We start from the raw sequence: 143,584 nt of genomic DNA, 5'->3' as shown, positions 1-143,584 counted from the left end.
AAACTCATATTCTAGTAGTAAGATTAGTCCTTCCACGTAAAGGCGCTATGTAAATGGAAGGAAGAAAAAACCTCAACGCGCACCAAAGACTAATGAGGCATAGGATGGATCCGCTTCAACTGGAATCGTTGCCCGACCCAAACCTAATCTAGGTAGCGACTCCATCCTTTCTCTATCCCAGTCCACTCAACTAAGGCATACTCCCATGTCCATTTAGGAGGAAACCACTGCGCCCACACCAACAATAAGATGATCTTGTCCATTGTAAGGCTTAGGAAAAGATAGTGCATTTAGGCTACATATTACATGATCAATGGGTGCACTATCAGCAAGCCAAGGTTGTTCTTGAGTAATTGATGCATTTAAAGCAGTAGCCATGGCAACTAACTTTGTAGGAGGATGATTCCCTTGAAAAGCATAGTCCATCCTATGATAGCAGTCAATGGCAAGATGACCAATCTTTTCACAGATTTGACAGGTTGGTCTCTTAGACTTGGGACCTTAAGCCTATGTTGGAGAAAACTGATTCGATTGATTCTTATTTGGTGAGTATGAAGAGTATTGATGTGGAGAAAATTTGGAACCTCTACCTCTATTTCCATTTCTTCCTCTTCTTCTACCATTATACTGATTATATTTGTTAAGTTCTAAAGATTTAGGTGTAAATGTTTAGGATCATATTTTTATTATGTTGTCAAACCGAGAACAAAACATGTATAGTCTAGGTGTTAGGCAATCCTTAAAAGTATGTGTTTCAAAGTTTCAAGTCCAGCTAATTGCAGAACAAGCAAATGACTTTCTATCTTGCTCGACCGATCGAGAATTAGACTCGACTGATCGAAAATCGCAAGTACAATTTTTTCTAAAGAATTTTTAAACAGGCCCAAGCCAACGAAAAAGTTTAGGGTTTCATTTAACCTCTCTACATATAAAAGGGAAACCCTAGTCACATTTTGAAGACATTTTGGAAGACTTGTATGTTAACTCTTTGTGAGATCTAAAAGGTCTTGTACCTTCTAACGACATAAGAATCTATCGAAGTAAGAATTACAATCAAGCATTGGTAGAACATAGTTGCTGCATCAAGATCATTACTGATGGTGATCTGAAATCTTTGAGTGGGATCTCAAAGTCACAAGCAAGGAGGCTTGTGTTGTTGTAAATCCAAGAAGAGAAGGAGTCCGTGGATTCGAAGCTTGCACATGGTCATGTCAGTAGGTTACTACATTAGGTAGTAATGGATTTAGGATTATATCTGATTGTAAAAACTTCAACTCTCTTATAGTGGATTTACTTTACCTTGAGGATAGTTAGGTCAAATCCTCCCCAAGTTTTTACCTTAAAACAGTTTGTTTCATCGATTTTCTAGGGTCATCATATCATGGTATTATTTATTTTTCTGCATTTATGCATGGTATGATATATGCTTGCTTAACCAAGATTTAAATAATTAATCTAATAATCACTTGGTGAATATATTAGGCTAAATAATCTGCTTTAAAAGGTCTAAACAAATAAACAATATTGATTATAACCTCCAGGTCTAGGAGTAGTATTCACAGCCATTGCAAAAGTATCCTTGATATCACCAATATCATTAAGTGATTCCTCTTCTGTACTAAGCAAGGTAGTGAGTTCATAAAAACTCAATTGTATACTCCTTGTATGTATGGCAGATCTAAATGCATTGTAGTTTTTTGAAAGACCTTTGATTGCTATGTGAAGCAATTCATCATCATCAAGAATTACTCCAACTGCCATCAACTTGTCCCTCATAACCTTGATTTTCTATAGATATATATCTACAGAATCTGTACCTTTTCTAATATTGTAGAGTTCTCCTTTGAGGTTCTTGATGAGTGACCTTGAAATTGAGGAGAAACGATTCTCAAGAACCTTCCACACCTCCATTGTTGAGTGCAACCCACAGAAAGAGCAAGAATTGAAGGTGTAAGTGTTGAGCTGATGAATATAACCAGTGCTTTCTCCTTCAATTTCCAAATCAAGTAATCAGGATTCACAATTGTTATGATTGTTCCTAAAAGATCTTTGAGAAACTTCTCAGGAATTAGTTGAGTTTCATCAAGCAACTCAAACATTGAGTAGGTATCAAGCACCATCATGATCTAATGCTTCCAAACTATATAGTTTGTACTATCAAGTTTCACTGTTATCATATTAGCCATGTTTGACAATAGCAGAAGAGGTTGATTGACCAAATTGATTGGTGCAATAGTGGATAAGGACGTCATTGCAAAAGTGGACGCCATTGTTGAGGTTGAAGATGACATTGCAGTAGAAGCCATTTGTGGCTTTGATACCATGAAGAAAGCTAAGCTTCTCTAAGTGAATCACAAGAAAGCGATTGAAGATTCTAGAGCAAATACTAAGAGAACGAAGGAAAGAGTGTGTGAGAGAGAGAGAGATTTGTGAGAAAGAAGAAATTGATATTTCCACTATATGAGAAATTTACATAGTACACAAATATATATAGTCAATCAAAGAATCCAAAAATCTTGGATCACTTATAAATATCTTCTATAAAAATCCTCTAACAACCAAAACAGAATTTCCCGCTCAAACCTGTGCCATAACTAACTTCTTGAAAAACTAGCTAACTGCTGCTTTGCTGGGATGAGATGAAAACGCACTGTGTGCCTAAGTTAGGACTACTTCTGATGAAACACACCATTTGAATTAGTTGATACACGTGCATTTAACAACACATGTTATCTCTTAACTGTGTCATTTACTTGATCATCTTTAACATGAGAAAGAGAGGGGAGGTTTTCCTGTATCTATATTTCCACTCCCAATGTTCAGAATTAAGAGAATGTTAGTAGCTAAACTTTACTTTAAAGTTTCAACTCTAAGGGCAAAACAGGGTTGGTTTTGTTTTGAGCTTAGGGGAGAGTTTTATAACAGCCTTTAGGTGTCCTTAATGACCAGTTTTTAGGCTACAAGATGAGACTATGGACCTCTAAGGTGCTAAATTGATGTTTGGTTCATATTTGCTTTAATTGCCAATTAAAGCCAACTATGATTTAAAGGAAAAAATGGGTAAGGGTAGAAAATTTGGGCCACAGTTAGCCAAAGTATAAAAGCTCTTTTGGAGTGAAAATTCCGGATATAAGACCTCCTCCATGAGGTTGAGGTGCTATTAATGTCCCTTGCTCACTTGGTAGCACGCACAGATTAGGCTCATGCAAAAGGTTCAAAAAAAACCGACCCATACCCTCTAAACAACACTTCCTCAATTTCCACAATATATCTCATGGGCTTGGGTCTTGCTTAGAAGAATAAAATATAATATAATACATAAACTGGACCTACAAAGAAGTTGGGTTTGGTTGAATCAGGTTTGTAGAAAATGTGTTACGAAAGTGGTATCAACCGAGTTCAAGTGACATTGAAAGATCTTTATAAAACTTTGTCTTCACTGTGGAAGACAATGATAATTAGAGAGACCCCATTCAAGTAATCAATTGGTCTTCTTTTCAAAATAAAATAAAAAAATAATATTTAAATGGTCTAACTATCTTTTTCAGAAAGAGAAAAAATAACTAGTTGGTAGATAATAAAAATATGAATTAAAATAAAATAAAGACTTAAGGAAGCAAGAATATAAGAATCTTATTGGAACCTTCTAAGATTCTTAGAGCATCCACATCAGTGGATGTAAACATTTGCAAAATTCAAAAAGTAACCAATTTTACACATTTTACCCTAAAAATCTTCCACATCAGTCCTTCTAAAACTGTGTATATTTACATATTTGCTACAGTAACCGTGCATATATACACGGTTACTATAGCTGTGTATCCTATTATTTTATTAATTTCTCATTTCGCTCCCTTTTTTCTCTCTCTTCTCCATCTGCAAAACTAACTCAGACTTCTTCTCTCCCTCATCATCTTCTTCCTCCTCTGATACATACAAACACACCCACACAAACAAACCAACACAAAGACGCACAAAAACACACGAACTGTTTGATGCTTGTGGATCGGTGCTGCAACGGAGATTGTAGCTTGCTGGCGGCAGAGATCCGTTAAAACAAAACCCAAAACCCACCATCTCTCACTGTCTCACAGAACCTACAAGAGCACCACCACCAAAACATAGATCCCACCATCCACCCCACACCGTCCAACAATCACCACCCAACCACCACCACCATCACCCGTTAAAACAACCACCACCACCAAAACCCGTTAAAACAATGGAAACCCAAAATCCACAAAAAATCAACTCAAAATTAAAACATTAACTGAAAATCCATAACCCAAACCCAAAATCAAAATCAAATACAAACCCAATGGTGGCAGAGACTTAAGGGATCTGAGAATTAAGGAGAGAGATGAGGGATTTGAGATGCAAAGACTTTAATGAGGTTCTGCTCTCAGAGGAAGAGTAGAGGGGTGGAGATCTCTCTGAAATCCGTAACCCCTCTTTTCTCTCTAAATGCATGTGGAGCCGATGATTTCCTTATGTTTCAATCATCTTCATCTTCATCTTCATCTTCTTCATCATCATCATCATCATCTTCTCTCTTCCTTGTAGCTTTCAAACTGTCAAAAAAAAAAAAAAAGATGCAGAGACTTTGAGGGATGAGAGAGAGGCAAAGACTTTGAGGAATGAATTTGTGGGTTAGGGAAAAGAGAGAGGCGGAGAGTTTGAGGGTTAGGGAAAAGTAGAATAAAAAGATATTATTTATATAAAATAGAGTGTATAATAGATAAACTGATGTGGATGTTTTGTAAAAATGAGTGTGTAAAATAGAAAAAGTGTGTTTTTTCTTGCAAAATAAACTGAAATTATGCACCATCTGATGCGGTTGCTCTTAGAGGCTACATAAACAACGTAGGGGAGGAAAAGGAAAGGATGAATTAATAGTTGAAATAAATTTTTTTGAATTTCAAGAAAACAAAACAAAAAAATAGATTTTTTTTTTTTATTAGAGGGAGTTTCAATCTATGGTGTCGGTTCTTGATGATAGTTTTTTATCATCAGACCAAAACACCAATTGATTTTGGTAAAAGTAGGAATTAAACTCCAAATCTCTTATTGGAGAAAAAAATTACAAGGCCAGTCCAATACAATTTGAGACCTAAAGCAAAAACTTCAAATTGATCTTTTTATATTAGATATTACTTAAATAATATTTAATTTACTAACCATTAATTTAGTTAATGTTCTATATTGTTTTTGCAGGGGTGATAGGCCCAAAAGTACGTATCTGTAAAGTATATTGGGCCAAGGGCCCAATCCGAGGACATTAAGTGGTCCGAGGACGGGTAAACACCTTTATGAGAGTCCATATTGGTAAGTGAATAGTTAAAATATAATTACGACCAACTAATTAGATATTCTGAGGATGAATACTTCCTTGGCTAATCAAGACCGAGGTCAGAAGGTATGGTCTAACGCCAAGAGCAACGACCTGAATGATTCCACTGATGTGGATAAGTATCCAGAAGAAATAGGACAAAAGGAAGCCATAAAATATCTCAAAGGAAAGTTGCTACCACCGCATTGAATGCTCTACAGCTAACTTTCTGGCTGCATTAATGAGGAGAAAACCACTGAACAGTGCTGCATTGACTAACCCAATGCACAAAAGGCCTAAGAGGGTGTCCGATGGGACAAGCACTCAAGTAGTGGCTTGGATGATCAACAAGTGGAGGGCCAAATCGTCTAAAGAGAACTATATAATGGAAGAAACCCTCCATGGAGAGGAGTGGGAGAGATCAAGAGAGAAACATTGTAGCAATCAGGAACCAAATTTGTAATCAAACTTGAACTGATCTCCTCGGACTGCACCGAGGAAAATTTTTTGTAGTTTAAACTTATCCATCTTCATTTTCTTGTCATTTGAACTCACTTTATTTGTTGTCCAACTTATTTTAGCCCAGTTTTCCAACCCACTCTCTACAAATTCATTGTTTTGGGCTTGTTGGGCCTGAGTCCATCCATATCTTGGGCTAGGGATCCAAATCTGGTCCTTACAGTTTTTTTATCCATTATTCTCACAATTGAATATAACTAATTCTTCTTCTTTTTTAAACATGACTAATTCACTTGACAATGTTAAGGATACTATAAATTTAACAACATAGGTCTTACAAACTGACGTGTCATCAATTAAAAAAAATTGATTCAAACATTCATATATTATTTAAGTGACACCTATCATATTCTTGCCATATCAGTTGGTAAGATTTTTTGTAGTAAAATGTTTTGTAACTTCCAGCATTTTTCATTCATTTAATGATAATTTGGTTCAATTCCTATTAATTTATAAATATTTTTGGAAAAATGCTAAAAAGCTTACAAACTTATGTGGAAAAGAATGTGATTGGTGACACTTCAACAACTACAAAATAATAATAAATGAGTATTTGAATTACTTATTGTATTTAGTGACACAATAATTTATAAAACTTGTGTAATAAAATGAGCATCAAATATTTATATCCAACCCTTTTTCGCATTTCACCTTTTGAGTTTTGAAACACTCCTTGGGAAATTGTGGTGGTGGCTCTGCTAGTAAGTGAGGGTAGTCCTCCACTACTAAGTGAGGGTGGTCCTGGCCAAAAAAAATTTATACTTCCAAAAAACAATTATACTCCTATATATAATTAGTTTAAAGTAATTTATTTTGTAACCACCATGACTTGAAAAAAAAAATGTATATATATACTTACAAAAAAATGTATATATATATGGCGTAAATGCACTTTTAGTCCCTATATTTTGTAATTTTTCCATTTTGGTTCCTATATTTTGTTTTTACCATTTTTAATCCCTAAACCAATTAACGCCTGACATTTAGGTCATTTCCGTCAACCAACTAACAGTAAAAGCTAACAGTGGAATAAAAAAATAATATAATCACACACATCAATTAATTAAATTAAAAACAAATATTAATAAAAAAAATGAAAAAAAAAAAAAAAAACTCATTAGTTTTTGGGAAGAACTAGTTGTTAATAATCTTCATGTTCTTCTTCTTCTTTAGAACATGAACTTCATGTTCTTCACCAAATCAAGACAAACCCAACCAGCCAACATTCATAATCAATCTCAACACAGAAAATTCTAACACATTCAACACTGAAACCTCTAGTAAATCAAACCCATAAACCCATAACCAAATACTCTTTCACGTTTATCCATACAAGGTTCATAAATCCAAGACCCACAACCTGTAAATACGATACCAAACTCATCATCCTTGACCCAAATCCGCCATCAACAACACCACCCCGCCGATCAAACCCATTTCCTAAAGCAGCAAACACCACCACCATCGTCGGAAAAACCTAGCCCCATGGAAACCCATAAAAAAATTATTAAACCCACACCACTATTATTGATCAAACCCAACCCCGGAAACCTAGAAAAACCTTATCAAACCCACACCACCATTGCCGATCAAACCCAGCCTCGGAAACCTAGAAAAACCCGATCAAACCCACACCACCATCGCCAATCAAGCCGAAAATACCCAACCCCACAGAAACCCAGAACAACCCGATCAAACCCACACAACCATCACTGATCAAGCTGGAAAATCCTAGCCCCACGAAAACCCACGAAAACCCAGAAAAACCCGATCAAACCCACTCCACCATTGCCGATCAAACCCACACCACCATCATCGATCAAACAACAAAGAGGGAGAGAGAGTCGAGTTTAGAGAGAGAGAGAGAAAAAAAAAGTCAGAGATTAAGATTTAAGAGAGAGTGAGGGATCAAGAGCTTGAACAAAGGAAGAAGAAAAAGAAAGATACAAACACAAACATTCACCATGAGAAAGTGAAAGAGAAAGAGAGGATGAATTGATATGGAAGAAGAAAAGGAAAGATCATAAATTTATACAAAGTAGGTTTTTTAAAATGGTGGAGAGAGTTATTTTAAATCTTCGATATTTTAAATTTCTAGGCAATCAAACATGTTTAGGGAAGAAGATGAAGAATATGAACAGTCATGTTCTTCCCAAAAACTAATGAATTTTTTTTTTTAAATGTTGGTTTTTAATTTAATTAATTAATGTGTGTGATTATATTATTTTTTTTATTCCATCGTCAGCCACGTCAGCTTTTGCTGTTAGTTGGGTGACAGAAATGACCTAAATGTCAGGCGTTAATTGGTTTAGGGACTAAAAGTGGTAAAACCAAAATGTAGGGACCAAAATGGAAAAAGTGCAAAATGTAGGAACTAAAAGTGCATTTACACCTATATATATATATATATATATATATTATATACTAAATTAACCTATTTTAATCATCCTAATAAAAATGTTGAACACCCAAATTGAGAATCACGAGAATTTGAATTTAACAAAAATAAAAGTAATGTTACATTCACAATATTTTTACAATAATTTCACAATAAATTTTATTTGATAAGTTGTTAATAATACTAATTTAGGCTTAATACTAACATCTTTTACCCAGCAATAACAGCTTATCGCATAAGATTTGTTGTGAAAATGTTGTGGGTATAGCATTACTCCAAAATTAATCCCCCCCCCCCTGGAGCAAACATAATTCTTAAACCCTTAAAAAATGAAACTTAAATAACAACAATAAAAAATAGTTCAAATAACAACAAAAATAACTCAAATAACAACAAGTGAACAAATTATTCAATAAAAAGCCTATTCAAATACAAAAAATAAAAATCCTTAATCATTCAACAATAAAAAAGCCTATTCCCTAATCGTGAGTTCTCCTTGGTGGTGCCATTTTTCTTTCCTTAGCAGTTTGGCTCTCAATTATAGAAAATATCATCTCTCTCTCTCTCTCTCTCTCTCTCTCTCTCTCTCAATTTATTATTCTCATGTAAGCAATTTCAATTTTCACTTTATCTGTTATTAGTCTTTTTTTCTCTTTTTGTTAAAATAGAGAAATTGTAATATTTCATGTATTTAAGTGCTTTTTATTTTTGTGAGTTCCAATTAGCGCAATTGGTAAAGTCTTTAATAGTTGAATAAAAATCTAGGGTTCAATCCCCGCCTACACCAAAAATTGATTAGTATTTTGGTCTGATGATAAAGAACTATCATCTACACCAAAAACCGATTGATGCCTTGGTCTAATGATAAAGAGTTATCATCAAAAACAAACGCTATAGGTTGAAACTCTCTAAAAAAAAATTTATAACATTGACATATTTATTAAATTGTTTCTTTATTAAATTTTATATAATTTAAATTTTTTATTAACCGCCCTAAAATAAATTTCCTAAGCCACTGCTTGGAAATTAAAAAAACAAATTGGGTTGGTGTCATCAAATATGTCATTGTATGTCTCTCTTTCCTACTCATTCGTCGTTAATAAATTTCCTAAGCCACCGCTTGGAAATTGAAAAAACAAATTGGGTTGTCCTAGAGCATGGTGTCATCAAATATGTCATTGCATGTCTCTTTCCTACTCATTCGTCGATGCTTATGTTTATTGCGTAGAAACCGTGTTCGTCAACCACATTTTCATAAGGTAAAACTTTTTCATACTTTTTTTTTAAAATACAATTCTTTTCAAACAACCTCATATAAAAATAATAATAAATAACCTGAAAAATAAAGTGCACTTTTCATTTTTTTTTTTTAATTATTTTAACCGATACTTTTAGAGCAATTATTAATAAATAATTTTTAAAAAGTTTTGAAGTTACTTTTTTGAGAAATATAAAAGTCTTCAAAAAAAAATATTTATGTTTTTTCTATAAAAAGTTGCTAAAATACATCATAAACTAACAACTTTAGGACATTTGTTAATTTTTTTTTTTTTTTTAAATAAAAGCCAAGCTCTGCGCAACATGACTTTAAAGACATATAGTAATATAGTTGGAAATTGTCCAAGTTGGTAATTTCAAGAGGAGTGGCCATTAAAGATTATTTGACTTTTGTGCAAAAAGGTTGAGTTCCATTAAAAGAGTAATACTAAGGTGGACTTCTCCTCACACCAAAATGCACATCTTGTTTATTTATAAACTTTGATTTCAACACTTTTACATAGATCGACTACACATATGTACCTAAAGATGTCGAAATCCATCAAAGGTTGACACAAGCAAAATGTAAATTTAGGTATGAGAATGGATGTCTCCAAAATTACTAATATTAGTCGCTAATCCGTGTGATGTACAGGAAAATAAATTACTGAAAATGAAATCTAATGAATGCAAAGCAATTATGCAAAATATCATTTAAATTAAAAGACAAATATTAATGAATGTCGTTATCATTAGCTGTTTGTGTTACACCTAGAGTTTCATATCTAAGTTACTACAATACTACTTGTAGCAATTGAAGCTCACAATATAAGTATATTATATGAGGCCAAAACTTATATTATCTTCAAGCTCCCCTTAGCCTTACAAAGTCCCTAACAAAAAAAAAATTATATTGAATTTGATTTCAGAGCACTTATTCAAAATTATTTGAATTAAACCTCACAAATTAGAAAGAAAAAATAAATAACATTACAACATTGTAGCTAATTAATATACAAATAAACTACCAATTTAACATGATAAATCACTATTAGTAATTTAGAAAGAAAAAATTTACAAAATTAAAGTTGTTACCCATTTAACTTAAAACTTTTCATATTCTAAAGTTGTCAAACACCTATTAACAAATAACTATTAATATAAAATATTAAGTAATTACTTCAATACTGCAAGTTGCTCATGTTGTAAAAAAATTGAGAGAATAACACAACAAGCATCTTAAACTCTTTCTTGCTTGGATCCTACAAAACAATATATATATATAGAGAGAGAGAGAGAGAGAGAGAGAGAGATAACATGCCATCAAAGAGACAACCAATTACGATAGTGTTGGAGGCAAAGTAAAAGATTAAAAAATATTGAAGAAGCAAGCGGTTTGGCTAGCATGCCAGCTAGTTAATTTATATCAAAAGACATAAAAATCTTACAATCAGATAGAATCCATAAGTGATTCTCAAAAAAATATATATATATATATAGAATCGATAAGTAAATAAATACATGTGGTACAATTAGATAAATAAAAGGATTGTCAAGATGACTAAGTTTGGCAATGAAGAAGATGCAGCAGCTATTGATGAAGATGCAACAACTACTATTTATGCAAATCTAGCATTATCTTTATTTTGATTCAACTACAACAAAAATGACAATAATTACCATAAAAAGATTATATCAAAAAACAATCTTTTATGATATAGCCAAGGGTACAATCAAAGCTAATAGAAGGAATTTTAAATTGATTTTAATGATGAAGGAGGGATTTACTTAAATGAGGAGACCAAGAAAAAAGGAGAAGTATCATGTTTTAAGTATAGTATTGAATTTTAAACTCTATAATTCAATTTGCTAACTACTAAAATACCTTAGCAAATTGAATTTCTACAAGCACAAATTACATCATTCAATTGAATTTCTGCATGCGCGGTTGCTACTAAAACTCTATCACTCAATTTTTTAACTACTAAAACTCTATCACACGGATTACACAATATAAACCAATAATGTTACCGTCTCAAACATTTTTAAAAAAAAATAAAAATAAATAAATAAATAAAACCAAATCAATTTTAAACATAGAAACAAACAATCATATATCAGTACAAATACCCAACCTAAATACATAAAAACTCAAATATGATCCACAACACGAAAGAGGTAGTAACAAAATTAAAAAAGAAAAAAAAATAGCAATAAAAAAGAACAACATTATTAATCTAATCCTTAAATTGAATTATTATGCAAGCAGCCACAAGAATAGAGATCAAGAGCAACTGGGATTTAGAGATACCTAAACTGAATCATCGAGCTTTTCAGTATTAATATAGTGTGAGGAAAGGAAGAGATGAAAGAGTTAGAAAGCCAAAGTCTGGCATTAGGAAGCTGAAAGGTTTCCGTTTGAGATTGTAACCGTGGAATACAAAGGGTTGCTGTTTAAAATTGTAATCGTGGAACACAAAGAGTTGCCATCTAAAATTATAACCATGAAACACAAAGGGTTGGGAATTATTTTCTTTTTATTAGTATTTTTAAATTTAAGAAAACTAATTTTAAATTGTAGGACAACTTTAGAAAAAAGAATGGTAATAACATGGTAGCTGATGTGGCTCAAGTAACTCATGTGGCTCAATCTAAGCGTAGCAATATTAAATCCTACGCTTCAACTTTTAGTAATATAAAGATATAGATTATTAGGCTAAATTATAAACTATACTCCTAAAGTTTGGAGGTGTTCGAATTTTACAACCTAAAATTTCAAAATTTGGATTTTACTTTTTGAAGTTCTATTCTGTTTGTACCAATAGCCCCTTCATTCATATTTTCTGTTAAATATTATATAAACTTGCCACGCGTGTTTAGTTTGTTTAAAATTATGACAAATAGCTTTAAAAAATGCCACTTTAAAAGCTGAGCCTAAAACTCTTCTTAGTTCACTTCTGCCCTGGAAGCTGGAACCAACAGCAGTTCAAAATCGCCATGGCCACAACAAACAACTCGCAAAAGAACATATATGTTTTGTCCTTCCCATATTTACGCCGACATCAATGTCGTATTCGTACGCTCCAATGTGCAATGCTCACTGTCACTGGGGATATTAATAGTAATACTTTCTCAACTCTATTCTTATGCCTTTTATTTTCATTTATTATTTGTTTTACAGATTTTATTGCTTTTATTATATTGGGATTAATGGATTATGTATAGCCTCCTGTGCTTTCTTTGTTAGCTTAGTTAGTGGCGTTTATGGTGACTGGTGAGTATCCTGGAACAAATCACAAATGACCTTTCTTTAACAACAAAATATCACAAAAAGTGAAGTTGAAAAGTTTGGTCGAGTCACCAGAGTTCTTCGGACACAATCACATTTGTTAACGTATGATTAGATTTTTTTTTTTTGGTAAAAAGGAAACTTCATTAAAACAAACTAAAGGCTACCAGCAACAGCAGGAATAGCCCTGATACAAAACACACCCTCCTTATCCGCACTAATAAGATCTAACCAGTCCACAGGAGGATCCTGATACACATAATAACAACAATCCTGGAGCACACCTTTCCTAGCTAAAAAGTCAGCACAAAAATTAGCCTCACAATAGCAATGCCCAATCCGAACTTGGCCAAATTGGGATATCAACTGTCTACAATCATCAACAATAGGCATAACAACCCGGTTCGAGTAATAGGGATCTCTAATAATATCAACAACTGCTTTGGCATCAATTTGAATATCAACATCTTGAAGATGCATGTTGTGACAAAGGTTAAGGCCATCACGAAGAGCTCAAAGCTCAGCTATAAAGCTTGTGGTGACTCCGATGCATCTAGAGAAGCCACCAAGCCAATCTCCACGATCATTCCGAATGATGCCACCGCAACCAGCTCTACCAGGATTCCCTAAGGCTGATCTGTCAATGTTTAAGCGAACCCAGCCAGGTGAGGGCTTCTCCCATCTGATCCGGAACATCCTTCTGCTGCCTGCAATTTTAGGATTCAAAGCACAATGCAAAAACTCAAGAGCTTGGAACACCGCCTCACTGTGAACACCAGGCCGAAAGATTTGGCCTCTAAACACCACATTATTCCTTTCTTTCCACAACAACCAAATGACAAAAGGAAAAAGAATTCTCCATGGTGGCTGATTGGGCACTTTGCACCCATGATCTTTGCAATTCTTTTCAAGCCAAATGTGGAGGCTATCCTCAAAGAAGCTGCTGTTTGGCTGAACCCCCAGGCTAGTCCAAGTTGTTTTTGCCATCTCACAGTCCCTAAGTCTATGAATAATGGTCTCAACTTCCCTTAGACAGATAGGGCACCTATCCATCTCACTAAGGTGCCTTTTAACAAGGCAATCTCCCACTCCAATGCTATTATGCAAGCATTGCCACATGAAAGATTTAATACGCGGTAAAGTATCCACCTTCCAAACCCAACACCCCATAACCTCCTCTTCCTCCTCACTGCATCTAGTGGCTAAAGAATACGCTGATTTGAGCTCAAAATCCCCATGCTTATCACCATTCCAAATCAACCTATCTTCCTCAATAGAAGTCCCCAAAGAAAAAGGCATGGCATTAATTTCCATAATAACATCATTTGGAACTTGGACAGAAACTTTTGACCAATCCCATCCATGAGGACCAAAAACCTCTTTAACTTGGAGCCTCTCTTCTTCTTCAAGGAGAGGACCTTGAATTAAAGCTCTTAACAGAGCCTTTGCAAACCATTTGTCATGCCAAATGCTCAAACTACTATTTTGCCCCGGAATCCACCAAGTGCCTTTATGGAAAACCTCACTGCCCTTTTGAATTGCTTTCCAAACTCTAGAGCAAGGAAGTTTGTCTTTAGCTCTAGCGTGCAACTGACAGCTAGTACAATACTTGCTTCTAAGAACCTTTGCCCACACAGCATCCTTCTCCGTCCGGAATCTCCAATTAAGCTTGGCAAGCAGAGCTTGATTCCTTCCCCTAGCTGATTGAATTCCAAGACCCCCTTGCTCTTTAGCTTTCGTCACTTTGTGCCAACCCACCCAATGTGTTCTTTTCAAAGAATTCGAAGATCCCCACAGAAAATTGCGATTAGCTCTATCAATATCATCCAACAACTTCTTGGGTAACGCCGTGCATTGCATGACATAGGCAGGAATAGTAGATGCGGAGGCTTGAATGAGCACCGTTCTGCCTGCAAGAGATAATAAATTAGGTTTCCACCCCACCAACTTCTGCTTGACCCTATCCAAAATGAAATTTTGATCTTGATTGTTTCCTCCCCGGTGCTTCAAGGGAAACCCAAGGTACTTTCCAAGATTAGGAGTAGATTTAAATCCCAAAATATCACACAAGGATTCTCTAGTATCCACGTCTACATTTGGGGAGAAATAAACTCTAGACTTACTCTCACTGATGGATTGGCCAGACCTAGTACAAAAGTCATCAAGCACATCCCTAATTGTAGAACAATTCACATGATCCGCCTTCGCAAAGAGAACCAAATCATCCGCAAAAAACAAGTGAGAAAAAGCCATCCCACTCTGAGAGCTTTTGACAGGAACCCAACTCTTTTCACTACACTTATCTTCAATGATATGCCCAAGAACTTCCATACAAAGAATGAAGAGGTAAGGAGATAATGGATCACCTTGCCTAATTCCACACGAGGGGAAAATAGGCTCAGCAATTCCACCATTAAATAGAATAGAAGTGGAAACAGATGAAACACAACTCATGATGAGATTAACCAAATTGTAGGGTAAATTTGCATTAATCAACACTTCTCGAATGAAACTCCATTCAATTTTTTCATAAGCCTTTTCAAGGTCCACTTTAATCGCCATGTAGCTTCCCAGCCCCTTCTTATTACTAATAGTATGAATCAACTCTTGTACCACAATAGCATTGTCTACACTTCGCCTCCCCGGCACAAAAGCTGATTGGAGAGGGCAGACCAGCTTATCAAGATGAGGTCTAAGCCTAGCTACAATGATCTTAGAGACAATCTTGTACACCGTATTGCAAAGGCTAATGGGGCGATAGTTCCCCAAACTTTCTGGGCCCGCTATTTTAGGAATTAGAACAATATTGGTTCTATTGAGGTAATCGGGGATTCTACCTTCTTCAAAGATATACATAACTTCATTCCTCACAGATTCCTTTACAGTGGGTCAAAACCGTTGGAAAAACCCCGCATGGAGTCCATCCGGACCAGGGGCTTTGAACGGTTTGAGAGCCCACAAACCCTCTCTAATTTCATCATCAGACACCGGCAAATTCAAGCTACCCTTATCCTCTTCCGACAAAGCCGCTTGCCACCTAGAGGGTTGGGGAATATGTAAAGGAGAGGAATCAAGGGTAGTCGATAACAATTTACTAAACCCTTCTCTAATGAAAGATATAGTCCCACCCTCACTAGTAATCCATTCTCCCATATCATTTTTAATACGCGAAATACGGTTACGTCTTCTCCTAACAATTGTAGACTATGATGAAAAGCTGTGTTTCTATCACCCTCAATTAGCCGATTAATGCAAGACTTTTTCACCCACAACTCCTCTTCCTGACAAAGAATATCATTTAACTCTTTATGCAAAGATTTCTCCAATTCTACCAAAGAATGAGAAGGAGTTTCAGCCAAAGCTTTCTGGGCACCATTCAGCCGGGCTAAAACTCGCGTCTTCCTTCCAAAGATATTTCCAAAGTGGTGCTTATTCCAATCCGAAGCCTTCCTGGAAAAACAATCAATAGCCACTTGGAGAGGTCAAGAAAAACCCCAAGCTTCCGAAACAATCCCAGGAAAAGATAGGTCAGACAACCAAAAGCTCTGAAATCTAAACGGCCTAGGAAGACGAATCCCAATACTCGGGTTGGGTTCGAGAAGCACTAGGCAATGATCAGATGCACATCTTGTAAGATGAGTCACCTTCGCATCGGGGTGAGCAGCACACCAGTTTGGATTAGCAAAGAAACGATCAATTCTTTCTTGGACTAACGTATTAATATTACGCCTGTTAGTCCAAGTAAACCGAGGCCCAGTGAACCCCATATCTATCATGTTGCAATAATCAAGACAGTCTTTAAAAAGCAAAGACCTATTTGAGTTAACAACTCTACCCCCAAACTTGTCCCCAACAGTAAGAACTTCATTAAAATCTCCAACTATCATCCAAGGTTTCTCATGCAGGTCAGCAACATTTTTAAGATTGTTCCACAATATGCATCTTTCATGGAATCTAGGACTGGCGTATATAGCTGAAAAAATAAATTCAAAGGAAGTTGAGATTACCTTCACTAAAACGTGGACCTCCTGCTCAGACATACCTAATGAGTAATCTGCACTTTATCAGAGTTCCAGAGAAGCCAAATTCCACCAGAGAAACCAATCGGGTCTGAAGGGATGGCTCCATCAAACGACAACCTATCCGAGATATCCCTAGCTCTATCACCACCAATTCGAGTCTCCATAACAACCATAATAGTTGGATCATGACAATTAACCAGTTCCCTAACATGATTTTGAAAAGAGGGCTTTAAAGCTCCTCTGCAATTCCACACAATAATACTCATCATTAAGCAATATAAATGACACAGACAAACCATTAGATGGACGGACCTAGCCCGCTTCCTTCATCAGATGCTGAAGTTGGTTCCTATACAAAAGGGATGCCAACCCACTCACTGGTTGTAGATAACCAAAACCCACAAAAGGCAGAGCAACCCGTTAAACAGAGAGCTATTCCAGCAACCAAGACCTACAAAAGGTGGAGCAAACCCGCTATACAAAGCCAGCACACCAGACCCACGCAGAAGTAAAGAAATTCGCCTCCAAGTTGCCAGATGGAAATTTGTCCAATTTCAAAGAGAGACCCACTTCCATGAAGCATCCAAAGACAGAAGAAACATACACCAGGTACCTACACCGAAGCCAGGTAGCCCAAAGGAGAAAGCTATTGTGAAGTTTAAGGGACAAAAAAGATAGGTTAGTGAATACTGAAATTTGGGTTTAGATTTAGGGAACTGCAGAAAGTTAAGAGAAACCCACGATAAAAGTGGGTAGAGAAGTCCCTCACGATGGAGGTGAAGACGCGCCACACGGAGGTGGAGAAAACCCACACAGGGAGGTGGAGAAGCGCCACACGGAGGTGGAGATAACCCACACAGGGCAGTGGAGAAGGCCACACGGAGGTGGAGGACAACCCACACAGAGGTGGGAGAGAGTTTCGTCAATTCACTTGATAGTACTAAATTAACGTATGATTAGATTACAACACCTAACTTATACATGGGACTACCACTGCTATTTGCGAAAATTAATTTAATCATCACTTGACAAGTTGTGACAAAACGTGTGCAAGAGTGTGTGTCTCTAGATTTTTCGTAACATTTTTTGCAATTTTTTTTCCTTTTAATATAATTTGATAATTACAATGGAAACGAGTACTTGAACTAGGATTTTTTTGAAACACAAAAAAGTGCCGGTTGCGCTCACTTGATTTTACAGACATTAATAATGCATGGAAGTTGGAACCACAAATTTTTCTATTTCTTTCTCACCGCATTAATTATGTATGGAAGTTGGAACCACAAATGTTTCTATTTCTTTCTCACCAGTATGAGTAACCATTCCCTTTGACGCGTTGAATGAATGTGTAAAGCAAACCCAGGTCTTATTCATCCACTCTTTTATACTTTTACTTTTCAAGTGGTTGTCCCTGGTTTTAATTCTACTATGATATGAATAGCTAGTGTGTAACTTGGTTTGTAAGTAAACGTGTTAGATACTTTTCTTCAGGGACATGGAAATTTCACAAGAAAGTTCATTATTATTATTATTTTTTTTTTTTTTTTTTTTTGAGAATCGAAAGTTCATTAATTTTTTGTTTCATTTCTTTGTCTTTCTTCAATTTTGTCAATCTTCTAGAGACACTATACATTCATAATAGTATAGATATTCATCCTTTGATTATTTGGTTCCCTTACACAACAAAAGCCTATCCTTTAATCAATCCAGAGACTGACCCAGTTGAAATATTTTCAATCTTCTTATGTCTTTCAGGCTATCAACAAACCATATATGGCAGACCCAACTTCATATGTAATAAAACCAGTTGTGGATATCATCCTTAAGAGTACTACCAAGTTGATCCGGGAGGAGTTTTCTAGGGTCCATGGAATCAAGAAAGTTATAAAGGACCTGGAAAGTAAGCTCACTAGTATTCAAAGTGTGGTTGAAGATGCTGAGAACAAGCAAGTGAATGAGCCACATCTGAAAGATTGGCTCAGAAAGCTCCAGAATGCAGCTTCTGATGCTGAAGACATATTGGATGCTTTTACTACAGAAGCCTATCTTTGGAAACAAAGGCAGAAGGAACATAAATTCCCGACCACACTGAGTATAAGCAGAACATCCTATAAACGGGATGCAGCGCATAAAATTGAAAAAATTTTAGAAAGATTCAATAGGATTGCCAAAGAAAAAGAAGCTTTCCATCTCAACATCAAAGTTAATGGCGGTGATATTGTGAGCCCAAATTACACAGGCTATTTTGTGGACAAGTCAGGCGTAGTTGGCAGGGAGGATGATAAAGAAAGGATAATGCATGTGCTGCTATCGAATGAATTTGATAAAGAACGAGACGTTTCTGTGATTCCCATCATAGGGATGGGGGGCCTTGGAAAAACAACTCTTGCTCAACTTCTCTTCAATGACGAAAGGGTAAATGAGCATTTTGAAGCCAAAATGTGGGTCTGCGTCATAGTCCAATTTGACCTGACCAGGATTCTCAAAGAAATGATACAATTTCATTCTAAGATGAAATTGGATGACAGCTCCACAAGCGACCTACAATCCCGGCTTCTAGAATACATGGTTGGACAATGTTTCTTACTTGTTCTAGATGATGTCTGGACTGAGGATTACCTAAAATGGGAACCCCTAAAGGATCTCTTGAAACAAGGGGCAAAGGGAAGCAGAGTCTTGGTCACCAGTCGGATTACCAAGGTTAAGGATATCATAGGTACACAGCCTCCCCATCTTTTGGGGTATTTGCCCGGAGAGGAATGCTGGTCTTTGTTTGCAAAAACTGCATTTCAGGGTGTCAGTTTGTCCAGCCAAAGGCAGGAAGTCTTGGAAGACATTGGTAGAGAAATCGTCAGAAAGTGCAAAGGTCTCCCATTGGCAGTCAAGGCAATCGGAGGTCTCTTACGTGGTTGCGTTGATGATGTAAACAAGTGGAGGAAAATTCAAAGCAGTGAAATATGGGAGATAGAGGAAGAGAACTCCGGATATGACAAGCCCAAAATTTTGGCTATTCTGAAATTGAGCTATGACCATCTACCTTCTCATCTAAAGCGCTGTTTTTCTTACTGCTCCTTATTTCCTAAGGCATACATTTTCCACAAGGAAGAGTTGGTCAAGCTCTGGCTTGCGCAAAGGTTTATACAAGCTCGAGAACAAGAGAAGGAAGAGGAGACTGGAATCAAATATTTTGATGAGCTCTTTGTAAGGTCCTTCTTTCAAGTTTCAGTCATTGACAACAAGGAGATATTCAACATGCATGATCTTATCCATGACTTGGCACTATCGATTTCAAGCCCCAGTTGTTGTCTAATTAATGATAATGAGCCATACAATTTCTGAAAGTTCAAAAACGTGAATAAACACCCTTGAACATTTAGACCCCCAAATAACAACTTAACCAATTCAAGCAATACGTCAAACAACAAGTGTGCGGAAACTTAACATAAGTTATAATATGGAATTGGTTAAAAACTATCTAAGCCAAAGCAAAATACAATCCACAGCAGATAATAAAAAGGCAAAGATAGAGAGGAAGGAAGATGCAAACACAAAGACAACACGCGATGTGTTATCGAAAAGGAAACCGAAGCCCTCGGCGTAAAACCTCTCCGCCGCCCTCCAAGCGGTAAACAATCCACTAGAAAATACAGTTGGGATACATGGACAGCAATAGACCCTCCAAGCCTAATCTACCCAGTGCACCTAAGCCCTCCAAGCTTCTTGCTCCGACGAGGTTGCGCCGAACCTTTTTCTTTTCTAGATTCCCGGATTCCGCTACTAGACCGTAGCATCAACCAATGAAGATTGGTTCCTTCCTAACCAGTGGCGGAGCCAGGAAATTTGTTCAGGGGGGGGCAACTAAATAATAAATATAATGAAATTGTTAAGTAAAAAAAATTATTTCATAAATAAATTTTAACTCAACAAAATTGTGCCCTACATTCTTCATTATACTAAACATTTTCTTTCCTTAAAATATACATAAATTGTGAACATTTTTCCCATAAATCACTCATATTTTGAAACATTAATATTAAATTTTATGAATTAGTTATTCAGTCAATTTAAAAAGAAAAAAAAATGTATGAACAATCAAGTCTACACTACTAATAAACTACACAACACTATTAATATTATATAGGATTCTTACATAACATTCACTTTTCATGTATCAAGTTTCAGTAATACATGCTCTAAAAAAAAAATCCAATAACACATACATTCACTCATGAGCAAAATCAACAACACGCCAGCACGGTATTATTATTATTAATATATTATATAAAAGCTATGAACAAATAGGTAAAAAAATCACAGCCACAAGTTATGTATGAAATCGGCGGACCCACCACAAAACAAACTCAGACAAGTTTAATCCTTTAAAATTTAATTGCTGAAGTACAACAATACAACCATACAGCACACAGTATAACAAAAGCAGTATATCATAATTACTTAATTAGTGTCTTTGCTTTACATTACTTGGTGTTCATAGCCTTCACAGGTTAAACAAAGAGATACAAATAGAGGGAGAGATACCTGTGGTGCTTTGAAGGAGCTAGAGTCAATGGACGACCACGGACTCATGGCAATGCAACTGGCGGTGTGATGGGTTAGATTTGTTTTGGGTTTTTTTTTCTTTTTTTTTTCAAAGAGTTTTGGGTCTTTAAAAAAGAAAAGAAAAATCTATGTTGATATGTTTGAAGGATTGATCCGGTGATTTGGAATGTATAATAAGGAAATTTTGGGTTTTTTTTTTTTTTTTTTGGTACTTGAAGGCCATGGGCTATGAAATGGGCTATATCTTTGTAGTAATTTAAAATTCTGGGTTTTTTTGCACTAATTAAATTTGTTGAGTTTTTCTAAACTACTTGAAAATTTTGAGGGGCAATTATGCATGTGTAAGGTCTAAATTTTAGATTTTGAAGGACCAAATTCTGAACTTTGAGAGGGGGCAGTAAGTCATTTTTTGTATAGATTCTAAATTTTTCACTACTCTAATGGAAAATTGGAAAAGCTAGGGGGGGCAATGGCCCCCCCTCGCCCCCCCTAGCTCCGCCTCTATTCCTAACTGCTTCCCAGAAATCCAAACAACTCTCTCACAGTAATGATAATGGTGAGAATCAGGTTTGGTATAATGCATCTCAAGGATTTGACAATGGAGAGGAAGAGAGTTGAGGAATTTGAAGAGACTCTAATGTATAGATTGTGGGTGAATCAATCTTGTTTTTCTTTAGGATTTCTCTCTCAAAATTCTCTCTGGAAGCTCTCTCACAATCGTGGGTAAAAGGGATATTTATACTGGAGTGGGAGAGGAATGTGAAACGTCAGGTTTAACAAAACAGGGGTGGCTCGCGGCTTGACCTCGCGGCTTGACCTCGCGGCTTGACTAAGTCGCGAGATCCAGTCGCGAGATAACCGTATGGCCAGTTGTCCTGTTTTGTCCTATAGTGCTCCAGCTTGCATGACTATTCACCTTCCAGCATGCTTGGCACGTGTGCTGCGTCTGGCGGCTTGAAGCTGCGAGTCACCCGCGAGGCCCAGCCGCGAGTCTCTGTTTTCTTGCACACTCTTGAGCAATCTTCACTCTATCTCACTCACTACCCTTACATCAAACCCACCTAAATACAGGGTTACTAAATGCTGAATTACAAGCAAATTTGGCACGGAATAAAGCCAATTAGATGGTTGAATAAATTCAATCTTACAATTTCTGTGAACAACATCGTCATATGAGCTTGGTTGGTAATGATGTTGAGCAGCCTATGTTGAAGATTGTTGAGAAGGCTACAAAGTTGCGGTCACTTCTATTTCCTAGTCACCACTTGAAAAACTTTGGTCAGGCCCTGGACAAAGTATTTCGTACAATGGAATGCATACGGACCTTGGATCTTAGTTCAAGTGCAATCTTGGAATTGCCTAGCTCAATTGAAAAGTTGAAGTTGCTACGCTACCTTGACCTCTCTAGAACAGAAATCAAAGTTCTCCCCAACTCAATTTGCAAACTCTACCATTTGGAAACATTGAAACTCTTGAGGTGCCCTTATCTTTTCGAATTGCCCAAGGACCTAAGGAAGTTGGTTAATTTGCGACATTTGGAGCTCGATGATTTATTCTGGGTCAAGTTCTCCATCCTACCACCAAACGTGGGGGACATAACCTCTCTGCATGATTGGCATGTATTTCAGGTCAGCCACAAGACTGGATACAGAATTGAAGAACTAAAGAACATGACATATCTTTCAGGAACATTGCATATCTCAAAGCTAGAAAATGCAGTTAATGCAGGAGAGGCTAAGTTGAACCAGAAGAAGTACCTTCAGAAGTTGGTGTTTGAATGGAGTGACAGGATTGTCAATACACATGATGAAGCAACTGAAAAGAGTTTCCTTGAAGACCTACAACCTCACTTAAACCTCAAAGAGCTCCAAATATGTCATTACAGGGGCAATGAATTTCCAGCTTGGATGAGAGAAGGGCAGCTCCAAAATTTGGTCAGAGTTACCTTGAATGATTGCACAAAATGCAAAACTCTCACTCTAGGTGAGCTACCCAATCTTGAAGTGCTCTACATCAAAGGTATGCTGGAGTTGGAGAAATGGCCAGAGGTTGAATGCCCTTCCCTCGAGTGGCTAAAGTTTAGCAACTGCCCCAAGCTAAGGGAGCTGCCCAACGTCTTTCCTATGTTGAGTTTCCTGAAGATCAAAAGGTGCAAATCCTTAAGGGCGCTTCCAGTGGTTCTAAGTTTGAAGACTCTAAAGCTTATTGACAATCCTATTCTGGAGGATTGGCATGGAACATGGATTACTTGGGAGGCTATAGATGATCAAGGCCAATGGTCAAGTGGGGAACAATGGTCCTTCGAAAATTTGTTGGAACTGAATGTTATAAGCTGCCCTAAGCTGAAGGCACTGCCAAAATACTTTGATCCAGAAAGGTTGGAGATCAGCGGGTGTGAGTTGTTAGTTGCTCTCCCAGAACAACATTTTGCCCAACGTCTTCGGCATTTAGCACTATATGCCTGTCGTGATGGAACCTTAGTGAGGGCAATACCAAATACCAGCTCTCTATGCTCACTGGTTATATCCGGCATCTCAAACCTCACCTCACTTCCAAAATGGCCCCAACTTCCTGGCCTCAAGGTGTTGTACATTCATGATTGCAAAGATTTGATGTCTTTGTCCGAGAGCAAAGAAGGGTCGCTGCTAACTTTGATATCTCTCACACTACTTTCCATCCGAAACTGTCCAATGCTTGTGACATTAACTGAGGAGCTACCTGCTACGCTGGAGTGTTTGAGTATTGGCTCATGCCCCTTTCTGCGGCATCTAGGCCCCAAGAGGATACTGAAAAACCTCCATTCACTCAAGGACCTTTACATTGAGGACTGCCCTATGCTCCAGTCCTTGCCTGAGGATGGGCTTCCCAGCTCGCTTCAGCATTTGCAAATACAAAAGTGTCCACTATTGACAAAGCGATGTCAAAAGGAGGGAGGAGGTGGAGGAGGTCCAGACAGGCCAAAGGTTATGCACATTCCTGACCTGGAGATTGATTTCCCTAAAGATTCTTCAACATCAGCTTTGCCCTAGAAGAAACCATCAGAACCAGCTTGCTATCGTCTTCTTCCACACCCTGGAGGTTAGTACTCTATATACCATACATTGTTTTACTGACTAATAGTATCATAAAATGTCAACTATTTAACACAAAATAAGCAAGAACATCAACTCTCATAAATTCAAATATGCCAAGTCCTTGAAATATTTAACATTTTATATATGAAGCTTACTCTTTTTAATGTGTTTGGATGCAATTTATGTTTCTTTAGACCTGGCAAACTTAAAATGAAATATTAGTAATTTATTTCTACAGAAAATTTTCCATTATATATGACATGGAATCATGAGCTGCTTCCTGCATGAAACCAAGATTTAAAGGCTCAAGCTGCAACCTCTTCACTTCCACACATTCAAGTTAATTTTTGCTTTATTCACTTGTAGCATTGTTTCGCTGCTTCTTTTTTCCTTTTTCTGTTCTCCCTCACATGCAAACATGCTATAGTAACAGTTTTGAGTATTAATGATGGATTTTTCTATCAGTTTCTCCAAATGATAAATTGCAGTGCAGTTTAAATCACAATTGAAGAAACAAATAAATATATATATATATATATATATCTGTGAATCTCTAAATTTATGTTTTCATTGTAAGTGCTCCTTACAGTTATTAGTATATTTAATTTTGTTTCAGGGATAGAAATAATTGATGCACAACCAACTAAAAAACAACCAAATTCATCTCGCTTAAAGCAAAGTCACAAAGGTAAACGGCAAAACTCTCTCTTTTATTCAACTCCACCTTATGAGCTAACCACAACATAATATGGTGCTCTCTCATGTATCTTGTTCCATCCTTAAAAACATGGCTTGCTTCACAATACTGTTGTGTTGTTTAATGATGTGTTACAACCGCTGAGAAAGAACCAACTCTTCGTTGTCCAACTTTTTGCACCATAAATAAAACTTATTTGACTGAAAAACCTTTAACCTGATTGATAGAATTAAATTTGTCTAACAAGTTGATTTGATATTCCTTAATCCAAAGGGGTAACATAATTGACTGCAGATCACATACCATGAAATGAAGGTTACTGGTTCAAATCTCTCTCCCAACCCTTCAGGTAGGGTAAACTTCACTCAATTAAGAGAGAGAGAGAGAGAGAGAGAGAATACCACACGCCACATCTAATTACCTATATGTTACATCTTCTTGAATCCGTTTACCTTGTTCCACCCTGTTTCATAAATTGGTTACCTTCTCTTGGAGGTGTTCACTTGAAAAAAATTGGTATAGGGAACAGGTCTCATTTTGTAAATAATGATCTTGGTCAAGTCAGTATTGATTCACATTTTTTATAGGGGCCATTGCCGCAAAGGTCTATTGGAGTGATCATATTGATGCAGACGAAGACGAAGCTGTTGATGAGGTACTAAATGAACCAAAAGCAGAATGGGAAGAGACTGGATTCAAACTATCTTTTTCAGCAACTCAAGGCAAATCAAGCTCCACAAAGTTTACATCTTAAAATCCCTTTTGCTACTAACAGTCAATTCTCATTGTATTGTATCTATTATGAAGGATTCCTCCAATGAATCACCAGACAAGCATCAGGTCAGGGTTCTTCTGAGTCTATTGACAGGATTGGGCATGAAGAGGGTTCTACTGAGTCTATTGACAGTGAGGACGATGATATGAAGTCCTTTTACACTTCCTTGGGAGCATATTCTCAGTCTGCATCCAACAGTGTCATTACAAATGCCCAGTCCCAGAAAACCAGGCCAGGTCAATTCAACATAGACAAGGCTTTGGACATGGTAAAAAATGTATTAGCAACTGATGATGCCGAAAAAGTCACCAATGAGCCACGGGTACTTGCGCACTCGAAATAGCACCTGCACAACACAAAAGAAAAGACCTTGCAAAGAGCATCGGTGAGGTGCCAGCCAAGTACCCTCCGAAAGTCAAGTTAGAACTTCTTACAACTCTAGAGTGCTAGAGAGGGGTGAATTATGCGTACCTTGGCTAGCGAGGATACTGGGGCTTTTATAATGGTAGAGGGTTGACATCTCTTCCTTAGTACGGAAGTCTTTTCCTTATAGAAGTCTTCTTGGGCGTATTTGGAGGGATCATTTCCTTATAGGGATCCTTTGAATAGCATTAAACGTGGAGGGCAAGGCATTTCCTTATATATGCAATCATGGGTAGCAAGTAAACTTGCATCAGGGTCGTCAGCTTATTTATTTCCTTCAGCCTTACTGGCGTCAGTTTATTGATGTCGTCAGCCTTTAGGTGTGTCTCGCGGACTCCCCTTATTGCCCCAATTTAGAATATCATTCGTTGACTCCTACAAGAGGAAGCTGACGGTTGTAACTATACCCATCAGCTTGATGGCTTTATCTACTACCGTCGGCTTTATACTTTATATAAGTAAGTACTATTTTTATCCTCATCAGCTGCCCCCCTACTCTACATCCTCGTCGTTTTAAACTGACGGGTTGTGGATTAAAGTTTTTATTGGTTAACTATCTTTTGGTTCAGAGGAGCGGGAAAATTATTTATGAGTGATTCCTCGAGCCGCCAGCCATTTAATGCTTGGAAACGTGGCATGCTCTCGTTGGCCTTGTTTCTGGACAAGGGCGTCGCCTCGCCTTTTGCGTATTTTTCTTCCTATATATAACGCGCATCCTTCTCCTCATTCCTCTATTTCAACTTTGCTGATATTTCAAGAGAGAGAGCTCGTTGCCTTTGCTTTTGCTGATCCGTCACCTGTTGCTAACACCGTCACTTTCTAGGCTGTTTTTTCCTCCAAGACTTACTCACCTGTAAGTTCTTTTTCCTTCTTTCTTTGCATTTTTGCTCTAGCTGAACAATTTCTTAGTGAGGACGTCAATTTAGGTACTTAGAATGGATCCGTCACTTGTAGGTAGTCAAATGTCAAGTGACGCGTCGAGTGACCAGTCGTCAATCCGCGATGGAGCGGGCTACGACGAAGTTTTTGGCTCAGGTTAAGAGTCCGACGGCTTTTCTGAGTCGTCAAGAAGAGAAACGTCAACCCAATCTCCTAGCGACGACGTAGAAGACTATGTTGAGGGAGTTGCGAAGAAAGTAGTAGGTGAGGTTGAAGGGTAGCAAGAGAGTGACGAAGATGAGGAGGAGGATGAGGGTGATGAAGAGTCCTATGAAGAGGCTTCAGTAAGTCCCGGAGGAAACCGTCCCTTCATCCTTCCCGAGGATTGTGCCGTCAACAAGTTTTTGCCTAAAATGAGTAAAAAGGTTTTCAAAGAATTACGTACCCATTTCCAAATCCCAGACCACATCTCAATCCGTCTCCCTAGGAAAAAGGAAAAATGTTATACGGGGAGGACTGCAGACGTCGGCATATATAACGTCGTGCTTTCTACCAGATTGAGGCTGCCACTGACGACTTTGCACCGTCAGCTTGTTGACTTTATGGGGCTATCCGTCAGCCAGATCGCCCCCAATACTTGGAAAACTTTTATTGGGGCTAAGGTTTTGTGGGGCCGTCTGAGCGATGGGAACCGTCAGCTTTCTCTAAATGAGTTCTTCTACTGCTACAAACCTCGTCAGATTGTTTCGTCCAAAGGAACTTACCATTTTTCTATCAGGGAAAAGGACTTAAGACTTGTATCTGATATGCCAGATTCGAACAGGAGTTGGAAAAGTAGATATTTTTTCCTTGAGGGATCTGACTGGATATGCCGTCCAGAAGAGTGGGTTACCATGCCTCGTGGTTTTGATAACACCTGGGCATTAGTTAAAGCCTCAGGTTTTGATACTAATAGCTTTTGTTTTACCGTCAGCTTTTTAGCTTTTTATTACTCCATTTAGTGTTTTAATGTCTTCGTTTTTGTCTCTTCAGCCTGTAGCCGTCCACATATAACTGTCGAGCAAGAGGAGTTCATCCGTCGGGTTCTTGAAATCCCTTTGGAGGAACGAAAGTGTAGGGACTTGATTACCCTTGACACTATTCATTTGTATTGGGGGGTCCAGAGCCGTCAGTTGAAGCTCGCAAATTGGACGATTTCTCTCGTCGACGTGAGTAAATTCTTTATTGCCTCCGTTAGTTTACCCGTCTCGTCTGTTGTAATAATTTTTAGTTACTTTGTGCAGAGATGGAATCTGCTAAACAAAGGGTGAGGGCTGCTGCAGCCTGCAAAAAAGAGGAAAAGAAAGCGAAGGAGGCAGAGGGGGGAACCTCGTCAACCCCCAAGACCGTCACTAAGGTTTCGAAAAGGAAACCTGACGAGAATGATGACCGTCCGTCCAAAACAGCTGTCGTCACTCCTGGGGACATCTCTCCGAAAAGGAAGTCACCCCTTAAGCCAAGCCATGGTGCGGGCAAGGGGGTAATGACTTCCTCTGGTCCCATTATCGAAGGCCCTTGTTGCCTTCTGACCCACAAGGACTATGATGTCGGGGAAGTGGGGTCCTTCATAAAGCTGACAGATATAAGGCCTTGCGATCTGTTGGGGACGGAGGACTTAAGGGCATCAGCTCTTTTTGATCTTGCTAGGGTATGCTCGCTCCCTCAGGTTAAGTTGGTTTCATTTCCTTCTGATTCATTTGACTGACGCTTGTGTTCTTTTTTCAGGCCTTGGTGCGTGTTAAGGCCCTTCAGGATCGTTGTGTTACCAAGGAAGGGGTTGTCAGCCAAGTTAGAAAACATAATGCAAATTTGATGAATGAGCAAGGGCAATACAAGGAGGCCGTCCGTACGCTAAATAATGAGCTGAAGGAGGTAAGAGGGAAGTTGGAGGAGGCTGACTGTCAAAAGGAGAAGCTGCAGCAGGAGGTGACGGCTTTGTGCGAAAAGGTGGAGACGGCTAGGACTGACACGGTCCAAGAATTTAAGGCGTCGCAATCATTTATTTACTCTTGTGCCGAGTATTATCGCACTCGGTTTGATGATTGCCTTAAACAAGTTGCGTCAGTTTTCCCAGAGCTGGACTTATCTGGGATTACGATGGATGATGAAGGTGACAGCTCCCCTGAGTCCAATCCTCCTCCCAAGGATGACGGCGTCGTCGTTCTCGCCCAACCTGCTGCCAATCCTCCTCATACTCCTGCTTCTAACCCTCCAACGGTGTTTGTAGATGTTGAAAATCCTGAGTCTCAGAAAGATGACGGGAACGCTCCTGCTACTTAATTTCTTTATGTGTATTTCAATTATTTTGCAAACAATTGTTTAGGTGCCCCTTTGGTTTTTTGGGCTTTTATTTGTAGACAGTTTATTTTGTTATGTGGCATGTTATTTCCGTCGTTTTCTACTTTTTTAATCAATGATTGTGTTGGATGAATTTGTCAGCCTGTAATCCCGTCTGTTTTGGGAAACCTGTCAACTTTTAAGGGTGGACTTGTTCAATGGAAAAATCTGTTGACACGGGCTTCGTGTAACTTATGTTCCTTTTTGAGCCCGTCCATCTCATCCTTTTGAGTTTGATAAGCTCGTCGGTTTCATGAGCTTTACCTCTGGGCATTTGATTGTGTTGCTAACCTTATGACCTCGTCCATTTTGTAAGGAACATTATTTTTTCTAGGCCCGTCAGCTTTGTAGCTTCATCCATGTTAAGTGTTTAATGATTCCATCATTTTTAATAGCCCGTCGGCTTTATAGCCTTGTCCATTAATCGACCTTGTTATTTTTATAATCCCACTTACTTTAATGAGACCGTTAGCTTTTTAATTTCCAACCATTTTATGGACTTAATGACCTTGTTATTTTTGTAAGCCCGTCAGTTTTATAACCTTGTTCATGTGATGATAGTCTCATCCATTTGGTGAGACCGTCGGCCTTTTAGCTTCCGTCTATATTATGGACTTGATGACCTTGTCATTTTTGTAAGCCCGTTGGTTATATAACCTTGTCCATGTGATAGTCTCATCCATTTGGTAAGACCGTCAGCTTTTTAGCTTCCATCCATACTATGGACTTAATGACCTCATTTTATAGTCTCATCCATTTGGTGAAACCGTCAGCTTTTCAGCTTCCGTCCATATTATGGACTTATTGACCTCATTTTATAGTCTCATCCATTTGATGAGACCGTTCAGCTTTTTAGCTTTTGTCCATTCTTGTGGACTTGGCCGTCTACTTTAGTCATCTTCTTTTGTGAACTTAGTCGTCCACTTTTGTGAACTTCGAACTATCCATTCTTGTGGACTTAGCCGTTTACTTTAGTCGTCCACTTTTGTGAACTTAGTCGTCCATTTTTGTGAACTTCAAACTATCCATTCTTGTGGACTTAGCCGTTTACTTTAGTCGTCCACTTTTGTGAACTTAGTCATCCACTTTTGTGAACATAATCGTCCACTTTTGTGAACTTCAGACTGTAGATTTGTAAAATAGAAACTTCAGTAATTTTTGAATAAACTCCTTTTATTGCCATGCTTTCGTAAATAACAGTAGTTCGAAAATCAAATCCTGCCCTTTGGGCTTAAAATGAAAAAGAGGTATTGTTGCGAAAACTAAAGTAAATGATAAAACTAAGGAGTATAACTAAAATTTGCTATAGTGAACTGTAAATAAAAAAAGGGGGTTGGTCTTCATGCTGCCATCTCTACTGGTAATACTTCCGTAAGTGCTCGGTGTTCCATGGATGTGGCAGCTTCTGTCCATCTAACATCTCCAGGTGGTAAGTGTCTTTCCTCTTCCATGACATGACTCGGTAAAGTCCTTCCTAATTGGGGCCAAGCTTCCCTTGGGTAGGGTCTCTAACGGCACCCATGACTTTCCTGAGAACGAGATCTCCAACTTGGAAGTCTCTGTGTCGGACCCGGGAGTTGTAATGCTTGGCCATGCGGTCCTGGTACCTTGCGAGCCTTTGTTCTGTCGTCGCTCTAACTTCGTCCACTAGGTCAAGCTGTAGCCGCATGGCCTCGTCATTCTTGCTTTCGTCATGGTTGTGTACCCTGTAGCTTGTGAGTCCAATTTCAGCCGGGATGACTATTTCGCTCCCGTATGTTAATCAGAACAGTGTTTCTCCTGTGGGCGTCCTTGTCGTTGTCCTGTATGCCCATAGTATGCTTGGCAATTCTTCAAGCCATATACCCTTTGCCCCCTCGAGTCGAGTCTTGATAATTTTGAGCAAGGATCGGTTCGTGACTTCAACCTGTCCGTTAGCCTGAGGGTGGGCGGGGGAGGAGTAGTGGTTTTGTATCCCTGACTGCGAGCAAAAGTCCCGGAAGGAGTCGTTGTCGAATTGCTTCTCGTTATCCGAGACTAAGATTCTTGGGATGTCAAACCTGCATACGATGCATTTCCAGATGAAACTCCGCACGTTCTTCTCTGTGATGGTGGCCAAGGCTTCAACTTCCACACATTTCGTAAAATAGTCAATGCCTACTACCAGGAATTTCAGCTGTCGTAATGCTGTAGGGAATGGTCCCATAATATCTAATCCCCACTGAGCGAACGGCCATGGGGCCGTCATTGGGGTCAACTCTTCGGTTGGTTGTCTAGTAATATTGCTGAACCTTTGGCATTTGTCGCAGATCTTGACATAAGCCTCAACATCCTTCTGCATGGTGGGCCAATAGTACCCTACTCGCACAAACTTATGTACCAGTGACCTTGACCCCGAATGGTTTCCGCAAATCCCCTCGTGTACCTCCCTCATGACGTAGTCTGCCTCTTCCATACCCAAGCATCTCAGATATGAACAAGACAAGCCTCTTTTGTACAGGACATCTTTTATCAAGACGAATCTTGCTTCCTAGACCTTTAGCTTTCTTGCAGCCTCCTTCCCGTCTAGCAAGACCCCATTTTTTAAGTATGAAACTAACGGTGTGGTCCAGTTACTTTCAAAACCTATCTCCCGTATGTCGCCAGAATCTATTAGTGGAGAAAGCTGAACAAAAAAGAGTACATTACCAGGGATGATCATATGTTCTGCTAAAGCGGCTTTGGCAAGACGGTCGACTTGCTCATTTTCTCCTCTGGGGATTTGGATGATTTTGGCCTCTAGGTCGTCTACTTTTTTCCTTACTTGATCAAGGTATCTCTTCATCCTCTCGCCCTTGCACTCATAGTCTCCATTCACTTGGTTAGCAACGACCTGAGAGTCGCAGTAAATGACTACGCTCGCGGCTCCCGCTGCTTTGGCGAGGTCGAGGCCTGCTACTAATGCTTCGTACTCCGCTTCATTGTTGGTGGTGGGGAAGTCGAGACGGACCATACATTCAACCGTGTCTCCTTCGGGTGACAGTAGTACAATGCCAGCCCCCCAAGCCTGTCTATTGGATGATCCGTCTATATGTATGTTCTAATGAGAGGACTCTTCTGCCCCCTTGTCTTCGTCGTGAGTGAATTCTGCTATGAAGTCTGCAACGACCTGTCCTTTGATGGCGGTCCGTGGGCGGTACTGAATATCAAACTAACTCAACTTTATAGCCCATAAAGCGAGTCGACCCACAGCTTCAGGGTTGCTCATCGCCCGTCACAAGGGCTTATCGGTCCGAATGTTCACCGTATGGCCTGAAAGTATGGCTTGAGCTTGCGAGCTACCGTAACTAATGCAAAGGCAAGCTTCTCCATAGGTGGGTACCTTTCTTCGACACCACGAAGCGCCCGACTCACGTAATATATACAGGCTTTTGTACTCTTTCTTCTTCTCTGACCAAGGCAACGCTGACGGTTACGAGGGAGACGGCCAGATAGAGGAAAAGCTCTTCTCCTGGCTACGATGGACTTAGTAGCGGCAGGGAAAAGAGATAAGCCTTTAACTCCTCGAATGCTTGCTGACACTCGGCAGTCCACTCGAATGATCTCTTCAGTGTGCGGAAGAAGGGTAAACACTTGTCCGTTGCCCTTGACACGAACCTATTTAGTACTGCTATTTTTCCGTTGAGGCTTTGCACTTCCTTCACATTTTTTGGCGGTGCCATCTCCATTATGGCCCGGATCTTGTCCGGGTTGGCCTCGATGCCCCTTTGAGACACCATAAATCCCAGGAATTTTCCCACCGTACGCACTTTCTTGGATTAAGCTTCATGTTGTAAGAACGAAGGGTGTCGAATGTTTCCCTGAGGTCTTCCAAGTGATCTTCCTCCCTTCGACTTTTACCAGCATGTCGTCAACATAGACCTGGACATTCCTCCTAATTTGTTGTGCAAACATTTTGTTCATAAGCCTCTGGTATGTCGCGCCCGCATTTTTCAAGCCAAATGACATCACTTTATAACAGAAGAGGCCTTGGTTAGTTATGAATGAAGTTTTCTCCTGATCAGATTCATGCATTCGGATTTGGTTGTAACCCAAGAAAGCGTCCATAAAGCTTAACAACTGGTGCAGAGCCGTAAAGTCTACTAGAACGTCGACCCTCGAGAGGGGATAGCTGTCTTTGGGGCAGGCTTTGTTAAGGTCGGTGAAGTCCACGCACATCCGCCACTTCCCACTAGCTTTCTTAACCATCACTACGTTCGCCAGCCAATCGGGGTAGTAAACTTCCCTAATGAAACTTGCCTCCTATAATTTGCGGACTTCCTCCGCTATGGCCTCATCTCGCTCCGGGGCGAACACCCTCTTCTTCTGTCGAATAGGTGGGAAGGAGGGCGACACATTCAGCCTATGTACCATGACTGAAGGGTCTATCCCTGGCATGTCTTCGTGGCTCCAGGCAAATACATCCCGATTACTTCTGAGAAAGGTCGTGAGTGCCTGACAGAGCATGGGACTAGCGAAGGTTCCAATTTTGGTTGTTCGGTCGAGATTGGAGTCGTTGAGAAGTATTTCTTCAAGCTTCTCTACGGGCTCCGTCGTCGTGCGGTGTTCTTCTATGTTCATAGCTTGGAGGCGGTCATCCATTTCCATCATGGCTACATAGCATTCGCGTGCAGCCACTTGATTTCCGCGTAACTCTCCCACTCCATACTGGATAGGAAACTTAATCATTAAGTGGTAGGTTGAGGTTGCAGCCTTCCACGAGTTGAGGGTGGGTCGTCCGATGATAGCATTGTAGGCGGACGAGCAGTCGACCACTAGGAATGTTACATCCTTGGTGATTTGCTGAGGGTAGTCACCTACCGTGACGGATAATCTAACCACGTCCAAAGGGAATACCCTTGTTCCTCCAAAGCCGATGAGCGGGGTGTTTGTCGAAATTAATCGCTCTCTGTCAATCCCCATTTGCTGGAACGCTGGGTAGTATAGGATATCTGCCGAGCTGCCATTGTCGACCAACACCCGGTGCATGTCGTAGTCCTCTACCCGAATGCTTACAACAAGCGCATCAGTGAAGCCGCCGCGCATCTTCTTCCGAGAATCCAATGACGGGGCCTTTTGTCCTCGCTATCTTCGGCACGATGCTCGTCAGCTAGACGCTTTGGACCATCCTAAGGTAAGTCTTGCGAGCCTTCTTTGACAACCCAGTAGTTGTTGTTCCCCTTATGATCATTCTAATGTCTCCTATAGGGGGCCTAGCGCGCTCATTATCCCGTTGGTGGGGCTACTCTTGAGAAGGTGAATCCGCTCTCTCCTTTCTGACGAATTTCTGCAATTTCCCTTGCTTGATAAGGGCCTCAATCTGCTGCTTTAGGTCGTAACAATCGGCCGTGTCATGACCGTGGTCACGGTGGAAGCGGCAATATTTGTCCCTCAATCGCTTGTTAGGATCTCCCTTCAGCTTTCCGAGGTAGGTCAGGGCCTCCTTGTCCTTTATTTGCATTGGGACTTGGTCTATTGGGGCAGTTAACGGGGTAAAGGTTATGAACCTTCCTCCCGAGGGCCTGAAGCACCTTTCATCCCTTCGGTCACCTGTTCTTGCCTTCTTCTGCCCTTGGTCTTGCTGTGTGTCTTCTTGTCTCTCCCTTCTCTTAGGCTTTTTCTCTCGAGCTAGCAGCGCGTCTTCAGCATTCATGTACTTGGTGGCCCTGTAAAGTACTTCTAACATGGTCTTCGGGTCGTTCTTGTATAGGGAGAATAAAAACTTTCCCTTCCGTAGCCCATTCATGAATGCCGCTACAAGTATCTTGTCGTCGACTTCGTCGATCGAGAGTGCTTTCCTTATTGAAGCGGGATATGTAGGATCTCAGCGTCTCATCCTCTCGCTGCTTGATGCTCATCAAGCAAGCCATAGACCTTTTATACCTGTGTCCCCCGATGAAGTGTGCGTTAAACTGAGCGTTTAGCTCTTTAAAAGTGCTGATGGAGCCGGGCATCAAGCGGCTGAACCAAATTCTTGCCACACCCTTCAGCGTCATGGGGAAGGCCTGCACATGATTTCATCAGCTACTCCTTGAAGGTGCATCAAGGTCTTGAAGGTCTCTAGGTGATCTAGAGGGTCCTTGACTCCGTTGTAGCTATCTATCTGTGGCATGCAAAACTTATGCGGTAGGGGGAAAGAATTGACGGAGGTGGTGAATGGTGAGTCAGTTCGGTTAACGAGATCGTCAAGATCGCTGGACACTCATCCCTTGAGGGCATTCATCATAACTTCCATCTGTTCCTTTATAGCCTGTATCTCTACGACAACCAGCGGCGGAGTCACATCCGTGAGGGATGGGAGGCTTACATCTTGTCGCTCCGATCTACTTGGGGCGTTACTACCCTCCAATCCCTCCTGATCTCGTCACTCGGCACTGGTATCCTCCTGGTCCTCTTCCTGAGTACCGTGTCCTGCCCTCCGTCGTAGCTGTTCTTCCAAAATCTGGTTTTGCTTGGTGAAGCACTCCACGGCCGCGGTTAGAGTATGCACTTGTCTCTCGAGAGCAGATGGTCGTGGCTCGTCTTCGTGAACGTTGTTGGTGGTCGCCATTGATCGAGTAAGTACCATGCAACTCTTTGTCCGGGAAGCGCTTGCTATGACTTATAAACTCAATTAAACTAAACCTTCCCACAGACGGCGCCAACTAATGATGCTGAAAAAGTCACCAGTGAGCCACGGGTACTTGCGCACTCGAAATAGCACCTGCACAACACAAAAGAGAAGACCTTGCAGAGAGCACTAATGTGGTGCCGGCCAAGTACCCTCTGAAGGTCAAGTTAGAACTTCTTACAACCCTAGAGTGCTAGCGAGGGGTGAATTATGCGTACCTTTGCTAGTGAGGGTACTGGGACTTTTATAGTAGTAGAGGGTTGACATCTCTTCCTTGGTACAAAAGTCTTTTCCGTATAGAAGTCTTCTTGGGCGTATTTGGCGGGATCCTTTCCTTATAGGGATCCTTTGAGTAGCATCAAACGTGGAGGGCAAGGCATTTCCTTATATATACAATCGTGGGTAGCAAGTAAACTTGCATCAAGGTCATCAGCTTATTTATTTCCTTCAGCCTTACTAGCGTCAGTTTATTGATGTCGTCAGCCTTTAGGTGTGTCTTGCGGACTCCCCTCATTGCCCCAATTTAGAACATCATTCGTTGACTCCTACAAGAGGAAGCTGACGGTTGTAACTGTACCCGTCAGCTTGATGGCTTTATCTACTACCATCAGCTTTATACTTTATATAAATAAGTACTATTTTTATCCTCATCAGCAACCGACTTCTCTTCTGCATGTCATCCTGGTTGTTCCATTTCTTTGAATTCAGCATTAGAATTCTTGTGTTACATGGATGAAAAAGATGGCATCTTGGTTAAAATGAAAGACATAGTGCTTCAAATCTCAAAGGACTTCACAGTTCTGAAAATCCGTTTCTACCAAGCCAGTGACACCATCCAAAGGTGCACCAATCTGATCAAGCCTATGGCTGAGATAGCATCTCAACTAGATGAGAATAAACAAAAGTTCTTGAAACTCGATTCAGTTGAGGCAACAATTCAAAGTAGTATTATTGAGGCTGAAACACAGATCAATGAGCACATGCACGACAAAGTTGGAAGGAGTATCTCTGGAGCTGAAGGACAGATAAATGAGCTAAAACAAAAAATAGATTCTTTGACAAAACAAAAGGAAAAGCAAAGCAAGAAAAGAAAACAATCTATTCTGATGGAAAGAAGCTGAAGGAAAAGTGGGATGCGGCAGCTAATGCAGAGGAGGAGAAGAAGGAAGCTGAGAGGATAAAGAGGGAGATTGAAGAAAAGTGGTCGGACTACAACAAACAGTTTGAGAACTTGACATGCAATGGAGGTTAGAATTTTCTGTTTTAGTAATTACTATTTCATCAACTCAAAAATTCTTGTATGCAAATCATGAACTCTTCTGACTATTCATATGAACTTCTACTAGTTTCTTTTAATGTGAACCTGCAGCTTCAGTGAAAATCAATGTACAAGTAAAAAAACAAAGAGTAGGAATCAACATGAATAATATAGGCCAGGATGAAGAACAACCAAATTAACTCACTTCGATTAATGCTAAAGCCAAAAGGGTAAATTTACAATAATCTGTATTACTGACATCAGACCAAGTTGGATATATAATTTTGTGCTTATGTATGTATGTGAGAGAGAGAGATTCATGTTGAAAGGGAGGTCACTTCAAAATGTTTGCAGGAAAAAATTCAAAAGTGAAGATGCTGGAGCCAAAATAATCATCTGCTAGGAGCATATCATAGTGCAGGCCCAGCATAACATAGAGTTCTGAATGAAGTTATACACATCAAACATTAAGCTATTCATGATGAAAAAATTAAGCAACTGCAACTTTGAAGGAATTATAAAGGATTATATGCTGATATTGTTCAAGTTGTTATGCAGGACGTCAGATACAGGTCATTCTTGTGCATATAAGGAATTCTATCCAAAATAGGATTATGTGTAGCCATTGCAGAATTCCTTCAGTTTTTTATTCGAGTTAGGTGCTGCTTTTTTTATCTTCTTGTTCTACATCTGGCTGAATGTAGTTAGTTACTTAGTTTGGTTTTGTTTTGATGACAGTATAATTTGCAGCTGGTTTGTAATGTTGTTTTTGTTGAATAAAATCTAGCTCATTCAAAATAAATAAATAAAGAAGATTGCATTGCTGGTTTGAAATTGTCTGTATTAAATTTTATATTTAGTGTTTTAATATTGTATTTCTAGGGTGAGGTGTATGTAAGTCTCTTTTCTTATCGCCACCAACCATTAATTTAAGGTGTAATTGGTCACCTATATATCTAAAAGTTGTAGCGTAGCATTTATTATTGCTATGCTTCTGTTAAGCTACATTAGCAGCTATGTCATTATTTTTTTTCCATCCTTTTTATAATATATATATGCAATAAATTTTTATCTCTATCATTGTGCCACATTATTGACTTATTTTCAACCTCTTTTTGAACTTTTCTTCTCCCTATTTAAAAAAAATAAAAAATAAAAATCCCTCATCTTATCTCTATTAGTCCACATCTACTGTTACACTTCCTCAAACTTTTCTCCTTCCTCATTACTTCTTTATCTCCCGATTACTCTTTACTTTACCATTAAACTTCTTTCCTCCTTTCCTTTTTCTTTTATTTTGATTTTTCTTCTCCCCATCTTATTTTGTATAAATTTGATATCATTTCTTCTATTCAATCCATATTTTTTTTTTCACAAAAAAACTGTAAGTACTCTCTCTCTCTCTCTCTCGGTGGATTTTTTTTCTTTCTTATAACTCTAATTAGGTTGATTTTTTTTTTAATATGTGTTTTGGTATTGCATTTTTTAAATTTCGCATCACAAATTAATCCCTCTAATAGCTTTAGTTGAATTTTGGTTTGGGTTAATACTTAGTTTTTTTTTTTTTTGGAAATAGGAATTTGAGTTTATATAAAAATAAAATCTACATGGCTACAAATTCGAATATGCCTACCAATTGTTTGAGTTGCAAATCATTATAAAGTCTATCTTTTATTCTTATGGTTTCATTTTAATTAGGTTTAAGATAGCATTAAAGTTTTGTGATAAGTTTTGATTATCAAGATACTCTCCTTATTCCTAAGAGTTAAGGGATGAGAAATTTGAATAGTAAATTTGAAACTTATAATGTATAGTTATATATTAGGCAAATACAACCGACTATAACAAAAGTTAGAAGAATATGGCTCACCTTAAAAAATATTAATGAAACACACCAAAAATAATAGACTTATATATTTGTAAAGATTAAAAAAAATACTTAAAGTAATTGTTGCTTTTAATATATTACATCTCATTACATAATATTTATATATTCTCATGCATCACATGGGTCTACGAGTAGTTAACTCAAAACCAATTCAAGGGTCTTTAAATTAATTAAGGCAAACCAACATATTCGAACCAAAGATTCTTAGACTTAGAAATTTGGTAACGGGTGGGAAGATATTAGGCACCTCCTTACACCGCCTATCCAAAAGATAATACCTTAATTTAATTTAATTCAAACGTTAACATTTTAGGGAAAACAAATTAAATACTTGGCATTTGATTTTTTTCAAATATTTTGTACAATATATATAAATATATATATAAAAATTGTGTGAGTATTTTATTTACATATAACATATCATGTGAGTATTATTGTAAAGTGAATATACAATCAAGACATGTGAAATACATATGTAAGTAGCACGTGAAAAATAAATTAAATATGTATAACTAGCATGTGAGTATAATATTTACTACATATCTATCATGAAAATATGCACATAAAAAATATATAATTTTAAAAATATTTAAAAATTTAAAATAAAAAATAAAAATAAAGATGATGAGAGGAACGGTGTCACCTATTAGCACTTTATTCTTCAAATTCTCATTCTCATGCACAAACACAATGAACCAAAACATTAGTTCAAAGGGGAGAGGAGAGTATGTTAGCTTGATAGGGGTTTATTAGTTCAATGGAATTAAACCATAGACACAAACCTCAAAAAAAATGTGCAGTTTCAAAAGGTTCAAAACAATGCATATAAAAAAAATGATTTTGGTCATTTTAAAGGTTTCGAGGTTATTTTTGTGTTTTAGATATTTCAGGGGTACTTTGGTCATTTTAGAGGTATGGGGTTATTTTGGTCATTTTGAAGGTTTTAGTGTATTTTTTATCCTTTTGGAGGTTTCAAGGTATTTTTGGTTGTTTTAGAGGTTTTAGGATTTTTTAGGTTTTAGGGTATTTTGGTCGTTTTGGAAGTTTTGAGGGTATTTTGGTATTTTAGAGATTTCAAAATATTTTTGGTCATTTTAGACTTTTCGAGGGAATTTTGGTCATTTTAGATATTTTTAAGTATTTTTGCTCATTTTAAAGGTTTAAGGGTATTTTGGTCATTTTAGAGGTTTCGAGGGTATTATGGTCATTTTAGAGGTTTCTAGGTATCTTGGCTCATTTTAGAGATTTTTGGGGAATTTTTATTTGTCATTCTAGATATTTCAGGTGTATTTTGGTCATTTTAGAGATTTTGGAGGTATTTTGGTCATTTCAAATGTAATGGGTATTTTTGGTCATTTTAGAGATTTTCAGGTGTATTTTGGTCATTTTAAATGTTTCATAGGTATTTTGTTTGTTTTAGAGGTTTTTAGGTATTTTTTATCATTTTAGAAATTTTGGGAGTATTTTAGTCATTTAGAAGTTTCTAGGTATATTTGATCATTTGAGGTGTATTTTGATTTTTCTTTTTCTTTTTCTTTTTCTTTTTTTTTTGTGGTGCCAAGGATATTTTGGTCTTTTTAGTGGTTTTGGGGATTTTAGAATTGAGTGATTTGGGTAAATGATAGTTAAATCTAAATTGGGTACCTAGTCAAAAACCAATTAATACCTATGTTAATAGGGTTAATACCCATTTAATCCAATTAATATTTAAATTTGAGTGGGTAAATGGGTTTGTATTGAGTTTGCCATCCATTTTACTGATTTAGGAACTGTTTCTTAGTTATTCATTATAATTGTTACTTTCAAAGTTGGATAAACTTTGCCGCCATTTAATATTAGTTTATTATCCTTTGTACCTAATCTTGCTTCTTTTTTTTCTTTTTTTTTTAGAAAGATAATCAAGCTAATTATGTGTAAGCTTTCCCTCTTGTTGCAGTGTTGCAACTTGCTTTTATTTGTGGTCTTTCTGGATTGAAGTTATATTCCTCGCTTCATTTCTCCATAAGTGCTTATTTGTACTTTCCAGTATTCCTTGTTTTCGCTAAAGCTCAGCTATCTTAGGAAATTTAAACAGGAAATAAGAATTATATTAAAGTTCAAAAATAAACTATTCTAAATTGCGTAAAATTATTACATACTCCTTGAGTGGGGTCCACCCCTATGTCAGAGGAAGAGAGTATACTCTTGAAATATACTATAACAACCCTTAAATTGCAAATTGCCATTACTATTAGACCTCAAAACTCTCACAAGCTACGTCAAGTTATACATATAGGTAAGCCTGATGATTGAAATATGCAAAAACAAGAAATTTTAAATGATTTGATATAGCAACATGAATGGGTAAAACTTTGGGAAAATTGCACTAGCCTCCTCTAAGATTTTTTGCTATCACACTTACCTCCTCTCCCCTCTAATTTGAAATAATACACTTACTCCCTTATATTTACACTAACCTCTCTTGGATGGCTGAAAAAAAAAAACAAAAACAAAAACAAAAAAAAAAAATCCCTAATTACCTATGGGTTGTGGATGACAGCTTAAATAGAGTGTGGGATAGTTAATTCAAGATTTTTTTAAAGCATTTTTTCAATCATCTGAGGGAATTTAATGTAAATGGTTTGTATTTTAAGAGATGTGACTGTCTTATTTCAAACTAGAGGAGATATGAGTATAATAAAAAAAAACCTTAGTCGAGGTCAATGCAATTTACCAATAAATCTTTATTATGAAATGGAAACTTTTTTTTTTTTTTTTTGGTGATTTAATGCCCACTATGCAATACAATAAAATGATTATTTATATTTTTTTGAGCTTTTGTGAAATAAATATTAGTGAAAAATAATCATTGCACTCTCACCAGTGACCGGTGCACGCATGCACACTTGGGATATCTGATATAGCATGCCATCAACTTCAAGAAGTAACAGAAAAATGCAAAAATTGGGAAGCATGCAGTTAATGGTCCACACAACCTGTGTAATTGCATAGCCTTTTTCTTTTTCTTTCTTTGTACAGATGGGCAATACAAGCATCGTAAGAGCTCAGAACAGATTATACAAAATACAGAAAAGCACAAACAAAAGTAATGTTCCAAACCCAAACCCAATGCCATCAGAATCAGAGCCACTGGCTTGTTGAGTACTAGCAAAAGATGACATACCAAGAGTGGGAAAATATGAGGAGAGCAAGTATACAAACACTAAAAGAAAAAGAAGCATCAGCATCAAAACAGAGAAGGCCACCCTGCCTTCTATTTCTTCTCCAATCCTCAATACAGAAACCAGACTTTCCAGAAGGTCTGCTATGGTTGGTCCACAGATGAACCATCCTAAGGCTGCAACCACAAGACAAGGTACCAATGGAGATGGCCCTTTCTCCCCCATTGCTCTCTAACTAGCTCTATGATTTTTCTAGTAGGTGCGCATGCACAACCATCTTGAGGGTTAAAAAAGTGTGACATGATGTAATTCCATGGATAAGATACAAAAAGAATTTGGGTAGTTGCAGGTGGAGATGACTTCTAGACAAAATCTTGATTCTTTTATTTGGTTAGTGTATGATTAGTTGAGCTATGCCAACGTCTCTACATCAATATCTATAATTTTCTCCACAAATAAGTATTTATATTGTATAATAATTGCTTAGGGCTTAGCTTAGAGGCCAACCGGAACAGGCTTATTTTGTCTAAGATGAATTGAGACGGAAATTACCTCATAAAAAATTAGGTGTGTTTGTGTTGATTGTGTTGAAATTTTCACTCGAGATAAAGACATTGAAATTTTCACAACCAAACATTAGAAAATTTTGAAGGTTCCCACTAAACAATAAATAAAAATAAATAAATAAATCAGGTTTCCTAAATATACATGTTATCAAACACATCTATGAGGAAAATATTATACATTGAAACAATGGAAACCCTATATAAGATAGAGTTACTTTCCATGAAGAAAGGAATGTTAGGATTAGATGATTATTTTTTCCTTTTTACCTTATAACTTTTAATTTACTTTAAGTTATTTTCGATGAAGAAAGGAATGTTGGGAACCATTTGCTTAGAAGAATTTGTTTTCCCCTTAACTTTGAATTTACTAGACAAGAATAAAGGTCCAATGAAAAAGGTTTAAATGTTTTCAAAAAGTTTGATTTTCTTGTAAGAGTTTTATAATTCAATTGACACGTCTTTAGAAGAATTTGTTTTCCTCATAACTGTATATTTACTAGATGACAAGCATAATAGTCGGATGGAAAAGGAAAACTATTTTTAAATGCTTTCAAGAAGTTTGATTCTCTGGCAAAAGTTTTGTAATTTAATTAACGCCTCCTGTGAGGTGTTTCGAATAAAAACATCTAAAGTTCAAATCTTTACCCACCCAACTATCAAGTTATCAGAATAAATAAATAAACTCTTAGAAAGCTTGTATCTCTAATACTGATAGTATTCAAAGATTAATTCAACATTAAGTATGATCAAGTGACACCCATATGACCAATTAACATCTATCCTCTTCAGTAGAGTTCAGATTTCAAGGTCAAATCCCCTCACACTGTAAGGAAAAAGCATATATCATATTATATTCAGAGAATTTAAAGGCAAAGCGTCTTGTTAACGTCGCTCTAGCCCCACTATTGTTAGAACCTAATGAGATAGTTGAGTAATAAACAAAACTTTCCCAAATATCCACCAATTTTTCTCCAACACTCAATTGACTACATAATTATTGCAAAATTTGTTTCTAATTTTTCTTTTTCTTTTTTCCTGATCCATAGAGAGAAGGAACACCTTGACAGCATGGTAGTTAAGTCTGTCGTAGAACACCTTTTTCTTTAATTCTGAGTACTTAACTTCATTTCTTACAAATTTTTGTTAGCAATTCCATACATACATGCACACAAATACCATTTACACATTAACAAATAACATATATACAAGGAATAGAGATAGAACAGAGCAGAAGCAGAAGCAGAAGCAGAGTCACCAAATAGAAATGACTTAGGTTGTGTTTGTTTCAAACTAAAAATTTTCTCCAATTTTAGGTGTTTGGTGTCAACCTGAAAATATTCAGTTTGATCATAAGATTTTGCCTCACAACCCAACCCCTCTCTCTCCCTCACCCCCAACCCAACTGCAACCTGCACCACCACTTAGACGACCCCTGGCAACCTCTCTCATCGATGTGTATTTTTAATCACAAAATACAGAATGTCAAAAGTAAACTTGATTATCTAATCATCTTCATGTTAACTATCCAGATCATACACATGTAATCAAAAAGAGATACAGAGAGGCTGCTAGTATATAACTAAGTTTTACACTATTATTACCAAAGACTGCATTTGTTATCCTGCACTATCTCCTGCAACTACAAAAGTACATCACTGTATACAGCTAACTGCAAAGGTGCTGCAATCTGGTTAAACTCACTCTCCATCTATACCTCTGTCCAAGGATGATGTAGGACTGTACCGCAGATGTTGCTCATAAAAGTTGATCAACTGGAAAGAGAAAATAGTATACATAAGAGCAATAGTGACGGAAGACTAGTAATGACATTCATTAATTAAATGCAATGTTGATAAGGAAGAATATAATCACAACATGGAATGAGAGTTACCAGAAGTGGATTGTTAGCCTTGAGAAACTTGTTATCTACCATCACTTCTGTTCCATCAGACCTTTATCAAAGCAACCACATAATAATCAGGCGATGAAGAAATGTTACAGAGAAACATGAATCCATACGAACAAACCAATTTGAGTTCAACAAAGGAGCTTAAATACTTCTAGATTTCTTTATTAAGAGAAGAAAATACAAAGCTTCAGAGGCATGCTACATGATCAGAATTCACCAAGACTATATATTAATTCTACCAAAACCAAAATCCAGCATATTACAGTCGCTGTGATTTTGCAAAGTTCAAATGAATAACCAGCTTCAACCAGCCTTAAATTTGAGCCAAACCAATTGTCCTAGTGAAGAAAAATTCAACTGAGAAGTCTAGTGACCTACAAAGAGAACCCTTTTGAGCATATATCGGTAAACAATATAATGGTCCATATTATTAAGCATCAATCACAAAACCTGTTTCATTCTCCCAGTTTTAATCTTTTAATAAATTTTTTTTGATAAGAAATTTTCTTTACAACTAATAATCTAAATATCCAAAGGTTTTTCTTTTCAAAGATGCAGCCCATTTTTATCTGAAGAGGAGGCCGAGGATAAACAGTTAGCACTGTTGCCTGCGACAGACTCATTGGTTGGGGGAGACTACGAGAATACAAGCCCCAGTAGCCCCCTGAATTTAGAGCCACTTACTAAATTAGACCCAAGAGTAGGTGCGGAAAATCACTTTGATGGCATGGGAGACCCTGGCAATCTGGACATCTAAAAATAGGTGTGCAATCCAATTCAAGGTGTAAACAAGGTTGTTCAAATTGAGGGCTTTGAAATCGAAGCATTGAACCTTTTCTTAAAAATCAATAGTAGATCGGAGTGCTCGGGAAACCGGGAACCAGCAAGAGCCAATGCAATCAAGACTTCATCTGTTAGTAAATTCCTTTAGAGCGTGAGTGATGGTGAGGCGCTTTGGGACTGTAGGGTGGGGTTTTTTTTCTAGAAATCTAGAAACTTCAATCAGTTATGATGCTGGGAGGTTCAGGATTAATAGAAGAGCATATTGAAGGAAATCTGTGGCCCTACTGATCATTAATGAAGTTAATCTATTGGAATATCATTTGCCTAAATGAACCAATGAAGAGGGAAGTTATCAGGCATTGTCTTTAGAGAGTAGAGGGATGATATTATGTGCCTCCACAAAACAAAGATTGTAGATTTGATTGATTGGGTCATTAGAAGCTTGTGGGGTGATCCTTTTGTGGAATGGGAAGCTCTGAGTGGTAGGCATTCAGAGGGCTACTGTTGATGTAGGATGAAAGAGTGGTTGAAAAAAGTGATAGCTGGTCAGGTACCTTCACCATTTCAATCTTGTTTTGCTATGTTGAAGATGGCTTTCAATAGGTGTTCACAAGGGTTTTATGGGCCGAATCATAATAGGATGAGGTCTATTTATGGGGGTGGCAGAATTTGTCCTTTGTGCTTGTGGTGGGTTAAGAATTTATGAAGCTTTGTGGAACTAGAGTTTATAATTGTTGGAGAAAGGGTTAGGGTGTTGCTTTACAAATTAAAAGGTGGTTTGGTGAGTTATTTGATGGCTATTCAATAAAAGGAAGCATGTGAGGTTTTGGGGATTTTGATAGATAAAAAGAAATAAATTGATTTGGGGTTGTAGAGAAGAAAGAAAAGGTAGGAACTTTATCGCTTTCAGGGGATGCGAACAGTATCGTAAGAACGAATGGAAGAAAAGAACACACAAAGGCCAATATGCCTAAATGCTCAAAACACTCAATATTTTTATTAATAAATTCCATCTATATATTTTATCAAAAAGAAAAAATTCCATCTATATATATAAGGACTCTTTCTTGTACTAGCATTAGGACTCTTTAGTTTGATCAGTGAACTAAAAACCTAATAAAAGACTAACCAGGACAAAGAAAATAAAACCTAAAATGCTTAAAACTCCTAGAAGATTCTAGATTCAACTAAAGCCAAAAGACCCTTAATTCGAAGAAATTGTAGAAATTACAGTTTAGCCTATGAATGCAAAATTGACCAAAACTTGCTAAATATAAAGCCAGATAAAAAGTTGTTTTGACCCTGGAACACACATAACTAGACCTTCAAAACCACACGGCTATTACTTTAATTGGACTTCATACATGGGCCCCTTCAAATGTCATGAATACGCAAATTTGCAAAGTATTAACAAATTAATCTTCCATGGCTAAATCAAGGAGCTAAGGGGCATAGGTCATAGGTCATAGGTGATAGAATGCTCTGTGTTGCATTGCTAGGGAATAAATGTTGTTTGCTCATCTTCCTAGTGAAAGGACAGGAGTAGAAAGACCTACTCCAGAAATGGATGAATTTTTAGAATTCATAGATGAGACATATCTAATTGACCTTCCTTTGGGGGTGGAAATTTTATCTGGTCAAATAATCAGGAAAATTCCTCCTGGTCTCAAATTGATCATTTCCTAGTCTCGACAAAATGGTAGGAGAAATTTGAAAAGTATATCCAGAACCCATTACCCTGAGCATATGCATGTGTAATGAATTACTCAATGCTTACATCAAGCATCAAATGCATCTTTATTCCACCTGGCTGCAATTAATTAGGTTTGATGACCTATTCCAGAACCTTTAATCAGGAAAATCCCACCTGGACTCGAATTGATCATTTCCTAGTCTCAAATTGATTGTGTGGGGGTGCATGAGAGAGAGAGAGAGAGAGAGAGAGAGTAAATTACAGGTTAAACAAACTCTAAAATCTCAAGAGTACATCTGGAATATACGTTGGAAATAAGTCAATATTAAATTACCACTAATGGACTCATTCAATCAATTGATTCGTGTGCAATAACATAAACAAATTGTTAACCAACTTGCACAATTCCCGCTTCCCTTCTCAATAGTAGAGCAATGAAGATCTAGCAGGAATATCAGATTCTAGCCTATATATGCATGACATGCCCAAACTGATTATGCAAGCCATAAAAGCAATGTTTGATCTGACAGCAGCATTAATTCATGCACTAAACATATAATCATGCTTGAGAGAAAGAAGCACAAAGATGGAGACAGCAACAGAATTCAAAAATAGCTATGTATTAACTTATGAAACAAGTATTATTTCTTTAAAGAAAGAAGAAAAGAAAGAAAAAAAAAAAGTTGAGCTTTTTTATATTTCATCATTTTATTCAAGCATGTAAATTTATCGTTCATTAGAATTTAATATCAAGGGGAGAAGCTGTCAGTTTTTATTTTTAGCAGTTATGGAGACAGGAATTTTGAACAAAGGTCAACGATATTAATTAAAGTATACACAATAAACAAGACCCACAATGAGTATAAATATAATATATAAGGGTATTTTAGGACATTTGATTGGAATATAACTCCATTATATCATCAAATCATGTTATACCATATTGTGAATTACAGATTCAAGGTTCTATTCATGTTTACCACCAAAACATATGCATAGGAATAGTAATTCCATTACAAATTCTTTTTTTTTTTTTTTTGATCAGTAAAATACTTCATTGAAAGAAAAAACTACTACAATGGGGGTTACAACTTCTTATATTCCTTGCAATACTTATTCCTATTCCTAAGTAATCATTATGAGTGTATTAAACATGCCCTTAGTTTTTCTGATGCAACCATGAAAGAACAATTTGCTCTTGTTTTGCAAATTCACCTATTCAAGAATAATTTTATGGGGTCCACATGTGAAGTCCAATTAAGTGAAAATCGTGTGATTTAATGGTCAGAGTCTTTTAGGATTAAAAAAACCTTTTATTTAGGTTTTCATTTTATTAGTTATGGTCAATTTTATATTCAGGGGCAAATCTGTAATTTCTGCGATTCTTGTGAATTAGGGGTATTTTGGTAATTTGATTGAGTCTTAGAATCTTCTAGGGGATCCTAAGTACCTTAAGTTTATTTTCTACAGATCCAAGTTAATATTTATTAGGTTTTATTTCACTAGTCAAACTAGTAGTCCTAATGCTACTAGGAGTTCTGTTACTACTAGTACAAGAAGGAGTCTCCATATATATGGTGCTCAATGTATTCAAAGGAGAGTGTTGATTAATAAAATTATTGGGTTTGAACAATAGGCACCTTGGCCTTTGTTGGCTCTTTCTCCTCTGTTCTTTTTCTTTTCCTCGTCTTCACTTTCTGAAGTTATTGTTCACTGGTACTGTTATACAGCACTAATTTCTCTCTAATTCTTCTTCTTTCCTAACCCTAAACCCACCACAAAAAGACAGAAATTCCCTCAATTTGTCCTACATTTTCTCTGACGTCTGACCCATTCAGCCCCATCTAGAGAAGAGATGCATAAGTGCACATGGAGCAATTCTTAGGCTGGAGCAGCTCTAGGGGATGGCATTCAGAGTCTAAACAAGGGGTCTCAATCTTTCTTCAAAGACACAAGACATTAGTTGCTGATCTTTAAATGAAGGGGATACCTTATTGATATCCTGCTCTCAACTTAGGCATGAAAAGATTCCACAGCCATGGCTCCTGGAAACAAGGACACCAAAGTCCCAATTTAATGAGATAACATTTTTCATTCTCACAAGAGAAGTTCCCCATAAATATATTGTAAGACTAAAATTAGAAACTTATGACCATTTCTTCGGCTTAATATCTGAAACTTCAACCTTAATATACTTGTCAACTGCTGTATGTAACCTGAGCCTGCATTTGACTGAAGCAATGTAGTAAACCATACGCCGTCAATCATTTTAGTTTTCTTCCCACCATCAATCAACTTTTATAAGCATGCACATTGTCTACCATCATTGCTGTGTGCACTAAGGTTACAACATTCCTGATCATCAAAAAATTTCAACTTCCCTCAACAATATTCCTTTCCTGTAGTTTCCCACAGCACAGAAACCTTGACTACTCATATGCACCACAAAATGCCCAAAACATGTCCCCTCCTTTTTTTTAAGACAGGATCAAATTATGCCTGCACCACTCAATAACTGTCTATAGGGTATCTTATTTGAAATCCACTGTTGAGTCATATACTCTCCGTGAGCCCTCCATGCATGCCAATGATCCAAGATTCCAAAGGACCATCTTCAGTGGTTATGCAACTCCTAATCATGAAAATCTCTTTGGCATCTTGCATTCCAACTTGGCTGTAGGAAGGAAACAACACCTTCAAAGCATGATCCCCACACCAGCTATCTAACCAAAATCATACTCAACGGCCATCTCCTACATCAAAGTGTACATAATGTAGAAGTCTTTCCCACCACGCCCTAATAGTTTTCCATACGCCACAATTTTAAATTTCATCCACCCCATTCCTCCCCATAATAGCAATTATATGCCTCCATAAATGTGTATCTTCCATCCCAAACCACCATACCATTTCCCCAATGGAACTTTTTTTTAGAAGAATTCCCCAATAGCACTTGATTAAAGGTCCCTATCTCCTTACACCTAATCCACCATTAGCATTGGAAGTGCAAACTGTATCCCAACCCACCAAATGGTATTTGAACTCATCTCCCAAATCACCGCACAAAAAGTTTCTCTATATCTCTCCACTTTGTTTGGGAGAACAATTTACCCTATCCTAGACCCCTCAAACTACTAAAGAAACTAAAATGGCAACCATTTACTAAAACTAAGCAAACAGTAGAAATGCAAGTACAAATCCAACATCTCCATCTTTCACCAAACCCCATCATTTCCATAAGATAAATTAAAGTTGCCCACCAACGTAGTCAAAGGCGAAAGGCGACTTTAAGGCGCCAAGGCCTTGTATCACCCGAGGTGTGAGGCAACAAAAAGGTACTAGCCCGAGTAAAGCGAGGCAACAAAAAGGCGCTAGCCCAAGTAAAGCAAGGCACCAAATTCTTAATATATTTATTATACATAAAGAATTTAAATCATATGTACCCAGTGTATTGAAATATTATAATGAAGTGTTTTTCAATGTGTTGCATGAAGAAATTAGGTCTATCAAATTATTTCAAATAGGTTTAACATGGTTTATGCTCCATTAGTTATTCTAACAATAGCTGAATTGGCACCTCCCCATGCACAAAGTGCTTGGGGATCTAGGGAGGGAAAGGGTTTAAACAGCAGAATTAGCAACATATTGTCATTATTTCTCGCCAAAAAAAACAAAAAAGGTTTTACAACAAGCTTCAATATAAAATTAATTAATCTAACAATAATACTTATCAAAAAATAATAATAATTAATCTAACAATAAGTTTTACAACAGACTTTTGTAAATTAATTTGACTAACAATAGGTTTTATAACATGTCTTTTTAAATTAATAATCTAATAATAGGTTTTACAATTACAACAACCTTCTATTAAAAAAAATTAAAATTATTATTAAAGTAAAATAAGCTCTCGCATTAGCGCCTTTTTCATGGCTTAAGGCATCGCCTTACAAGCCTAGGCTCTAAAGGTGAGCACCTCACTAAAAAGGCACCTTAGTGGAGCCTCACCTTGCCCAGGCACCTAGGCAAGCGCCCATCTCACCTTTGACTACAATGTTGCCCACTTAACACGGTCATAAACTTCCTCAATATCCAGTTTGCATAAGTTTGTTCCCTGTGTTGGTCCGTGGTTCTAACCATCATTCCCTGTATCTTTAAATTTTAAGATACATAACCATTGTGTCCAAACTCTTGCCTAAGAAAAGTTTAATTTCAAGTCTATACTTCTACTTTTTTCGACTAAGTTTGTTCCCTGCAGAGGCCTTTGACTTGAAACTCTTCTCTAATCCTGATTATACTTGGCCACAAAGCATCCCACATAGTAAATCTTTGCAGTTTTTTTTTTCTTTCTAATCAACCCAACAAAGTAGTTTTTTTTCCTTGCCCAACATGGTTCCAACAAAAATTCTAACAAGCATCAAAAGGGAGTTTTTATTTTTCCAACTCACCTAACTCCAGATTAAAAATCTAGCAAGCATCAAAATGTACTGCATCAAAAACCTTATAGAAACAGTTCTGATTCAAGTTGTCACTAGCATATTATAAATCCTATGATGAGAACACAATATTTCAAATAATATCAAAAAATTGAAAAAGAAAATGATTATTAACATGTCCCTGATTAATTGACATTTTTGGACACTGCATTTGTGTTGTCCAAGGTATTTGAGCAACTAGAAAGTAAAAACTTCAAGGTATGCCATTGATAAGCCATCCATATATAGAAGAAGATAGATCTACATCTAATTCTACAAGATTTGATGCAATGTGTAAAGTAATCCATGACTACACCTAAATCCACTACAAGTTGTCCGCTTGACATTTACTATTAGATAAAAGAAGGGGATTTAAAGATAAGCTCAATCAATCACTAAAGTAGTCAAAAATAATAATTAAAAATTAAATTTAAAAAATAAAAAAATAAAAATAAAAACCACACAGACTATGCAGAACCCTGTTGTAGACCCATAAGTTTTTATGGCATACGTTGCAGATGGGGGGGAGGGGGGGCGCAATTTTTACCCATTAGCAAGAGCAGAAAGAAAAAGAAATGACATACAATTATTTTTAACAGTCCAGCGAATTTAAAATTGAAGTTGGATTACAAACCTCATGGCTGTAAAGGTTACCGACACATCCTGGATGTTGTTTGACACAGAAGCTGAATAGCCAATTGGCTTGATAATCCTGGTGATATTAGATGCATCTTTGCAATTATCAGTCCCATTCCTGCAAATTGAATTCTCCCCTCTGAAACCAGGATTACCAGTAAATGGTTGTTGAACTCTACCGAAAGAGCCACCGCTTCTGGTTGTTGCATTTTGTGAAACTGGTTCACGTGAGCCAGAGTCTTGTTTAAACCTCTTCACAGAACTAGACTTCCTTCTCTTAGCTCCTATGCGGCGATTGCTCTGAGCTGGTTCTATACAGTCAGTCTTGAGGCCCCCATCCGCAGGCGCATCACCCTCTGAAGCTTTGGCTTCTTCAAAATGTATTGCAAGCTTATCCATGTTGACCTCATTGGTAGACATTATTGTTTTAAGCTCACTAAGCTTTGGATCATATTCATTTCCATCTTTGCTGTTATCATTTTGTTGAGAAACATTCCCACAACCATTCTCAACACCAGTTTGCTTGGTAATTTCTTTGATATCCCCATTACGATCTCCTTCATACATAGATTGAGGGAAGGCAGAAAGATCAGTTAGGATTGATTTGTTGGGACGGATAGATTTCACAGTTTCATTAACAACGTTTATTTCTACACCTGTCACATCAGCAGGAAAGGTGGAACGCTGCTGCTTCTTCTTGGGTTGAGTATGCGGGGTCCCATGCTTACGCTTGCGTTTCCGATGCTTTCCTGATCGCAAGCTTCAAAAGCAGAAGAAAAAAATTATACATTCATAAATATAAAAAGTTCAATAGATACTGTACCTGACATCCTTCAATTGATAAGAAAAGTGAGGAAAAAGAAAGCAAAACAGATTTAAAGCTTCGGATTCCCCGCTGTTTGTTAGTTAAGTAAATAAATATACCCTGCTAAGCTTAGCTATACAACTGACCAATGAGCACTGATTCAAATGGAACTTTCTTCTTGTATATAAACTTCACTGCCAATGATGGTGGGTTCAGGGTTTAAAATCTACTAGACGTGTGTAACTCACCAAATAAATAAAAAAGCTCAACCAAACAACAGCCTAGAAGTAAACAAAATAAGCACTTTACTTTGGTGAATTAACCGGCAAAAAACGTTTGCAAATGCTTTCCTTTCAGCTCTCATTTTCTCGGTAACCAAATGATAATTCGCATAAATCATGGAAACAAAAGAGAAGAAAGTACCTATCTTCAAATGCATCAATTACATCAGAGCACGACTGGAGATTCTCTAAAGGCTCCCAGGTGTTTGCCGCCTCCGGCCATCCACGCCTTCAACATACAACAACAAAAAAACACAACAACACTTTCCCATAATCCATAATCAACAATTATTTGATTTTTCATCCAACGAACATACAAAATAACACAAGGTAAGAATCAATCATAAAAAGGGGTTAGAGGGAGACTCACCATTTGATTAGATACTGAAGCTGACCCTATTTTCCCCCCCAACATTTCAGTATCCACCAGCACGAACAAAACAAACAAAAAAGAAATACACAAACACCCATCATTTATATTAACTCCAAAAACCAATCAAAACAACATAACCACAAAACAAAGTTCAAAAAGTTAACATTTTTAACAGGCATTTGGGTTTATCTGACATATTTCTCAAAACCCTTTTGTTTTTGTTACCTTCCGAACCCTTTTGCGGCGAATGGCCTCGATTTCATAGAAGCCCTCGTCGAGCTTTGGACGCTCAGTTGCAGCCTCATCTTCATCATCATCTCCATCTTCTTCTTCTTCATCATCTTGTTCATCCTCTTGTTCTTCTGCTGCTGCACCCTCTTCAGTAGCCTTAGCCTCAGCCTCAGGCTCAAGTTGTTGCTGTTGTTGCAGTTGTTGTATTTTTTCTTGTTCTCCAACCTCTTTTGCTTTCTGGGTCTGATCCTTTTCACCCAAATCTGCCACCAATGACTCACCACCATTGGCAGCAACAACAGCATCATTTGGAGAAGCCAATGCTGGCTCAGACCCTACAACTCCTCCATTGTTCCTCTTCTTCCCTCCTCCTTTCATTTTCTTTTGTAAGCAACAAAATAACCAAACATAAACATACAATTTAAGACAAGGTACTAGGAAAAAGAAGAACTGTCAAAAAGTTTTATGCGTGTTTTTTATGAATGGATTGGTATTTGGGTTTTTGCAAAGGATTTGGTTTTGTTTGTGTGAGTTTTTTTACTTACGGAGTTCTCAACTCTCAAAACCCAAAGCCACAACCCCACGCCAACCAAATGACAATGTTACCTTTCAGGCTGCAAGGTTTTTCTTTTTCTACCTTTTTTTTTATATACTGTTTTTTATTTTTTATTTTTTTATTAAAAAAAATGTTTATTTTGGGCGATGTGGGGTTCTTTTTGTGATTATCTACATTCGTTTTCCCTCCTTATCCCGCCTTTTTTGCTTTCCAAAATCTTTAACCCAGCATTTTTTTTTTTTTCAAAAAGAAATTTTCATGGTTACAAAAATGAAAAAAAAAAAAAAAAAGTATGTAATTAAAGAAGCATCTCATTCTCTTGGAGTTGGATATTTTGGTGCATTTTAAGTAAAAGATGCGAAGTATATTCGATAAGGATTAGATCGCGTTTAATGCTCTGTGTTTTAAACGTGACACAAACGTAACGCATGTTTTAAAAAGGTAATGTATATCTCCAGTATTACTCAATAGACAAGAGTACAAAACAAGTTATATCCTATCAGATTCTTAATAAAAAAATTTAAAGAAAAAAGCTATACCCTATCAAATAATACATGTATGTATTTTGGGGGGGGGGGGGGGGAACCTTTGAAGAATTCAAAAATATGTAACTATGAACAAAATCATTAGTAAATCAATTATTCGAACTTGCGACATCAGAAAACCAAAAGAGTGAGATACCTACAGAGTGCACAGTGTGGTGCTGACTAAAGACCCAAACCCTTCGAAAGTTAAATTAGAAACTCACAATAATTTCCAAGAACCCTAAAAGCGTAAAAGTTAGGTAATTTTGTTTTCACATACCTTGAAATTGTGATACCTTGGTATTTATATAGGAGTCTAGACTCTAAAATGACCATGTTCGTTGGAATATAGATATCGGTGTAATGGGGATAATGGGTTAGTAGCACTGAGATCATTGAATTCAATGTCCCCATATTTAGTGGATGATGGATTATAGGAGGACCCTTTAGTGTAATGTGAAGCAGATTTTTACTTTTTACAGGCCCGTTTGGTAATGTTGTTTTAGTAACGTTATTTAAGTATTGTAAAAATACGTGTGGGTAAAAAAAATATTGTGAAAATACGTGTTGTGTTGTTTAAACAACATTATCAAACAAGCCCATGGTAAATAGACATAGAGTATGAATTTTCTTTTAAGGGACTAAATGTTTTTACTTGTCCATCCATGTAGGTGACGAATGAGTTTTAAGGTGTACAAGTAGTCTAGATGGATGACTCAAGAGTGCTTATAGTGCTTCAATTGCTTAATTAAAATGGATTATAGTGCTTATAGTGCTTAATGATGGGTTTCAGACAAGTCATGTTAAAATGCTCCCTATCAATATGTAAGAGCCTTGTATTTGAAAGTAAAACACACATAATAAATATTTATCGAATTATATTTGTATGGAACTCGAGTTCCTTACTGAAACTCAATTTTAAACAAATCGAGTTTTAAAACAGAGGCCATTATATAGTTTCAGAAATGGGGCATTTTTCTGGAACTTTTGGACGAAAGGGATATATCTTCATTTTAGCCCTTTTAAGATTATATATATTTGTTTATTGTGGCAGAACGTATTCTTATAATTGATAATAATAATAATAATAATAAATGATCAAAACAATTTTTTTTTTTAATTTCATGATTTACTTTTACCATTTAATGTTAAAATTTTAGAATATTTAGAAATGGAGCCATTTGGTAAAACTTTGTACTTTTCTTGGTGGGAAGGGAAATTTTCTTTCATTTTTGCAAGTGCACCCCCCAAGTTTGAACGCAAAATAGAACTCCAATTCTAGTGGTGACCTTCTCAAAAGAAAAAAAAAAAAAATATATATATATATATATATATAGTGGTGACCTCTTAATGATGATTTATAAGTTTCAACGGGATTTTAAAAGTTTCTAAACACCATTACTTGCTTGATCATTCATTCGAGGCGACCCTTGTTTATTCCACATGGATCTACGAGTAGAAAAATAAATGCATCTCTACAACAATGAAAGAAGACATTGATGAAGAAGTCAACAAATTTAATAGGTTGGACTTCATATTATTAGTTGAGAGTTTCCTTTCAAATTTAAGAAAATTATTTGATTTATAATATAATTTTTTATTTCTAGAGAAGTTGAAGGGTATAAAAAAATTTTAAGATAATGTATGAAAGTTACTTTAAAAGAAATATTAATTGTTAGAAACAATTCATCAAAATGACCTGGATGTAATCAAGAAGATAGAGAGGCACGAGATAAGAAAAGTTTAAAAAATTTAAATAGATATATAATTTACACCAGAAGCTGAAAGCAATAAACATTATAGTAGTTTTTTATGTTTATATATGATATATATCAAAGTAATCCAGCTTTTTTTTTTTTTTAATAAAGTAAATATTGTAAGGTTATTTATAAAAATTTTGAAAAATAAAATATAATTGTGTGGTTAAAAATCATGAATCATCAAAATTATAATTTTTTTTTAAGAAATGAAAGCGATTAATTATCAAATTAAAATCTAAAAATATTCTTTAGTTTACAAGTAAAAAAAGACAAAACTCATTTGAAAGCCCTTGAATGTTCACGAATGCATTCAAGAATAATAACAATTCTCTCCCCAAAAAAAAATAATAATAATAACATTTTAATACATATGAATCGTTTGTACCTAAGCTTTTTTTTTTTTGGATACATTGTACCTAAGCTTAATACTACTAATGTTCGTTTTGAAAATTTTGGCAACTCTTGAAAAACATTGTGAAGATATCATTTGATATAGTATGCAATTTTTTCTATTCTAGTTAGACAAATATAGAAGCTATTGACCTATTCATATACATAGTTTTTACTCTATTTTTTATAATGAATTTTGTTAACATTTATTGTATTTTTTAAATAAATTAAGAAAATTGAATTATTTTGAAAATACATTAAAAAAATAGACGTTAGATTTTTGGAACATGTTAAAGCTTTCAATAGTCTATACTTCAATTAATGATAAGTTTAATAATAAAGAATAAATAAATTAATTCGTTTGCATTGATAGAACAACCCAGTTTTTTTTCCCTTTAATCCAATTTAGATCCACGACTTCTACTCCAAATTGTTGTAAATATCATTATACCCATAGGGTAATTATTAGTTAACACGTAAATTACAACTTACTCATCTATGGTCTGGTTGAAATTTAAGTTGCCTACTTGTGATTTAAATTTTAACATTTTACCCACCTGATGTTAGCTCAACGAAAGTTTCATAACTTATATTTATTAAAAATATGGCTAAATATGTAATTTTGCTCTATTTTTATGTCCATCTCCTCCAAAAATACAAAAAACATAAAAATACAAGATCAAATAAAATCAAAAAGAGTCCAGCAGAACACTTGCGCCATGAGATTTCAAACTACAGGTAGATAATTTAAATTTCAGTCAAAACTCAAGTGGGTAAAGTGTCAAATTTCAAATTTCAGGTAGGCAACTTAAATTTCAGTCAAACCACATGTGGGTAAGTTGTAATTTGCGCTTAGTTAAAAGTTATTTCATAAGACAATTTGTTTTGAGAAAACGTTAAAAATAGGGTTTGCAACAAGACGGGATGGGATCGAACAAAGAGTGTCTTATCCCCATCATGTCTCCATTTTTGAGTGGTAGCAACCTAGCATGGTGGGACAGTTGGAGGCAAAGACAAAGAGGATTCCTAAGGTTCTCTTAAAAATATTATATTTCAATTTTTTAAAAATATTTCAAAACTTTTTTGAAAAAAAAAAAAAAAAAAAAAAACTTCTAACTCTCTTAATAATATAGGGAAGGGAAAAAAAAATCTTATATGTAGCCTTCAAATTATAAGATGGTATATTTTCACAATATTCCCTAACCAATGTGCCGGATTTTATATGTCGTTTTTATAAAAGAATCTTTTATAGTGCTATATACTTGTTAAGGTTATTTGCAATCAACTCACCTTTTAATATATATTTTAGAAAGAACTCACCTTTTAATAGTTAGAAATGCAGGGGGTGTTTAGCACATGCACTTAAAAACTGGAAATTGTTATTTGAAAACATGTACCAAACACTCCCGAAATCTATGATAGAATGAATAAACATTGATACTTTTAAATTAATTTAAAATTAAAAAATATCATACAGCCTCTCTAAAAAGTCAAGGCATACATAGGATATTATAAATTAAGATTTTTTTTTCTTATATTCATAAATATTTTTGGAATTAATTTTGGCTTCAGTATTTTATTTTAACCTTGCCCCCTTAAACCAAAACCCTAGTCTGCCACTTGGAGGTATGTTGTCATCCCTAATGTGGTAGTTTCAATATTAATGAGATAGAGATGAAAGAGAATAAGAAGTACTTAGTAACTCGTAAGAGGGAAAATGATTCCTTTTGAAATGGATAAATTTCATGGGTTAAATTAAATTGTGTCAAATCTAAAGGTGTATATAGTGTCATGTCAAAATTTAAAATGACATGCAACTTTTTATATTGATAGATCTAGTAAATAAAATGTTAACTGTGAAATAAACTCACTCTATTCAAATGAGGTGGAGAAGATCCTGTTTCTCGTGAAACTGTTAAAAGAGATAGTAATCAAGCATTTTTGGTGATGGTAAATGAATATGTAAAAAAAAGTATAAAATATGTACAAAATATTAAATTAAATAAAAACATATATACAAACATTTGGAGTAGGACAGGACAAGCAAAACCCGTCCACCTGTCACCTCTCCAAGGAGGGGAAAACTCGTACAGAGCATAGTGGGACAAGACAAGTTAGGTAAGAAATTTTTGCCATCCCTGTAAAAAATTATATTCTTATGTTTTCATGTATCTCTATTCATCCAAGAAAATTAACACCACAGACGAAATTGTCACCGGTAATTAACCAACTTCATGTTCATGTCAAAGCTTGAGGTTTATTTATTTATTATTTTTTTTTAAACGGTCAAGTCAAGTCATTCAAGTTCTAGGCCAAAAACAAGTCATTTTAAACAGGTTAAAAACGGGTCGGATCAATTGGGTTTCGGGTTAGGTTGGCCCATATATTTCACATTTAAAAAAATAAAAACAAATAAATGTCAACTTTTTAGAGAGAATGAATCAATTCAAATAGTTAGACTATTTGTTATTAATTTACTATTATACATGTGAAGAGGAAAAAACAAACAAACCAAAAAACATAAAGATTTTCATATCCTTGCTGTAGGGGCGGTTTTTGGGGCCCAGGCCCAGCAAGTAAGTGGTTCTGGCCCAAAAGTCCCCAGATAATGAATTTGTAGAGAGTGGGGTACAGAACTAGGACTAGACGAAGTGAACGTCAGTTAGACGTGTGCCATGCAGCATGTTGAACGTGAGAGTATTCCATTTACGTTTAATGGGATATCGGTCCGAGAAGACGTATAAATGCACCTCTTGCTCTGTTTACAGACGACAGAGTTCTTTCACCTTTCTCTCTCTCTTTTTTTCTTAATTCCCCGATCCCCTCTTCACGGGGATCTCCTTCTCTTATATAGCCTCCTTGAATTGATAAGGACCTTACACTTGTTGGCCATCTGGACCTTCACTTGAGTGCCTGTCCCATCGGACATCTCCCTTATCCTTCTGTGAGTTGCACTGGCCAATGTAACACTGTTCGCCTGTCTTCTCCACATTAATGCGGCTGAAAATGTAGCTTTCTTGCATTTAATGCGGCAGTTGTGGCTTCTCCCTGATGTCTTACATTTTCCTCTTTCCTGCTGCGTGAGGCTCACCCTCCTACCCACGTTCGCCTGGATGGGTTCTTTACTGTGGAGGGGACGCACATTGGGCCCGTATTTGCGTGTCCGAGGAGGCATTCCTCCTCGGACGTTTTCTAGAACGAACCAGGCTCAACAGGGTTGGGCCAGAAGTCATTCGGGCCCCCATTCCCCGTTGGGTCATGGTTAGGCTTCACGTGGGTCCCCAGGCCCGCTGTTGGTTTTGGGAATTTCACCCCTACACTTGCAATTCAAATAGTTTTTCCTTTTGAGCATGACTAAAATTCTTTACTTACTTCAAATTCAAAGTTCACTAATGATATCATTCTTATTAAAAAACCCAAAAAATAATTACAAAACTAAATGTCATAGACCATGTCAAGTTATCAGTCTTATTAAGTGCACAAATTCTAGTTGCATTTAAAATAATAATAAAGTTAGATTATATAGAAAGATAAACTAAATAATAAAAAAAAAAAACCTTTAAAAATAAACATAACAATTTAAGTAAAGAAAAACAAGTAAATATTTTATAATAAGTATACCTCAATCTACTCAACGTTGGTAGTAGATTCAATACTACAAATATTCATACTTGTGAATTGTAGCTCAAGTTGGCCAATTTCATTAATATCTTCATCTACAATACAATATTTTAATATAACTTAAGCGTACCATGAAAGCAAATCAAAGCTTATCAATGAAGAGTTAAAAATGTATAATTTCTATGACTCTATTAATAAATTAAAATACCTTCAAATCCATATAACCAACTTTTAGTGTACAATGTAGTTTCCACGTTCTCAGGCAAAAGACGTGATTGATACGGAGAAAGAATATTTTTCCCTGTTCTAAAACTTGATTCAGATGCAACAGTAATTATAGGAATGCTCATGAGATCCTCTGCTCAGTAGTTATAGAGTTAGGTTTTGTTTTGCTTTTTGGCCTTTTGAGTCGCTATTAAATTTTTAAAATTTTGTTTTGTTTACTGTTTTGTCACTTTGTGGCCGAGTTTGTGCTAGTTAGACAGACTTGGATGCGTTGTTAGTAATAGTTAGTAGTCTTTGGAGTTGAACTTGCTTAGTAGTGTGGTGGGCCTTTTGTATTGCTGGGCTTTGATCTCTCTTGTTGTACCACGACCCATGATTCTGAGGTAGGAGAGTTGGGACTGGCCTAAGTGAAACACACCTTAGGCCAAGTTGTGCACAAGTTGGGCCATCCCAGTATAGACACACCTTGGCAGGAGTCTTAAGTGTACGGCGTGCTCACAACAGGAATAACTGTTATAGACATTACAATAGAAAATACAACACGGCAGGATAAATATAACATTTTAAATAATACTAACACCTAAATAACAACACCGAGGAATCTAATCGATTATGGTAGAATAATACAACCACGAACAGCAAGATTGCAGTAAACGATAAGATAACAAATTAATCATTCATAAATTAAAAAAGGCAAAACTCGTCTGCCAAAGAAATGGGCTTAGTTTTTCAGCAAACACAAGTCCAAAAAGCGAGTTGATCTTCAATGTGGGTAACCTCAAAGAAGGCTTCTACCATAGAGATTACACACTTTGGAAAAATGACCTAGATGGCTTAAACTCTAATTCTTAACTGCTTAAAGGGTGGGTCTGTAAAGAGGGAGAGAAATAGGTGGCCTATTGATGCATGCCTTTATTTCTATCACTCATGTTTTTCCCTAAATTCTGTGTTCTTTTTCTTTTCCCTCCTTTTCTTCCTTGTTCTATCTCTATTTCTTGCTATGATTGTTCCTCCCCCCTCTTTCACTATTCACAACTATTGCCTTTTATATTGTCTACCATGGTAGGATTTATCATTTTTACCCATCAACCGCTTTTGGCTCGTTGTGGGCGTCCTTCCAAGATTGCCCACTGGCCTACCGATTGCCCAGCCACTACCATTACATTGTATTGGCTGCACCACACCTCATTCCCAAACAAAAATGGCTTGTCTTGTCTCTTACCTCTCTTTGTTTTCACTACTCTCATTTGGATAAGGGTTAATCTTCTCCCTCACCTAACTTTATGGCATGCATCAAGTGGTTCTAGCTCATATTTACTTCTTTTGGGTGAGATGTCATCCCAACAGGACATTTTTTCCCAAAAAAGTTTGAGCGGAATCCTCAAAATAGACTTTCTCTTTCTCCCCATTGTGGACACAACGGAAAGTGTCAAAGTCAACACCTAGTTATATGGTATAGGAACCATGAATATAGTGTCCTTTCGAGGAATGACCATTGATCTTATTACCAAAGTATGAATTCGGAGTTTAGGTACATTCTTGGAAAGATGTTAGGCACCCAAGACCGTCCAACCCTAAGGTTGGCCTTCCATCATTGTGTCTTATATCTTAACCTTATTAAAAGCATGTTCAATACTTGTATTCTAACTCACACACACACTAGCATACATCTAAGCATACAACATGACATCATTTATCCTAAACCCCAACCATACATCTAATCATGCTTATCAAGTAAACCTAACATACATCTATTATGGCAATCATCTCATCACAAACTCTAGCATACATCTATCATGGCATCTCATCAAACTAGCATACAATCTATCATGGTATCTCATTAAACTAGCATACATCTATAATGGCATCTCATTAACCTAGCATACATCTATCGAGGCATCTCATCAACCTAGCATACATCTATCATGGCATCTCTTATCGAAGCATAAACCCTAGCATTCATCTAATCATGCATATCATCACATCATAAACCCTAACATGTTATCATCATACATATCATCCACTAACATTCATCTAGCATCATATCATATATCTCATCTAAGGCAGGAACATGTAAACATCAAAGGATCACATTGGGAGTGTGAAGATCATTAAGAACACATTGTTCGACCAAACACATTCATGCTCATCATCAAACCATGTTATCAAACAATATGCATGTACATGTGAATGCATGACTTGCCTTTGCTTATCTCATTGCATCACAGCACCTATGACATCAATGAATGGACATGTGAATGAATGGCATGGCATTAAAACTAAGGAACAAAAAGATAAACCCTAATCTAGCATACAATGACAAACAAACATGTGAACAAAGAAAAAGAAACCCAAAAACATATAAGAAGGTTAAAACAAAGGCATATTAGGTAAAACAAACAAAGCAAAAGAAACCGGAAAATCAAAATTAGGGTTTCTAGGCACGAGTATGTGTGCATATACATAAGCTTGCGTACGCAGGCTAGTTGTATGCGTACGCATACTTCAAGCCTGCATGCGCATACAAAAGTATGCGTACGCAAACATGCCTGAGCCCTAATCCAGAAAACAGACAAGCAGAAAAACAGAGCAAGACTTGAAAGCTTAAATCTAACCGCCTAACATGCTTAAAAAAATAAAGAAAGCATAAACTAACCTAAACAAACATATACAAATATAAACTAAGCAAAGAAACATATTAAAATATAACAAGAAGGCAGAAAAAAAAAAAGGAAAAGAAAAAGAAAGAGTTTAGCTCAATACCTCAAACAAGAAGTTTTTCAAGCTTGATTTTAACCGTTCCTCTTAGTCAATCTATTCACAAGTCAATAGAAATGTGATTAATAATCTTAAACTCAAAGGATCAAGGCCAGAAAATGCCCTAATCAAATAAAAAATGACTTGAAGGTGTTTGTGAAAAACTCCCTCTTTGATTCACTATTTCTAGTGAATCTTAGGTTTTCCCTTAGGATTTTTTGTGTGTTTTGAAAAGGTACCATGTAAGGCTTTATATAATTGAAAAATAAGGATTTGGAATGGCTCCTAGACGATGTGGGATTCATTCCAAATCTCAGTATTTAATACAGAAAACTTGTCTTTTTTTATATCTCTGAAACCCTAGCTGCGTATGTAGACTTATGCCTACGTACGTGGCGTGTGGCTTGCATACATAGGCACAAACTTGCGTACGCAAATTGTGGGTTTTCTTTGGCCTTTATTTTTCAATAATAGATTTTTGCTCCTCATTAAAAGTTATATTTTCAATTTTAACACATCTCAAGTCAATTTAACATTTGATTGGGCCCTAAACCAACCTTAGGCCTTGGAATTTGGGCATCATTGGGGAACAGGGGCCCGAGTTGTAAGGGGTACAAAATGCAGTGTCTACACCCACCGCCAGACCATGCCCTCTCATACCCTTGACCCGTGGCCCACCTCTCATGTATTAGATGGGTACAAGTGGTGGTGCTTGGGCCTTGTGTGCATGCTCCATTTTTGTCAAAATCTATTACTTTTCTGGCCTTCATGCCTTTGCTATCGCCTCCGTGTTTGTGTGATTCTGTTGTACATTTTGGCAGGTGTTTAACTCTTGCAGCGTGAAAGACATATGGGCCTTTGGGCTCACGTTCTTTGCCTTCCATATTTTCTTTAGACTGGGCATTGCTTGGGTGCAAGCCCTCTCCTTCTTGCTTAGCCTATCTTCTTTCCTATAATTGTGGGCTTTTTGGCTGGGGATCCTTCCACGCCATTGTGTTGCTCTTGCTATATTATTACCTCTCTTTTATTTCCTTGTTACCTATGAGCTTATGGGCTGATGTTTCTATCGTGCCAGTCCACTTTCCACAACCTTACCTCTTTTGGGCTTTATTGGCCAACATTCATACTGTGCCAACCCATCTCATTCCTCGGGTTTTCTTGGCTTATTTACTTATTCTTTACCTCTTTTACTCCCATGGACTTTTACTAAATCCTTTGGGCTTCTCGGCCCAATTACCACATCTTTACCTCTTATTACTTTTCGGGCTTATTGGCCTTTAAGCCAACCCGATGAATTTACTAACTCATTTCTTAGGCTTCCCTGGCTCATTTACTTCTTCTTTACTTCTTATTGTTCCCATGGATTCACTACTTCATTGCTTGGGTTTCCTTGGCCATTTATTTCCTCTTTACCTCTTATTATTCTTGTAGGCTTGCTGACCATTATTCCTGCCATTATGCCTTGCTAGGCTTGCTTTACTATTTTCTTTTCCCATTTTCTTCATATTGTTGGACTTCTTCTACTATTGGGCCCTTTGTCAAAAAGTGGGTATCAACAAGTAGTTAGTAGTATTAGTTAATGAATGTTACCGCTAGAAATAGAGCTTAGTAGTTAGTAGTTTGTGTTGCTTACTTAGTAATGTAGTCTGTGTAGACACTAGACACTAGATGCTTTAGGCCCTATTTGGTTCTCACATCACTCATATCTCTCTTTTCATATCTCAATTTTCATTACACAAAACACATTTTCATATCTCATATTCTCTACTTTTTTTTCTTAACTCATTCAATAATGTGTTTGGCTCAAATATTTGAGTTTCGTTTTCAGCTTAAAACCCAACTTTAACTCAAAAATTGTGGAGCCCACATGCCTGTCTGTTTAGAACGATAACAGTACAACCCGCGAAAATTTTCTATTGGCACCCTCTTCTCTCATTTTTCTCTGAAACTTCTTCTTCTTTCATTTCTCTCTACCCCATGCATCAGAAGAAAGAAGCTAACCCAAACCCACGAACCCAGCTCATAAACATAGAGATTTTAGGCAACAAAAACAATCCTAACCCAAACACAAATGAAGGATAAAAACAACAAACATAAACCCACAAATAGCCAAATCAGAACCCACGGATACAAATCTCATAAACATACATACATAAACCCGCAAATACCCAAATCAAAGTTTCATTTTATAAATCCTCAAATCTAAATCAACCAAATCCCGAAGCCCATAAACAACCAGCAATAGGGAGAGGGATTTTCGGCCATAGGTAAAGAAAAAACAAGAAAAAAAGAAAAGAAATAGAGATAGTGGAGAGAGGAACTTGAAGGCTTCAACCTTGAGGTTTTGATTTAGAAAGGATGAGGAGAGGGACGGGTTAGAAGAAGTTAGACGAGGAAGAAAGAGAGCAGTTGGCGTGAAGAGAAGAAGAAAGAAAGAGCGAATCAGGCTTGAAGAGAAGAAAGAAAGAAAGAAAAAGGAAAAGAAAAGAAGAAACAGAAAAGAAAACGTGAAGAGAAGAAGAAAGAAAGAAAGAAAAAGAACAAAAAGAAAAGAAAAGAAGAGAGCTGGTGATTAGACAAGACATTAAGCAGTGGGTCCTATTTAGAGAATGAAATTACAATATTGCCACAAAACTCATATTTCAATTGATTCCGAATTTGTTCACTCATATCTCAAAAAACTGAGATATTTTAACTGAGTTAAGCGTTTGATAAATCATCCGAACAAACTTTGGGTATGTTTAGATAGAACTTATTTTGCTGAAATTAAAAATTGAAAATTGAAAATATTATAGTAAAATAATTTTTAAATGTGTGAATAGTATTGTGGGACCCATTTTTAATGAAAAAGTTGATAAAAAGTGGACTTTGTAGGTCCGTGAACAGTGCACTGTTCACAGTTGAAAAGTCAACAAAACCGGCTCTGAAAAAAAAAAAAAAAAAATCTGAAAACGCGCAAAGTTGAAAACGTGAACGTGGACGTGCTATCCAAACTGCACCTTTGTGTGCTTATTTGGATTCAGCGTTTTTCGCTGAATCCTGGGCTGCGTTTTCTAAATTTTTTTTTTCTCAGCCGCACTATTTGACCAAGTCAACCGTGAACAGTGCACTTGTGCACTGTTTACGAACCCACAAATTCCACTTTTCAGCAATTTTTTCATTAAAAATGGGTCCCACGACACTATTCATACATTTAAAAATTATTTTGCTACAGTATTTTCAGTTTCAGTTTTCAGTTTCAGCAAAAATAAACTCAATCCTAACTGAATTTTGGGTTATGAGTAATAAAACTGAGATATGTTAACTCAGTATACCAAAGTCCAAACAAGGCCTTAGGCTTTGCTTTTCTTTTGTATTTTTTTTCCCATTAATTTAATCCTTTATTTTTTTTAATAACTAGGGGGCACGACACACAAGTTGATTCTGCATTTGATGATAATGTTATGCACCTAGAAGTAGTCTAGCACACATACGGTATTTAAATATTTGTTAGGGAAAAAAAAATGTTAAAAAACGGGCAGGCCGTAGGTCAGGTTGTGTTGGCCTGCAAAAAGAGGGGCAGATTGTGGGTTGACCCATACTTAATTCAGGCCCAAAAAATCAGGTTTGGGCCAAGCCAAAACAGACAGGTTCAGGTCAGGTCAACAAATTTCAACTTGTTTTGCCATGTCTTACTCAAAATTGGTGAAAAATAAAATGTCACCCTCCCATGGCCCATTTGATATACACACACATAGTCTAGAGTGAAAAGCATGGTAGATAGCTAGACAAGACCTCAAGGGTAAATAGTCCACCTTATGCTCATCTATCCCATCCTGGAAGTTTATGATACATCAAAAATTGGAAAAGAAAGCTTCAATTTTCTCTATGAACGCGCCTTCAGCAATGATTTTGAAACTTCAGTTGTAAGTGTCCTGAACTACTTCAAAGAATGGGGAAAAATGCATAATTTCAAAAGCTTTTGTTTCTATACACATTTCTGTCCTGCAAAGTGGAGAAATAAATTATAAACATAGATAAAAGCAACACAAGCCTTTCTAAACCTCAGGTAAGCTAGCACCGTTTTTTAGTAATCTAATTCGTGTATCTGATGAGGGCTTATGGAAGCAAATACTGCCGCAAATTTTTGGTTCTCTTTTTGTTCTTCAGTTTACGGAATGCACACGACTCAATCTGCCTAATTCTCTCTCTACTTACACCCATAGACTCCCCTATCTCTTGCAACGTCTTCATCCTTCCGTCATCCATTCCAAACCTCCATCTGATGACCTGCTTCTCTCTTGGATTAAGACTGTCTAGTACTTTTTCCAGGTCCTGCTTCATGAACTGCTTTAACAGCAGCTCTTCTGCTGTCTCTGCTTCGGGGTCTGATATTATTTCCTGGGGGCGAAAGGCATATGAACCCATTAGAAAACTAAAAATTTGTTATGCAATTTCTTAGCAAAAAATATGCAAAAATCTAGAAGGTGACAAAATTTTGGACAAAAGGTGCTGGCCTAAGGGTGAAGGGGAGGAAGAATAGGACAGACCGAAGGTTTAAGATTCTGGTTGATGCCAATCTTCTGATCCAGAGATCTAGGAGCTTTTGGAGTCAGTAATACAGATGTAAGCCTCTTCATTGTCAGCCCTGTTGCCTCTGCAACTTCTTTATCATCAGGATGTCTTCCATTTTCACTATACAATTGTTTTCTAGCCTCCTTCACTCTGTATGTTGCTTCCACCATGTGAAACTGTTTAAACAAAAATAACAATTGAAAGAATGCAAATATTATGCATACACATCTAAAACTAACACTATTAGTTTGTAAAAGTAAGAATAATTGAAATATGAAAGGGAATCTCACAGGTAACCGAATTGTCCTGGACTGATCAGAAAGAGACTTCCGAACTGACTGTTTAATCCACCAGTGAGCATAGGTTGAGAACTTAAAACCCTTTGAAGCATCAAACTTCTCTGCACCTCTTACAAGACCTCGACATCCTTCCTGCAAGTCAATGAGCGAGATTTGACTGTTAAAATTTAAAAGCATCAAGGCTGGCAGATTATACAAAATATTCATATTTTTTCCTTTATGAGGATTTTTACATTAGATTATGCAATTAATTCCTTTGGCTGCATATAAAATAAAGAAAAATACCTGAACAAGATCCTGGAGATTCATCCCAACTCCCTGATAATTTTTTGCAATTGATATAACAAGCCGTATGTTGCTTTTAATCATTCTGTCTTTGCATTGAATACCATAGTTTAAGCGCTCCCTCAGGGTTTTTGAATCAACTCCTGCAGCTGTGGCCCATTGTGCAAAGGTGGGCTGACCACCACATCGCTCAGTAAGCTCCTGTTGGAGCTTTTCCAGTTTCAGCATGTCCTACATTATATAGGGGGTGGAAGAGACATCAGAAGAGAATCAGAAATCAAGGAAATGAAGTGGGAAAAATATCCAAAATTCAGGACAAACATCCAAACAATATTGCTTCGTTGGTTGCTTTTAAATGTATTGGAAATAAGATGAAATGGGAACTCAATTAGCATGCTTTCAAGTTTTACTTCTAGTTGTATAACATTGCCAACACTATATTTTTCAATAAAAATTTTAAGCCTGCACTCTTCAGATCACTTCATATGGCCCTGTTTCTAGTAACAATCATTTGAATAGATACCAATCAAAATAAGGGTGGATCTTTTATAGATAAGGGTGAAACATATATCCTGAGCTGAAAAGTAATTCTCAAACTCCTTGGAATCACACCTGTATTCCTTCAGACAACTGTAGTTCTTCAGTTGCAGTAAGAAGCTTAGAACTGCTGGTTGTTGCTCTCAAGTAACGCAATGGATCATAATAGTCTACATCTTGTAAAGAAGCACGCTTTTTCCGGCTGGTAGAACCAGGCTTCACAGTCACAACATTGGCAGCAGCCTTATCTGCCGCTCTGGCTCTTCTAGCCTTTCGTTCTGTTTGGCGTCTAGATCTTACAGCTTTACTCTTGGAAAGTTGCTCTTGCAGAGCTTCAAGTTCTTCACGGGTTGGCTCCACATCATCAGACTCTTCTGCAACATATTGCTCAGAATGGTCTCCCAAAACTCCAGCTTCAGCTTCCACCAGATCTACTGTACCAGCTCGATCAGTTTTAATGAGCTGAACCCATTTGAAATGTAAAGCATCAGCTTCAGGAGAAATCGGCGACACACTATCTGCTTTTGCAGAGTTACTATTTTTAACCATTAGGGCTGCATCCTTTGCAACCTTGAGAGCTGCTTTTGCAAGAGTAACAGCTTCAGCGGCAGCAGCAGCTATCACAGCCTCTTCACTTGTAAGAAGCGTTTCTGTTGCTAATGTTGCTTCAAATTTCACCTGAAGATAAAACAACAAAGCTACTTGATATATGTAGTGACTATTTTGAAAGTGTTGTTTAAAATTTCTATCAGAATCAAATTAGTTAATTTTTGAATTCAAGATTAACTAGAGAAGGATTCTAGTTAATGGGCAACTAAAAAATTATATCAAAATGGTAAGAGAATCTAGCCACATAGCAATGAATGAAATTCATTTAAAACAAGTGTTTTGGGAACAGTATTTCTCCAAAACCAGGCTGAGAGATGGTGGGCTATTTGCTACAAATACCATTACAATATGACTGAAAAATGTCAACTTGGTTAAAGGCAAAGACCCAATGCACATCTTAAAACCAAAAACAAAAGATGCACCAATGTTTGAACAACTGCATTTCAAAATCATCATCATATATAAGAAGTAACTCATGTTAATTTTGTACCCAGAAAAAGTAAAATTAAATATAAAAATATTCTTTCAATGTGCAATCCAGAAAATTTCCAACATAGTCCAAATTCCCAATCTTCAATAATAACTTATACCAAAATGAACAACTCTGACCTCTGCAGGTGGACGGATTGCCCCCGTGTATGTCCATGGTCTGTTTTCAGTGACTGAGTCAGAATTAGTTTCTAAAGAAGGTAATCTCAGCTTCTCCATATTAAGTAATGTAGTAGTTCCTGTGGATGTTGAAGGTGCTGCTGTGGATAAAATACATTTTGCTCCCGAAAAAATAGGCTCTCTAGTTTTTGCTGCATGTTCCAACCAATTGATCATGACCAAAATAATGCCAATAAGATCAATGACAAAATATGCCAGCTAAAGACATCAGAAGACAATAAAACCTTTGCTGTATTCTGTCCAGTAAGTCTGACCCTTTGTCAACAGCTTTAAGACATTTTATGCTATTAAATATGATTGATGAATATAAAGAATTACATTTAAACGCAACTCAGCAAACTATGTTGAAGAATCTTGAAGGAAAATCATTTACCAGAAAGCCTACATGATATAGAGGCTATATTCCAAATCAATATGTTTGAGAACAGAAACATTGGGCACTCAAAAACAATTTTTTTTAAAAAGGTACTGTACATATTTATATATCTCTTATTCCCAGCTAAAACTGAAAGCATAATATAATTGAGGGTTGAACCCAGATCAAACTTTGTAAACGGTACATGGCCCATCAAGCTAGATATTGGGAAGCAAAGGAGCTAGATAACTAGGATAAGGAACTTTACAGAAAGTCCACTACTTGATATAGACACAATTTATTTAATAACTACTACTGGTAATGCACTGTGCTTTTGAATCATTGATAAAGAGCAGTTGACTGTAATTACAAACAAGATTGCTGGCATCTAGGTAGTTATCCAAAGTGAGAGAATAGATTGACAATATGAGAAATAATAAGGTAATCGCCTTAGCAACAGTAGACTAGCCACCAAATGCTATTTTGCTGGATGCTCACTTCTGTCAGTATAGTGATAGATCAATTATTTTCAAGTGTAATAAATATATTTTATACAGATTAAAACTTTTTTTATAAAATATTATCTGGTATTGTTAACCATCTTAACTACTTGTTTATAACAAATTGTCATACTTTAATATGGTTTAGCTCAATAATAACATTGTACAACTTACTTAATACAGCTTTGCACAACTTACTAAAATCTTCAGTTACAAAAGTAATAATACAAATAAGTTCACAGGCCATCCCAAAAAGTTGTATTAAGGGGAAAAAAAAACTAAGGGACCGTTTGGATTGAGGGAGAAAGAAGGGGGAGTGGAGGGTAGTAGAGTAGATTTGGCCTAATTTTGGGCCAAATCTACTCTACTCCCCCTCAATCCAAACGGACCATTAAGGAAAAAGAAAGGGACTTTTCGAAACATAGGGTAAAGCCCTAGAGCACAAGATCACCAACAACAACAACAAAAGGGAGGAAGAGAAGAAAATAACTGTTGTGAGTCTCTTTTTGTTTCCATCAAGAGATGCCAATTCATAAATTCAGATGCTGGATCTAATGAGGAAGATGTCCCTTTCTCTTTTCATTTTTAAAATTCCAATTAAAATTATGATTAAAATATTAGTGACACTACAATGCAGGATATGAATTCTGTCAGAACTATGCTCCAGAAAATTGTTATCAAATGGAATTGAACTTGTGAAAACATTTGGTTCTACTTACAAAGCTTAAAACATATCACACTTATTTATGCATTTGCACAAACTTGCTGAATGAGTTCCTCAGTCCACCAAAGCAAAATATATCTGTCCTGAGGACCAAGTCAATCTAGCAATAACTTGCTTTGATTAAATTTTTTTCTCTCATTCATGAAAAATCAACCCACATTATCAAATGCCCATAGGATGAAAGGTAATATACTTAGAAGAAATGATTACTAAAATATCATTATATTAGATTTATTGTTGTTTGACTTGAACTGCTTAAGAACTATGCTTCTACTCAAATGGATTCAAACTAGCATACAAGTTAGTTTCAAATGCATTTTTTTCACATATAAAACTTAATGTAAAAGGTAACAATTCAGGCATTCCCACAAGATTACCCAATGAGAGCCTATTGGCAACAAAGTCAAAATGGGTATCTCATGAGGTGAAACAAATCCCATTTGTGAAATTCCCAGAAACCCAATAACAGACTTCCATAAGCAAAGCGAGAAACAACATCAGTTTTGAGCTACTTAACAAATAAACAGATATAAATACAATCCACACTAATGCTAATACATTAAAATAAGCAGAATTGGCAAGAGTGAAAAACACATTATAATGGGTGAGAGAGAAAAACTCACTGGATTGAGAGTGAGAGTGAGAGTGAGAGTGAGTGGTGGTAATAGCGTAAGAGTGTAGAGTTCTGAATTGGGTAGAGAAGGGGTCTGGATAACACTTGAACTGTGGCAGCAAACAAGACATCCTAGTATTTGTTGTTGTTGATTATGATGTTGGTTTTTTCTGTTATTCAAAATTTGAAAGAAAAATCTGTTCCCACATAGATGGATGAGAGAGAGAAAGACAGAGCATTTTTAGTGGCACAGGAGAGGAGAGGAGAGAAGAGAAGAGTTGTGTTGGAAATTTGATGTTTTGACGATAAAAGAACGGATAAGGAGGTGGGGGGATGTCTCATGTCTGCCTGAGGACTAGGGAGTGAGTGAGGAAGAGAGAGAAAGTCTAATGTCTAGCTTAGCCAGGCCAGCCCACGTTTTTACGAGCCAGCCCATTTTACCATTTCCTTTCAATTTTGGACCTTTTGAGCAACACTAATGACTTGTGAGTTGTAAATAAAAATTATAAAATAAAAAAAGAAAAAAGCCAAATACAATTATTCTTTAAAAAAAATATATATTGTTTTGTATTGTGGACTTTTTTTTTTTTTGAGAAAAAGTTTTGCATCATAGACTTGTCATTGAGTTTGGGATTCAATTTGGTAATTGAAAACACATTGAAAATAATATTGTGTGATTGTGGATTTTAAAATGGGCTTGACATTGGGGTTCATGAAAAAGAATCATCCATATTTAAAATGAATTTATTTCATAATTTATATTAAATCTTACAAATTCAAAGGTGTAGCCAACATCTAATTTAAAAATTTAAATGTTGTGACATTCTGTATAATGTTAGATCTTATTCCGGTATTTTTACTTTTGATCACAAATGAAAAGTAACAATTTACAACTCCACATCTCCACCACCCAAGTTTCAGACCTTATTGATAACTCTAATAAGATTTTGGATGTGTGGACATGGGACCCACCTTCACAATATTTTTTTAATTATGACTCGTTTGATACGTAGGAATGGAATTGTGTTGTTTGATTGTATTTATTCTTTAAAATGAAAAGTAACTATTGTTCAATGTCATTTCTATTTCCACATGTCACATGACATAGGTTCATTGGACAGACCATATCGCATCATTAATAAGCACAAAAGACTTAGGGTTGTGCACTAAATATGTTGTAGGCTCAAAGAAGGCCCAAAAAAGAACCTTAAGCCTACATGAGACGATCCTCTATTCAAAAAAGATTCATAAAATTTTCTCAAAATATTGGACCCAAAAAAAAACCTTTAAGCCTACACAAGATGATCCTTTATCCAAGAAAGATTCATATTTTTTTCTCAAAATATTGAGCCCAAAATTCTCTATGATATAGATCAGACTTAACAACCCAAATGCCATCATGATACCATTTGGGCATAAAAAGCCCTAATCTTTTTCTACATTAAATTGGGCTTAAACCCAAAAAGTCTATAATGTCACAAGATGTGTCCAAAAAGCTCGAAATTTCCTTATCTTATGGACTAGGCTTAAAGTTCATTATGTCCTTTGATTAAGATCTAAAAATTTCTCACATAAAATGGAGACCTGAAAAATTAAGTGATCATAAGATAGGCTATTTTAGGCATTGAACTTGAGGGGTATTATAATCAGTAGTTCCAAAATGAGATGGATGGAAAGGGTATGGAACAAAAAGAGAGTAAGGAAGAGGAAAAAAAAAAGGAGGAAAATGGAACAAAAGCTCGAAATTTCTCTATCTTATGGATCAAGCTTAAAGCTCATTTTGTCATTTGATTAAGACCCAAAAGTTTTTCTCAAACTGAGGACTTGAAAAATTAAGCGATCCACCCATGAGATAGGCTATTTTAGGCATTGAACTTGAGGGGTATTAGAACTCGATGGTTCCTAAAGGAATGGATGGAAAGAGTGTTGAGGGTTCTTTTTACGTTTCTTGTACCTTAGACATGTGTCTTAATATTATTGGACAACGCTTAGTCTAGCATTTTTCTAAGAAGGAAGTTGGGTCTGGCACTCCGCAGAATGGGCTCCAAAGTACCATTCTGTTGTTGCTAGTTTGTGTGCAAACATTGAATTCAAAGTCCAAGGGAAGATGCTACAAAGTGCACTTATCCTTTGTTTCTACCGCAGAAGGAACTTTTCTCTAGTTTTTGCCATAGGATTGACTTTTCTGTTGTGCAATAAAACATTCTGTTGCACAGTAAAGCTTTATGCTGCGCAATAAAGCTTTTTCCTATGCACTAAAGCATTCTGCTGCGCAGTAAAACCTTCTATCGTGTAGTAAAACTTTCTGCACTTTTTTGCAACGTGAATGACTACTCTTCATTTTTTACTGTAGAAATACTTTTCTACTTCTTGCACATAAACAAATCTAAAACCGAAAGAAAATACTCATCAAGCAAACGTTAGTTTACATGGCCTAGCATATTCTTAAATATAAACACACATATATTCGTAAATACACTTATACGTATACACACATACATATATAAAATATATTTTACAGAACATGAGATAAAAGATATATGTATATATACTTATGCCAGGATAATGATTAGTTCGTGTCAAAAGTAAAACACGTAATAACAAAGAAATAAGAAAGCTTCAGCAAAAAAAGTTTAGCTAGTATAATAGCTAACAAGGTAAGTATAATAACAAGGTGCTACAACAGAATAACTAGTACAACAAATAAAGATACCACAACAGAACAATTGATGCAACAAATATGATAAAAAAACATGCTACAGTAGAACAACTAAATACATCAGATATATGTTCTAACAAGTGAAATCAAATATATTTGCAATCGAAATAAAGTATTGAATCTTCTCATAGAATAAGTAAACCAAGAAGGAACCCAAACCCCAACTTGAACAATCTTGTCATAGGCTTTTGCCATCAAAGTTGTGCATTTTGGAGAATAGGCCTAAATGATTACTAGCTATTACTTTTAGGGGACTTTAAAGAGTGAGTTTGCTAAGAGAGAGGGAAAAGATGGTCTATTGATGCATGCTCCTATTTCTGCTGTGTTTTCTCTCTTCTTTTTACCACTTTCTTTCTTTCTCTTTGTTATTTTTACTCTTAGTTGCTGACTACTATCTTGCCATGGATTGTTTTTCTCCCTTGGGTCTTTTCCCTTTTGGATCCCCCTCTCCTTAGGTGCCTCCCCTCTAAGTGCCTCCTAGGTGTTTACTGCCCTCTTTTACCATGGGTTCCTCCTTTTCATTTATTGCTACCTCCCATTTTTATAGTGAGCTAATTCAATAGAATTTCTCCATTTTACCCCTAGGGTTTCATAAACTGTTTTTGGTTTGTTGTGGGCATTCCTTCAGGAATACCCACCAACCCATTGGTTGCCAGCCATTACCACTACTTAATACGTTCTCACTCCACCACTACTCATTTCATGACAAAATTCTATTTTGCTTGTTCTTGTTGTATACCTCCACCTCTGAGTTCAAATAGATAAGGATTGGACTACCTTACCACCTACCTCTATGGCATACATCAAATGGTCCTAGCCATCTACTACCTCTTTTGGATAAGATACCATCCCAATAGGGTATATTCCCAAAAGAAGTCACGGACTCATGGCTAGAAACTAAATATAGACCCCTTTCCCTCCCACCACCAAATCACACCCTCTGAATCCCTTTGACCGTGGACCCACCTCTCTTGTATTGGCTAGATACAAGTTGGTGGTGCTCTGACCCTTGTGTGCTTGCTCCACTATTTTCTACTTTTGTCTTATTTTGTTCCCATGCTGTTTCTGCCGTAATAGAATAGCATTGTTCCATTCTGTTGTGTGTCCTTGTCTTATTTCTTCATGTGTTTCCTATTGTGTTTGTCATTTCTTTTGGTTTGGATTTTCTTTCCTTAATGCAATTTCTGCTGCTGACACTTCCTGCTGTTCATTGTGTTTCTTCATATTAGTTTTCACACATATTATTTTATACAAAAGGATTTGGGCCTTTGTGGGCAAAATAATGTTGACTGGATCAAAAGGGTTTTGGGCCCAATTTGCCTTGATTTGTCGAAGCCATTCTTCTGAAGAACTGTATTTTGCGGTAGATCTATATTCTGCTGTAGATTTGCATTTTACTGTAGATTGCTTTCTCTTGCATTTATTTCTTTGGACCTTTCTTGCTCTTTGGTCTTCTTGGTGGGCCTTTGGGCTTTGCTTTTCATTGGGCTTTCCTTCGTATGGGCTTTTGAGTCTTGCTTCTTATTGGGCTTTCTTCCTCATGGGTTTTTAGGTACGAATTTGCAAAAATGGGCATCAACAAAGGGTATGGAACAAAAAGAGAGTAAGGAAGAGAATAAAAAAAGGAGGAAAATGGAAAAAAAAAAAAAAAGGAGTGAGGAAGAGGACCGGTTGCTAGGTCCTTTGCAAGTAATTAAATCCTATAGTTTCAATCTAAGACTAATTTACAAATTGCACCCTTAAAGTTTGGGGTAAATTTGATTTTGACCCATATCATTAAATACCACTTGTAAAAAGGCTCTTTATGTTTATGTCCAGTCTTGGCTTGGCATGCTAAGAGCATTAATGACTATGTAGCTTGGATAGAGAAAAATCCTACCATGATTGAGTTAGCTTTGATTTAAGATGTAATGTTTTTATCTTTTTCTTAATAAAGTTACGAGTTTCTCATAAATATAAAAAAAAATCTTGTCACATGTGCTAGTTGGTCCAATTAAATCATGCCACGTCAATTTTATTATTACATGTAATTAAATAACCTAAAATTTTTCAAAATTAAAATAATTATCTAAAATCTAATAAGATATTTACTGATGGGAATGACGAGATTACATCCCACAGACAAAGCTAACACTAATGACGAAGAAAGCCTCCCTGACGAAGTCATCCTGAATAATGAAGAAAACAGTCATCACTGACAAAGGCAGGGGAGTCATTCAATGCAGTCAATCAATGACCTGGGCAGTTACCAAATCAACCAGGCAGACCGTTGGGAGCCTCTTAAAAGTCCCATTATTGGACCAGAGGCGTTACTTGGGAAAGCATTAACAACCACAATGGTTAGCCCCTAAAGCCGCATGTATAAAGCCCTATCACAGTCAACAGAAGGTACACACATACACTCACACTTTGAGAGAGCATTCTGGTTCTTTATCTTGTTTTGTCATTATTCTAACTTTGGCATCGGAGACGTTGTGGCAGGCACCACACCGGTGACCCTTATAGAGAATACCCTCACACATAATAAGGGATTCCATCTGCCCACTCTTACTGACGAGCTCATGCTTCATCAGTTTAGCGCCATCTATGGGGAACGACTTTTTCAGATTCATATTTGAAAACGTGATTTCCATTAACTCCCTGCTTCCAGATGGAATCCAACCCAGATTCAGCAGCCTTGGCCCAACAAGTTCAAGCCCTTGCAGCCACCGTTGAAGAACTCACCAAACAAAACCAGGAAATGAAGCTACGACTCCAGCAGGTTCAAAAGGCTCAACAGAACGAAAGCCGGTCCAAGGGTAACCTGGAGGGAGAAGGGGATAGCCACAGGAGAGGTACCCCTCAAAGGCCAGCTACACCGGACGAACAGAACTCAGATTTCCTTCGAGAAATGAGGAAGGAGATGGACGAACTAAGGAGCGCCATCAAAGAGAAGACGGACCGAAGCATAGACAAAATGGTAAGGGCTACGGATTCGCCTTTCACCGCAACGGTACTTGAATGCCCTGTACTGTCAAAGTTTCGCTTACCTCAACTACAACCATTCGATGGACTCAAAGACCCTCAGGATCATCTTAATACCTTTAAGACGACTCTGGGTCTTCAACAACCACCTGACGAGATACTGTGTTGTTCCTTTCCAATCATTCTCAAAGGAGCTGCAAGAGAATGGTTCACGAAATTGTAGACCTCATCCATAGACAACTTCGATCAATTAAGTAGTGCCTTCTTGCGTCATTTCATAGGGGGGCAACGTCCAAAAAGGCCGGTAGACTACTTACTTACCATAAGGCAGGGAGAGAAGGAAACTCTGAGGTCGTATGTCAAACGATTCACCCGGGAGACTTTGGAGGTGGACGAAGCCGATGACAAGGTGCAGCTGACGACCTTCAAGGCGAGGCTGAGGTCCAGAGATCTCGTGGCCTCCCTCGCAAAGAATCCACCAAAGACAATGGCGGAAATACTCCTGAAGGCATAGAAGTACATGAATGCTGAAGATGCTTTAGCTGCCATAAAGGATGCCGAGAAGCCAGGCGACAAGGCCAAGAGGGAAGACGAATGTAGGGGGCAGAAGAGAGATCGACCAGATCGTCGGAACAATGACGGGAACGGGAGGAAAGATGATAAAAGTCCTCGGACGGTAAGATTTACTCCTTTAGTCATGCTTGTTGACAAAATTTTCACGCAGATCAAGGACGAGCATTATCTCAAATGGCCCAGACCATTGCACTCATCCCCTAATGTCCGCAACAAGAACAAGTACTGCCGGTTCCACAAAGATCACAGCCACAACACAGAAGATTGCAGAGACCTAAAGGAGCAAATAGAGGAGTTAATACGGAAAGGGAAGTTACAGAAATATGTGAAGAAAGGAGAATATAGCAAGTTCAGAGACGACAATAAAATCTAGCATGAATCCTTCTCCCGGGATGACGACCGTCCCTCCTAGCCCCCACACAAGGCGATCGGGGAGATAAACACGATTACAGGAGGGCCGTTTTTAGGAGGGTCGTTTAAATCACTCAAAAAGGCATACCAGAGACAGGTTAACAGCGTCCACGCCGTACCCCCGTCCAAGCACTAACGAACATACTAGGACATGTCCTTCAGTGAAGGAGACGCCATGGGAGTGAAGCAGCCCCACAACGATCCCTTGGTCATAATGCTGAATATAGAAGGGTTCAATACCAAGAGGATCCTCGTCGATAATGGCAGTTCCGCGGACATCATCTACCTCCCAGCCTTCCAGCAGCTGAGACTAGATCCAAAAAGACTGTGCCTTTTTGACTCTCCACTCGTCAGTTTCAGCGGAGACAGGGTCTACCCCAGGGGTATAGTGACATTGGCGGTGACGGCGGGGACCTACCCAGTGCAGTTGACCCGGCAAGTAGACTTCCTGGTGGTGGATTGTCCCTCATCTTACAATGTCATCGTTGGAAGACCCACGCTCAACAAATGGAAGGCGGCAACGTCAACTTACTGTTTGAAGGTAAAATTCCCAACAGATAATGGTGTTAGTGAAGTGAAAGGAGATCAAGTCCTGGCAAGAGAATGCTACCAAGTCGTCCTGGTTGGGAAGGAGAACCACACGTGGATGATTGAGGAAAAGGAAGAAGACAAGATAGAGGCCCTGGAGACGGTGGAGTTGGTAAAAGGAAAGGCGAACAAGACGACCAAGATAGGAACGACGTTGAGCCCCGAGATGAGAACAAAACTCATAAGGTTCCTCAAAGAGAATCTAGACGTCTTTGCATGGAGTCACGAGGACATGCCGGGCATATCTCCAGAAAGTCATCCAGCATAAGTTGAATGTGGACCTAGAACGGAAATCCGTCCAGCAACGACGAAGAACCTTCGCTCCAAAATGAGACCAGGCAGTTGTAGAGGAAGTCACCAAACTCCTGATGGCAGGGTTCATTCGGGAGGTGTATTATCCTGAATGGCTAGCAAATGTAGTCCCGGTAAAGAAAGCAAACGGGAAATGGAGGATGTGTGTAGACTTCACCGACCTGAACAAGGCATGCCCAAAGGACAGCTTCCCCCTACCAAGAATAGACCAGCTCGTGGACTCCACAGCCGGACACAAGTTACTGACATTCATGGACACCTTCTCAGGGTACAACCAGATAAAGATGGCTGAGGAAGACCAGAAGAAGACCGCCTTCATCACAAGTCAAGGACTCTACTATTACAAGGTAATGCCTTTTGGGCTGAAGAATGCCGGGGCTACGTATCAGAGGTTGGTGAACAAAATGTTCAGCCAACAGATTGGTAGGAACATGGAAGTATATGTGGACGATATGCTCGTCAAGAGTAAAGAAGAGCTTGCACACCTGGATGACCTGAAGGAGACATTTACAACCCTCAAAACACACTAGAAGTTGAATCCAAGTAAGTGTGTCTTTGGGGTTGCTTCGGGAAAATTCCTAGGATTCATGGTGTCCCAAAGAGGAATAGAAGCAAACCCAGAAAAAGTGCGAGCCATCATCAACATGACGTCCCTCAGGACCGTTAAGGAAGTTCAAAAACTCACAGGAAGAATTGCAGCTTTGAACAGGTTCGTTTCTAGGGCTACAGACAAATGCCTGCCCTTTTTCAAGACCTTGAAGCAGGCCTTTGCCTGGACCGACGAATGCGAAACTGCGTTCTAGGAACTAAAGCGTTACCTGAGCAGTCCACCCCTTCTAAGCTCGTCCAAAGAAGGGGAAAACCTATACTTATACCTGGTAGTGTCAGCCTTGGCAGTAAGTGCAGCCCTGATCAGAGAAGAGGGCAAGAAGCAGCTCCTGGTTTACTACGTCAGCCAAGCCTTCCAAGGAGCTGAGTCCAGGTACCTAAGGATCGAGAAGATCGCGTTTGCGCTGATAGTAGCTTCGCGCAAGCTAAGGCAATACTTCTAGGCAAATCCCATTCTCGTAATGACGGACCAACCAATCAAGAAATCAATGAACAAGCCCGAAGCAGCAGGAAGAATGGTCTAGTGGGCGATTGAACTTAGTCAGTTTGACATCGAGTACCATCCCAGAACGACGATCAAGGCGCAAGCTCTGGCGGACTTCATCGCAGAGTTCACTCTTCCAGACGAAGACAGGATTACCGACGAGGTAGATAGATGGACAATACAAACTGATGGTTCGTCAGCTCAGAGGAAGGGGGGAGTAGGGGTCGTCATAACCACCCCTGACGGAGAAGTGCTGAAATATGGGGTCCAACTAAGATTCCTGACCACCAACAATGAAGCTGAATATGAGGGGATACTGACGGGACTGAGACTTGGAAAGACACTTGGTGCTAAAAACTTGTTGATTCAAAGTGATTCAAAGCTAGTGATCGGGCAGATTAAGGGAGAATACGAAGCAAAGGAAGAAAGGATGCAGAAATACCTTAAGCTAACGAAACATCTGACTCAGGAGTTCGATGTAGTGGAGTTCGTGCAGATCCCAAGGAGTCAGAACATAGGGGCTGACGAAGTCTCAAAGCTAGCTTCATCAGATGAAGGGAAGATTGGCACAGATCTGGAAATGGAGGTCCAAAAACACCCCAGCATTGAAGAAATTGCAACATTCACCATCCAAGGCACAGACAGTTGGATGACACCCATAATATCCTACCTCCAGGACGGGCACCTCCCTCAGAGCATGGAGGAAGCTAAAAAGATCAAGAAGAGGGCGGCCAGGTTCACGATCCTTAATGACGCCTTATACAAGAGAGGCTTTTCTATGCCTTACTTGAAGTATGTCGACGAAGAAGAAGCCAGATACATCCTGGAAGAAATCCATGGAGGAATTTGCGGCGACCACGCTGGCCCCAGATCCCTGATAAACAAGGTAGTATGAACAGGATATTTTTGGCCAACCATGCAGGTAGACGCGGCTGAGATCGTCAAGAGGTGCGACAAGTGCCAGCGATACGGGAATGTGCAACGGCTTCCAGCAGAGAGACTGACGACTATAGCTTCCCCATGACCAATGGGGAATGGAAATCGTCGGCCCGCTACCCCAAGGTAAAGGCCAGGTAAAGTTCCTGCTTGTTGCTATTGATTATTTCACAAAGTGGGTTGAAGCAGAAGCTCTAGCAACGATTACTGAGGCTCGAATTCGGAGCTTTGTGTGGAAGAACATAATCTGTAGGTTCGGGATTCCTTTGACGATCATATCTGATAATGGGAGGCAGTTCGACAGCCAAGGCTTCAGAGAATTCTGTTCAAACCTTGGAATTAAGAATCAATTCTCATCCTCGGGGCACCCCCAGGCAAACGGACAGACGGAAGTGACGAACAGGACGCTGCTCAAGATTATCAAAACCAGGCTGGACGAGGCGAAGGGTGCTTGGCCAGAAGAACTACCTAATGTCCTATAGGCTTACAGAACCACAGTCAGAACCCCGACAGGAGAGACACCCTTCAGGCTTACCTATGGCACAGAAGCTGTAATCCCAGTAGAAGTTGGGGTAACAAGCTTCAGACGAGGAACGTTCAGCGAAGGACTCAATGACAATGAACTGCGACTCAACCGGACTGTTTGGACGAAGTAAGAGATAACGCATCTAGCAAGATGACAAAGTATCAGAAAAAGATGGCCGAGTACTATAACAAGAGGGTTAAACTCAGGCTACTGGACATAGGAGACCTCGTCCTGCGCAAGACCACCACAGCAACTAAAGACCCTACTCAAGGAAAGTTGGGTCCTATATGGGAAGGACCTTACCGCGTCATTCATTACTCAAGACAAGGAAGTTACCACCTGGAAACCATGGACGGACAAAGGCTCCCCCGACCATGGAACATTGAGCATTTAAAGAAGTACCACCAGTAAATGTAATAGACGAATGCATTCGTTCTTGAAATTAATGAAAGAATTATTCCTTTGATGTCTTTGTGCAGGCAGTTCTAGTCAATCGTAAGGCCCATGAAACACTTAAGTAACAAGATTCCACTTCGACGGATGTAAGTTATTGACGACCACCCTAAATCACTAAAGTAACAAGATTCTGCCTCGACGGATGTAAGTTACTGATGATAACCCCACGGGTATAGAATACTAAAGTAACAAGATTCCGCTTTGACGGATGTAAGTTACCGACGACCATTGTAGCGGATACAAAGGCTATAAAAGCAATAAAACGACTAAGTGACAAGATTCCGTTTTGACGGATGTAAGTCACCATAGGTACAACCCCCTAGCAAGTGCAAGTGACAAGAGCCCGTCTGATGGATTCACACAAAAAGAAAGGGGAAAGGGAAGAACCATGCAACAAATCAAAACAACACTCAGACTGCATTCAAGATCGTCAAAACAATTAAGTAACAGATTATTGACGAATAGACAGATCGCAGAGTGCAAAATATGGACGAGTATAAATTAGCCAAAACATCTGTTAACAAGTAAGTATGCTTCATTAAAAACCCATAACCACTGGGCCGCAAACATTGTTTTCAAAATAAAATTGATTGTTCTGGAATTAGATTTATAAAAAAGAAAAAGGCCCAAAACAGGATGGGCATCCACCAAAAATAAACAAAAGAAAAATTTTCTAAGTATTGAAGTCAGGCGTCAGCAGCAGCATCTTCACTGGCAGGTGCGTCAGTAGCAGGCTCAGGAGCATCACCATTCGGGGCAGAAGACTAAGCAGCTTCGTCCATAGCTATCTCCTTATCCACCTCCTCCAGGTCCAGGCTCTCCATGTTGACCCCAGCAGGATACTTGACCAGATACCTCCTGAGAAGCTCGAAGCCTTTGAAGTACCAACTGAAGAGTACATTATTGTACTCGTCAGTGGTCTGGAAAGCCTCCACGGATCTGGCAGCGATGGTTACGAGTTTCTCTTTGGCTAAAAGAAGCTGCTCATCTTTCTCCTAAGTCAACTTGCGCTCAACCTTGAGGTCGTCATCCAGTATTTTGACCTTCTCCTTCAAAGAAGTTGTCTCGTCCATAGAGGCAATCAAGTTCTTCTTAAGGTCAGAGTTCTCTTTCTCCAAATCCTCCATCAGGGATGTTAGAGATGCCACCTTGGCCTCTTGAGTGAGGTATTCGATGGTAATATGGAGGCTCTCTCCCAACACATGGAGGAAATCATAGAGTCGTCAGTAAAAAAAAAAAAAGTGTGGAAGGAGAACACCGTACCTGGACGAGCTTGTGAACATGACGAGAAGCGACCTTGTTCAATGACATGTCGGAAAGAGCCCTCAAATCCGCTGGAGTGACAACCTCGTGAGCCCTGTCCACGGCCAACCTTTCGTCATCCCATATTGTGGACGAACGAGTATCAGCCTTCTCCTTCTCCTTCTCCTTGCCAGTCACGCTTGGCCTTTTGGAGCCGGGAGTAGGGATCTCCTCTATTGACGTGGTTGGAGAGGCCGTCCTCGTCGTCTCAGAAGCTATGGGATGGACGGAACTTAGGGGAGTGGGAGCAGGGCCCTTCCCGGTCACACGCACAGTTTTCTTCTCCAGGTTGGACATCGGTTCGTCCTTTTTGGATCTCATCTTCACGTACATGTCTTTGTTAAATTTTGTTGTCATCTCTGCAAGAAGAAAACGTTTAACAGGAATTCCTAAGTGTACATAAGAAGAATCAGCACTGACGAGTATAATACTTACTTTTTTTGTCCTCAATACCGACTTGACGAAGAACATAAGGAGACGGGTCAGGACCGAGGTTGTAGAAAGCGAGGGTCCGGGGGTCAACCAGGTCGTCCCAGTTCTTAATCGTCTCAGCGTACCCGATCGCAGTTTCAATGCGTTCCTTGTGTCGGCTCTTAAGCTTAGGCCGTCTCTTAACTGTACCAAACAAGAAACAAAGGAGTTAGCAATACTAAAGCCTCAAAGGTGGCAAAATTAAAACGACGGGGAGAAATACTGACGCACCTAAGGTCGGGGTTCCCCATCGACGGAGCAACCTCGGGATATCACCCCAATCACTGCTGGATTGAGTCTCGAAGTCGTCCCCAGACACAAAGAAAAAGCACAACTTCCAATACCTGAAGGACGAAGGTAAGCCCTTGACAGTCCTTGTCTTTCTCTCCCAAGGGACTAACTCATAATACCCCCACTCCTTGGACTCTTTCAAATGGTATAGATAGGTGAGCTCACCCATCCTGATCATATCCCCGTTGGAGGTCAACCATATTTGCATACAGTTGATCACGATCTTCCACGAGTTAGGTATGAGCTGCCCGAGAGCAATACCAAAATGGGCCAAAAGTTCCATCAGGAATGGGTGGACGGGGAACCTAAGTTCGTAGGAGAAGGTTGACTCATAAAAACACACTTCACCAGGAAAAAAGTGGCAGGCCCTATCTTTGTCCTTAGGTAGACAGACACGAACCCTTGCCGGAAACTGGAACCTATCCTTGAACCTACTCACAGTTTCGACGTCCAAACCACACACCTCCCTGAGGGCATAAAAAGCCCTAACCTCCCGAGGACCAGAGACGGCTGTATCCCCTTTAGGTGGGTCGCCATTAGATGACAACCCAGTCTCGAGATCGCTAGACCTAACCTCAGACATCACTTCTCTCCTTGCTAAACCCTCGAACCAATTAAGCGATTGACGGAGCAAAGGCAACAAGTCGCCCAAAACCACGCTCAGACAATTGCCCTCGAACACAAAATTTTCTAAAAACAGGTAAGTACCCAAAGACCCTCCTAGGCGCGCAAAAAGAAATGAGATCGATGGGCAAGCTATCCTAACCTCCAAACTACCATCCATGGAAGTATAGAAATCAAAGGGCAGAGAAAAACGATACAAGCTAAATCCCCAGAAAATCAAAGACCGAGAAAAGAAAAGGAAGAAAAGGAAAGAGAGAATCAGAAACTACACTGCAGTAAGAAAAAAGGAAAATATAAGGAAAAGACCAGTAAGGAAAAACGTACCTTCAATGGCGGAACACCAAAAGCACAGCACAACGATTTGAAGAAGAAGGAAGTCTCAAGAAAAAAACGCTCAGAGTATCGCTTGGGTATTTTTTCTGTTTTGCTTTCTGAAAAGTAAAAGAAATTAGAAGAGGAGAAGTTTTAAACTTAGGCCAAAAAATGATTGAAAAACCAGCGGGAAACCCAAGAGTCATACCATTAATTCCACGGATCAGCACGCGCCACGTGGCCACGTTGCGTGTAGCGTCACCACGTTGCATTAAATGCGGAACAAAACCCCAAGAGTCACAGACAGCTCAAGAAAACTTTTCATCTTCCGTGATCGTCATGACACGTCACAGACGACCCCAGAACCTGGGTGGCAACTGATGGGAATGACGAGATTACATCCCACAGACGAAGCTAACACTAATGATGAAGAAAGCCTCCCTGACGAAGTCATCCTTAACAACGAAGAAAACAGTCATCATTGACGAAGGCAGGGGAGTCATTCAATGACCTGGGCAGTTACCAAATCAACCAGGCAGACCGTTGGGAGCCTCTTAAAAGTCCCATTATTGGACCAGAGGCGTTACTTGGGAAAGCATTAACAACCACAACGGCTAGCCCCTAAAGCCGCATGTATAAAGCCCTCTTACAGTCAACAGAAAGTACACACATACACTCACACTTTGAGAGAGCATTCTGGTTCTTTATCTTGTTTTGTCATTATTCTAACTTTGGTATCGGAGACGTTGTGGCAGACACCACACCGGTGACCCTTATAGAGCATACCCTCACACACAACAAGGGATTCCATCTGCCCACTCTTACTGACGAGCTCGTGCTTCATCATTTACCAATCAACCAAAAAGTAACTTTATTAAGATAAAGATAAATTCAAAACATTTTGAGCAAAAGTCGATTCAATGATTCCCTGATTTTCATCTACCCAACTTTCATAATTATCAATCCCCTTGACATTTCAATTTAAAATATGTGCAAGTTTGTTATCCTCCCGCTTAGCATGTGAAACTTGCATGGAGTGAAAAGCTTGTAATCTATGACAAATACTAGAGATTATGTTGCTAATAGACACTTGTGGACAGCTCAACCCTCTAACTGCATTGGAGACTAGCACTGAGACACGTTTGAAGTGTGCATCCCTAATGTCCACATTACAATTTCAATGGTAAATTTAGATTAGAATCAATAATAATCAACCACATAAGACTGAGATTCATTGTAAAATTAGTGTAGACCTAACATTTCGCTAACTTTATTGTCTATTTGGAACAGTTTATTTAGCTAAAATTGAAAATTTTTTGCTGAAAGTGTAGAAAAAATGTTAAAAAATAAGCTGTATACAGTGGGACTCATGAATAGTATCAAAAAGTGCTATAGGACCCATGAATAGTAGCAAAAATAAGTTAAAAGTGAAAATAAGCAAAAAAATTTAGCTCATCCCAAACGTGTGAGTTCATTTGGGAACAGCTTATTTAGTTGAAATTGAAAACTTTTTGCTGAAAGTACTGTAAATAAAACTAAAAAGTAGCTGAAATAGTATAGTGGAATATATGAGTAATATCAAAAAGTGCAATTGGACTCATGAATAATAGCAAAAATAAACTAAATAGTAAAAAAAAACTGATTTTTTTAAGCTAATGCCAAACGTACTCTTAATACATAAAAGTTGATTTTTTTTTTTTTTTAACTATAAAAGCCAAACAATTTTTAGTTAACAACGTTTCCAAACCATTTAGGAAAGTAATAACTCGAGTATGATAGACTTGATTTTACTGTAGCAAATCGAGTTTAAGAGACTTGATTTCTGTGTGTTGGCAAAGCTGAGGTGGACTAAAAGATCCACGTGGAACTCAAGTCTTTAAGACTCGATTTCCTGTTCAACAAAAAAAGAACTACCTCTGACACCAACGCCAACAGCCTAGATCAAAACTTGAAACCTCAACAACGACATTGTTCGAGGCCACAAACTCAAACACCACTCCTCCTCTGAATTCAACAGCCTAAGCTCAACAAGTGGAGGAAAACGAAATAGTGTTACAGCTACGCAAAAGCGACGAGCTATGAAGGGTACAGAAGAGTGGGAACTTGGTGTTCTGTGGAGGAGAGGCACAAGTGTACAATTTCAAAATGCTGATGAGAGCCTCGGCGAAGTTGCTTGGGAGAGGTGCGGTTGGGACAACGTACAAGGTTGTGCTCGATAACTAGTTGATTTTAACAGTGAAGAGAATGGACGCGAATAAGACTGCGATTACGAGCAGCCAAGTTTTTGACCACCATATGGCCGCCGTGGGTAGGCTACGCCACCCAAATTTGGTTCCAATCAGAGCTTACTTTCAGGCCAAGGAAGAGACGTTGGTGATCTATGACTGTCTTGGGTTTTTGGGGGCTTGGAAGAAGGGATTGGGACGACAGATAGAAAAATAAATAAATAAATAAAAAGAGAGAGAAAAAGAACGAAGGAAGAAGATGGTGAACAGGAAATTGAGTCTTACTTGATTTCTACGTAGATCTTTTTAATCCGCCTCAGCTTTGCCAGTACACAGAAATTGAGTCTCTTAAACTTGATTTGCTATATTGAAATCGAATCTCAAAGACTCGAGTTGCTAGTTTCCTAAATAGTTTAAAAAAGTTGCTAGCTAACAAAATTGTTTGGCTTTTATAATTATTTAAAAAAAAAAAACCTTTTTTAGTTTTTACCTATAAAAATAATCTTTTCCTTCCTTCAAAAAAGAAAAAAGGGAAAGAAAAAGGGCCGTTACCATTCAACGACAAGGTGTTTTTGCCGTTTTAGTGCTTGAATCCACCCCTTCTCGGCCTCAGGCGTGTTGAAAACTAGACTCAAATAGGCGGTGTTACTACAGAGTATAGAGTACAAACACAAGAGGAGAAAAAAAAGAAGAAGAAAAACCCTCGTCTATTTCCTCTACTTCAGGACCTGACAGTGAGACTCTACTGAGACAGTGAGTGAGAATGGCGTCTTCTGGAATTAGGGCATTGAGAGGTTGCAGAGCACTCTTAGCCCCAGCCAAGTCCTCTGCTTCTTCTGCTTCTGCCGCTGAGGTTATCAAGACCACCACCTCAAAGCAGCCAAAGCCAAAGGCAACAGCGAAGCCAAAACCAACAAAGACAGCAAAGGCGACTCCTTCTACATCTACAACAGTGCCCAAAAGAGCCTCTGGGATACAGAAAGTGAGTCCAATCTCTCCACAACTCCAGACCTTCCTGGGTGCTCCTGAGGCCTCTCGTTCCGACGCCGTCAAGCAAATCTGGTCCTACATCAAGCTCCACAATCTCCAGGTCCATTTCCCCTTCTTTTTTTTTTTTTTTTACTCTTCTTGTTTTATGGGTTGCAATTTTTTTTTTCCAAGAATGCTGCATGAGCATAAACTGTTTAGCCCATCACGGGTTAGTACCGCTGGATTACCCGGCAACTGGTTCTGGCAAGTGGGGTCAGTTAGAAGTGAAAGTGGGTTGCATTGTAACAATGAATATTGAAAGTAATGACCTTTTTGTATTATATTTTATTATATATGAATGAATGTTCTTCTCAAAAAAAAAAAGAAAAAAGAAAGAAAGAATGGGAGTAAGATGAACAAGATTGGTACTTGCTACCTTAGCATAAATTGCTTAGCGCAGTGAATGCTGTTGATTACCCAGCAGCTGGTTCTGATAGGTTTGGGTCAGTTGCTTTTAGGTTTTTAATGGTTAGAGGCAAGTCTAAAGGGCTCTTCTTTAGAATGCAAGGCAAAAGAAGCCAAACTGAAACTGAAATGCCCTAATAGCATAGAGGATTGACAATGAAAGTGGAACCGAGGGCTAGATTGGTAGTCCATTTAGGTTTTACTTTGGTTTTATTTGAGTTTTGTTGTTTAGTTTGGACTCACTAGTAAAAGCTCAAGGACAAGGAGTCCAACTCTTATTAGGGTTTCAAGAAGTCAGAGTTTCCACTAGAAATAGGTTACTTGTCTCATTGAAGCTTTGTTTGAGGCTTGCATGATGGCTAGAAATTTATTCTTTTTTTTTTTTTATATATTATTTCTGTCTTTAAATTTCAACAAAATTGAAACTTTGCAACCACACATTGATTTGTCATCTTTTTGATAAATTTGGTAATTACAAGTTGCGAGGGGGAATTTGAACCTAGTTTTCTTTGTTGGAAACTCCAAAAGATGCCAGTTGAGCTACACAGCTCTAGGCCACATTGATTTGTCACCTTTAAAACCCTAAAATGCAATACTTAAAAACTCTAAACCACCCATCTGTCAAATAGGCTCTAATAATCAACAAACAACTAGCTACTGTTCATGGGTTACTCTTTACAATTGTGGAACAGCGATCCAAAACTTAGGTTTCTATTATTCCTTACTATTTTCTAGCCGTTTCTCCCCACCAATGCCTAATACTAATTCTTCAAAATCATAGCTGTCCAGAACTGCCAGACCTGATTTGACTTCATTTCCCCTTGTCAAACGTCAACATATAGCAGTAATGTTTGGGCCAATGCTAATAAGGCCTCTGGCCTTGATAGTTTCATCTTTTTGCTCCCTTTCATATTTATTTTTGAAAGGTCACAAGTTTATATGGAATTCTAAAGATAGGGTATGTTGAGAATATACATTGGATTTTATTGATCTAGTTTATTAGTCAATATTCCAACCCTAGGCACTTATCCTTGTGAAATATTGACTATTTAACCAGAGGAATCTCATGTATCACTGGTGTTTCTAGTTTTTTTATATTTATATTTTTTTATTGTTAATATGATACTTGAATTATTTTTGAAATTAATGCTTCAGTTGCAGGTCACTTGTTTAGATAAGCTGCGATTGTGTGTGAATGGTGTAATTTGAGGATTCTTGTCTCATGATAAACAGAATATAGGAATGTAGGATCTGTCATGGATTAGGGAATGCAATTCATGGCCAATTGAATTGGTGGTCTTATGTCCATATAATCCAGAGTTATAGTTTATTCTGCATTGGGACCCCTCTGCAGTTAAATATTTGTTTGCTAGTTGCCACTCCTTGAGGATGTTAGACCTTTTCTTCACTCTTTTCCCCTGTAACATAGGCTTCACCCTGAGAAACGCACACTTAAAAAAATAGAAGGAATTAAAATATATAAAACTCAAATTCTTTGGTAATACTTAATGTGCTTCTTAGTCAGTAAATGGACGGCTTCCTCCCTTCCTGGATGTGCTGCTGTTTTCTGTGAAAACTTAAGTGCCTGCTGTTACTGTTCATGGATTAATTAGTTTTGTCTTTAAAGTTGCCAGATTGGGGTTTGGTATATATGTAATAAAATATAATTGTTTCTCTACCTTCCCCAGTCCAGATTAAAATGAACTAGTTCTTTTCTCCCGAAGTTGTCTTTGATAATTACTGGTACTCTTGTAACTGGAACATGTAGATGCCTTTATTATAGGGAACCTGTTTTGTGTTGCATACATTGTAGTTGTTACTGCACTACTAATGTGACAGGGTAGACCTTGATGCCTTCATCTTTTGTTGATTTGGATTTTGACAATGTTTTTGATGAAATATGTGCGTGCCTTTTGACTGCAGAATCCGGCAGATAAGAGGGAGATCTATTGTGATGAGAAGCTCAAGGGCTTATTTGATGGAAAGGATAAGGTTGGGTTCCTGGAAATTGGAAAATTGCTGTTCCGCCACTTTATTAAGACCGAGTAACTGCTGACTCAGGTGTTTGCCTCAGGATTGATGCTCCCACCCTTTACAGAGCAATCTCTTGTGACGTTTCTCGTTAATCCTTTCGAATGTTATTATGTTTCTTTAACTTCTGTTTAAGAGTGAACTCTCTGGGCTGGGTTTGCAACTAAAAATAGTGTTTAGCTGGACATGTTGTAAAAAGCATTTAGGAAAATTTATCAGATGGTATTTACGCAGCTCTCTGATATCAAGTTTACTGTTATTTGTGCTAAGTGTTAGCTTATATTACCAGCAGGTTGTTCAAACCTTTGGTGGCTTGGATTATGGAGAATTATCTGGATGTATTTAAGTAATTTTTTTTTTTTTGCATATGCTCCTGTTCATATGGTTCACATTGAGCTCATACTATTGGGCACCACCTCACTTGCATTACTTCCGAATTCTGATGATGTTATCTGTCCTTTTTGTTTTTGTTTTATTGCTCCCCTCTTTTTTCCCACATACCAAGTCAAGACAGGAGGAAGCCAAGATGTTACATATTTGAGTTATGCAATACAAATCCACAAAAATGGTTGCCATATTGTGGTGATCATATTTTCTTAGATCCATTAAAGTCCATGTTGTCCAACTTTCTATAGGAGTACATCTTAATTGGCGCCTTGTATTCTTTCAAAGTGATTTCCTGCTAGTAAATATTTTCTGGATTGCAGTTTATCATTTAATTGTCTTTGGATCTGTTACGATGGCAAGTATGAGTATTGCTTGCTCTAACAATTTCAATAACAATTAACAAGAGGGTGAGAATGGCCTAGGAAATTCATTCCTAGTTCAAATTTCTGAACTCATGACTCAGCTAGATCCAAACCTGACAATGTGATCTCTGACAAATCAGTGGAATTAATTATAGCTGAGTAGCTGACTGCGAAACAAAAGTGAAAACGTGGTTATACCTTTTCATTTATCAGGGGAGAAGAATTAACCACAGTATTCTACCATAACTCTCTTGGAAGAAATTCTAGCTTGGCCTGCTATAAGGTTCATTCTAAACATTGTAAATAAGCTAAACAAACCTTTACAATTACAGCTGCATCATATGACTAAACATTGTAAATAGTTGGATCCATGGTGTATGCAAGTTTCATGGATTTATTTAGATTAAAATTCAGTTGCTATTTTTATGAAGTTACTTAATCTGAACTCAAATGCAGATTCTGATGTTCATAATCAGATTTAAAATCTGGTTTTGCAGGATTTGTAGTACCAAATTCAACTGTGGACAACATACACGAGAGGAAAAAATGGTATTTTTTGGGGGGGGGGGGGGTTTGAAAAAAGATTTTATGCTTTTGTGCTAGCTGGCTGTAGATGAGCAGTAAGTTTTATGCTTTTGTGCTAGCTGGCTGTAGATGAGCAGTAAGTGCAAGGATTTGATTGTGAGATGCAGGACAAGAGTTTGTCCAATTGGCTTTCAACGTGAGATTAATCAAAGAAGGGGAAACGGTGTTTGAGTGTACATTAATTACATAAATAGTAAGATCACAAAATGTTAAGGGCATTTCTGCTTCCCTAACAGAATGACTAGGAATACAAAAAAGATGTAAACAATGAATTTATGATGAATGGAATACGTGATAGATTCTTTGAACGTCAAAAGAATATTGTTTGATTTGCTCGGTTAACTAATAGTATTACATAATGAATTGATATTCCACATCCATTAACTGAGGAGGTGGTGTATCCACTTCTCTACAACAGCAGGAGAACCATACCATGGTCTCAACACATCATCTGAACCAACTGGCGAGTGGTAAACTCCATCCAAGCTAATGTTAAGAGCACCCTCTAGATGGGCTGATACTTCTGGCACAACCCCATCACCCCATACATCGGCCTGTCCACAAACCTGGCAAAATACCATACTCAAGTCAGTACCAAAACCATCATTTGCATGCTACACGAGAGGAAGATAGCATAACTCACAGAAGAAGTATTAAGAGAGAATTTCAACTCCTCGATGACAATATTTCGTTAATATAGTTTATAGTATGAAATGAATTGCTAAAATAATTGACTTTACCTGCTTATACCCTTGGCCAACAAAGCGAGCGCGTAAAGTTGCTGTATTTGATGTTGAAGTGCTCAAATCATTCATGATAGCATCCTCAGAAATTGATTGGGCACTGCCAATAGGAACTGTGGACTCAACTTTTACAGTTGAATTGCGAAAGAGCTGAGCCCCTTGGATATACCTGCAGTTTAAGGTACCCCTTTAGATTCTAGATTTACGCACAGCTTTTAAGCAATAAATCAAATTCTAAAGCAATAATTATAAAGATAACAACTATAGAATTTTATGATGCCTTTTGCATGATAAACTCTTGTTCTTGTTGCCATTTACAAAATAAAAGTGTGCCTCACTCATCCATAAATACACTATACTTGTCCTGTTTAAATTTGTTCCGTTTTATGCAAATGAATTTTACTAGACCTGGCAAACATCATGCTAATTCAGACTTGATTCACATCAATAGGATTATTAATCCTGTTAGCATCATCCGTGCACCATTTTGCTGCCATAACTCATCAGTGCCTTATTTGCAGAGTGGGAGGGAGGGGTGGGGGAAGGAAAATGAAAAAAAAAAAGGAACAGAAAAAGCTACTAAATGTAAAAGCTTCCCCCTTCTCACCTACCACTTCCCCACTAAGCCTTTCCATCATTCAATTGTGTCACTCCAAATTTTTGCCATGTGGTTCTTTTCTATGGCTTTTGGGTATGGAATCAAACAGGTTAAATGATGATTCTTGCCAGTGAATGCTACTTCAGAGTCACTAAAATGCATAGATGCAGTACCAGCACGTTCCTTAATTCATCACACCAACCACCAGTGAATTGGAACTACAGCTCACCAACAGTACAAAGAAATTTTGCTCATATTCAGTTCTTTGGTTATGGTAGTAAAGCATCAAAATGCTTTACGACCATCATATCTACAAATTCATGGCTCATGAACTCTAGCCAAGTTAATTCTAAGGCAACAAGTAATTGTAATACAACTTGCAGCATGTCAAACTTCCTACAAAATCAATCATGCACATGTTATGTTGGGCTGTGTGACTCCATGTAGCCATACAGCCCAATTCTCTCATGCTTTCCAACATCACTCTGCTGAATTATACCATTCCAGAAGTTTTCCTATTTGGTTGTATGAAATAAATATTCCAAGGAAGCCATACTAGTTATTTATCTTGATAATACTGATTTGTTGCTCTTCAAATATGGGAAATCACCCAAAAAAAAAAAAAAAAAAAAAAAAAAAAGCAGCAAGATAAGAGTCAAACTACTACTAGTCTACACCAAAGACTCCCTTAGGCCAAATGAACTGGCACCAAAGAACCTAAAATTTTGGTGCGAAGTAGCAAAAGCCATTGCAATTGAATAAGGAGAGTGATACAAAAAGTGATTCTAGAAGCAAGACTAATAACAGAATTTGATATTGAGTTTACCTCCCAGCAATACATACATATTTCAGATGAGGAGTATACACAGCTTTTGAGCAATGTTTTTCAACATAATACAGGAGACCCCTTGTTTGATCAATAACCCCTGACAGACCTTTTGGAGGTGGCCTGGAAGAATGAAAAGAAAATAAAAAGAGCTAATGGTAATTCTCATGATGAAATTCAAATTAAGCTCTTGCAGATAGCACAACAAATGTTACTAGTATATCCCATTAACCCTGTTTATAACAATGTAAAAAAACATATTATGTATTAGTGCAACTGCCAGGGTTCAAGACTACTCATTAGCAAGTAATAATAATTAAGGTTCGATAACCTACAGGTGGGGGGTTCCAAGAGTCAGTAACAAGGAGATGTGGGACAGTCCAAATTCTTCCAAGTAAACACGTGCAAGCCATCCTCCAGCTGAGTGTCCAATCAAGGATAAAGTACCCCCTAGAATAAGATATTTTCCACAACTTTAGAAACTGCCATTGTAAGCACATAATTATGTCCTTGATGGAGAATTAAAATACTAAGACACAGGCTGGCAGAGAAAGGAAGCTGCATGAATTGCTAATTGCATGGGAATAACTTATGACAGTGATTTCAAGGATGAAACAATTCGAAAGGCTAGATAATGCTTTGAAATGCCTTTTTGGTCCACATCTCTCTGCCCTTCATTTATTTACAACAGATAATTAGCTGTAATTCTTTCAAAATGCATAAGGTTATTTTAGAATTGTTATTACTATTTCTCCATAGTCACAGGAAATACTCACTAATCTGACAGACTTCTATCTACACAAATAAAAGACATAAAAGGGTACTAGTAGTCTATGTAATTGGAATTTTTCTTTCTCCCCAGCAAACACTTTTTCTATAAGGTATAAGATGGACTCTTTTATACAGCAACTTGATTCACTGGCAGAAACAGCAACTAGAAGTAAATAATCAACAAACCAAACCATCTATAGCTTAAAAGCAAACGAAAGACCAACTTACATAAAAAAGAAAAAAAGAAGAGCAAATGAAAGACCAAGAAAGGGAAAAGCTTCAATCCAAGAGAGAACAAGAGGCAAATAGAAATAAGGATGATTAATTAAAGTAGCAAGCACAATGGCTGGGAAGATTAAAAAAGAAGAAGAAGAAGATGAAATCAGTCATCCCATTAAGCAACAAATCACATGGTCCTCAAATGTTTGGATTCTCCTAACCTCTTCTTTTTTAGTACTATTTTCTCGATCTAGAGAATTAGTGCATGAAGTTTAAGAGTTGTCCATTTCAAGTATTTGAGTCCAACCACATGGGGAAAAAAATGCAATCGATCCTTCACTATAACTCTCTCAAGGGACCAACTCATTGTCTTAAAATTCTACAACAAACTACCATAAAAGAGAAAAATAATGTAGAATGAAATGAACTACTCATGCACAATTAAAAGAAACATATTGACATTACACAACTAAACACTAATCAAAACAACAAAAAAAAAATGAAACAAACTTTTGTAAGTTCAATTAAAGTTATAAGCAAAGAGATGAGAATACCTTGAGCTAGTTCCTTAGCCTCTTGAACAGCCTCATCTACCCTCTTCAAATACCTGCTACCATAGACATATAAGCCTTTGCTTAATCAAGAAAAAAAAAAAGAGACCCAATAGAGAAAAAAGGAAAAACCAATCAAGAACAGGGCGAGGACGGAGAGTGCCACGCCAGTAATTGGGGTCCACCAAACCAGCAGCATTTCTAAGCCAATCAAGCCTTGAAACCTTAGCAATAACGGTGGGGACACCATAGTTCTCTTTCAAAGTGGCCTCTAACTTAAGGTAGTCACTTGAATTGTTCCCTAAGCCCTGTATAGAATTGAGAATCATACACATTACACACACACACAGTTAAGTTAACTAGTTTTGGTGCAAAATGCATGCAATGGAGTGCAGCGCATGTGCATGAAGTGAGTGTAAAGAGAAGACAGAAAGAAATGGAGACTTAGCTGGAAGAATAACAGCAGGACGGTAGCTGAAGGAGTCTTGCTGGGTTGAAGATGGTGAAGTGGTGGCGGAGGAGGAAAAGGAGCACAGTGGTTTCAATGAAGATGACAAAGCTAAGGCCATAACTTTTATTAAGTTATTACCCACCACACAAACAATAAAACTGAAGTGGAGGAGGGTCAGTGTGTCGCTGCTAGCTGCTAACTGCGAGTCAGTGGACGTGTGGAAGAAACTACCACCACAAACATGTCAAATTGTCATGTGGCATTGCAAGTTGAATTGTTTGTTTTTCTACCCCTTTGATAGAAAAAGAACATACAAATATCGAAAGATAAACCGGCCGGGCTTTTAGGATTTTTCCCCCACAGTTTTATTTCTACAAGTAATGCTTTTTTTTTTATTTTATTATTATTATTTTTTTTACACATTTAGGGCTGTCCACTAGACCCAACAACCCAATCCACCCGCCCCAATTGACTAGACCTAAGCCCAACACTGAACAAACTAATGCCTATGGCAATTGGCAACAGGTCTATTAGCAGTGAGTCTAGTAGTGGGTCTCCCCTTTGAAACCTGATATAAACATACTTGACCAACCCTTCACCCCAAATATCTCGAAATCTCGCAAGAATCCTCCCTCTTTGCCAAGAATCTGACCTAAATCGCATTGTTGTCCAAGATTTTGCCCAAGGATCTCCAACAAGACCTAGTAGTGGGTCTCCCCTTTGACACCTGATATAAACATACTCGACCAACCCTTCACCCCAAATATCTCAAAATCTCGCAGGAAACCTCCATCTCTGCCAAGAATCCGACCTAAATCGCATTGTTGTCCAAGATTTTGCCCAAAGATCTCAAACAAGACCTAGAGGAAATTGAAAGATCTATGACAGGATTTGCTGATCACCGCTGCCTTCTCAATTTCGATCGAAACCAACTTAACTCATGCAAAGCCTGATTCGAACTTATTTGATATGTCTTGGTCGATATTGAGTCCTCTGATTTGTGTCTATCTCCCGATTGGATCAAGTTGGGTTAAAACCTTACTAAATTGACCCGTGGACAACCCTTTACACATTTACTAATTTAATCCTAAATTTCATTAAACTAAGACATCAATCGATTTTTGATATAGACAAAGATTGAATCCCAAATTTTTTATTCAATCTTTAAAAATTTACCAGTTAAGTTAACTGGAACCTAATATATATATATATATATATATATATATATATATATAATTAGGGATGGCAATGGGGCGGGGCCGAAGGATGGGGTCTTCGTCCCCACCCCGTATGGTATTGTCTTGCCCCATTCCCGCATGATGGGGAAAACTTTCTCACCCCATCACAGCCCCTTGGGGCCCTGCCCTACCCCGTGAAACTCTACTTTTTGTTAATATGCCCTACAACTAGTACAATTTTTTTAATGAAACCTATTTCATTGATAAAAATATACTTGAAATTACAACTAAATTTATCCCATCAAATAAAATCAATTTTTAGAAAAAATTGAATAATATATCTAAATGTTTAACAAGACAATCATAAATAAATAAATAATCTCATAATATAATACATAACAAAATAAAGGCAGATAACCACATTAAATAGAATAAAATAAGCTAATATGGATATGCTTGTTTAAATAGTAGGGTTTAGGGTATAAAAAATTTACAATTATAATCCTTAGCAACACGGGGCGGGGCAAGGACGAGGAGGGGCGGGGCTAAAATCTTGCCCCATCCCCGCCCCGTAAAGGTTACGGGGCGGGGAAAACCTGCATGGGGCAAAGCGGGGAGGGGCGGGTTAAGCGGGGCGGGGAAAAATTGTCATCCCTATATATAATCACATTTATGATTCATTTTCACATTTGTAAGTTTTTTTATTTTTTTTATTTATAGTAAAATTGATAATAACTTTTACACTTTGCTAATGTTACACTTTGGGGACAAGTTCACTTTGCTTAAATTGTAATGTGAGACTTTGATAAAACAGTAAGTCTTTTATGGTTTGGAGTGAATTCAATTCTCGTCAATGTCATTAGCTTTCATTATATATTACCATTTTAAAAAGTGTAAATGAGTATTTTTCTTTGGGTTTTTTCTATCCCTCTATCTCTTTCCAACCACACGATCCATACCCAATGCCATCATCATAATCATTGACAACACAAATGACCTCACTGCCGGCAACCTCTACATCTCCATAAAAAACACCAACTGCCATCAAGTCGAACGCCCAAAAAGAGCAGACATGACCAAAAATAATGAACATGCATAAGCTTGGTTCAAGATTTGCTGCCAATTTTTCTATCTAAAAGAAAACAATTCACCATCAAGAAATGAAAAACCTAGTCTACACATCATTATTCATCACTTGCTGCTAACGTTGAAACTACTCAACACTGTTGCTTAATTTGTTTTGATGGAAAACATTTTTTTTGGAAAATGACTTGTTTTACGGAAAGTATTTTATGGTTTAAAAAACTTTTCAAGTGTTTGTTTGCAAAAAAAAAAAAAAAAAAAAAGCTGAAAAAACATTAATCCAGTTTCCGACATGGACAGAAAATTAGTAATATTTCCTCTAAATTCCAAATGGTTGCATGAACCGAAGCTTTCATTCATAACTTGAATATAATGTTGACCAAGTACAAAATCAACCTAAAATAGTTCTCACACATTAAAAAAATACCTATACAAAAAGAAATCATCCAAAGAAGATGTGTGCGTGTGTGTGTATAATCTAAAATAGTTCAAAATATAATCATCTACATAAGTATCTTAAGCAGTCCAAAATACAACTCTACTGAAAAATCCAAAATAGGTTGTCATGCCAACAAGAATGAATTAGCTAGTTATTCATTCTGTGTTAGATGGTCAAATGTAGAATCAAGCATAGCCTCATCAAAACCTTTTATCATCATAAATCATATTAAGTTGATTTTGGTAAATTTTTTTCAAATGCTACTGCAACTTTTCCAACTTGCATAGACAAATCCTTATAAATGGTATCTTCCTTCGAAGCAGCAGAACTCCTATTTTTTTTTTTTTTTGGTGTGATATTGATTGAGTTGACATTGCACTTGAATAATCAACTTGTTTCCTCTTGGATAGCTCCTCAAGATCAATGTCAAAATCCATTTGGATTGAGTTCGCCATTGGTTCTTGTGCATCTACATCACCAAGTGAATTTGAAAAACCCCCTGTAGCCATATCTTTACCCTGCAGTAATGCCAAACCACAACAATAACCCATTTCAATTAAAGTTAGCATCCCTAGGATCTTATACTTAATCAGAAATAGCATTGGCAAAAAGATACTCCAACATTAAAACTTTGTTCCTAAGCCTTGAATCAAAAAACACAGGGTGAAGACTATATGATTACCGAAAATATAGAAATATTCACTGAATATCAAAACTACACCTGCTCAAGCCCACATTCTAATATCCCTTAGAAATGAAAAAAAGAAAAAAAAGAAAAAAGAAGAAGAAGTGGCACTAAACTAAATTAACAGGAAAACTAAACTAGCAAACTCACATAATATCAGTCACAAGACCAAAGTCCAAAACCCATTTGGCTCCCATAACTGTCCAGTTCCAAATCACGCTTGAATGAGGAAACTGAAAATTACAATAATACTCACATGTCCACTTCCAAAAGCTTAACTCAAAGAAAAGAGCAACAAGCTATTAACTAGACCAAAATTCTAGAAATTTTGGTATTTGATCTTGTTTTCTTATCAAGCTCTCTGTTGCCTAGATCATATGGTGAGCTACAAGAAGTACAACTATAAAACAAATAAAACCAATGGGAATGACAAGTTCATACCTGGAACAAGAATCCCATGGATCCCTCACATTATAAAGGGTCAAAAACCAGTCAGCTGTATATCATGAAACAGTTAACTTCTCCATTGTTTAGCTCGTATCTTTCTAATCAAATAGTCCCCCAAACCAACACCCGCCTCCACTATTCTAGTGTCATGCTTTATTTCTATCTTCAAAACCTCTTCCAAAACTTCCTTTGTTCTTACTGTCTCATCCATTTCACAAATCCTAGGAATTATCATCATCCAGGTATCTACATGAGGAGCTTCCCCATGCTTTAAGACTTCGCCTAGTACTCCACAAGCTTCCTCAATCCTACCAACATTACAAAAACCCCTGACCAAAGCATGAACAGCCGAGAAATGCGGAGAAAACCCTTTTGATATCATTTCCTCTGTATAATTTTTTGCCTCATCAAACATTCCCTGATCACACAAACCATTAATCAAAGTTCGATACGAGACCAAGTTTGGCAAGCACCCATTTGATGCCATATCTTCAAGAACCTTACAAGCATCAACCGAACGTCCTTCTCTACAAAATCCTAAGATAACTGTGTTATAGTGAACGATATCGGGATTGCACCCTTTAACTTTCATTCTACAAAGAAGCTTGTAAGCCTCCCTAAGCTGCTTCTTCCTACACAAACTATTCAACAAAGTAGTATAACTCAACGTATCCGGCACAAATCCTTTATTCAACATGTCCTCCAACAAGTCCACCGCCTTATTCACCTGACTCTTCCTACACAGACCCTGCATTAGAATCCGATACGACTCAACATCGGGAACAACATCTCTCTTAAACATTTCGTTGAACAGTTGGTAAGCAATACTAAGATCCCCACAAAAACAAAACGCGCGCATCAAAGTGTTATAAGACTTGGTGTTGGGTTCAACACCATAGCAGTGGGCATTCCTGAAAAGTTGAAAAGCCGGCCGGACATAGTTCCGGTGAGAAACGAGAATTTCAAGAATGCAGTTCAAGTGTTTGACAGAAGGCTTACAGTTGAATTCCATGATAGTGTAGAAAGTCTTGAGGGCCTTGTTTGGTAAATTGGCATTGCCATAGAGTTTGATAAGGTGGGAGAAGAGAGAAGGGGGGAGAGAGTAGTGATGGGTTTTGAGGCTAATGAGAAGTTTGTCAATGAGAGAGAAGTAATTGGAGCGACCAAGTTTGAGGATTAGAGTGAGGTAGGAAGAGTAAGAGTGACGAAAATTGGGTTGGTTTGATGCGTAGTCGAAGATTTCTTTGGCGAGGAGTGGGTCTGTTTGTGAGGCTATGAGCTTCTGGACTCTAGATGGAGACAACCCAATTGGGGTATTGGAGTTAAAATGTTGTTTTTGTTGTTGGTTTTGGTTTTGGTTTTGGTGGGGGTGTTGTGGTAGTGAGGAGTAGAAGGAATGAGTCACAATTCTAGTCTTTACAGTTGAATTTGAACAAGTGAGAAGAAAAGACAAAGGTAGTGGAGCTCGGTTCATCTTTGTGATTTTCATTTTGAAGCCAGAGTTTGAAATTTCAGGAAGGAGAGAAGGAGATATTCTTTGTGAATTTCTCATTTGAAGAATAGAAAAACGACGACGTTTGGTGATGGGTATTATTATTAGTATTTTTGAACGGATTAAAGACAACCAAATTTAGTTTAGGAACCAGAGTCGAATTTTGGGTGTGATACCATGTTCATGTTAAAGTTTTGTGTGATTTTTTGGTTGAGATATGAAAGTTTATGTAGATGTGGGTTCTAGTTAGTTTAATTGATAAAGTTTGAATCAGAGATCTAGGCTTCAATTATCACCTACACCAAAACTGATTGATGTCTTGGTTAAATGATAAAAAATTCAATCATCATTAGGAGAAATTATATAATTCTCATAGTGGACCACGTAATTTGTTCACCATTCTAGTAAAAGACTCCCATCTATTTAAAATTGCTGAATCAGTATTCAGTTTTTAATTTAAAACTCCACAATTTTAAACAATTAATAGTCTTTTATTGGAATGGTAGACCACATAATTTGTACACCATGAGGATCTTATAATTTCTCCCTTAATGGATAGGTTTTATCTGCCCCGCATAACAGATGAGGTGGAGATGAGGATTAATATTTTCTCTCGCACCCGTCCTATTTATATTTAAATAATTAAAAAAATATTTTTATAGGTTTTTTTTCATAAGATATACCTATGTGTTTTTAGTATTCTAACTTATAAATATATGATTTATTATTATTATTTTGTATTATTGAATTTATATTTTTATGTTTTAATATTTGCCGTTGTTCATATTTTTTAATTGTTTTATTATTATGTTTGAATTGTTTTTATATCTATTTTTACTTGAATTATTGTATTGTTATGCTTTGAGAATGTTTTGTAATGTTAGATTTTTTTTTTAATGTTTTATGAATTTTAATTTAATGCATTCAAAATAAACTTTAAAAGACAAAATTTAGTTACAAAATTAGTTGTAGCCTTAGGTTACAACTTTACTCAATAAAATAGACATTACTACATATTTTGAAAATCTAATTGTTGAATTACATATTCTTTACTCTCTTAATACTCATGTCAAATTTTGTGTCAATCAGATATTATTTACTATATGATTTATAAGTTAATATTTTATGCATAATTTTAACTACAAAAACATGCAATTTAAAAAATTTATTGATGATATAACTATTAATCTTTAATTTTTTTTAAAATTTTACAAGTATAAAATATATAAGAAAAAGAAGTTATAATTTAATAGTGAATTTGACAAAATTAAACTCTAATAAAAAAATATTAAATAAAATTATAGTTTAAAATTACAACTATTTTTGTACCAAACTTTGTCTAACTTATGGGTACTTGCCGGAATGGGACGAAAAAAAAAAAAAAAAACCGCTCCGAAGCGAAAGTGGGTGCGAGAGCGAAGAATAGAAAACCCGCCTCATTCCCGTCCCTGTTGACACTTGAAACTCATTTTTTTTTTTAAAATTTTTTTATTTTTTTTTATTTTACCAGGATTTGTGACTGGGGGAACTAAAATAAGAGCAGCCCAACATTTTGTTTTCCAAGAAAGGACAGTAGATAGTATAGGGCATAGGGGAGAGGATGAAATGGCGGCTGCTCCTTCCTTGTGCGTATTACGCTACTTTAATAGCTGGAACAAGAATTTGAGAAAGGAAGGGCTTTGCTCAGTCCTACTAAGAATACCATCTTTGTCTGGTCGACGCTATTGCAGTAGTAACTTGGTGGGTGATGCTTGTGCTACTGCTCTCAGAAGCCCAGACCTGGTGGCCTTAGAATATGCTGACCTTAATCTCACACACAAAGTCTCTGAGGTTTCTTTCTTCTTCTTCTTCTTCTTGTTAAAAAATTATCGTTATTTTTGGAACCAATATTGATAATATGATGGAAAATGAGACCCCTTCTTCTCATTAGCCATAAAAGTTTGTTATATTGTCTGGGGCTTGTGGGTGATTTTTTATTTTTATTTTTAATTTAAATATTTGAGTGAATTGTGGGGTTATTTATTGGATTGCAGGAGTTGGGTCATGTCAGAATCCGGCAACATGTGAACCCTCTGAGTGCCTCTTTCTCTGTATGTAATTCATTGGGCCTGCGTTTCCTTTCACAAATATTACAGTTATTCACTACTAAAATGGGTCTTCTTCTTCTTTTTTTTTTTTTTTAAAGAAAATTTTAATTAGTGAGAAATAGATAAATAATCTTCTGTTTCTGGGTAGATGCCAGCGGATGCACCAGACTGGGATGAAGTTTTCAAGGACCCAACATTGCCTCTCATGGTGGATGTTGGAAGTGGTAAATGCCTTATCTTTTTCATCTAGAAAAGTGTATACTATTGTTTCTTAATAATGTGCACCTAGTTCATTTAACGAGCTTCAATATTGCTTTGATCACACTACAATGGATTATCCATGGAATTTCATTTAAGATGGCCATATCTTACTTGTGCCTTGCTCTTGCACAAGTGCATCTCTAAGAACCTTCATGTCAAAAATCAGATTTTTGTTTTAAACGAGTGCAATTGTTAGCCTTTGAGTGCAAATTTCAAGATACAAGGTCAATTAGAAGATACCAGTCTTAACCTTTTTAGAACACAGTTCAAAAATAAAAAGTTCAATCAGAAGTTATTTTCTTTGGCATCCATTTTCTTTCTCATATTTTCTGCATCTACTATAGATGTCATTGCCAGTCCTAAGGCATACCATTTTTCATTACTTTTGCAATGACGGGACAAAATGCTAAAAGATAAAACGCACGTAAGTGCTGTAATTTTTTCAAAATTTATGAATAGAAAACAGATAAAACAGAGAAAATACATATGGTTACAGGGGTGCTCTTTTTAAGTCATTGTCATAGAATATAGATTACACAAACCTAAAGATGAAACACTATGAACTTATCCTTCCTCGCTTTCAAAAAAGTCAAGAACTAATAACTCTTTAATCGTTATGTTTCTATTACTTCTGTTCGGGTGTGGATTGAATTCCCTATAGAAGGATAATTCAATTGTACCTTCTAACTTTCATATGCCTCTGGACTGGAGAGAGAGAGAGAGAGAGAGATTTGTCTTGCATGGTTAAGCTATTTAAGATATTGTAGCAATTTGATACATATGGTAGTTGTATGTTTTTTTTTTTTTGATAAATGCATATGGTATTAGTGACTTAATGTTCTGTTACCCTTTTTAAATGCTTTACATTATTTTCAGTCATTGGAGAGGAGAATTAAGAACTCGTCAGTTGTACTGGTCTAATGATACAAATATCCCCAGGTAGTGGCAGATTTCTCTTATGGCTTGCGAAAAGAAATCCTGAAGAGAAAAATTATTTGGGGCTGGAAATACGGCAGAAAGTATGGGAACCAACTCCTTAGATTACTCTTTATATGCTTTAGAGTTTTTGTGATTGATTCAAATTTATAATTACTCTTTCATCTTCAAAGAGTATGAGGGCTTTAAATTTATGTCGTAACATTTTCTATCCACGTGCAGCTGGTAAAGCGTGCTAACTTCTGGGTAAAAGAGCTAGCTCTTAGCAACATGTATGGCCCTGAGACTTTGTTTTGCACAGTGAAAACAAGAAACCAACTGTTTATCATGGGTGATTAAATAATGGATTGCTTGACCTGAATTGCAGACATTTCTTGTTTGCTAATGCCACAATTTCTTTCAATCAATTAGTATCAACATATCCTGGACCCTTGATGCTAGTCTCAATCCTAGTGAGTAAACCTCTTATTCTGGAACATTCAGGAAGAATTATTTTGCATGTTTAATTCTAGAGGGATTTACTCCAAGTTATTATTCTAGCCAATGGTGAGATATAATGATCATTGACTTGAACTAAAATCATTCTTGGCTCCTATTTATATGCAGTGCCCAGACCCTCATTTCAAGAAAAGGCATCATAAAAGAAGGGTTGTGCAGAAGCATTTGGTAGATTCTATCATAAAGAATTTAATGCGTGGGGGACAGGTATCTATTTAGTTTATATCACAATAGATTCAGAATTCATTTGCAGTACTCATTTTTCTGTTGTCTAAGTCTCCAAACTATTCTTTATTCAAAGTTATTTGATACACAGCCCTTGTCCCAATATTAAGCTATCATTCCCTCTCTCTCTCTTAAAAAGTTTACTGGGACTCTTTCACTATCTGATCCTGAAACTTAAGGATTAGGAACTTTAGCAGGACCATCTCAGTAGATCAGTTAGGTGACTAATTCAGAACTTAAAAAAAAGAAGAAGAAAGAGAAGAGTTTTTGCTACTTGAAGAACATAGTGCTAGGTGCATTTGATTTAGCTTTGGCATAAGGCTAGGCTATTTTTTTTCATGTACCAACCTTGTATCGATAGTAAACTAGAAAAAGAAAAAGAAAATCCTCAAAATAATATATACTATGTTAAAGTTCTTGATGAAACAGAAATATGATGTTGTACATACTACATAGTCATTTTCATGTACATACACACACATGGATACATATAATTCAATACACAGAAATGGAACATATAATTCAATACACAGGCACGGACACCTATCTGAACCTCCTCAATGCCAACATAATCTAAATAAAACAAAAATAATTTGATTTTGAAAATTTTCATATTTTAGAATTTATCAACTAAAAAGACCTCAACTGAGCCAAACAATTGGGAAGGGCATTTCGACTTTCCAAAATTGAAACTTTCTCTTGCCTTGTAGTGTTTTTGCTGGTTCTATCTTTCCTCTAGAGAGAAGGGGGGGACAAACAAGAAAAAAAGTGACCCAGTAATTGGTGTTTCTGCTTAAACTATAGGCTCTCTGACTGGATCACCCAAATGCTTGAATCACTGTTTTGCCCTGATCTTTTTAGTCTTCGAAAGTCCAAACCTGTTGAAATTATTATCAAACCTGTCTTCCCTTTTTATGCAAACATGTCACTGGTAAAATTTCAGTTTTGTCCCCAGCTCCTGCTTGGATTAAGTTGGGTTTCCCTTTTGGGAAAGATATTTAGCAGTACAATGCAATAGTGAATTTGAATTTTCCTTCCCTGGTGTGATTCATTGTTTGGTGTGTTAAAAAAAGAAAAGAAAATGGAAATGGTGTGTCTATCAATGAATTTATGTGGGGTTGTTTGGAGGCATCTATGAAAGCCTACATAATCCGTAGTAGTTTATTACGCTTCAAATGAAGTTGTAAGAGCCTAAGCAAATTTGGTGGTGTTAATTTAGTTCCATCTGGGTGGGTCTCCCCTCTACCAAGCAAAAGAAAAGCGCTTTAGATGGTTCATGAGATGCAAAAGGACTTAGTGTCACTGATGTGGTTTGTTAAAACAAGATGGGTGATTTTAGTGATGGGTTTGTAAATAAGCTGAATGCCATGCAAATTTTGGAAGGAGTGAAAGCATCAGCAACTATTGTATTCAATGTGGTATGAATTTTGTGCTCCATTGTTTTTAGGGGCCTATATGGCAATGGAAGGAAATCTTTCTCAGGCTGGAAATATGAAAAAGGTAGATTTCTTTCAAGTTGTCTGTAGGATATATGAAATTCAGCTTAGAGAATCTCAAGTGGACCTGTGAGATGGTGAGGGTATCTGGCATTACGGTTGCTCATCTTTGATGATTCTTGTGCTTGAGATTCCACTTTTGTGCCCATTAGTTGGTCTGTTTGATGCTTCATATTGGTCGGATTAGGTTTGAATTGAGAGTTTCTTGATTTGATCGTGTAAACCATGGACCCAGTAAATTATTGCATGCTGTCCAACTCTAGTGCATTCATAATCAAGTAGCTCCACCCTTATCATCCTTTGTTTTTTTTCCTTCCTCCTTTCTTTTTTTAATTGGTAAATTTGGAACTTAAAAACTTACTAATATAGTTGTAAATCAAATGGTTCCAGTTTTCCATAAGACATCTGAAGGTTGCATCCATCAACCAAATTGGTTCCATTGGAAAATTTAAATCTTTCCCCACAACTGACCATGGAAACCGTATTAGGATTCCATGAAGTCATTAATTTCATTTTTATACTATTATGTTGTTATGATAGAGCCATTTTTCATTATAGCTAACACCCTTTTTTAAGTTTTTTCTTTTTGGGCATAGTCATTGTGGCGATATTCATAATGATTGTTGGAGCAAAGGGAATAATTCTTGGTGTACATCAACAATTCAGCATATGTAATTATGCATTAAGTGATTAAGTAATTATTGTAATTTTATAAGCAACTGTTTAGTTAATCATGAAAGGCATGTCAAATTCTTGATTATGTCAAGTGAAATGCTCAATTTTAGATTCTTTTGTATTGAGAGCTTAAGAATCTCTTCTTTTAGTCATTGTGATTGGCTTCAATGCAAATTTTAACATGCTTTTGTGGAGTAACTTTCTGATGGGGGGCAGAAGCTTTACTTTGATACCAATTTTGATGAAGGATCTTTAGAAACTCAGCATTAAATTAGGGTACTTGATGAGATTTTGAAGGGTTTTAAGGTTTTGATGTTTAAGGGTTGTGTGGCAAGCTACTCCACATTGCATTATGTGGGCAGTTTGGAGAGAGGAATTGTTGGACTTTATGAGAATGAAGAGCACTCTGTGCTAGATATTAAGAATAGTTTTTTGAGATCTTTGTTTGAATATACTTTTATTTTTTTTGGGGGGGTATGAATGTGTGTTAGTAATTCTTCTAAGGGCACTCACATTTGAGTGTTCCTTCCCTCTAATAAAATATTCTAATTACTTATATAAAAAAGAAGATTTTGAATGAGTTTGATGGTTTGATGTCAAAACAGTGAATAGAACAAGAAATAAAGAAAGATAAACCCTAGTCAATCACATAGGAAGTAGAGGCAATCATACCCTCAAAGACCAAATAAACTGTTAGAATTTTGTTAAATTGAATTCTCTCTATCTCCATTATTGACTACATTTAAAAACCTCAAATCCTTTCCTAGAAAGAGTAGGATTCCACCTATTGAAAGAATGAAAGAGTAGGACTTATAATAACCTTTTCCTAGAAAAGAGTAGGGAGTCTTGATAACAAAGAAAAGTAACTAAAGCATCTAAACCAAATAGAAATTGATTCACCTCCACAAATAAGACTCATGGGCCTTAGTACAACCCATTCTAAAAAATCTGGCGAATTACCATTCAAGGAAAAATGACCAAAAGCCCCTTTATAGGAAAGGGAGCTAGAGCCACTGATATATTAGGATTAATACACACTGATGTATGAGGTCCTATGAACCACATGGCAAGAGGTGGTTTCTCTTACTTCATTACTTTTATTGATGATTATTCTAGGTATGTTTATTTGTACATAATGAAACATAAATCTGAATCCTTTGAAAAGTTCAAAGAACTCCGTAATGAGGTTGAGAAACAAGTTGGAAAATGCATAAAAGTTCTTCGCTCTGAAAGAGGAGGGGAATATCTAAAAGAAAATGGCATTATTTCTCAACTGACTCTCCCTGCCACACCTCAACATAATGGTGTAGCTGAAAGAAGAAATAGAACCTTATTAGATATGGTTTGTTCCATGATGAGCATGTCAGAGTTCCCAATCTCATTTTGGGGTTATGCTTTGGAGATTGCTGTTTATTTATTAAATAGTGTCCCCACCAAATCAGTTCCTAACACCCCATATGAGTTATGGACTGGTAAGAAACCAAGTCTAAATCACTTAAAGATATGGGGTTGTCCAACACATGTTAGAAAGTCTAATGTGGATAAGCTAGGACTAAGGAATGGTAGATGCTTATTTGTTGGCTATCCCAAGGTGTCTACTTGTTTCTATTTTTACAATCCTAGCAAGCAAAAGGTTTTTGTGAGCAGGAATGCTATTTTTTTGAGGAAGATTATAGCTTAAATGAAAGAAGAGCCAAAGTTTCTCTTGATGAACAAATTGATGAACCAACGGCTGAGTTGAATGAGAATAATGAAGAGCAAGTAATAGTGCCTATGGAACCAAGCAAAATGCAAGAGATTCGGTGTAGTAAAAGGACTATCAGGCCTCTAGTTAGACTTACTTTGTTAAACGAGATTTATCTAATGGAGTAAGAGGAGCATGATAATGATCCTTTTACTTATCAAGAAGCAATGAATGATAAGGACGTTGAGAATTGGAAAAAGGCCATGGAATCAGAGATGGGCTCAATGTATACCAACCAAGTCTGGACCTTAGTAGACAAACCAGAAGGTATTAAGCCTATTGGTTGTAAATGGGTCTGCAAAAGGAAAAGCGCAAGCTTAGGGAAACTTTATTTGAAACTAGACCAGTATTTTTCTAAAAAAGCAGTAAAAAAAGATTCAAAACAACTCAGACTAGCTAAGAAAGGTCCCAAGAGGTATTTTCATTATGCAAAACATCTCAAATTAACTCTTGATGGTTGTGGGTTCCAGTTAGCTTAACTGGTAAAGTTTCTGATAGCTGTATAAGAGATCTGAGGTTCAATCTCTGCTTACACCAAAAACTGATTGGTGTCTTGGTCTGATGATAAAGAGCTATTGCGGACGTCATAGGTTGAATCCCTCTTAAAAAACTCTTGAGCACTCAAATCGACTTCCCTTTCCTCTTACTAGTATTCAAAAGGGGCTGCTGCTTACGTTCCCCATCACTCTGACCCTGGACTTCAATATTCCTTTTAGATTCTGTTGTGTTGTGAGCTAATATAGCTGCTTTCAGTTAGATAATTGGGGTAAGATGCAATGTTTTAACATGCTTTTGTGGGTTGTTTTTCATACCTAATAGAATGATGTATGCTCTGTTTCTAGACAGGCGCATCAGAAAGAAAAAAAAAAATTAAAAGGAGCAAATGAGTAAAATAATTCTCTTTCTAAACAAATGGTGCTATAATTTGCTTCAAGTATGTAGGGATAAATCTTCATTTTCTACCCAGTTTTCTGTGTTGAACATACTATTTTACCAAAACTTCCTTCATACATGCAAGATTTAGGCATGTCTTAAATTTCATTTTGATGTATTGATCAGGTGTTCATACAGTCTGATGTGCTTGAAGTGGCGCTTGATATGAGAAATCAGTTTGATGCTGATGTGGATGTACTTCATCACATTGATGCCCTCAGCCAGAGTGTCTTGTGTGACAATGAGGGATGGTTGTTGAGCAATCCAATGGGAATAAGGACTGAGAGAGAAATTCATGCAGAATTAGAAGGCGCAAGAATTTTCCGTAGGATGTACCAGAAGATGGCATAAATAATCTATAGGCTCTTTGTTATTAATCCCAAGGAGCAGTTCACTTGTCAAGATGCAGCCTTTTGAAATAAAGGCTATCAATTTAAATTTGAAACCCCGCCCCATTGGGTCACTCACTTCTTCCCCCACCAAAAGAAGAAGGTGGCTAGGTTAATTTATTGTGAGGTATCTTGTAGGGACTTTTATTTTGGGAAAGAAAAAAAGGCATTTGTATTAATTGAATTGTCTTACATAGGTAGTACACCTATCAAAAAAAGAAAAAGAAAAAAAAAGAAAACATAGGTAGTAGTAAATAACTTGGTAAAAAAACTGGAGCATCCTCCGGTCAAGCAACAGCATCTATAATGCAAACAACATGCCATGCTGATCTGTTAGCAACCCTGTTTTCCTGCCTACCCACCAAACAGTCCAACAAACATTCTTAAGTCCTTTAATCCATTTCTTGCTTCAACCATCAATTGTCCCACACTCGACAGGTCCAGTTCTGTTTCTATAACAGTCTTCTTCATCTGTAATGAACTTACTTCATTGATCACTTTGTGTACTCCTATATTCTGTGCAAAATATATAGCTCGAATTGCTGCATTCTCTACCACTCCACTGACCATCTCCTCTTTCTTATTGCTGCAATTAGCTCCTCGTTGGAGTGTCTAATTATAACTCCTACACCTGCTGTGTTTTTGTACTCCAGATATTCTCACCCGTTCTTCTTTCCATGCATACACCATGATCATGTATCATATGTGCATTTGCACCATTTGGTAGTATGTATAAAAACAGCTTTAAAATTGTAATGCATATCTATAATGGGCATTTATGAATGCTATGATAGAGTATAAAATTTGATAAGGGAGCAAATTTCTTTTTTTGATATAAGATAGAAATTTTACTTTCACTTAATCTTAGTATATATGTGTGAAATTTTCTCCCAGAGACTTGAATCCCAACTCTTATCCCCCACACCCTACAAGCATTTATACTTGTGGAGTGACCATCGCACCAAGGATGTGTGATGATATAAGAGAGCAAATTTCAAAAAGAGCAAAAAAAAGAAAAAAGAAAAAAGAAAAGAAAAGGAAAATGTATCTCGAAATTCTCGACAAACAACATAATAGTATGCATTTCTACAGAACCAAATTACCAATAAATGACTAACGGTAAGATAGTAAATTTATATATATTTAAAAACTGAAGCATAACATTTATTGTTGTTACGGTCTTGTTGAGCCATATCAACGGTTACATCATTCACTTATTTTCTACCTTTTTTTTTTTTTTTTAAGGGTATGTTTGATAACTGTTTTTTCCCCTTATTTTCTATTTTCAATTTTTTTTTCTATTTTTGAAACTAAAAAACTTATTTGGCAACCCAAAATTAGCAGAAAACAAAAACTGTTTTCAAAACTAAATTTGTGAAGGAAATTGAAAACATGCAAAAGACTGTTTTCAGTTTCTAATTTTCAAAAGTAAATGAAAATATGTATTTAATTTAATAAATTTGTCTCATTTAATGAGTTAGCATTAAAGTTCAATTCTAGTAACAACATATTTTCTATTTTTTTTTTTCAAAAAACTAGTTTTTTAATTTCAACTAACTAAACATGTTTTTAATTTCAAAAATACAGAAAATTGCTTTTTTCTTTATATTCCCAAAAACAAGCTTTTGAAAATAGAAAATAAAAACTATTACCAAATATAACTTTATTCTCCCTATTTTAAAAAGAAGAAGAAGAAAAAAACTCTTCTTCTCCTTATTAGTCTACATTTACTGTTACACTTCTTCTAACATTTCTCCTTTCTCTTTGCTTCTTTATCTCCCCACTACTCTTTACTTTACTATTACAATTTTTTCATTTTTTTTCTTTTTTATATTTTGACCCTTCTTTTCCCTATTTTATTTTGTATAAATTCGATACCAATTCTCTCATTCAATCTATATTTTTCCCACAAAAAAATTGTGAGTATTCTCTCTCTCTCTCTCTATTGAAGCATTCCAATCTGATAAGGAATCAAACACGGCAACAAATCAGATTAGATCAAACTCAAATATTACAGTAGATAAGAACAGTTCAAGATAAGCACGAACACTTTCATATCTCATATGCTTTTCTATCTCATCTACCATTTGTATTTCAAATGTTTCATTTTGTATTCAAACATCTTATCCTATGCAACTAATCTGATTATATATATGAAAATAACTCCCAACGTTGAGAGTGTGGAGAATAAATTCAATTCATATAATATCTCTGTTCATATACTTGAGTGTGGAGCATAAATTTAATTCATATAATATCTTTGTTCTTACACACTCTCTCTCTCTCTCTACTTTCTTTTGGTAGATTTTTGTTCTTTCTTATAATTGTAATTAAGGTTGATGGTTTTTTTTTTTTTTTTTTTTTTTTTTTTTTAACAATAAATATGTGTTTTGGTATTGTGTTTTTTTAATTTCTCATCACTAAGTCTTCACTCTCTATTTTATAACTTTGCTTGAATTTTGGTTTGGGTTAATATTTAGTTTTTTGGGAAATAGGAATTTGAGTTTATATACAATCTACATGGGTATGAATTTGAATATATACCTATCAATTGTTTGAGTAATAAATTATTATAAATTCCATCTTTTTTCCCTTTGGTTTTATCTTAATTTTGGTTAAGATAACATTGTAATTTTGTAATAAGTTTTTATTATTATGATAATCTCCGAGATGATAAATTTGAATAATAAATTTGAAATTTATAAAGTTTAGTTGTATATTAGGCAAATATAACACACTACAACATAAGTTAGAAGAATATGGTTCACCTTAAAAATATATTAATCAAACATACAAAAAATAATTGTTACTTTTTATATATTACATCTCATTACATAATATTTATATATTCTCATACATCGCAAGGGTCTGCGGTTAGTTTAAAAGAAAAAAGTTGACTTGATAGAAGAGAGAGACATATATTGCAATTGGCATCAAACTACATGAAAAAAAGAAGGGAGTCTAGTGAAGAATAAAGTGTATCAAAACCTTCACGTCCAATACTGCTCTCTTTTGAGAAAGGCAGCTAGTCAGCTACTTAGCAATTACTCTCCAGAATCTTTTCTTCAAATGCGCAATACCTAAATTCCTTCAAGATATGTACTTGCCATATCAACATTAAAGCAGAGGGCATTGTTCTATTCATATGTTCCTCTCTTTTGCACTTTGTATATGCTGCCAAACAAATCTCTACAGCATATAATCTTTTACTTAGAAGTTAGAACAATTTAAATATATATTTACTATAAAGTCTTCATTTTTATTGGAATTTATAAAATTATTTAATAGGCAATTCTATTTCTAGATAGGAAGCATGTGAAAAAAAAAAATGAAAATTTTCCGGCAATAAAGCAAAAGCATTGAACTTTAATATCTTGATTGCTTCAATGAATGGATAACACAGAAAAAAAAGGTTGTTTCTTTACTATTTGTTAATTCCACTTGCTTTGCCTAGAATGCCTTAAGTAATCTTTTCTCTTTCTATTTTTTCCCTGAAACATAAGTAAATTATTCTCGTCATATTTAATCACGTATATATAAAATTACTTGCACTCCATATGAAAAACTTTATAGAACCCGCCATTCACCATTTATTTATTTATTGTTATTATTATTATTATAGGTTTTATCAACCAACAATCTTGGGTTGCACAATAAAACTTTTCCCCTTTCAAATACCCCTCCAACCGTAATTAATCCTTTCCTTTCATTAGTTAAACCTAATATCATTATTAAGAAAGAACAATATGATAAAAATGGTGATAAAAATACCTATAAGAGGGTCCAATGTAGCGAGGTATCAGTATTACTTGGTATGCTTCATGATCTTAAGGAACACAAAAGATGGAGAGTGGATTGGAATTGGAATTAAGCCACCAAAGGAAGAAAAGAGAGGAACCATTCATGCCATCCGTTATCACTGAAGGAACAATTGTTAAAGTTGTTTGTGTTACTTTTGCTGAGAATCATTGCTGTCTAATATTACTTTCTTTAACCTAGAGAATTAATCCTTTGTGCAAGCATCATTAAAAGACAATTAACAGGAAAAGTGTTCAACAATGTCACCTTCATGGCTTATAAATATTGATGTGGTTATGCTAAGCTTGACACTACAACCTGCCTCTCATCACTTTTATCATCCCACAAAACTATTAAGCATTCCTGAAAGGGATAAAAAAAAATGACAGACGGAGTTTTCTTTGACCTTTCCTGGAAAGTAATTGAAGTGCTACATTCCTTACTTCTCCAAGAGATCAAGTTAGCATGTGGTGTCAAAGCTGAGCTTGGAATTCTAAAGAGCACAGTTTCTACAATCCAAGCCGTGGTTCTAGATGCAGAAAATCAAGGTTCTCATAATTACGAGATCAAAGACTGGCTCAGAAAGCTCAAAGATCTCTTCTTTGATGCAGATGACCTGCTGGATGATTTCTCAACTGAAGCTCTGCTACAGAAAATGATGACTGGAAGTAAGATAACAAAGGAGGTACGCATTTTCTTTTCAAGTTCAAACCAGCTTGCTTATAGTCTTAAGATGGGCCATAGAATAAAGGCAATTAGGGAGAGACTAAATGCCATTGCTGCTGATAGGATGAAGTTCCGGTTTATAGAAAACCCCATTGAGCCACAAGTCAATATTAGGAATAGAGAAACTTATTCTTTTGTACTTGAAGAAGATGTGGCTGGAAGAGATGATGATAAGAAAGAAATTATAAAACTTCTTTTTGATACCGATGTTGTAGAGAATGTTTCAATTATTCCAATAGTTGGAATCGGAGGATTAGGAAAAACTACACTAGCTCAACTCATATACAATGATAAAAATGTCAAAAATAATGTTGAGCCAAAGTTGTGGATTTGTGTCTTGGATAATTTTGACGTAAAACAAATTCTAGAATCTATGAAAATTGAGAGGCATGAAGAAAACCTTGAGATTTTACAAAATCAGCTTCGAGAAACACTTAATGGAAAAAAAATACTTCATCGTCTTGGATGATGTGTGGAATGAGGACATAGATGAATGGCATCAATTTAAGAATTTATTAATGGATGGTGCAAGGGGAAGTAGGATAGTGGTAACTACACGCTCTATTAAGGTAGCAGAGATAATAGGCACAACTTCACTTTATGATCTTAAAGGCTTACCGGAAGAAAAGGCTTTGTCCTTATTTGTAAAAATGGCATTTAAAAATGGCAAAGCACTAGAGAACAAAGCTTTAGTAGCATTGGGAAAACAGATTGTGGGAAAGGGTAATGGGTTCCTCTCGCTATAAGAACAATAGGAAGCTTATTGTATGGTAAAATCTCTGAAATTGAATGGAAATCCTTCTTAGAAAATGAACTCTCAAAACTAGCTCAACAAGAAAATAAGATTTTATCGACTCTAAACTTGAGTTATGATCATCTTCCATCGCACTTGAAGCAATGCTTTGCCTATTGTAGATTGTTTCCAAAAGATCATAGAATTAATGTAGATAAACTTATTAAACTTTGGGCTGCACAAGGTTTTATTAAGTTAATAGATCAAAGACAATGTGTGGACGATGTTGGTAGAGAATATTTTATGCAATTACTTTGGAGGTTGTTTTTCCAGAATGTAGAAAAGGATGATTTGGGCAACATAAAATCATGCAAAATGCATGATCTCATGCATGAACTTGCAATTCTTGTGGCTGGGACAGAAAGCACCATATTAAATTCAAGTTGGGAAAATGTTATTGAAAATGTTTGTCATGTATCATTTGGTCCTACAGATTTATTGATACATCTTTCAATGCCCAAGTGTAATGGATGGAAGATAAGAACAATTCTTGCATCTGGTGTAGGGGGGAATTTGGATAGCTTAACTTGCGATGCACTTGTCTCAAATCTCAAGTATTTGCGCACATTGGATTTGAGCAAGGTAGGGCTACGTGTAGTGCTGCATTCAATTGGGGAATTGAAGCATTTAAGATATCTTAATCTTTCTGAAAATTCTAGTATTGAAATTCTCCCCAATTCAATTACTAATTTGTTGAATTTGCTTACACTAAAACTGAATAGTTGTTTGGAGCTTAGAGAATTACCCAGGGACATTCAAAAGTTGGTCAGTCTCAAGCATCTTGATATTACTGATTGTAGCAAATTGACACATATGTCCTTTGGACTTGGGCATCTTTCTTCTCTTGAGACACTACCAATGTTTGTAGTGAGCAAGGAAGGTTTCAAGGCTAGGCCTAGTGGTGGGCTAAGTGAATTGAAATATCTTAGAAATTTGGGAGGAAGCCTGACAATTACCAACTTAAGACATGGAAAAGATGACAAGGTGGTGCTGGAATGTAAAGGTGCAAAAATGACTGAGAAACAGCATCTTCAACGACTAGAATTTTTGTGGGACCCAGAATGGACTGAAGAAATCGAATGTTATGATGAAATGTCATTGGAAGGGCTCCAGCCACATCCAAATCTTAAAGCATTGGGGTTTTATGGTTATTTGGGTGAAAATATTCCAAGTTGGGTCTCTTCACTCACTAATCTTATCGATTTGTGGTTAAGGGATAATCGTAGATGCCAGCACCTGCCACTGTTAAATCAACTCCCTCTTCTCAAGACTGTCAGTCTTTTGGATATGGCAGCACTTAAATACATGGAGAAAGACACTGCTAGTAATTTGTTTGGTACCTCTTCTTCAAAAGCAACATTTTTCCCATCCTTATATTCTCTTGAATTAAGGAATTGCCCTAATATGAAGGGATGGTGGATGAGAGATTATGATAATGAGGCAGAGCATATGTTACTGCCATCATTTCCTCGTCTTTTAAAATTAGGAATTTATCAATGTCCTAACTTGACTTCCATGCCCAAGTTTCCATTTCTCAAAGAAGAGCTGCAATTGTATAAAGCTAGCTCAAAGGTATTGCATCAGACAATGAATATGGTACCAAAACAGAGCCCATCAACCTCCTCCTCATGCAACTTTCCCCTCTCAGAATTGGAGTCTTTGTCCATATTGGATGTTTCAGATTTAGAATTGCTTCCAGAGGAGTGGCTGCAGAACCTTGTTTCTCTCTGGAAACTCTTTATAATATTGTGTGATGGACTAGGATCTTCAACTTGTAGAAGTATTCAACATCTCACCTCGCTTCAATCTATGGAAATATAGCCCTACAATGAGCTTGCTCTGCTAAACATCAAAGATGATGGCATGCAATGGCATAGCCTTAAGAGCCTTCGTTCTCTACGTCTTATGGGAATTACAAAGCTGGTGTCTTTACCAAATGGGCTTCAACATTTTACACTCTTCAACAACTCATAATTTCAGAATGTCCTAGTTTGATGGCTTTACCAGAGTGGATAGGCAAACTTACATCACTACAAAGTCTTTTCATTCGCAATTGCCCCAACTTAACATCATTGCCTCGACAGATTCATGAGCTCAAATCTTTAGAAAATCTGACAATTATTGATTGTCCCCTCTTACGTCAAAGATGCCTGAGACAAACAGGTGAAGATTGGCCCAACATTGATCATGTCCCACACTTAATTGTGGATTATTGGGACCAGCCGGAAATAATTTCTTCAGGTATGCATCTATCTTTTAATCCCAATTTGTCATAGCCTTCGATATTTCTTCAACATGCTTTTCTTCTTGGTGCATTTTGAGCTTTGTTGTATTTTGGAGAACTTCTTGGTTAATTGACTTCTCATGCAGGAACAAATGAACCATCTAAGACAGAGAACAAACCTAGGCTCAAAATTCGGACCCTATTCAAAAACTACAATTGTGCAACAGGTCAAGGACTCAGTGGTAATCTTATTTTCTTTCTTTCTTTCTTTCTTTCTTCTTCTTCTTTTATTTTAAAATTCTTTTGTATTTTGCTCCTATCCTTAAAATTTTTAATAAGACACGATTTTTTATTTATTTATTTTTTAAGTTTTAGGAGAACAAATAAGTATAACATAAATTCTTTCATTTGTTCTTTTATAAAATAAGATTGTGTTCATGGACTGACATATATGGTTGATTATTATAATTACAGAATCATAGAAAATTTCTTAGCACTTTGAGGGCAGAACTTAACCAGGCAACTACACTGCAGAATTGTGCTAACTATGGAGGTATTTTGTTTGTTTTTGTTTTGTTTTTTTTTTTTTTTTCATTAGGAGAGAGTGGTGTTATATTTAAAATTTTGACATAATTTGAAAATTCTCCATTGAACTCAGAATATAACTAATGGCTTAAGTTGTTCTTTGATGATCCTTTCTGTACACAATACATTCTCGTTGTAATTCTTTAGGCTTCTTTGTGTCCATTGTATGTGAAGTAGTCTTATTTTAATTACATCATCTTTACCTATAAAAAAAAGTAGTTCTTTGATGGGATAATCTACCTAAATAGATTCTTTCTTTTGGTTTATGTTAAAAGCAGAACATTCAATAATCACAAGATTCTCCATCTGAATTGCAATTTTTACCTACTAACTGAAAATTTCTAATTATAGTTTGAGTTTTTTCAAACATTTCAAAAAAAACCTTTGGTGCCTTCAGTTTCTTTGTTCTTTATCCCTTTTTATATGTTGGGTTTCTAATGCAGAGAGCATCACACAACCACGAACTATTTTTATTTTCCTTGTGGTTGATCTCTTGATATTTCTCTATCTCCTGCAGCTGCTAGCAACCTTTCTTTCCAAATATTTCAAAGTTAAAAATTCTAGTCTTTTGATTATTTGTACTCCTCATTGTTGTCTTGCCAAAAAGGAAAACTTTTTTCCCTTCACAATTTTTATGGATGGCAAGTAATAACTTATCTTCTTTTTATCTGTTTTCATGTGATAGATTGTTAATTAGCAGAGGAGCACCCAAGTAACAAGTTTAAGAACTTTGTTCGCCAAGTGGTTGATATCTTGCCTCTTTATCTACCTTCTAAAGCCATCTTTAAACCTAAGGTATTTGACTTTTTTTGTAGAATGGAACACCAATATTATTGTTCTTGTTTGTTCTTCATTATGTTTTTTGAGGTTTTGATATTTTGGAGAACTTATCAGTGGTTTGATTTCTCATGCAGAACGAATGAAGGCAAGGAACAAATCTTGCTTAAAATTCAGACATTGTTCAAAACATTCAGGCCTTGAAATTAAGCAAAGTTGTGAACTCAGCGGTAATCATCTTTTCTTTTTTATTTTGTATTAGGGAAATCTCTTTCTACTTTGTATTCTTTCTGTTTGTTCAAAGGACTTTTGTTGCATTTATGATTTTTTCACATAAATGGAGAAGAAAAGGATAGTGTAACTTGCTTTCTATTCTAACAATTTAAATCTTTGTACCTAAAACTGAGTTGATGAGGTGTGATTTAGGTTGCTTTGCTGAAATAGAGAAAGTCTTACACTTGAAGGGAGTATCTACCTGATCAACAAACACTGCAGGAATTCACTTATTATTAGGGTATTCTGTTCAGTCATTTCATTTGCACAATGTCATTAGATTAATTAGAAAGAAACTACTGGCTTAGTTAGTTTATACAATGAAATAAGGCAGAATAATTTCTTCTTCTCTCAAATGTGTTTGGAGAATTCTTTTTAATGTCAAAAGCATGATAAGATTGAGTCTAGTGTCTTTAGGGAATAAAAATGATTAAATCTAAAGGTAGACTTTTTTTCTTAAAATTAAAAAAAAAAAAAAAAAAAAAAAAAAAAAACCATCCAAATTGCATTTTGTATGTGTTGAGGACTCTTTTTTCACGCTACAAGGCATCACTTCATTGGCAACTCGCGTCACATCAACATATTATAGATTTTTGGGTAAATCTCATTTAAAGCCCAAAATAAGCTTATATCTTATTCAACTACATGGATTGGGCTCACATGGCCCACAAGATCCTTACTTCAAGAGATGGATTCATGGTCCATATTTCCTTTTCATCAATTGGGATCATAACCCACGACATTATCAACATCAATATATGGATCAAGTTCAAGTAATAAATCAAAACTCATGGCCCATATTATCTCTCATACTCATGGAAGGTGGCTTCTCCAACAAAAGCCCATATTTACATAAAATGACAACAAGCCCAAGGTATGTCATCTCATCTTCGGCTCATGATCCAAGCTCATGAGTCTCTTTGGGGAAACTTTGGGCGTCGTGGTTTGGAGGGCCAAGAGGTATGTTCAGTAAAGTTTCAGCGATTTAAAGTTGGTAAAAGAAACATGTTGCTTGGCGTGTCTTCTCTAACTCCGTGAACTCTGATGAGTTAGTGTGTAGCGGGTAACATATGGTAAGCCTCTCTTATCACATAGTACTTAAAATGATAAAACTCCCCATTGTTCTTTTCCTAAAACTTAATATTCATTATATGACAAACACTCAAAAACTCCTGCCATCTAAATGCTGACAAAATAACTATTCATTTAATCTCTAGTTGTTGCTATATGAATTTGAAGACCTAAGTATATTATTCTACATAAACTTATTACTACTTTCAGCTAAAATCCAACTCAAACATATAACTAAATCTGATTGGCTATCTTTAGTTTTCAAATATAAAATATCCATAATATATTTAATACCTAGCTGCCATCTGCCATAATTAGACCAAATATTCCCCTGCCAGCTGCTAGAGAAGAGCAATAAATGCTCTTCTTGCTCACCAAGATTAGGTCATAACACAATGAGACCTTGACTAGATCTCAGAAGCTTCGTTAACTATCAATCAATCATTCTATTACTTGCTAAAAATATATTGTAATAGAATCTTGGACCAAAAATATGAATAACCAAAAGAGGAAACCTTTCTAGTAGAATACCAGCAGTGTGTTCAGCACTTGACACTTGGTTGAAAGTGATATTACCAACCATTTAATTCTCAAATCCCAGCAGCCAGTTACTATACCCAAAACAGCAAGATACTCTTAAAAGAGATCTTACTATTTTTAGCTAAACCTATCAAATAAATGCTGAATATTATTTCCAGCAGCCTGACATCATCCAACCTGACATCAACCTGTGATAGCCTTTTCTGACAGTTGGGACAGCTTTTTCAGAACAGCTGTGATAATTGACCGAGCAGCCTTGAAATTACAAAATTTCCTTATTTGGCTAAAAACCAAAACCAACCAAAGAAACTATATTTTTCTTGCTAAAATCATTTCCTTTTCTGTTGGTCTTTCCTTCAGCTACTATTACCCAAAACAGCAAGAACACGTTAAAGTTGAACATACCATTTTCGGCCAAATCCTAGGATAGATTTTCTGAAAATTTATTGCTAATTGGGACAAATTTTTTCTGAGATTCTTTGCTAAATACCCCCTTAAACTCAGCTATAAATAGAGCCTTTCATTAACACCTCAAGACACACCAATAGAGAAGAACAACTCTCATAAACTTCTCTATTTTCTCTCCCTCTGATTATCTTCTTAAGCTCTTAATGAGGTTCTGAGTTCTTAGTTTCCAAATTAGAAACTAAGCTCTTCAGCCCTTATTTCACAAATGCCCCTCATATCACTACTCATAAGTTTTTATCCATCCTCCAACAGAAAATCTCCGTAACATTGCTAAACAAACTACAACACTATTGCTTTTCTTATGCTCATTCTCTTACTCGCCATATTCAGAAAATACATCTATCTTACTGCCCATATCTTCTAAACACATCTCCCTCTTCACTTCTCTTACAAAACCTCTTCTCTTACAAAATCTTTCCTCTTGGAAAGCAACGCAAGTCATCACTATAACTTCTCCAGTAGCTATAATCTCATATCTTTACTATCTTTAACCTCCATATCTCAATTTACTTCCATGTATCTTACAAGTTACAAATACAACATCCCACAAAACATTTATGTCTTTTACCATTTTCATACTTATCAAGAGATATCAAACACTCATACTGAAAGCCCTTTTCATGGAAGGCATAAACTTCTAATACTAAAACCCTTCTCTTAGAAGGCACAAATACTTCTTAGAAAAGCCCTTCCCATGGAAGGTAATACTATTCATAACTTCACAATAACTAAAAGAGCATTATCAAGGGGAAATTCATTTAAGTGCATGATAAAGGGGACAAACTTAACCAGCCTCTACACACAGCTGGACATACTCTCTCTCCCTCCAGTTGCACCCATTTTTCCCTTTCAATCTTGAAGTTATCATGGCAAACTGCCTCTCCACTGCTAGAGTCATTCTGTTAGAATACTATCAATTCACTGACGCTATACAACTGGAGTTACAAACCATACAAAAATAAGTGACTTTGTTTCTATATCTCTAAATTTACACTATTGAATACATGATTACTTCACTTTTAAATACATACTACTTTATTTCAACTACTATTACAACTGTTAACCAAAGCTATTATATCAAACACATTATTTATTCAACCATTATCATGATTCTTAGATTTTGGGCTTTACTCATTTTGTAGGCCTGTAAATACGCTAGAAGCCATTGAACTACGTGGCCCAATGTTGAGTTCCGGACGCAACTCCCTAAACATATTTGGGTTTAGCAAGGTCACCCCCCAGTGGACAACATGTGACTGCGTGCCGAAAAAGGACCCCCAACTGTATGTAATAAATTTTTAAATGATTAGATTTTGAATGTGTTATTTCAGAATAATCTTCAACTTTCATTAATTTAATAGTTATTGAGATCCCATCTCGATGTTTATTAATGCTCTCTTACTTCATTATGGAATAATTTGAAAATTTGAAAACTTGCTCCAAAATTTTTTTCCCCTGGAAAAAAGCAAAAGATAAGTTGCTTATGGAAGTTCCATCTCAAGTTTCTGCCAATGCAATGGGTGTCGATGATGTTTTGGTTTCAATGTTTTAGAACCATCTGTTCAAAACTTCCTTTTTGGCATTTTTTGATATCACACCTTGAAATAGGATTTTAAAATCAAATCTTACGATATTATCTGTTTGGAGTTACACCATGAAATTAGTGGTTGGAAACTTGATGATGAATTCTATTTATTTATGAAAGCAACATATTTGAACGTTGTGTGCTCATATGACACAGAGCCTGCCTAGATTCAAATTTTTCCTTTTGCAGTATTGTTGAGCATAGTTTATTTACTTAAAGATAATGTGGAAATTATTAATAATTCAAAGCTGGTTTTCTTGCTGAACTTCTTAGGGTCGTCTTGTGCAAAAGTCAAGCACGTGGTTTAGAAGCAAATATGAATGTTGTATCATGATTGAGAGCAATTTGGCACTCAGGGGTCATTGAATTTGATGTTTTGGGGAAATCTGTTATGATGTCTTGGAATTAGTTATTTTTTGTATGCAGGTGAGTGGAAATTTTTTAGGGTCATCTTATTGCAGATTTTGCTACTATCCCATCTAGGAAATTTAATTTGCTTCTACCATTTTATTTATTTACATTTGTTTCCATTTTTTTATCAATAGATTGGAATGAGATATGCATTACATTGAGAATGAATTAGACCATGAAACAAACGCTTCATAATCTGTTTGCTTGATTTTTAACTTGTAAAGCTTTGTAAATCTTAGTCTTTTATTTCTACCTAAGTTAGGGGTAGTTCAAGTGATCTATCAAACTTGCCTTTCCCAAAAATGTAGTTCTTGATGAGAAGTAACTTTCATGTTTGAACCTATGATCTTACTTTCCACCCTCATTTATTGGGGGAGGAGAGATGCCATTTGGTCCAAAGACCATTGCTCTTTTTTTTTGGGGGAGTGGAGGGTGTGTTACTTTGTAGTCAATTCAAAATCAAAATAGAGGTGGATTCTCATGAGTCTTCTATCCAATAGGCAATAGTCTTCAATGCTTTTTTGAATATTGACAGAGGTTGACAATGTTTCCTTTGTCATTGTGTTAGATGTGTATAATGGAAACCAGTGTAAAGAACATGTCACCATTTGGACTGATATACGCCTATATGTACACACACGCACACATCTATGGATATGATTAGATGAATCATTTTGATTCATTTTGCTGTGTCACAATTGAGTTCATTAAAATGAGTGGTGATTCTGGATTTAACACTTATAAGGAGCAATCTCCTGATTTAATGGCTTTGTGGAGGTGTTTGTAGTTATTGACACTTGACTTTCTCATAAAGAGCAATTTCTCAGTTAGCACCTTCACCTTATAGTGACACTGTTGTCATTATGTGATTTCTAAGCGTTTATCCATAGTTATGACGTAAGAACTCCTAGTTCTAAGCTCAAACTTAATGATAACAGTATCATCTATAATGTGAAAGTACTAACTGAGCAATTACTCTTTATGAGAGAGTTAACTTTAGAAAGAAATGTTATTATAAATTTCAAAAAACATAGTATTGGATAACATAACTTTAGAAAGGGATCAATTCCTCCATGTTTGCCAAAAAAAATATGATTAATTGTAGAGCACATCAGTTTACAGGTGGCTTTGGCCTATTAACATTTGTAGGTTTTGTGTAACCATATACATCTATACATCCATATTTATTTACTGATTCTTAGCCTGCATCTCTTTTTGAGTTTTGTTAAACACTTGTCCAGATTTCAATATTTACCTTCTGTTTCATTTTATACTAACAATTATATAGTTATGTACTCTTCTGCATGTTAGGTGGTTGGTTACCTGTTGAAGATTGGGATTCGGATAGCTCGCCATAACTATCTTGAAAGTGAACGCGTACTTGATTCTATTGTTGTGAGGAAAAAAAGTTGATGATTCACATTGTTGGATCACTGATAATTGCTATAAAGATTGAAAATATAAGGCTTCTGGTACTAATTCATATTCAAATAACCCAATGCTTTGTCTTTAATTTTTGAAGTTCATCTGCAGTTGTGATATTGGTGTTTAATGTGGCACATGTATGCATGCATATCTAAATACATGTATTGTTCCTCTTTTACCAGTCACTAATTTTGGTGTTGTAATTTGTTGTGGGCATGCTTGTAGTAAGCATTTAAGTGATTTACTTTGTTAAGAAATTTGAATAGGAATTTTCCCGGTTTTATTATTTTTTTTTATAAGAGGATTTTTCCTAGTTTAGTCTGAATCAGCGAGTACTGAGGATATGTATCATAATAAAATAGAACAGTGGTAAAATCTTCGGCTCTTTTTTTTTTAATAATTTTTTTTAATGTAAGAGTTACTTTGAATTGTAAATTTATACTAATTAAGTACACATGTTTTCATGCTTATATACATAAGCATTTTATTTTTGCCCCATAGCAAATGAAAATCATATTATTCAGGGTTCTTCCAAAATGTTTGAAATTTGCACCTGAATATTAATATATAATTTCAGTATAATGAAAACAATATTAATAGAGAAAATACGAGAAGAGTGGAAAAAAAAAAAAAAAAAAATCTCTTTTTGATCTTTCAAAATGTGCAAAATAATCAAATGCATTCCATTGGATTGTTGTGCCAAGTGCCAACTTATAACATGCTCTATAAATTGTAGAACATCATTTAATGCCTCAAATTGCTTATAGGTGAACTAATCCGAGCATCAATTATAGGTTCAAGAATGTTCTCTGTGTGTGCTAAGTTAAAACATTCAGTCCCTACATTGGGAAAGGGGCAAGCACCATGTTGGTGACAACTGACAACCATTCTGGCATCAAACGGAAACATCAACAATTGCAGCACAAATGGCTCCAGATGAATAAGTTACTGAAACAACTAATACAGTGAAACATGAGTTGAGTAACCTTATGGAATGTGATGAAGTTTAATGGAAGCAGAGGTCAATGATTACTTGGTTGTAAGAAGGGACAGAAATACAATGTTCTTTCATGCTAGAGCTAGTTAGAGAAAGAAGAGAAATACCATCACATGCATACAAGGATCCAGCGGGTTATGGCAAGCTGAATTTTGTAATGCTCGAAATATCTTGCTACACACACAAACGAAAAAAAGCATCTATGGTATTGGAAAATATAGCTAGAGTTTAGAAAGATCTCACAAACTAGAGAATCACGCTAATAAGATTCTAAGTTTAACACCTAGCCCACCATCTTTAGATATCCTTTAAGATAACTCATGGCTTATAAATACTAAATGTGTCCACTTCTAACCAATGTGGGACACAAAGCAAAAGTGTTTGGAACGCACTTACCCACACTAACAAATAGTTATACCAAGTCAAGCATGTAACAATCTAATAAGTTAATATCATAAGGGAGGGTAGTGGGACCAACTTTGACAAAGGAGTACTATAAAATTGAATCATAGGGCATTTGCTCATTGGTTTGTTACATGGGTGATTTGGTATAACTATTACAAGAAAGATGTTCTCATTTAAGGCAATTCTGTGTTGTAAAAGTTAACTATTTCACTCCCCCCGCCCCGTCCCCAGAAAAAAAAAGTGGAAAGGGGGAAATTAAAAAATGAAGAAAAAAAATCCTTAGAAAAGACCAACAATAATTTGATTAAAGTTTGTTTAAAGAAGATCAATGCATTTGACTTTTACTTATTTGCTAAAAACTTTTTGCTTTTTGTCTCTGTTCTTTTACGAATAATCCAACTTTTGACATTTTGAAAATAAGCTAGTTTTTGACTTTTTGTCACACATTTAACATAAAAACCACTAAAATCTATTTTTTTGATAATTTTTGTTTGCTATTGTCCTTTTCTTAAATTTTAGAGAAAATTTTCTTTAGCATGGAAAAACACATTAAAAAAAAAGGGGTATTGTTTATGTAAAGGGTTTTGTTCCCAATTGGACGAGGTGAATGTGTGGGGTCATCTTCTTAATTCTTGAGAACACATTGTCCAAACAAACAAAACGGTAGCTTCCATGAGGTTTATATGAAATGAATTAGGACTTACTTCTCACTTGTATTCTAATAAGTGGGATTTATGTATCATCTTTATTGAAGACTTTACCTAATCCATAGGACTAATATGGTTCTTCTTTATTTCTCTTGTACGGATGATTTAAATAAGTAGTTTTTATTTATTTATGAATAAAGTTTCTCTCCAAACTAGTTTGGAGAGAAATCCTTCAAACTTATCATATATTTTTATATTGAGTGTGAAATTTGAAAATTTAACCGTTGAATTGCATGTTCTTATTATCTCCTTCATGCTTGCAAAATTTCAAGAAGATCAAAGATCAATTACTATAGGCATGTTAAGAACATAAGGAATATGAAATTCAACGGTTAGATTTTCAAAATTCACTCTCGAAAAAGAGATATATGATAAGTTTGAAGGGTTTCTCTCCAACCAAACTAGTTTGGAGAGAAACTTTGTTCTTTATTTATTTAGAATAAAATAGTTTTTATTTTGATTGTACTGAGGATGATACTAATCTTTTCTTCATCCGACAAGTCAGCAAATTTTTTTATCATATAAATATGTACCAGATAGAGTTGTTGGATTCCTAATTTTCAAATAGTTATCTTCTATTTGGGGAAAAAAAAACTATTAAAGATAGTTTGTAATGAAGGATATAAAAAGAACATGCAATTCAATGGTTAAATTTTCAAATTTCACACTCAATATAAAAATATATGATAAGTTTGAAGGGTTTCTCTCCAAACTAGTTTGGAAAAAAACTTTATTCTTAAAGATATATTTGAGTTTGTATTATTTTATGTAATGGTGCAAGAGGCCACTTGTTGTTTAAAACTCATCAACATCTAACCTTAGACCCTATAGCTTCTAGTCATTATAATTTACACTTCATCATATGAGAAAGACGTAATTGCTAAGACTTTATATTGTGAAATGTGAACATAGGCAGTTAAGCAAAATCACGTAACCGTCTTGTATTCTTCCTTTCTTTTCCCATGTTTCCACGTCTCTACATTATTTTTCCTTTAATTTCAACAACAACTAGAGGAACTTTCCTCATAGTTTGTACTTAGTACTTTGTAGCAAATGCCTGATACAATGCATTTCTTCGCCGTTAAGGAAATGGCATGAGATTTGATTAAATATTTATGAAGATTTATAGAACAGTAACATTTTGGTCGAATATGTTTGAATACTGCTTATTTTGCTAAAAACTGAAAACATTGTAGCAAAATAATTTTTAAATATGTGAATAGTATTGTGGGACTCAATTTTAAAGTTTTTTTTTTTAAATAAAATACTTGTAGGTCTCTTGAACAGTGCACAAGACCCACTGAACAGTGCATAATCACATGAAACGCTCTTCTAAAAAAAAAAAAAAAAAAAAAAAAAGGAAACGCCAAAACGCCAAACTGCATGTTGTATCCAAACGGGTATTACGTAGAATGTTAAAAGTCAACGACTTTGCAAGGTAGTTTCAGCCAAAAACCAATAGTATGGCAAAGTCAAAATGGATCAACTTCCCCGATCAAACCAAAAAGTGGAAGCATTGAACTACTACATCAATAACGTATGAATTACGAAAGTTCAAACTTCAAAGGGCCTTGTCTTAATAAATAAGTAGCACAATGCTATAAAAAAAAATTACAATTTACCCTATCTTTTTTTTGACTCCGTCATAATTCAGTACACAAATTTTCAATTGATTGTTACATTTGACTTGTAAAATTTGGATTAAAATCAAAATGTTAGAGTTTCATCCAAATTAACTAATTTTGTATCGTTTTAGATTAATAAAATACTATAATAATTTGACCTTTTTTGTTGTTGATAATTTGATAGTTAAAGAGGGGAGATTTGAATGCTTGGTGTCTTCATTAAAAGAACCAAAATGTATAAATTGAGCTATAAAACTTTTGGTATTAATTTGACTCACTTAAAATTTAGTCCCAAAAACGATTTTATTTTAGTCAATTAAAAAAATTTGTGGACTAAATTATAATAATATCATTTAACCGTGTCACATAAAGATAAATTGTAAATTTTCCTATAACAATAATTAAAATATAGAGGATTGTTCCTATGCTACCGAATTCTTAATTAAATTTGTAATTAAAAAAAAAAGGTTACATCGGATACAATTCTCCCAATAAGCTTCAATAAATTGTACACAAATTTCTTTTGAGAAGATTTTTTTTTTTTTTTTTAATTTGTTAAATTGTGAATAGTATACAAAAAGTGGTGTCATTGATTGATCAATCTAAAACTCAATATCAATCGGTCACCTCTATAAGTTGTGATAGAATTGTGTAGAATTAAAATTAAAGTATCCTGAATGTATTCTTTTTAACTATGACAACATTACAAAACATATCTCAAATACAAAATAATTAAATTAAAAATTAGCACTGTTTTTTTAATGCAAAGTAATTAATTAATAGTATCTAGTAGCTAGTGCTTAAGGGCTAATATAGTCATATAGAGAACTTTGTAACTCAATTGATATTTTTAGGTATTTGTCAAAAAAAAAAAAATCTAAGTTTAAAATGGTGGGGATGATTTTGAGGAGGATGGAAAAAAAAATATAAAAAGAAAGAAAATAAAGGAAAATAAGAGAAAAAATGAAAGTGGAGAATCAAAATATAATAAATATTGAGTGTTTGGTTGAGAGAAGATGAAAAAGAGAAAAATGGTGAGGGATGACTTTTTTCTTTCAGACCCATCAAAACTTGACAACCCCCCCCCCCCCCCCCCCATATTAGAAAGAAAATGGAAAGAGGAAGACGTGTGCAATAAGTAAATTTTTGTCTTTTCCTTCTTTTATTTTTCCATTCCTCCTTTTATTCCACTGTTCGTATTTTTTTGCTAAACTTATTCCACTGTTCATTTTTGTTTGGGGTGCTCAGCTCACATTTTGTCTGTTTCTTTCTTTTTGTTTTTATTGGTTTTCTTCATTCTTGGTTTTTTTTTTTTTTTTTTTTTGGATCCTTTTGGCTTGTTCTTTTAAAATATTAAAAAAAGCAAAAGAAAGTGTCCATACATAATTTTTTAATAAAAAAATGTGTATAAAAAATTGCGTTGCCTTTTGCTTTATTTAATAGGAATATAATTGTGAATTAATATTAACTTTATTTTCTATATTTTTTCATTTCTTCACATTTCCATCATTCCAACCAAACACGTACGAGGGGAAATTGAATCTTTTTTTATCTTTTTCTTATTTTTAATCATTTCACTTTTTCTATCCTTGGTTTTTTGTTGCTGTTGTTGTTGAAAAAAATAATAATAAAAGGACTTATGGGTGGATGACCGAATTAGATTTGTGGAAGAAGGAACAACGTCCATACCATTTTAGAGTTTAGACCATTGGAAGTGGAGAATCAGAATATTGAGAGCTACTACCATCACCATGATTCTTGAAGTTGTGTCTATTATGGCAATTATCTCCAACTCTCGCTTTTAAATTTTGACAACATTTTATTATTGACACAACATCAAATCAATTAGGTCTCCAAAAAAAAAAAAAAAAAAAAATCAAATCAAATTTATCACACGTATTTGAGCAGTAAATTTTGACAACATTTTAGGATCATGTACAATTTATCTAACCAATTATCATTAGCCACATTGATCTTTGTGGCTGACAATACGTAATATTTTCACAATAAATCTTAAGTGGCTAAGTGAAAATTTGTTATTAATGAATAAAAAAATATGTTAATAGTGAGTTTTTTTTTTTTTGGAGAAATAAACGGTGGACTTAGTTTTAAACCAATAATAATTTATCATTTAGGATTTGTTGTAAAATTATTGTGAAAATATTTTGAACATAGAATTACTCTTGTTCCTGTCTATGGAGTATAATATAAGAGTACTTGCATAAGTCCATGCAAAATGGCTAAAATGCAAAAATTTTGGCCAATCAACCTTAAAAATACCCACATTAGTATGTGTAAAATTATTCATCTATGCTACAATTTCCATTTTAGCTACATTAACTATGTAAATTTATATGACTATTGTAATTATGTTTTTACATTTTCTATTCATTCTATACCTTTTCTCGATGATAAAGAAAGAGAGTAAATGGTGTTGTGATGTGTAAAGAGAAAGAAACAATTAAAAAATTACGAATTTACACGACTATTATAATTATGTATTTTTGCATTTTTTTAATCATTCTTTGTGTTTCTAAAAATGAAGTAAGAGGATGAATGGTGTTGTAATACGTGAAGAGAAAGAAAAAAATTAAAAAAAAAAAAATTCTTATGCTAAAATAAATTGAAATTTTCATGCGGCCTGAAATCTCTTAGAAAAAAAATTATAATCTTTATGTTAGAACTTTTTTTTTCCTCTCTCCATGCCATTGTAGGAGGCAAAAATTTGTCAAGCCAATTACAAAATGCCACATCAAAAATTTAGTGATAAATTCTAAATTAATATATCGTTAAATTAATTAAATCAAATGGTGACATGTGTCATCCAAATTGACATTATATTGGCATATTAAAATTTGCCATGTGTCATTTAGCTCACAAGAAAAAGATAAATTTCCTATTCAAAATTAATGGATAATTATTTTTATTGAAATAAATAAATAAATAAAAGATAAATTTCCTACTCAAAATTGATGGATAATTATCTTTATTAAAAATAAATAAATAAAATAGAGATAATTATCTATGTATTTTCAAGCATATCAACTCAAAGTGGAGCTTATCCTTTGAAACCACTATAAATACATGACATTCCCTTTCATTTTTGACACGAAGTTTTCAAGAAGCTCAGGTTTTGGAGAAATTCTGTCTCAAGAATCTTTGAAGAACATTTGAAGGACTTGAAGAACTTGAAAGACAACAAATCTCTAACAAGCTCAAAGCCAAAGATTTGTTGTGAAGACCACTTGATCCATCTTCCAACCAAATTGAAGAAAATTTCACGTTCGAGTCAAGACCACAAAGAAGATAGAATCAGAGGAGCACTTTTTGTAAAAGAGTCAAAACAGAGATTGTACTCACTACTTGATTAATACAAAATTATATTTGTGGAACACCCTTTTCAATTTGTTTGATTTGCTACAATTGAGAAATTTTGTATTTACAGTTGTTGAGGTCTAAAAAGTCACAATATTGCACAAAGACCCAAAGTGGCATAGAGAATTGAACTCCATAAAAATAAAATACTTGAGCCTGCAATAAAGAAAAAGATGGTAGACCCAAATCCATTAAGGGTTTTGAGGAGGAACCCAAACCCACGAATGGGTAAGCCTTAGAACTTATTAAATGAAGGTGAAAGTTCAAAAACGTGTATAAACACCTTTGAACGTTTAGACCCCTAAATTACAACTTAACCAAATCAAGCAATATGTCAAACAACTAGTGTGCGAAAACTTAACATACGCTATAAACAGAATTGGAAATCAATTTAAGCCAATTATAAATCACATCCACAGCAGAAAATAAAAGGCAAAGATAAAGGGAAGAGAGATGCAAACACAAGGACAACACACGATGTGTTATCGAAGAGGAAACCGAAGCCCTCGGCGTAAAACCTCTCCGCCGCCCTCCAAGCGGTCAATAATCTACTAGAAAATGTAGTTGGGATACATGAACAGCAATAGACCCTCCAAGCCTAATCTACCCGATGTACCTAAGCCCTCCAAACTTCTTGCTCCAACGAGGTTGCGCCGAACCTTTTTCTTTTCTAACTTACTGGATTCCGCTACTAGACCGTAGCATCCGCTATCCTTGGCATCTTCTAATACTTCCCAAAGCTCCAAAAACTCTCAACACTCTAAATTGGTGTGAGTAGTGTTTGGATAGAAATCTCCTCTCAATAGGTATGACAATGAGAGAGGGAATGAGAAGAGACTACAAAGGTTTCTCTCTAAGAATGAGTAGCTCTCTCTAATTGGGTGGGTGTTTTGAGGAAACCTCTCTTAGGGTTTTTCTTTCTGAATAGCCACGCATATTTTGTGGGAATGAGGGGTATTTATACTGGTGTGAGAATGGAATGCGAAGAGTCAGTTTTTTTTTTCCAAAAACAGGGTTGGCTGGCAACTTGACCTCGCGACTTGACTGAGTCGCAAGTTCAAGTCGCGAGCTAACTTAATGGCCAGTCTGGATTTTTGTCGTGTAGTGCTCCAGGTGGCGTGACTGTTCAGCTCTCCTACATGCTCTGCACGTGAGCAACTTTTGGCGGCTTGCAAGCCGCGAGCCACCAGCGAGTCCTAGCCGCAAGTCTCTACTTCACTACACTGTCTTGAGCATTTCTTCACTCTCTCTCACACACTACCCTTACATGATTCCCACCTAAATACAAGGTTTCTAAGTGCTATATTACAAGCAAATTTGTCATGGAATAAAGCCAACACATGGTTGATTAAATTCAACCTTACAGAAGGGAAGAAGAAAAGCCCAGCCCGGCAAGGTCAGAAAATTGCTAGAGAGTCCAGTGGTAAGAACTAGGCTGGAATACTTGGGGAATGCCAGGAGCTTGGGATTCTCGGGATGTGTAGGAAAGCCAGGGTTGGATTAAGACAGTTCAAAGGGGGTGCCAAGAAACACAAGGAACAATAATAGATATGCCCTTATCAGCTACCCAATGATGTAGAAAGGAATCAGAAGGCTTGAGAACCAACAATTCATGAACAAGGGGCTGGTACCTCGAGGAACCCAGAAAGAAGAATCATGAAGGGAAATGGCTGAGAAACTTTCAAACTGGCAGGACGAAATCAGCTCACTTGGGAAAAATGATAAAGGAAAAGGCAGCCAAAAGTTGAGTTTGAAAAGGTGGGAACTAGAAACCTTGAAAGGAGAAAGACCTAAGGTTAGCTTTTTAAGACATACCAGAATAAGGCAGCAGAAGGCTTTTGAGGAAGAAACTCCAAAAGAAGAAAATAATAAGGAATGAGGAAGGGGCCAACCACCAATGTTGCTGACACAACATTAGTTTTGATACCTAGGGGAGTAAATGGAAGGAATCAGTGGTACCCTGGGAACCCTAGGATGACATTATGTTGAGGGCCAAAATTTCACAAGAGAGCCCATTCCATGAAAAGTAAGGAAAGACCATGGGTCTTAACAAAAGAAGGCACAATTCATGAAGTTAAGAAGAACCATGAAGGCCCAAAAAGAAAAAAATGATAATAATAATAAAGAAAATGAAGAGGATCTCGGTCAGGTCAGAGGACATGTAGCAAGGATCCCGATTAGCGGATATGCAGCAAGAAGAGCATTAAGGCCTTAGGACCTTGGTGTGTCCTTTTGAAGCCTTGAGAAGAGGACCTTGGCTAACACATGGAAAAACCAAGATGTATGCAAAAAGCCATTAAAAATCTAGCAAAAACTAGGTATTATCTTTGTAACCCATGGTCCAAGCCCATGGGATCCCAAATAGATAGTAAAGGAGAAATGGTTTGGTCGGTAGGAGAGTGATTTCTGGTGAAAGGAGGATCCCGAGGGTTTCTCTTGGTTCATATATTTGCTTGGAATGCATGAACCAATGGAAAACTCAGTTCCCCCATGTGCATGACACCTCCCCACAATTTCCTCTCAATTGTCAATTTCAACTAAAACTGTCATCAAGTACATTGAGTAGCCCACCCACTGTTTTAACTTTCCAAGAAAGAATCTTTCATTTATAACTAAAACCAAATGCTCCTTTTGAGTTATAATTGCCTAAATAAGCTAAATCTCTACCCAATGCACATTTTTAGGTTCCAGAGGACATGGTTTTACCTAGCAGACTTGGGACGTCCTCACCCGGGGTACTAGACCATGTCTATCATAAAAGGAATACTAAGACATAGTAGCAAGGAGGGGAAGAAAAATGGGGATTTAGAGGGATAGTTCAGAGGTTCAAAAGATATATTCTTAGAGCTTTAATAGCCTAGCAAGAAAGAAAAAGAAAGAAACAAAATAAGAGAGCAAAGGTGAAGGAATTTGTCCTATATCCTTGAGATCATTCAAAATATCACTTAGCTTCTAAAGAAACATATGGCAAAACATGCACATATCATATATCACTCTCCCACAAAATCCTCCTCACCTAACTATCTTGGAAGGCAATGCCCAAGCAAAACTACTTAAACTTGAGTTCCAAATCCCACAAGTCTTGTGCAAAAGTACTAAGTTTGTGAGAATGGGGGCCAGGATCCTTGTGACTAACTCATTCTCATGAAATTCATCTACATATATGTATATGTATTAAAACGTATATCATAATCTAAGAAACTAACAATTATTTGAAGATATATTTATTGTATAGTGTGTATTTATGTAGGACCTATAGAGGTAAAGGGAAAGGACAAAATTCTATCATATAATAAGCATGGAGAAAGATCATATAGTTCAGAGAATTAGCATTCTGAGATTACAGGCCTAGTACGTTCGGGGTACCATGACAGTACGCTCGGGGTACCAAGTGAATGAACTCTTTTAAATGTTTACACAATAAAAGATAAGTCTTAAATATTCTATTTCAATCTCTTTCTCATTGTGAATATTATGAATAATTATTTTACTTGTTTCGTAAGAGTAAAGGGTCATTTTATGACACTAAAACACTTAATAATGGTATTTTATTGCTTAGGAGGAATCGCATTTTTGCCTTGAGAAGTTTTATGTGACTCGCGCACAACTTGGTTTGTAATCAGCCTCATTTAGCTGCGGTGAATCAAGGCCAGTCCACCAAAACAACAAGTAAGGGGTCTAGGATCCTTGTTTCTACTTAGTCTTGGGTACTGTCCAAAAAAGGACCCTCATAGGGGAAGCAGTCAATAGTGAAGGGCATTCAGCAACAGTAAATTAGAATAGAATCATTGAGAAAACTCTGTTAGAATTCAAAAAAGGAAAAAAAAGAGAGGGAAATATCACCCGGTATCCTCAAACAGCTACTAGAGAACACATTCGGATTCAAAGGGATTCAAATTTTGCAAGACTTAGAGGCTTGAAGATCCATATAATTCTGTGATTTTTGAACTTATTTGAACCTTGTAACACGTCCTAGTGAGCATAATGTATTACACAATTAAGAAAGTAATGGAATATTTCACATTGTCTTAAGGCCCCCTAACGTTTATTTTGTGTTTTTCTTTACCACATTACCCCTTTATTGTTTCTTGCTGTTCAATGCATATTTTTTTTGTTTGCTAGCATGTATGTGTTGTATGATTTGTGTTCTGTGCACCATCTGGTTTGTGATCAGCCCATTTAGCTGCGGTGAACCAAGTCCATTCCCTTAAAACAACAAGTAAAAGGCCCGGGGTTCTTGTTTCTAGTTAGGCCTGGGAATCGTCCAAAAAGGACCCAGATAACAGTCGTGTTTATTTTTATATAAAAAATAAATTGATGCGAATACTCTTAAATAAAACTAGCTTCATCATACACGCTCCGCACGTGTGATGAAGCTCTTTTATTTATTTATTTTGAGTTTAATGTAATTTTTCAATTTGAATTTATCTATTATTAGTAAGGTTATACAAGAAGGAATTTTTAAGAATCTAAAATTTAGAATTTTGAAAATGAGTAAATTACTCGATTTAGTGTGTGCTAGCTAGTTTTTAGAAAAAAAATGTATCAAACGTATGTGAGATATATTTAAAAAAATAAAGAGTGTGTGCTAATTTTTAGGAAGTTTCTCGAGTAGTTTTTTTGTTTTTGAATTTTTTTGAATTACACTCTTAACCTTATTTTTTTTTTAGGAATAAAAATTATCTAATTAAATTAGGAGTATTTTTAATATTTTTTGAAATCATAACTAATTTTTTGAATCTTCTTCATACAAAGAGATCATTATCTGTATTTATACGTCTATACTATTATTTAAGGGGCTTCCCCTATTTGGATTCCTCATTTTTTAGTTCAAAAATGCCCCTGCACCCCTATGTTTAAGTAGAGACAAAACTAAAGTACAATCCGGTAAAAATGCAACTCTAACTCCCACTAAAACATTGCCTAAAAAATAGGGTCACTCTTCTGTTGATTTTTAAACTGTTTTATCCACTTATAAATTAGATTTTTAAAAGAAAAATTATATATATAAAAAATAAAAAACTCAAATTTTGTTTTACAAAATAGGACCACTAAAAACAAAAGTCTTATTGCAAGCGCGTGTAATGAGGCTAGTAAATATGATATATTTGAAAATGGCACACATGATCCTATAGCTTTAATCGAGAGGAATAAGTAGACGCGTCAACCCCACACATACTAAAAAATTTTTGTTGGTAAGATGCGTACAAGTACTAATAAATTGAATGATAATGATATGCTTAACAAAACATCTATACTATTATTTAAGAGACTTCTTCTATTTGAATTTCTCATTTTTCAGTTTAAAAATGCCCCTATACTTCTATTTTTAAGTAGATACAAAATTAAATGATAATTCGGTAAAAATGAAACTCTAACTCCCACTAAAATATTACCTAAAAAATAGGACAACTTTCCTGGTATTTTTCAAATTGATTTATTTACTTATAAATTAGATTTTTAAAAGAAAAATTATATATATATATATATATGTATGTAAAATTAAAAAAAAAAAGCACAATTTTTGTTTAACAAAATACGACCACTAAAAACAAAAAAGTATCATCATAAGCGCATGATAAGACCAGTAAATATAATATGTTTGAAAATGACACATGATCCTATAGCTTTATTCGCTAGGAATAAGTAAACGCGTCAAGCCCACGCGTACTAATAAATTTCTGTTGGTAAGACGCGTACGGGTACATATAAATTGAATGATAATGATTAAGGATATGCTTAACAAAACAAAAAAGAAAAGAAAAAGTACAAGGTAAGGAAAAGAAGGTGTTTGTGGTGCAGTTGAAACAACCTCTGAAAAATGAAAAGTCTGAGATCACTCTCGGATTTGTAAATTGCAATCAAAGCACTATTCATTCAACCAAGGCAACTGGGTCAGTCCTTTCTCTCTCCCTTCTTTTTTATGTTTCAAAAATTTCCATTCCTTTGTTGTGGTTGATGTTATTATTATTATTGTATGTTTTCTTCTTTTGTACTATGATCAAATACATTCAAGAATTCCTATAAAAAAAATTCAAGAATTATCTATCTTTAAAGGGGATCTGGGTATGTTTCTATGTAAGGAATCGTATCATTATAAACACATTAGTTGATGCCACATAATTTGGATTTTGTGAATTTGATAGACTTTTCCCATAATATGATGGGTTCCAGTTTCCCCATCTGTTGAATAAGGCACTTACACAAAAAAGAAACTCATTGAGGGCAAATAGGAATCTTTATGGAGTAAACCCCATAAAATGTTAAATCTTTTGGTATTTTTCATAAAATAATAATAATAATAGTAATAACTGATGAGCCAATTTGCCTGATCGTGTGTTCTTGTTTGTGTGACATGAGTATATTTTGTAAATGGGTGAATTTTATTCATTAGTTATTGTTATTTTGTGTGATCTTCGGCTGTTTTTGGATTTTTTTTTTTTTTTTTGATGAAGGTATGCCCATGTGCTCCCCCCAAATCAAAATTCTGGGAAAAGTCTGAACCCAAAATTTTTCAATTATAAATCAATACTATTTGCAGTAAGAAAGAGGAAAGAGGTAATATTCAACTTCTTGGGTTGTATCTATCCAAGAAAAAAAAGGGCGGCCTATTAATCGCCTCTCCTATGCCTCGCAAAAGTGGGAGCTTTATGCGCTGGGTATGACCTTTTTTGTATGTTTTAAGTAAAGAAGTGCATGACTGGGATGTCACCGGTATCATATCTTTCCTTTTTATGCTTTGCTTGATTTCTTCAAGAAGAAGAGAGAATGTTCAGAATTGCTCAACTAATTGTGCGTTTGTGTCTGCATTTTTTTTTTGGGGAGAAACGCGTTTCAGCAAAGCCAATGCACTTCCGGGCATGGGACCCACAAATCTCTTTTTTCGTTACAACTCTCATTAAAAATAGGTCTCACGGTACTATTCACACATTTAAAAATTATTTTGCTACCGTGATTTCAGTTTTCAGCAAAATAAGCGGTATCCAAACATACCCTAAGTCTTCGTTTTGCTATTTTCTTTTCTCTTATACTTTCACTAAACAAAATAGTCTTGATCTCTTAAAACATTTATGGACTTCCTCCCATTTGATTGCTTTAGTTGAAGTACTTGTTTTCGTTTGTGTGTGTGGATAATATCTCAATTTCACATTGGCTTTAACAGCCTAGTTTTTGCAATTTTGTAGAATAAATTCTGAGTTGAATAAAAAATGGGAGGTGGCAAGGATAAGCATGGTCATGACTCTGATGACAGAGGGATGTTTTCACATCTTGCTGGATATGCTGGAGGATACTACCCTCCACAAAGCCACTCTTCACATGGATATCCTCCACAAGGACACTCTTCACATGGATATCCTCAACAAGGGTATCCTCCACAAGGATATCCTCCTCAAGGATATCCCCCACAGGCCTACCCACCAGCTGGATATCCTCCCCCAGGTGGATACGCCCCCGCTGGATATCCTCCCCCTGGTGGTTACCCTCCACCAGCCTATCCTCCCCCAGGTGGTTACCCTCCACCATATAGCTATCCTACTCCATCAGCTCCTCCATATCATTCAGGTATATTTAATCTCCTCTCACCTACAAAGCATGAATGCATATGATATGTATATTTTATATGCATGCATCAGGATATGATGGGATATGTATTGAATATTTATCCTTAAATAAGAAAATTAATGTTGTTCTCACGTATATGGTGGGATATGATAGTTTATGGATGAGATACAGAATTGGATATGTTTGGGATAAAACCTTATTTTTCTTATTAAAAAAAGGGAGGTTATATTTAAAAGAACAACATCTAGTGTTTTAGAAAGTTAGAAACCTTAATAAGTCAAAAATATATTTGAATATCAAATACGGGCCATGGATTATTTGTTCTTTTGTTGTTTATGTCTTCTAAATCTGTTTCGTCATTTTATTTTAGGTCTTTCAATATATGTCATATATCTTTCTAACTAAATCTTGAATAATGTTATGGGTCTAGTTAATTGGTAAAGTCTTTTGTCATCAAATAAGATATCTGGGATTTGAATCCTACCTACACCAAAAATCAATTACTGTTTTGGCCTAATGATAAAGAGCGATCATCATGAAATAGACGCCATAGGTTAAAATTCTATTGTATCTAAAAAAATCTTTGTATAATGTTCCATCCATCTCATTTTCTTTGTCCGCTATTATATTTTGGGATGTTCCCAAACATTGCCCCCTTAGAAAGGTCAATGAAAACATTTTAATAACTTCCGTAATATGCCATTTATTTTGTTGAAAAAGTTAATGCATTTTGTCTCACTTATTTTTCTTATATGCGAATCTCAATCCTCATTTCAGTCTTAGAGGACCTTAATGGTCCATCCTTTCTTTCTGTTGTTACAAATGTAGCAGAAAAGGGCCAGAGGGTGCTCTCTTCCTCTGATGAAAGCCCAAAGATTTTATTTAGTTGGTGTCCTTATTGGTAATTTAAGAATCTTATGAATATATTATATCTGATGAAAAATTCATCATTGTAGTATGATTCCTGATGTTGGGTATGTTACCATTCAATTTTCCCACATTAGCACTGAAAGAAAAATTAATTGACTTTTGAATAGGCCACAAGCATTTAATGGAGTGCTTTCAGTCTCCTGCTCTACCGGCTTGTATATGTAATATATTAGCCAAATGGAACGATATCTTATAAATGCTTTATAAACCTCAGAAGAGATAAGTTTGGTAGTAGAGTTGTAACTACCATTTCACTTTGTTCATGGTGATTATTGCTGATAGATAATTCTCACAGGGCATGGACCTGGCATGGGAACATTGCTAGCAGGGGGTGCTGCAGCTGCAGCTGCTGTTTATGGTGCTCACCAGCTCTCACACGGTGCTCATCATCTCGGACATGGGGGTCACCATGGCTTTGGTCACGGAAAGTTTAAACATGGCAAGTTTAAGCATGGGAAATTTGGCAAGCGCTGGAAGCATGGCGGGTTTGGAAAGCATAAGTTCAAGAGATGGAAGTGATATGGGCTAAAGGCATATGTAATGTTTTGAGCTCAAGGTTTTAACTTTCATTATTGAACAGGGGAAAGATTGCAGCATTGTCTATTTGTCTTTCTAGCATTACCTTAAATGGGTTCTGAATGATTTTTTTATTATTATTATTATTATTATATATATATATATATATTTTAAATCTGTTTCTCTTGTGAAAATGTCACAGCTATTGTTTATGTAATT

At 36.4% G+C, this 143,584-nt stretch overlaps 12 protein-coding genes across 18 annotated transcripts; 8 read left to right on the top strand and 4 right to left on the bottom strand.

The window, feature by feature from the left end:
- The first annotated feature begins 18,587 nt into the window (after positions 1 to 18,587).
- On the top strand, positions 18,588 to 20,153 carry LOC115985445 (putative disease resistance protein RGA3). The gene has a single exon (XM_031108380.1). It carries the CDS (start codon positions 18,588 to 18,590, stop codon positions 20,151 to 20,153), a length of 1,566 nt encoding a protein of 521 aa, XP_030964240.1.
- A 2,381-nt stretch (positions 20,154 to 22,534) lies between these two features.
- On the top strand, positions 22,535 to 25,137 carry LOC115988075 (putative disease resistance protein At3g14460). Of its 2 annotated transcripts, none has more exons than XM_031111714.1 (2): positions 22,535 to 24,452; positions 25,065 to 25,137. In XM_031111714.1, the coding sequence occupies exon 1, from the start codon at positions 22,547 to 22,549 to the stop codon at positions 24,401 to 24,403; it is 1,857 nt and encodes a 618-aa protein (XP_030967574.1). In that variant the 5' UTR covers positions 22,535 to 22,546; the 3' UTR covers positions 24,404 to 24,452; positions 25,065 to 25,137. The 2 variants fall into 2 exon arrangements, with proteins under 2 accessions (XP_030967574.1, XP_030967575.1); XM_031111715.1 differs by lacking the exon at positions 25,065 to 25,137 and adding an exon at positions 24,687 to 24,699.
- A 601-nt stretch (positions 25,138 to 25,738) lies between these two features.
- LOC115988143 lies at positions 25,739 to 37,561 on the top strand. The gene is made up of 2 exons (XM_031111790.1): positions 25,739 to 26,207; positions 36,863 to 37,561. Exons 1-2 carry the CDS (start codon positions 26,066 to 26,068, stop codon positions 37,324 to 37,326), a joined length of 606 nt encoding a protein of 201 aa, XP_030967650.1. The 5' UTR covers positions 25,739 to 26,065; the 3' UTR covers positions 37,327 to 37,561.
- Positions 37,562 to 44,555: 6,994 nt separating this feature from the next.
- Positions 44,556 to 54,879, bottom strand: LOC115986891 (chromo domain-containing protein LHP1). Of its 2 annotated transcripts, XM_031110253.1 has the most exons (7): positions 54,259 to 54,879; positions 54,031 to 54,056; positions 53,803 to 53,889; positions 53,231 to 53,334; positions 52,573 to 53,131; positions 44,970 to 45,030; positions 44,556 to 44,850 (listed from the first exon to the last, which is right to left on the bottom strand). In XM_031110253.1, exons 1-7 carry the CDS (start codon positions 54,640 to 54,642, stop codon positions 44,776 to 44,778), a joined length of 1,296 nt encoding a protein of 431 aa, XP_030966113.1. In that variant the 5' UTR covers positions 54,643 to 54,879; the 3' UTR covers positions 44,556 to 44,775. The 2 variants fall into 2 exon arrangements, with proteins under 2 accessions (XP_030966113.1, XP_030966112.1); XM_031110252.1 differs by having other exon boundaries at positions 52,573 to 53,334.
- A 12,980-nt stretch (positions 54,880 to 67,859) lies between these two features.
- On the bottom strand, positions 67,860 to 73,650 carry LOC115986577 (RNA polymerase sigma factor sigB). Its single transcript, XM_031109721.1, has 7 exons — positions 73,253 to 73,650; positions 70,991 to 71,181; positions 69,848 to 70,450; positions 69,236 to 69,466; positions 68,942 to 69,082; positions 68,627 to 68,827; positions 67,860 to 68,477 (listed from the first exon to the last, which is right to left on the bottom strand). Exons 1-7 carry the CDS (start codon positions 73,371 to 73,373, stop codon positions 68,196 to 68,198), a joined length of 1,770 nt encoding a protein of 589 aa, XP_030965581.1. The 5' UTR covers positions 73,374 to 73,650; the 3' UTR covers positions 67,860 to 68,195.
- Positions 73,651 to 89,569: 15,919 nt separating this feature from the next.
- On the top strand, positions 89,570 to 92,876 carry LOC115983604 (protein TRI1). The gene is made up of 2 exons (XM_031106321.1): positions 89,570 to 90,135; positions 92,403 to 92,876. The coding sequence occupies exons 1-2, from the start codon at positions 89,809 to 89,811 to the stop codon at positions 92,526 to 92,528; spliced, it is 453 nt and encodes a 150-aa protein (XP_030962181.1). The 5' UTR covers positions 89,570 to 89,808; the 3' UTR covers positions 92,529 to 92,876.
- A 1,119-nt stretch (positions 92,877 to 93,995) lies between these two features.
- Positions 93,996 to 98,361, bottom strand: LOC115987323. The gene is made up of 7 exons (XM_031110855.1): positions 98,002 to 98,361; positions 97,685 to 97,860; positions 97,556 to 97,608; positions 96,347 to 96,461; positions 96,012 to 96,134; positions 94,585 to 94,756; positions 93,996 to 94,410 (listed from the first exon to the last, which is right to left on the bottom strand). Exons 1-7 carry the CDS (start codon positions 98,119 to 98,121, stop codon positions 94,225 to 94,227), a joined length of 945 nt encoding a protein of 314 aa, XP_030966715.1. The 5' UTR covers positions 98,122 to 98,361; the 3' UTR covers positions 93,996 to 94,224.
- A 2,233-nt stretch (positions 98,362 to 100,594) lies between these two features.
- On the bottom strand, positions 100,595 to 103,372 carry LOC115983414 (pentatricopeptide repeat-containing protein At4g01400, mitochondrial). 2 transcript variants are annotated; one of them, XM_031106083.1, is made up of 3 exons: positions 101,830 to 103,372; positions 101,539 to 101,621; positions 100,595 to 101,221 (listed from the first exon to the last, which is right to left on the bottom strand). In XM_031106083.1, exon 1 carries the CDS (start codon positions 103,322 to 103,324, stop codon positions 101,903 to 101,905), a length of 1,422 nt encoding a protein of 473 aa, XP_030961943.1. In that variant the 5' UTR covers positions 103,325 to 103,372; the 3' UTR covers positions 100,595 to 101,221; positions 101,539 to 101,621; positions 101,830 to 101,902. The 2 variants fall into 2 exon arrangements, with proteins under 2 accessions (XP_030961943.1, XP_030961942.1); XM_031106082.1 differs by lacking the exon at positions 101,539 to 101,621.
- Positions 103,373 to 104,792: 1,420 nt separating this feature from the next.
- LOC115986834 (tRNA (guanine-N(7)-)-methyltransferase) lies at positions 104,793 to 113,118 on the top strand. The gene is made up of 8 exons (XM_031110171.1): positions 104,793 to 105,157; positions 105,361 to 105,417; positions 105,563 to 105,638; positions 106,615 to 106,694; positions 106,834 to 106,883; positions 106,979 to 107,063; positions 107,218 to 107,316; positions 112,309 to 113,118. Exons 1-8 carry the CDS (start codon positions 104,933 to 104,935, stop codon positions 112,531 to 112,533), a joined length of 897 nt encoding a protein of 298 aa, XP_030966031.1. The 5' UTR covers positions 104,793 to 104,932; the 3' UTR covers positions 112,534 to 113,118.
- Positions 113,119 to 116,308: 3,190 nt separating this feature from the next.
- On the top strand, positions 116,309 to 127,515 carry LOC115986833 (disease resistance protein RGA2-like). Of its 4 annotated transcripts, XM_031110168.1 has the most exons (9): positions 116,309 to 120,129; positions 120,259 to 120,354; positions 120,587 to 120,665; positions 121,383 to 121,492; positions 121,612 to 121,704; positions 121,901 to 121,988; positions 124,969 to 125,109; positions 125,685 to 125,837; positions 127,134 to 127,515. In XM_031110168.1, the coding sequence occupies exon 1, from the start codon at positions 118,132 to 118,134 to the stop codon at positions 119,707 to 119,709; it is 1,578 nt and encodes a 525-aa protein (XP_030966028.1). In that variant the 5' UTR covers positions 116,309 to 118,131; the 3' UTR covers positions 119,710 to 120,129; positions 120,259 to 120,354; positions 120,587 to 120,665; positions 121,383 to 121,492; positions 121,612 to 121,704; positions 121,901 to 121,988; positions 124,969 to 125,109; positions 125,685 to 125,837; positions 127,134 to 127,515. The 4 variants fall into 4 exon arrangements, with proteins under 4 accessions (XP_030966028.1, XP_030966029.1, XP_030966027.1 ...); XM_031110169.1 differs by lacking the exon at positions 121,901 to 121,988; XM_031110167.1 differs by having other exon boundaries at positions 121,612 to 121,988.
- On the top strand, positions 116,752 to 117,564 carry LOC115985444 (putative disease resistance protein RGA4). Its single transcript, XM_031108379.1, has one exon. It carries the CDS (start codon positions 116,752 to 116,754, stop codon positions 117,562 to 117,564), a length of 813 nt encoding a protein of 270 aa, XP_030964239.1.
- Positions 127,516 to 140,086: 12,571 nt separating the features above from the next.
- LOC115987917 (glycine-rich protein A3) lies at positions 140,087 to 143,551 on the top strand. Its single transcript, XM_031111529.1, has 3 exons — positions 140,087 to 140,250; positions 141,541 to 141,919; positions 143,145 to 143,551. The coding sequence occupies exons 2-3, from the start codon at positions 141,565 to 141,567 to the stop codon at positions 143,366 to 143,368; spliced, it is 579 nt and encodes a 192-aa protein (XP_030967389.1). The 5' UTR covers positions 140,087 to 140,250; positions 141,541 to 141,564; the 3' UTR covers positions 143,369 to 143,551.
- Positions 143,552 to 143,584: the final 33 nt, after the last annotated feature.

Source organism: Quercus lobata, chromosome 4 (genome assembly GCF_001633185.2).
Source record: "Quercus lobata isolate SW786 chromosome 4, ValleyOak3.0 Primary Assembly, whole genome shotgun sequence".
Taxonomy (NCBI): Eukaryota; Viridiplantae; Streptophyta; class Magnoliopsida; order Fagales; family Fagaceae; genus Quercus; species Quercus lobata.
The sequence above is the reverse complement of the archived record's forward strand: the minus strand, read 5'-3'. Positions and strand labels throughout refer to the sequence as shown.

Bases quoted from the DNA above. Each gene is read 5' to 3' on its own strand.
- LOC115985445 (XM_031108380.1), top strand. From the start codon at position 18,588: ATGGCAGACCCAACTTCATATGTAATAAAACCAGTTGTGGATATCATC.
- LOC115988075 (XM_031111714.1), top strand. From the start codon at position 22,547: ATGAGCTTGGTTGGTAATGATGTTGAGCAGCCTATGTTGAAGATTGTT.
- LOC115988143 (XM_031111790.1), top strand. From the start codon at position 26,066: ATGAAGTCCTTTTACACTTCCTTGGGAGCATATTCTCAGTCTGCATCC. The intron at 26,208-36,862 runs CTGATGATGCCG...CCTCATCAGCAA, and splicing joins GGTAAAAAATGTATTAGCAA to CCGACTTCTCTTCTGCATGT.
- LOC115986891 (XM_031110252.1), bottom strand. From the start codon at position 54,642: ATGAAAGGAGGAGGGAAGAAGAGGAACAATGGAGGAGTTGTAGGGTCT. The intron at 45,031-52,572 runs GTTTGTAATCCA...GCTTTGATAAAG, and splicing joins GTAACCTTTACAGCCATGAG to GTCTGATGGAACAGAAGTGA. The intron at 44,851-44,969 runs GTAACTCTCATT...TTCTCTTTCCAG, and splicing joins AGGCTAACAATCCACTTCTG to TTGATCAACTTTTATGAGCA.
- LOC115986577 (XM_031109721.1), bottom strand. From the start codon at position 73,373: ATGTCTTGTTTGCTGCCACAGTTCAAGTGTTATCCAGACCCCTTCTCT. The intron at 70,451-70,990 runs GTCAGAGTTGTT...TTTTATCTTCAG, and splicing joins CAATCCGTCCACCTGCAGAG to GTGAAATTTGAAGCAACATT. The intron at 68,828-68,941 runs GTGAGATTCCCT...TTGTTTAAACAG, and splicing joins CCAGGACAATTCGGTTACCT to TTTCACATGGTGGAAGCAAC.
- LOC115983604 (XM_031106321.1), top strand. From the start codon at position 89,809: ATGGCGTCTTCTGGAATTAGGGCATTGAGAGGTTGCAGAGCACTCTTA. The intron at 90,136-92,402 runs GTCCATTTCCCC...TTTTGACTGCAG, and splicing joins TCAAGCTCCACAATCTCCAG to AATCCGGCAGATAAGAGGGA.
- LOC115987323 (XM_031110855.1), bottom strand. From the start codon at position 98,121: ATGGCCTTAGCTTTGTCATCTTCATTGAAACCACTGTGCTCCTTTTCC. The intron at 97,861-98,001 runs GCTAAGTCTCCA...AATTCTATACAG, and splicing joins GTCCTGCTGTTATTCTTCCA to GGCTTAGGGAACAATTCAAG. The intron at 97,609-97,684 runs GTTTTTCCTTTT...CTATGGTAGCAG, and splicing joins CCTCGCCCTGTTCTTGATTG to GTATTTGAAGAGGGTAGATG.
- LOC115983414 (XM_031106083.1), bottom strand. From the start codon at position 103,324: ATGAAAATCACAAAGATGAACCGAGCTCCACTACCTTTGTCTTTTCTT.
- LOC115986834 (XM_031110171.1), top strand. From the start codon at position 104,933: ATGGCGGCTGCTCCTTCCTTGTGCGTATTACGCTACTTTAATAGCTGG. The intron at 105,639-106,614 runs GTAAATGCCTTA...AAATATCCCCAG, and splicing joins CATGGTGGATGTTGGAAGTG to GTAGTGGCAGATTTCTCTTA. The intron at 106,695-106,833 runs GTATGGGAACCA...ATCCACGTGCAG, and splicing joins GGCTGGAAATACGGCAGAAA to CTGGTAAAGCGTGCTAACTT.
- LOC115985444 (XM_031108379.1), top strand. From the start codon at position 116,752: ATGACAGACGGAGTTTTCTTTGACCTTTCCTGGAAAGTAATTGAAGTG.
- LOC115986833 (XM_031110169.1), top strand. From the start codon at position 118,132: ATGCAATTACTTTGGAGGTTGTTTTTCCAGAATGTAGAAAAGGATGAT.
- LOC115987917 (XM_031111529.1), top strand. From the start codon at position 141,565: ATGGGAGGTGGCAAGGATAAGCATGGTCATGACTCTGATGACAGAGGG. The intron at 141,920-143,144 runs GTATATTTAATC...TAATTCTCACAG, and splicing joins AGCTCCTCCATATCATTCAG to GGCATGGACCTGGCATGGGA.